Below are 144,179 nucleotides of genomic sequence, written 5' to 3'. Positions count from 1 at the left end.
GAGAATACATGGTACTCTAAGAATTTCTTGCTGCATCTTTTCCACTCTCTTTTTGATGCACACAGATATTATGGGCCAAAATTTACCACTTCTGTCATTCCAGAAATAAACAGGAGTAGTCATAGGACAAAACATGACTTACTACAAGCACAAGTAAGGGAAACTATAAATGAAAAAGTAAAAAAATGGTCATTTATTATAAAACTTAGTTAGTTTCCAAAGTGGAGAGCAAACTAATAAACTTGTATTATGCTCTAGGAGAAGAAAGGAGAATTATTACCATTCTAGAGAAACTTGGTGAAGGGAGAGCAATTGCAAGGAAAATTGCTATTTAAGGCAGAGTGTCTAAATTTTTATTCGGGGTGGGTTTTCTCAGCAGCATAGCTGATATTGGCCAGTTTTTCACACTTTGGTTTTACAGTACTTCAGCCATGAGTTAAGTAAGTTCAAATATCAAACTTTTTTACTTACAAAGTAGATGTTGCACCTGTCCATATCCTCCATTAAACACTTTTATTACTGGACGTTGTATGCTCTGTCAATCTGTTTGGCAGCTGTTGACTTTTCTTGACCATCTCTTAAGAAGGCCTGAATTGTAAAAGTCATCAAATATGTTTCAGAGCCCAGTGTAAACTGGTCTGAGTCCTTCCACTGTTCTTGGCTCTTTCCAGGATGGTGGTTACACAGGCAGGGGTGATGGTAAGAACTGCAAAGAAACATGGAGGAGTTGGGGAAGAAAAATTCCTTCTGTTTCTTTTCCTGTTACCAGCCCATCCAGAACTGCTTGGATACTTCCATCTCTGGCAACACTGGGTTTGGTGATACTGAAGACCAACTGTAGAGTGAACTGTGTTGGCAGGATCTTATCCATTGGGTCAAGGGAGTAGGTTATCTTCCTCTTTGTGGCACTTGATAGGCCATGTCTGGTATAGTGTGCCCAGTTCTGAGTCCCTAGCACAGGAAGGATATTGGCAAGTTGTAGTCAGTCTACTGAGAAATGTAGGGGGCTGAAGCATATGACATACAAGGAGAAGCAGAGGAAGGACAAGAGGCAACAGACACAAGCCACAGCGTGAGAAATTACATTGAGATATAAGGAAGAAGATCTTCACAAGCAAGGTAGTCAAAGACTGGAAAAGGTTGCCTGGAAACACTATGGAATCTTATATTTGGAGATATTAAACTTCAGAAGTTGGACTAGATGACCTCTAGAGGTCATTTTTAGTTAAGTTATTCTGTGGCTCCACGATTTTGTGCAAGAGTTTAAGCAAGTGTCTTACACAATCTGTACTGCCTATGGAATGCACCAGAAAGATTTCTAAGCAAGGGCCTCTGCGCTTCCTTTTAAAAACAAAACTCTGTCAGGACATTCCCTACCACAAGCAGCTTTGCCACAACTTTGCGGGCTGTAACTCCTCACCTCATGTGCAATGCACTTTGTCTTTGCATGTGTTTTCCTGTATGTGAAAATGGCTATTAGATCCCTTGCAATCCCTAACGTTCTGTGATTCTGGGATTTCCAGCTGAAAATGTCTGCTTTAATGAAAAGCCTGAAATAGCAGAAAACACACATGAAAATTAGGCCTAGTTCAGCCCAGTGCTTTCTAGGTATTCCCCATGCTTCTCAACAGATTCTCATGGAAAGCTTCATCCTCTGGCAAGTCTTACTAAAGGATTTGTGAGGGAAGGAGGATTCTTCTCTCTTTTCACCAACAGATGTTATTGATGAACTCTCTCCTTCCCCCGCCCCGCCCCCCCCCTAAAGTTTCCAGCCACCAGACTTAAACAGACTGCAAATAACCACTATGTTGACACTTAAAATGAAATGGAAATTTTGGTTTGGTTCTCAAGAGGTTGAAATGAGGCTCATCCATATGTTGTTTAGTCCATAACAGCATATCTGAACAGGACAGAGGGCAAGTAGGAATTGTTCTTTAAGTTTTGCAAAAGATCTTTTCTCTTATTCCCTTGGAGAAAAAAAAATTAGAGAAGGCTGTCACAGATCATAGGATAATTCAGGTTGGATTTGATCTTGGGAAGTCTGTAGTCCCATCTCTTTCTCAAAATAGGGTAGGCAGTGAGGATAGACCAGGTTACTCAGGAATTTACTCAGATGGGTCCTTAAAACCTCCAAGGACAAAAAATGCACAACCTCTTTGGGCTATGACACTTCCAAAGAGGTCAGTTGTTCCAAATTTTCTGGAAAAAACATTGGTAAGCTGAAGCCCTAGTTCGAAGCAGTATGTCGCATTGTCAGCAGAGAACTGTAAGCAACCTGACTACAGCTTGAATAAGTCATTCAAATGTCCTCTAACTTTCCCTTTTTAAAGTGGATTCAGTAGCACTGGAGGTGCCAGAAAGACTGTATTTTAGTTTGAGTTGCAGCTGAGCTCCAGTGTGATCACAACTGCTGGCACCCTCCTTGCCTTTAGCCCTGGAACTCATCCAGTTCTGGACAAAATCACACTGACTTTAAAATCCAGAGATGAACACTGGAGACAATATGGTGGCTTGGTAGTGTTTTGCGTGTAGTGGGTTTTTTTGTGTGTTTGTGGGTTGTTTTTTTTGTTGTTGTTGTTAATTTGGAATGAGAGGAACAGTTGCTGAAGGGCACTCTCTTGTTAGCAGTCAGTAAAGTAGGGAAGTTCAGGATTTCCGTTTGAGATGTCGTGCAAAGATATGTTAATTGTGAAAGTTCTTTGCAGAAGCTGCTATGAACTGGTAACATTGCAGCTTATGCCAACTTAGCAGAAAAATGCCACAAGTTACTGAGTTTGACCTGGGAATTCCTGGTCAAAAGATTGTGGCCTGGGCTCTATGGGAAGCCAGACAGCTGCCAGGTTTTGGATCAGTAACGTTTCTGAGCACTGCGCAAGCACTTGCAAACTCCTGAGACAGTCCTCAAAGTCACCTCCGCCAAACTTCTTTTTGTGGCCTTAATGTTAGGTCTGCTTTAATGAGTGAATGGACCTGTGATGGGCAGGTAGAACTGTGTGGTTAACTGTGTGAGAGCTAACACCAGTCACAGAAGTTTTTTTGAAGCATCATCTGCTCCAAATGCTGGCAAAGACTAGCTAGTTTTTTGATAAGCTGAAAAAGTTTCTTTCTTCTTTGTCTGTGTCTCCTTTACTATGCACTTGAACTTGATGAAGCACCTTTTCCGGGTCAGCTTTAACAGGGTAGATGAATTTCTGGCATTTATCTTGATGCCCAATGCCAGATGAAGAAAAAAAAAATCAATATTTAATAATTCCTTCCTAATACAACCTTCCTGATATTTCAGAATATTCAAGGTCACCAAGTGCTGTTCAAAGGCATGGGAACAGTAAAAGCTGTGCTCCAAATGCTATCATATACTGTGAGTTGTTAAGTGTATAATTTGCTTTCAAGGACTCCCTATGACAGTATATAATAGTAATCGTAATCTGACATACTCAGATGGCTTTCTTGTCAACTGAGCAACTACAAGACAGGACTTGTTTGAACTGAAGCACGTGTTTCCTTTTGATAATGATGCCCTCCATCAGCCTATTAATAGTAGAAGCAATGATTAATTAGCAGCTTTCCTACAGTCCCTGTGCCCCTCCGGTCTGGCTCTGAGCTCAGTCATGGTGGTTTTTTCTCCTTTTTCCATTGCCATAGAGATCTCTCCCTGCTAGTTTACTTCTCAAAGGTAAAAATCTTCAGAAGTGTTTAAATGACACAGGCTCCAAAGTTAAGGAGGTTAGAGTATCTAGAAGCCCAGATTTCACTGATAATGAGACTCTCAGATTTTTTTCAAGATGCTGTACCCAAATGTGGATGTTTTCCACCATTCTCCAATCACAAGACAGTGCAGACAAATTTCACTTGTTTTCCACAAGGAATAAACCCCTTTTCAGCAGTGGTTTAATTTTGTGGTGTAGACTAGACATTCTGTTTGTTTACTCTGAATTTCCCCCTTTAAACTGTGCTGTTATGTATCATTTATGGTTCTGGCTGTTGTTCCATCTAGGTGCTGAATCCTTATGGGCAGAACCCATCTGCAGTCACTGACAGGTCCCTGTAAGATTCATGCAGCTCAGTGCATATGTGGTCATATTTTACCTCCTGTTTTGATCAGCTGTCCCACTTTTTACTTTCTAGATTGCTCTCCAGGTTTCAGGGATATTTGCTACTAGTATCTATGCTGGCTCTACTTTTAACTTAACTTTTTATATATATATATTTTTTTTTTTTTTTTAATTACCTCTACCAAATAATTTGCTAGCAGAGTTGCAATTGATAAGGAGCTAATAAAACCTCTCATTCTGCTGAATAACCATAGGCCTTTTTTTATGTTTCCACATGCAGAGAGCTGTGTTTTAGAACCACCAGTTTCCATGATAAGCAACTTTTTCCATGTTGACACTGCAAGTAACGATTGAAAAAGTTGGGAGACCTTGTCTTTGCCCATAAATGCACCAAATGAGTGTTAGCCTCTTTGGAGGTCTTGTAACTTAAACTATGTGGTAAAATCCAACCACGGAAGATTTATGAAGCTTGAGTAATGGTAATTTATTGACTTCAGTGCTCTTGCTCATTTACAAAGACAGTCAACTGAAGGAGAAACATTCATGTTTTATTACTCCTCCTTGAACAATGACATTTTTATTTCTCAAGAATTCTTTTTATTCTTTGTTTTAATTTCAAGGCAAAACACAATTTCCCTTAATTTGACACACAAAAGAAGATTGGCCTGAGATACTTTGAATTTCTTTCTTTTAATAATAACAAAATACACTGTCCAATCTTTCTAATAACTGTAGGATTAAAAGTTGAATAACAAACTGCTCAAGAATAAAAGTTGTTGCTGAGACATCATAATTACATTTTTACTACACTAAAACAGATTTTTTGATCACTCCTTCACGAATCTTCCTAATTTCAATAGATGCTCCGCTATCATCAGTACTTCAACAAAATAATGTAAACTGTTTTGAGAGTCGCAGAACTAATTAAAACTGGATGCCTATTAGTTTGTGTCCTAAACCACACATCAGTGCAAAACTACCAGCTTCTCTTTGTGTCCTCCTTAACTCTATTGTACAAGAGAAAACACCAGCAATGCTCGTCTACTGCTGAATGCATATGGGTTTGTTGGCTGTCTCAGGCTCACTGGAATATATAGTGGCTGAGTTTTGCCTGCTTTCCCTTAATGGAAAGCGCTAATTTTGGTCTTTCTTCTCTCTCCAGCTGCCAGATTCCTGAAACTTACATAAATATAATTGTCTGTGAGACTCCAGCTCTTATTTCAAATATGGTTAAAATTAGCTAAGGAGAAAATTCTCTAAAGGGAGCTGACAGACACGAATCAGGCAAAAAATACACCATCCATCATGTCAGTTGTGTGTGTCATGGGTAGCTGTTAATTTAATACTACATTTCTCCCAGACCAGCCTGTGGGGATAGCTACTATGGTGTCCAGGAGATGTGATTATTCTGTGCCTGTTTCAGTGAAGAGCTCCTTGGAAATGTTCGTGTCCATTCCCTCCAAGCACCACTCAGCACTGAGTGTCATTGCATGCTCTTGGAGGGGGCTCAGAGGTTTCCCATTCTTTGTGGCTTCAGGGACACAACTTATGGCTCTATACAAGGCCGATGGGGCTGCCCCTACCAGCTTGCTTGTGGCTAAGGGCTTTAGGTAGGAGCAGCAAACAGGCTCTAACAGTGTGGGAATCCCCTTTGTAGGAGGACCCAGGTTCTCACCAAGCACCGACACTCAGCCTGAGCTGCTGTTGGTCTGTTGGTATGGGCAGAGATAATCTTTATCTCTAGATCAGAGCTAACACAATAACCAACTGTATGAAGTTTAACAAGGGCAAGTGCTGGATTTTGAACCTGGGACACAGCAACCCTGGCTGTACATACAAATTGGAGAATGAGATGCTGGAGAGCAGCTCCATGGAGAGGGATCTGGGAGTTCTGGTTGATAGCAAGTTGAACATAAGCCAACAGTGTCCCTGGCAGCCAATAGGGCAACCATGTTCTGTGTGCAGCCATCACAGCATTGTCAGCCAGATGAGGGAGGTGATTGTCTTGCTCTGCTCTGTACTGGTGCGGCCTCACCTGGAGCACTGGGTGCAGTTCTGGGCAACACAGGATAAAAAAAAAAGACATATTAAGTTACTGGAGAGTGTCAGAAGATGGCTACGAAGTTGGTGAAGGGTTTGGAGGGGCTGCCATATGAGGAGTGGCTAAAGTCACTGGGTTTGTTCAGCCTGGAGAAGAGGAGACTGAGAGGAGACCTCATGGGGCTACAGCTTCCTCACAAGGGGAGGAGGAGGGGCAGGTGCTGAGATCTTCTCTCTGGTGACCAACGACAGAACCCGAGGGAATGGCAGGAAGATGTGCCAGGGGAGGTTTAGGCTGGACATGAGGAAAAGGTTCTTCATCCAGAGGGTGGTGGAGCACTGGAACAGTGACACCTCCCAAGGGAGGTGTCACGGCCCCAAGCCTGACAGTGTTCAAGAAGAGACTGGATAAGCCCTCAGACGCATGGTGTGAACTGTGGGGTTGTCCTGTGCAGGGACAGGAGTTGGACTCGATGGTCCTTGTGGGTCTCTTCCAGCTTGGGACATTCTTTTATTCTGTGACCTTTCCCCTGTTGCGGCTGACTGTGCAAGACTCAGTCCAGCTCTGATGTTTGGAGCCTGGGTAGAGTAAGGTGCGTTCAAGTGAGTGGTAAGTGCTGCATCCAAGGTACAACACCCACTTGTGTTTGGCACTGTCACCCCAGTAGCATCATATCTTGCACAAGGCTCTGTTGAAGCGCTAGTTTTTATTGTGTGTAGGGGGTTACCAATTTTAGGCCCTACTGCTGCATAAGACCCATATGTCTGGATTTAACTTTGTGCCTGAGAGCACTTCTGTTTAAATTTGTAGGCATATTCATCTATGCATGGTTAAGCTGCATAGGTTGATCTGGCTAAAGTCTTTAAGTTATATTCAACACACTGCGTTTGCAAGGGTAGCACAGGCACTATTCCACTGGTATAATGGAGATAGCAGTGTGTTACCTGACTTTTCAAGGTGCCCTGCAGTGCTAAAGACTAAAAAAATGTAGTTCTCCATTGCACAGTGCAATTTGGCGAAGAAATTTCAGAGAGAGCTCTAAACTGGTTAGCTGTAAGTACTGTAAGCAATATAGCTGCATTAGCACAGAACTCAGCTGGGAAAATTAGCATTGTGCAGCATAGACATACCCTAAATTTCTGCTGTGGTTTCCTCAGTGACACTCTTTCAAACCCCAGCTTGAAAATAAAATATGATTTTTTTCAGCCTTCCAAAACACTGTACTAGGAAAGCTTGCATACATTTTTCTTTTTTATTATCTCACTATCCTCTCTTTTAAAATAAATTCTAACCTGACTGCCTCATTTTATTCCACTTTAATTTTTTTTGTTTTATTAGTGGCATCTTCTCATTCATCTGAGCCTGGATCCCCTCTAACCAAGGCTGTTTCATCTGGGGCACAGAAGATACTGCCTTTGCATTATAAAAGCTATTGTTTCAGTTCCCTCATGACCTCTTGATGGAAGGCTAGACATAACCGGAAAAGAAACAGATCTAACATAATTCTGTCCCTATATAAATCTACGCAGCTCTGATCACACCATCTCATATAGGATGCACTAGGACTGGAAAACACTCAGAAAAGGGCAAGAAGTATGGTAGATACTGTAGCCTTTATAATGTGTAAGTCACATTTTCCAGTCTAGGAAAAAAAGTGACTGTGGAAAGACAGTTGAGGGGTGCCATGGAGGTCTGCTGTGAACAGCATGGAGAAAGTGAATAAGGAACTGCTATGTGCTGCCACAAGGCAAGAATAACTGATGAAATTCACTGGGGGAAGAGGCTTAAAGGTCTTCAAGGAAGAACTCTCCTCACAGTGATTGATAAGCAGTAGAATTCATTGCCACAGCATGTGGGCAAGACCACAGGTCTGAAAGGAGTTAAAATGATGATATGGATGAAGGTAATTACCTTGGTGGTAGGTCAGCAATGATTAAGGGGTTTAGTAGGTGGAAATATGGAAGGTGAGGATGGGTTGTTCCTCTCAAAGGGAGAATAAGAAGTTGTTATCCTTTGTCCTTCTGGGAGTGGTTGCTGGCATTGCTGGGCATCCCACTAGGTTATTCTAGGTACTAAGCTATCTCAAATTGTGACAGCTAAACCACCATTTTGCACAGTGTATGTTCTTAAGCTAAAGTTTTGGGAAGCAAGGGGAAAAGACACAAAACAGTACAGGTTGAGGTGTATTTGCTCACTCAGTCTCCCAGAGGAAGAGTAGCATCATAACTGTACCTGTTTGAAAAGGCTATAAGAAAATGAAAACTGCCATGGTGTGTCAGAGATTGATGCCTAACCCGACATTCCTTCCCTGCATCCCACAGTCAGGTGCTTAGGGGATTCGAGAGATTAACGTTATATCAGGATTGCTCTGTTTAGTCTATTACAGTGGCTATTTTAGACCCCTTTAAATGGGAAATAAGGGCAGAGGGAAAATGAGATATAGCCAAGATCACAGGAACCTATGTGAGGCTTTTGTTTCTGCAACTGTTTAAACATTCTGTATGAGATTCTCTTTCAAGCAACTTGTGAGGGAGAATGTGCTTTTGAAAAGAGAGCCTTAGCTCAGTAAAGAATAGACTACATAGTATTTATTGAAGTCTTATATTGCTAACCTTTCCTAACAGGTTCTGGTTTTCTGTGGCATTTGTTTAATGGCTACGTGGTGATTTTCTTCTTCCTGGCTCCACCATCCCAAGAATTTTGTGAATGAAGGGAATGAAAATCATGGGCCATTGGCATTTTAGCATCCTTTGAAGTGGTACAAGACAAAGTTTTAAGTTCATGATTGGTACATAGATTTTGGAGTTGGTTTCATGTTTGAGGCAGTAAATATGAAGGCTCTGGGATCAGATAATTTCTGCCCATCTGAATGCTCATTATAGGGCAGAACAACTACCAAAAACTGGACTGTAAGCAGTAAAACAGAGGTTTCAATGCACAGAGTCTGGAGCTGGCTAATAAAATAGCATGACTGACATAAGAAATCTGAACCCTGATCTTAGTTATGTGCGAGCAGTTCAAAAAATAGTGTTATTCTTGCTAGAAGAGTTTGTTCTCTCTCTGCCTTTATACCTGGCAGAGAGGCAGTAACTCTGAGGCACAAATCAGGAACTCCCACGCACAGCCCTTGATTGCTTCTTTTTCAACTCACCATGCAATTGCCATATGTGAATCTTAGCAAGTGACACTTCCTAACGTAAAGCACTACCACTTTCCTAAAAGTACAAGATTAAATAGACTGTATGATTGTGTAAATGAAATCAATACCTAGCCTAGAATGTGAAGAAGGATGGACTGCTAATAGGACAAGTGCGCTGCTAATAACAAATAGTAGTTATTGCTACTCGTGGCAAAAGGCCAAGAATTTGGGTGTCACAGAAACCTGGGATTCCTGTGTGCCTGTGAAATAAAACCTAGTGAATGAAGGGTATATTGAAATTCGGCTATAGTGGTCAGGTTGTCCCCATCCTTTTCTGTTCCCATCCTCTGCCTGTTCTGCTGTTAAGATAGTCAAAACCTAGATCAGGGCAGAGCAGCAAGTAATTCCATCCAATTCTTCACTTAGTACATATTTCTGAGTATCTTAAGACCCATCTTTTACAGATCCTCTGTGCATCCTAGCAATATGCATACAACATAGAGAGGCTGTTGGCAAAGAGTAAAGGAAACGTCTGTCTTAGTCTCCTCCACATTGAAACAACAGCACTTCTTCAGAAAAGGTCCAGAGCCAGCACACGCAGGCACTGCAGGGGTGATTAAGATGGATTTGGGTCTGGATCTCCAAAGCACCAACAAGTAAATTACAAAGGGCAGAATCTTCATTACTGGTGATTTAGGAGGCATAAAGAGACACAACGTGATTTGTGGATCCCAAGTGGAGTTTTCAAGGCTGACAATTAATATGAAATTGACTTGTAAACTGAATGAATCTGACACAGGGTCATGGAGAGAAAATTAAATTTGGAATCACTAGTGTAATTTTTCTAGTGACTTGTGAGAAGAGTGTGGAACTGTGTTTGCAGATAACTTTCTGCTTTTCTCCTTCAGTACTTTTCACCTGCTCTACCACCCCCAAATTCAAACCTTTCTTTGGAGATTTAAGTATTTAACTTCTTAATCTTGTAATTTGAAGTAACAAGACAGTTGGGTGACATTTTACAAGACACAAACCATTGAGTCAGCCTCTCGTAACTACACAACTGTTAAAATCCCCACATGACTAATCTCTAATTCCCAGCAGTCTACCACAAATAAAATAATATATTGAACTGTGCTACTTTAATATCTCAAATAAAGTTCCCACACGACTTTCAGTTCTGTTCAGAGCTTGGTTAGCCTAATACTATGGTGATGTTTATACAGATCACAGGCTGCATTAAACAGAACTCTCCCCATAGATATTTGTGGGAGATTTCATGGACCGTTTATCTTAATATAATCTTCTTAAAAAATGCAGGGTGCTTGGCCTCCTGCAAAATGGTATTTAGGAAGATTAAGCCACAATAGTTCTTCTAAAAGTGTATCTTTAGTACTTCACAACTAAAGGACTATTCCGAGAAACAGAATATTTTTCCTATGCTGATTTTCATCCCCATCTTTTCAAACTTGCATGCAAGGGGCCCTCTGGGAAGCAGCTTTCTTGGTTTGCTCTCCTGACACAAGTTCCCAGGCTCAAGAGATCTCATTTGCTTTGATTCCTTTCCAACTAGCTGCTCACAGGTGTAATTAGGGGATGTATGACATTTGTAGTTTCTCAGTTTCTCCATTAGCTTTCAAAGCAGTGGGATGATTTCCGAGATGGAGACAAATAAAAAGATAGCAAGAATTAAACCTGTGCGTTTGCAAGGAAAAGATGGAACATGGCCCATGCCTATTTTTAATGACATCCAACCCAGAGGTAGGCAAGAAGCTGCTTTTGGGCACCCTGGGGATTGCAAATTATTGAAGTGCAGCTCTTCTGTGTGGCACAGGAGCTTTCTTCTGCATGAGAGAGCAAAGCGTGGCTCCTCTGCCTGGTTTTGGAGGGACAGGCAGTGCCTTGGTAAGAGCTGTGGCAGAACTGGGATCCTCCAGATGCAAAGAGGTTTGGGGATGGATCCAGACTCTCAGACAAGGAGGTGTTTGAGGATGAGGTCCTGGCTGAGGGAGGCAGAGTGAGCAGTAGGAGGCTGGTACCTGGTAAATGAAGATTTCTCCTATGTGGCTGGATTGATAGATCAGAAAGACTGATGTTTCTTTTACATACCTTTCAAAGAAGGTATGCCTTACATGCCTTTCAAAGAAGGGCAGTGGTAAAACAGCAGTATATTCTGGCTCAGTAATACATACACTATATTAAAAAACTGATTGTGTCTTTGCTAGCAGATGTGTTTCACTTAAACTGCAGTTTAACACTTTGTAAAAACCTCAAGTGTTACCCATTACTGTGATGAGGAAGTTCATAGCATGCAGTCAGATTGGGTGATATGCCATTAAATCTTGCATGTTTCCCTTCACTTAGGGAACACTGCAGCTTTGGAGGAGGATGACCTGTATCACTATGGATTTTCATAGTATTTTTATTGCAAAACACCCAAAAGCAGATCTCAGAAGTGCTGTCTGGTGTGACTGCTGTCAGTATTTGCTGTCAGTGACACGTTCCCATTACCCAAGGTGGGAAAGGGAAATGCAAATAAAATGTATTTCTCCTTGGAAAAGGCTCTGAACTGCTTGAATTGGAGGGGACAGGCTGAGGCTGCGTGCTGGAGAGCATCCAGGTCAGAGCAGAGCTCTCTTCTACCCATGCAGCGGGGAGCCGAATCTTGCCTTTGTGCTTCTTGACTGTTGATACAAATTCGTGGTGCCTGCTCACCAGCTGGTGACATGAGGTGTCGGCTCCTGCCCCTGCCCAGGGGAAAGACCCTGCATAAAATTAATCAACGGCTGCAAACTTGGCACCTTTCAGCAGAGAAGCTAAAAAGGCACCGGCTCAGAGTCTGGCTCCCCTCGCTGTGGTCCCTTTTGCATTGGGCTGACGCAGGGGGGACACGCAGCACTGCCCACTGTGCCACAGCTGCTCTGAGCTGCGGCAAGGTGCCACTTCAGGGTCGTCCGTCCGGCAGCTGTCACGGTCCCTGCGTGGATGCAGAATTTGAAAGGAGCTGTAACATGTCAGGGATTTTATCGGTGTGACCTGCCCCTGCTGTGCAGAGCAGTGTCAATACACAGCACAGAAATGCAGGTAATATTATGCAAATAAGCACACAGACATGCATGACAGCTTTTGCAGAGTTTAATTATGAGAGGATATTTCTTTTCAGGACACATGTTTATTTCTGATGGCTCTGCACGTGCCTGGATGCCATGAGCTTTCACCTCCCTGTAACAGAGAAGGCCTCCTCATCTGTCCAGGGTAGCTGCAGGGTTTTCATTCACTGCTTTACTTTGGGCTGATATTTTATTTTTTTTGTTGGTTATTGTTATTGTTTCTGTTGTTGTTTTGTCTTAGCACCCCACCTGGTTACAATGTCCAGCTGGAATTGCATTCTCTTGTGAGCTGTCTTGCCACCACTGTTCTGTAGATGAACAAGTAAGGCAGGCAGCAGGAATACAGCCTGGTCCCTGTTAGACCTGGATAATAGCACCTCTTCTCACATCAGATATAAAAGTCTTAGGAACTGTCTTTGCTATGATACCATTCTCCCAGCTTAATGGCAATTGTAGAGAAAGGCTTAGAGTTGAGATGTACCTGCAGAAAGAAAGGAAAAACTTTGAAGGCCAAAGTGACAAAAACATTTTGATTCTAGTTCTCTGTCTTTTTATGTTTCCACTTTATTTTTGTCACACACACATTTTTCTGAGGCTGTTTATTCTTCCAGTGAAAATCTAACTTGATGTTTTTCTTGGAAGTAAATATAGTCTAATTTGATCAACACTGGTCAGATGTTTTTAGATTGAAGGGGAATGGAAAAGGAAAACCTTTTTTTGTTGTATAAAACGAGTTTTAATGTTCTCTACCCTCTGGCTTTTTAACAGCTAAAATGATGTGAATACATTCTTGGAAGGATAGCACTTTGAGGTTTTTCAAGATCTGAAATCAGCTTTTATGTGGTAGACTTTTACTACCTATGCATCTGGTGCATTTTGTGGGACTCCAAGACTTAGGCCTGTGTACACATTTCTACTTCCTAGACTCAAAAATGACAATCAAAATTTTGTCCTTGACTTAGAGAGAGGCTTCTGGCTTCATTGGAATTCAAATTCAGGGACCAAGTTTGCACAGCAAAAGGTGCAGCTTGTCTCCTGCACCTTTCTGGGATAATTGTGTGCAGAGTCAAGGCTCTGCTCTTACCTGCTGCTTTTTCTACCCTCGAGGGCAGGGACCTCTCACTCCACTGCTGCTTCTTGTCCCTCAAAAAAACAGGAATTGCTCATGTCTGTTCCTGACATTTTGTTCTAGATTGTCTAGAAAGCTTGTGAAGTTACAAATAAACAAAGTCATCAAGCTTCATGAGCTTATTTTGACTATATAGCACGGGCTTCTGGAGCCATGTTATTTCATATGACTTTTGTGTGTCTATTTTTAAAAAGTAAGATTCTGATGTTGGTGGCTACAAAGAAGAGTTCGAGAACCAAAACTCATAAATGTCAGAAATCTGAACACAAATAGAAGTCTTCAGAATTCATCATTGTTTAAAAACTGTTCTATTTCTAAAGCAGTCTGACGAGAAACTGAGGCATTAATTTTGAATGCTAATGGCTGCTAAGTACTGGTGAGAAGGCTGAGTATGCACTCCAATGAACCAGACATGGCTGAGTTTAATGCTGATCAGAAGATCTGGAAACAGTAAGGAAAACTGCTGCACATTTGGGTTTTACTATAGGAAATTGCCATTATGCTACTGAGAAGCTTTTCAGCTAATAAAGTGCATGGACATTTTCATGACATCTAGTCAAATAAGTAAAACACTGTACAGAAGTGTAAGGTAAATATAGGTAAAGATGAAGAAGTTGTTAGTCTTGTATCTATGTTTTCTGGGGAGCTAAAAGGTAGGTGAGAGATTCTCTTTTATTCTTGCCTGTGACTGTGTCTAGGCTAAGGCACATACCTAAACAGCTCTCAGCTTCTGTTTTTTTGAGTATTGCTCTTTAAAATTCTTTCTACAGTTTGCACATGCTTTTACCTGATTCTTTGCAAGCATGTGGGGCCTCAGTGGCATGTAAACTAAAGCTCCTTCAAGTTTTTCATCCTTTTTTTTTCTTCAAAATAACAATAAAATATGCCACGAGGAAATCTCGTCTTGTGAAGTCTTTGCTGCAACCTATTTGCTGTTTCCTGATATGTTTGGTGAAGAACTACTGTGAAGCGTCTGATCACATCAAAGTTGTGTTTTCCAGCAATATTCATGCAAAGGATCCCAAGCAGAGATAAGTGTGCCTGATTTTGTGTGCTAAGATTAACAGTGTGGAACAGCAGCCACTCCACAGTAAAAGACTCTTTTGCATTTTTCCCACGTTTTCCCACTTGTCTTTGAAATGTAGAAACTCATACTTTCAAACATGTTGAGAGCCAACAGATGTTGTAACTGAGATGTCTGAGGTAAGTGCTGCTAGAAGCAGGAGCCTATGTGGATATGAATGCAATATTTACCATACACAGGTTCCACAGAGTATTTTACCTGAAACTTTAGGGTAAATTTTGTACCAGTGTGTAATACAGAAAATAAATTATTCGGATTGATGGACTTAATACTACCTTTATACTACTACCTGGACTAAGTTCTTAGTTGAGGTCCCTCAAAATCTTCCAGTTACGCAAAGACTAGGTCAAGCACAGGGCAAAGGGATGGAAACCCTGGAGGGAGCTCTGCTGTGGTAAGTCCAGCAGAATAAAAGCAGAAAAAGAAGATTTTTAGAGGTGAGGTACTTGTAAGGAGTGGTGGAGGTTATATAGATTTTATCCCTTACCTAGGTTCCCAGGAAGACGGCTGAACATGCAGTACTTTTTGCAATCCATTCTTCTGCTTGAGAATGGTCTTGGCAGAGGTGTCATATACTCAGCATTGTATTAAAAATAGGTTTAATTATTTTTTACAGCAATAGTAGAGCAGTAGATGTGGCAGTAGTAAGTGAAACAGTAAAACGAGTGCACATGGAAGCTCATTTTGGTGGGTGTTCCTATTCCACTTCTGCTTCTGCAAGAAAGGTGGCTGAGAAATAACACAGACGGCACAGCAGCCTGTCAGCTACCTTTCTTCATTAACTTAGACTGCAATAAAACACAGCTTTTTAAAACAAAGTTCAAGTAGCCAGAGCCTCTCTGTGGAAATTAATTTCCTCTGGAAGCCAGTTTCACGTAACTCATCACCTACTTCACTGAACATTATTCAGTCCTGTCGCTGGTGACAGAAGTACTTGACAAAGCTTCTGCAAACTGGGTCAAATGGTGGATAAAACATAGCCTGCTTTCCCAGGCTGCTTTTAGCGTGGACCTCCAGAGATGGCAGTAAATAATAAATACCTGCAGGCCACTGCAGGCACTTTGTGCGATGTTGCAGAGCTCATCTTTGGTCCATGAGAGGAGCAGATCATACAATGATATAAACGCATGAAGCAGGCATTCAGAGAGAAACTTTTGGCTGTCCTTCTTTGTTTCTGAGCTGTTACTGTGCTGATTTTTTACCCCATGTGGGTAAGTGTATACTGCTGGATGATGCAATTTCTACACTGATTGGCCTGCTTCCCAGGTAGGGAATGACTTTTGAGGACATCACTGGTATGGTGGTAGCAGCTGTTGGTGACCGATGCCTCACCAGTTGCATTAAGAAGAGGAGCTCTGGGGGCTCTGCTCCTGGGTAAGTACCAGGCATGCCTGGTTACATGGGGAGATGTTTGGCTCTGAGGGCAACTCTCACTGCCAGAACAGAGATTTCATGTCTCCCCCATACAAAACGTCTGTGGGCCACATGGAAGTTAATGTCTAATTAAAAGGTGCGAAGCAGTGCTGCTACAGGCATTTTAAAAGTCAAGTCTTGTACCTGAAAAGGAAACTGCAAAGAACTAAAACAAATGAAATTTATGATGTATTTTTGTGGTCTATGATGATATTTTCCTTTCTCTTCTCTTTCCTTCTCCCCTTCCCTTTTCTTTTTCAATTCCTCCACAGAAAGGTTAGGAGTTTTCCCAGTTATTGTTTAACAGCTTGTTATGTGGTCTGTAAATGCTGGATTTCAGTGCTTCCTCTCACTGGAAGAATGAAGGCACTGAATCATTAACAAGGCTATCCTTTGTGCCAAATGTTTGTGATTAATGTTAAGCAGATTAAAAAAAAAAGATAAAATTAAAATATCCTCTCTACTAAAATACTCATCCTGTAATTTTCTTTCACAAAAAATGTATGTTTGGACAAATCTAATCACATGCATTTTTCATTCGGATGCTTTTGTAGTGATAGGAGGCAGCATATGCATGATCCCAAAGATGAAGTTACATGTTATGGCTGAGTCTTACAAAGAACTTACATCTGCTATGGGGGAGAGATCCTCTTCCTCCTTGTCCTCCCCATCCTTGCTCTCAGCTGTGTAGTCTCATGCTGACTCTGCAACTTGTAAAACTTTTTATTGAACCAATTTTGCTGCTGGATTACTGGGTTGTATCAGTTCCCAGAGGCTCCCAGCATGCATGAGAGGTGGTGGAAAGTATGCAGGAGAGCATGTCTAAGAGTGATGTAGCAAGTATAGGACTTCCCCCTTTAAACACTGGCAGCAAAACATTAGATGGGTTCAGCTATCCTGTGCAGCTTCTCCACAGAGATGTGGTCACTCATCACTCAAGCCATAGTAACTCACCATATGTGAAATCTCAGCCTGCCGCAGGGCTGGAAGGTTGATGTGTTCACATAGAAATACTGTCCTGAACATTCAGGCAAGATGGGTGTTCCTGCTGACTCTTAAGCCACATGTCACTAGGAAAGGGCCTGTGGGTAAAATTGTATTTCCTTGCTGTGGGTGGAGGTATTCCTTTTGGGGATTTCTCAGGGTAAAGGGAGGTGTGGATTTCATCCTTCCAGAGGTTTTTTTGGTAGGGATTGGTCTGTGGTTAGCCTTATAGTGATGCTAGTCAGAGGAGCAAAATAAAGAAGAGAGCTGCCCATGGTGGAAGCAGAAAATTGGATTAATGAATACAATTCGCAAAGGACTGCAGAGATATGGAAGACAGTGGATCAGCTCATGTTAATTTTGCCATGCAGTCAGCATTTCACCCTCATTGCCTAGCAGTTACATCTGGGTTACATCTCAGTTGGTGCTATGCAAAAGAAAAAAGCAGGAAGGGATTGCTTTAATAGCAAAATAGAGAGCCCCAGTAGTCTAAGCAGCATGAGCATTATGCTGGTAGATGGGCACTGTTGCCTATAATGGTTATCTTTTTCTATTAGAAGACTGTTTAAATTTTTAAGTGGTGCACAAGATCATAAGGGCTTTACTGTGTGGGTTCTGATTTTCATGTGGGTTTTGAATGTGTGGGAGAAGCTGCTGCATTAACAACAGCTCATGAATCTCCTCTATTTGCAGGCTTCCCCCTGGGAACTATTGATGGTCATTTCATCTTTCTTATGTGACTTTTAAGATCCTCAAAAAAAAAAAAAAAGGAAATGGTTTTCTGGTTACTTTCCAGTTGGATATCTTATAAAGAAATACCATGGCTGAAAACAAGAAGTAGAACATAAATTCCAAAGAGCTTAGATTCAGCTAAACCCACAATCAGGATCATCAGAATTTATTTTGATGTAAATTCCAAATGAAGTTGAAGCCCTTGAAAAGTAAAGAAAAAATAGCAGATGTAAACAACAATTTTTCTATCACGATTTGTGTTAAGAGTGCTTAAATGTTTGTGTTGATGTATGATATGTGCAGCGATATGACTGGCTTCTGGATGGAAGGTGAGAAACTACGTTAGTGAATTATGGGTTTGATAAAAGGTCATTCTGTTTTCTCTGTCACATAGACTTCAAATCAGTCAGTGTTTCACTTGCTCTTTCTTCTGATCAGAAGGCTGCATATTCCAAAATGTTTTTCCCTGGTGTTTTGCAGCTAAAGTAATTTCTAATTTGCTTTAAAATTTGTTATAGGTATGGAGAGAAGCTTAGTTGTATAGAGAAAATGCTCCTGATTTTGAAGATCACATGCAAAAGGCTGATGGAGAAATGCCCTAAAATTAAATATATAATATTTTAAGGTTCAGAGAAAAAAAGGAGGGAAGCACACAGACCTGAGAAAGAAAGGCAAGCAACTAATCAGTTAGAGAAATTGCCTTGAAGTAAGTGAAATTATTTCCCCAGAGATAATTTGGGTTTAGGAGTCAAATTGTCACTAAATAAAAAGCCAAATCAAAAGCAGCTAACTGATTTTGCTTTCAGTGTCTTTCCTCCATTTTTTCCCTAATTAAAAAGTGAAGAGGGATCTGATAAATCCAACTATTTTTTTCCTCATTGTTGCACTCTGCCGTGAAGCACCTCTTCACTGTGTCGATTTTATCTGGGGGGGGGGCAGGATGAAGCTCCTTAGGTTAAATTTTCAGGGATGAGCACCTACATTTGGTCTAATTGGGAAAGCAATGGTTTTGCAGACAGAAAACACCTGTATCTCTGCCTATTGTTAAAGAAAGTTTTATGTCTGGTACATGTGAGAAAAAAGGGTCACGTACATCGATGTGAAGTGTGAGCACTGAGGTCTGTGGTTTTGGTCTGAGTGATTCAATCTAACACACACAGAAACTCGTGGTGGTGGGAAGGGGAAATGAAAAAGGCTTTTAGGTGGGTGTTTGTTTGTGGGTTTTTTTTTTTTTTAGTAAATTAAAGGACTTGAAGTCTCTTTCTTCTTAACAAAAGTTTGCCTCTGTGTCTTTTGTGATCATCTGTTTCCTCTTGCCATACATGCATGCATAGAGATTACATATTTCTTCCTGCTTTTTGGTCTTGCATAACCTTCCTTAACTGCCCTTGGACACTCAAAACACTTTATACAATAGTTCCCTTTTGGCTTTTAATTTTCCCACATCTGACGTTAGCATTTCTCACCAGGTTCCTTCTCTCTGTTATTCGTTTGTTAAATGAATGCTTTCTCCCCTGAGTTTGTTTTTTTTTGTTTGTTTGGTTGTTGGTTTGTTTTGCTTTTATTTTTTTCTGAACAATGGATGACAGTGGTGCACTAAACACATCTAAGAATTGCTTGCTTGTTTGGAGACAAGAATAACAAAGTACCAGCTCTGGGGGAAAGCTCAGGGTCTGTACTGTGTAATATCTGTTTAATGCTGCAGCAGAATCAGTTTTTTGTGTCTGCTCTTCAAAGATGTAACTTCTGTGACATATTTTGCAGCTCCTCTTGTGCGTGAGAGAGTAAAGGACACTTTGACTCCCTTGAGATCCATAGAAATGTTTAGAAAAGAAAGGGAAGAAAAAAGTACAAGAAAACACTCGTGGAACTGCTGAGGTGATGTAACCGGGTGTCTTTTCATGTGTATCCTACATTTTCTCTTCTATCTCATCAAATTTAATCCTATGAAGGATTAAAGCTGTAGTGTCTCCATGCTATTTTTCAGTGTTCTGGGCTTTTCTCATGGGTTAGCATTTAGAGCTGTAATGAGCTTTGAGATTTGGTGCAAGCAGAGGATGGAATGAGTTACACATGAAATGGTAGAAGGTAGTACCTTTTCCCTGGTGAAGGGATGTTATTCTTTCAGTCACCACGAAATCCCTTCAGTCAGTTACAGGGCCCCTTAAAACATCTGGGAAACAGGATGTTTCATTTGGGTTCACTGAGATCTGATGTGCTCTTTCTGGCTTGGAGGAGGAGAGCTGATGCTGGAGGAGAGGTTCAAGGTGCCAAAACCAGTTATTCTCTGCCTAGGTAACCTACGGACCTCTATATGATGGTATGCAGAGCTCGACAGTTCAGGAATGTATAGGAGCTGGCAGAGCTAGTGCTTGGCCTGGGGTATCTGGGGCCTGCTGCTACCCTTGCTGTCAAAAAAGGTGGTGTTTCAGTTCAGTGGGAGCAAGAAACAGCCTGGGGAGAATAACAGTTACACAGAAAATTAGTGGACTACTAGAGATGTGGAGAACATCATGCAGTGACCTGTTCTGGGGGAGAGCAGAAGAAACTCGTGGTGATGGAAGAATCAGGAGCACTGCTTCGCTGTGAGCAGAAAAGACAGTAAGAACAGCATTGGGCAGACAGGCGATGGCACCTGTGTTTTCTGGAGATGTGAAGCAGTTTGCTGTGGGACTGGTTGACTTGATTTTATCCAGGCAAGGAAGCCTGTATTTTCTGGTGGTGTCAGGGTTGGGAAGCATCGTGTTATAGCACTCTTTGCTTAGGCCTGGCATATCTGGCAAAACAAACATAAAACCTGCATGTGGAAGATCTGTGGCTTTTTGGCAGCCCTGTCGTACAGTACATCTGATCTCTGCCCCAGTGGTTGCCCAGTTGCTCCTTGGTTTGGCAATGCTGGGTGCATGTGTGCACAGAGCAGCCCTGATTCCTCAGGCTCATATCAGGGCAGTGACCAAGACTGGCTGCTTGTTGCCAATGCCAATGCATCAGGCCAGTGGTTTCCCTCCAGGTTATTTCCAAGCCCATCGTGCTAACAAGAGAGGAAGTCAGGAAATTGTGTTTTCCTGTTAACAGTTGTGTCTCTTACAAACACCTTGGACTCCATCCAAATCACGCTGAAGTCAATAGGATTCTTTTGAGTCTGAGGAGCTAGACCCAGCATGTTTGTAGCCACATACTTTGAAAAACCGAAGTGCCAAATTCAGGGTTTGTCTCCCTTGCACTCTAATACTTGATACCATATCCCACATCATTCTCCTGGAGAAGCTGACAGCTCATGGCCTGGATGGGTGTACTCTTTGCTGGTTGAAGAACTGTCTGGAGGGCCAGGCCCAAAAAGTTGTGGGGAATGGAGCCAAATCTAGTTGATGGCCAGTCACGAGTGGTGTTCCCCAGGGCTCAGTATTGAGGCCGGTTCTGTTTAATCTCTTTATCAATGATCTGGATGAGGGAATTGAGTGCACCCTTAGTAAGTTTGTAGACAACACCAAGTTGGGTGGGAGTGTTGGTCTTCTGGAGGATGGGAAGTCTCTACAGGGGGATCTCGACTGGCTGGATCATGGAGCTGAGGCCAATTGTATGAGGTTCAACAAGGCCAAGTGCCGGGTCCTGCACTTGGGTCACGACAACTCCAGGTAGTGCTACAGACTTGGGGAAGAGCAGCTGGAAAGCTGCCTGGCAGAGAGGGATCTGGGGGTGTTGATTGACAGTTGGCTAAATATGAGCCAACAGTGTGCCCAGGTGGCCAAAAAGGCCAACAGCATCCTGCCTTGTATCAGCAATTCTGTGGCCTGCAGGACCACAGAAGTGATTGTGCCACTGTACTCAGCAATTGGTGAGGCCCCACCTTGAATCCTGTGTTCAGTTTTGGGCCCCTCATTATAAGAAGGACATTGAAGTACTACAGAGAGTGCAGAGAAGGGTGATGAAGCTGGTGAAGAGCCTGAAGCACAAGTCAGATGAGAAGCAGCTGAGGGAACTGGGGCTGTTTAGGCTGGAGAAAAGGAGGCTGAGGGGAGACCTGGTCACTGTCTACAACCACCTGAAAGGAGGTTGTAACATGGAGGGTTTTGGCCTCTTCTCCCAAGTAGCAAGTGATAGGATGAGAGAAAAAATGGCCTCAGGTTACGCCAAGGTATGTTTAGGTTGGTTATTAGGAAAAAATTCTTCACGGAAAGGATTGTCAGGCATTCGAACAGGCTGCCCAGGGAAGTGGTGGAGTCACCATCCTTGGAGGAGTCTAAAAGGTGTTTAGATGAGGTTCTTACGGGCATGGTTTACTGCTGGAGTTAAGTTATGGTTGGACTCGATGGTCCTGAGGGTGTCTTCCAACTGAAAAGATTCTATGTTTCTATGGTTCTATTCTACTTATTGCCATTTCAAATTTTATTCAGTGTGCCTCTGCTTACAGCCATGACACTTGGCCTATGGTTCCTGCCTGAAGGCCTTTGCAATCTAATATTCACTTAGTAGTTTCCTACTGTAACTAACAGTTCAAAGAAAACACCCTGGATCCTAATCCATCCTCTGTCCCACACTCTGTTGGGTTTTCTCTGCATTGAGATTGCCCTGAGTGTAAACAGTAGTTGGTCATGAGGAGTCTGAACAGTTCTCCATAATGAAAGAGAGTTGGTTACCTCCTGCTCCATATGTTTGAATGTTCACATAGGCAAGTCCTGGAATTTAAATGTAGTCTTCCTGGAAGTGCATAGCACAGACCTTGGCATTACAGGCTCCTTGACTGCTCCAAGTGGGAAGAAGAGTTCACTCCTTGTTCATGGCCCTTGTTGGAGCAACCTGCAAAAAGTGGTGGTGAGTTCTAACTGTAATGTGGAAAGGACTGGTTCCTGAAACTGGCTTTTAAAGGTCTAACTCACTCTGATCTGACCTTCCTAGTTATTTGCAAGCACAGCTTGACATTTGGATAATTAAGCACATAATTTATGGCTGAAAAGGGAATGAAGGTTTGGTTTTTATTTTTCCTGCGACCTGACCCAAGATGTGGGTAGGTCACGCTAATATGACTCCTTGTATATCTTTCCTGACTTCAGTAAACTCACCCTGAATAAGGTTATAAAACTTACATTGATAAGTCTTGTCTCTGAGAGCCAGCAGGTATAGGCAATCTCTACTGAAGTGAGTTGGTATTGTTGTAGTTAGCATGCTTCCGCATAGTCTCAAAGGGGTCCCTGCTATCCTTGCTTCTACACAAAGATAATGCTTGTATTAAATATTAATATGGGCGGAAATACTTTCTTTGTGGTTGGCACTGTGGTTATACTACAGCAAGATAACCCATGCCATTCCTGTGAAACCGCTGGTCTATCTAACTGACATGATATCCTCTGGGGTGAATTAAAAGGACGATAGAATCCGAAATAGCTTGACATTACACTTGTCCAGAAAAAGCTTTCTTGCTAAACAGCTTTTTTTTTTGTTGAACTCACTTCATATTAGTTTAGAATACAGTTGTACTCTTCACCCATTCTAACAGTGGTGCACATGTCTCTGTTGGCGAAGGAGGAGATGGGTGACTAGAGGGTGGTCCTAAACTGGACCTCTGGACCCAAATCCCATGAAACCTTGAAAAACGTCTTAGTCCCATACTGAGTTCTAGGGCTTTGGGTCATGGTTGATGTGCAGCTCAAATGCTGGGCTACAAGGCAGATGCACAAAACCCAGTTGTGCTTTCAAAAGTTGTTTCTGAAGTGTATGACACTAGGTAATGCCTAATGTAAAGGCCTCTCAGACTGGCTCTATAATGTGCTGCAATCTGCTTATGAAAGGGAACTCAGAACTAGTTATGGTGTTGGAAATGCTCTCTAGAGCCTGTAGTACCAGAGCTTGCTTGGATATGACCTTACACTTTCTAGAGCCACGTTTTCCAGACCTCACGTCTGTTGCGTAAAAGGTGTAGATGTACTTGAACGCTCAGTTTACTCTGTGCCTACAGCTCAGAAGCATGTTTTTGTCACCACCTTAAACACAGTAGCTGTGTTTTTCTTGCAACCATGTAAATTCATGTGGGAAGATTTCTTGGTTTACTTTAGATGGTATAAGTAGCACGATAATGTCCAATGCTCTGTTTTGTGATACAGCTTTAGGCTGCTGTTATTTCACATGTTTCCAGTGGTGCAACTGGTTCCCCTTTCTGTGTGTTACAGTGAGCAACTGGTCTTGTAACGTTTCCCAACACAATTTCTGTTTTCTTACTGAGGTCATTTCAGGTGAAGGAAAAACAGGCTGGTTTTGGAGGATGCGGTGTCCTCTGCCACTCTAGAGGCAGAAAAAGTTCCTGTCTTTCATAAGTGATTTTTTTGTAACTCATTTGAAGTCTCCTCTTTCTTGACCTGTCAGTGCACAAGGGTTAAAATAGAAAGAAAAAGTGGTGAGAACAAACCTTCTTGGCAGCATCTGTTCAAGGTACAGCCTGGCCCTCTTGTCACTTCGTGCTTTGCTTTATGGGACCTGAGCCTTTACTGACCTGTTGAACAAAGATGATCAGGTCAAATGAAGATCAGGCTGTAGCTCTTCAAAGAGCCATTTGTTTTGCAGGGACACTGAATAACTAGGCCTCTGCTGAAAGCTGTTTTGAAGCATGCTGATCTGGAGAAAGCACAATAGTTTACCTCTTTTTTATTTTTGATTTTTTTTTCACTTTTTCATCACCAGGAAAACATACAACCAGCTGAATGGTATTGAATGTTTCTTAGTCTCCAGAACTGAAAATGCCCTCTGTAATTGATAGCTTGTTTTAAGACCACAGGAAACTACTTGTCACTATCCATTAATGAGCACTTTGCTAGCTGTGTGCCATCTTAAGAAAAGTAGATGATGAAGCAGAAAAGCCCACTATTAACAGTCTGCTATTTTATCCCTCAGTCAAGCTAATACAGAACTAACTTTCCACACAAGACATTGTTTTCATTATCTGTGCTAACTATTTTTCCTAGCCTCATTAAAACCTGTCAGAATAAGAAAAAATGAGCTAAATCCACAGTAAGCCCATTCTGTCTTGGGGGCAGGGATACTGCTGCTCCTCCTGATGTTGGCGGAGTCAAGACTGGACACTATTCAGCGTAGGAGATGGAATAACTGCCCTGGCACATCAGTAGATTTCTGCGGTGCAGTTTGGGCTATTTGTCCTAGTTCATATGGGAAAAAGTGATGGAGAAGGCAGAGAGGCAGAGACATTGACCCATGTTCACAACCTGAACGTGCAGGCAACAAGGCAGCAATCTCATCCCTGCCCAACGGGCACATCTGCCTGTAACAGACATGTAAATAATTTAACAGGGAGATTTATGGGCTTCTTTCTCACTGTGGTGTCTTAGATTGTATTTAATCACATTCACCAAGATAATTGCCTTGAACTTGTGTTCTAATGACATGTTAATGTGTAAGAGTGGAGCTGACATCTTCAGGTCACTGACTAAAAGGGAAAACCTCTCTTTTCCTCTTGAAAAAAGTATGATAGGCTATTTTTCTATTTTTTCTCTCATTTTTTAATATTTTTGGGCAAGTTTTCAAAGGCACAATGGACTATCTCTCTACAGTTTGAATTGGCATCTCTTCAAATTCAAGACACTTTGGCTGTAAAAGCTCGTTGTTTTGCTCATTCTCACCGTAATCAAACCAGTGTGTCAGACTTGATATGTACACTCCATACAGAGGATATAGCAATTGCTTTAGGGGGTGGAGGGAGAAGAATGGAGCCATTACTTGCAGATAACCTATTCCTTTTTAAAAATTGGAAAAAATCTCCTTTTGTTTATCTGCGGCTCTGAATAATTGTTATTTTTCTGGGTTTTTTTTACAGCCATTTTCTGACATGCAAATAGCAATTTGTTTTTATGTGGGATAAATCCTTTCTGTGTGCTTCCCACTCTGATATGAGGTTGGGACAAAATACGATTTTTATCCATGAAAATACTAATGACTGAATGAAATCATGACTCAAGCGGGCAGTATTCTAAGCAGTAATATCAAAGTTGTCACAATTGTGTGGGGGCTTTAATGTTCCTGGATGGTGCTTGCAACTATTCTGCAGATCCATGAGTCAAGGCAACTGTTAAAATCTCTCCGAACCTTAGGTGGGGCCCAAATGACTTATTTGGAGGTGCTAATAGAGCAATTTGAAGACATAACAGAGAACTGACTACAAAACAGGGCCAGCTGGGAGAATAGGTGATGTAGGCTGTTGCTTTGGGCAGCAGCCACCTGCCAAGGGTACAGCAAAGTGGCCAAGTTTTCATTGCTTGCTCTGCCTCTGCCAGGGCCTGGGGAAATTAGGTTTGCTGCCACTGCCAGGGCAAGGACCAGGATGTGGGAGATTGGGGACATCTGCTTTTGGTGGTTCCCGGCTCCTGCCTGACCATTTACCTTCTGGCAGCAGGAGTTGCCTGAGATGAGATGTGTGGGGTGTAACTTGACTGGAGCTCATAACTTTCCTTCTTCTCCTCTGTCCTTTGAGCTGTTTTTGTTTTGTTTTGTTTTGAATGAGTGCCTGATGTTCCCATGAATGGGATGTGGTGATAAAGTTTGGAGATTTGAGAGCTCTGCAGCACATGTAGGGTGGTTATATTTTCCAGTACATGGAAATATGGATGTCATTGGAACCTTTTATAGTGAATTTCATTGTAAAAGTAAAGTAAACATTACTACAGTACATAGAATTTATGCCATGTGAAGAAAATTTTATTGTAATAAAATTCAGGGCCCCAAAGACTTGAGTCTGAGATTCTGGAGTCAGTGTCACTTGTGGCTGATGGGCTCCTTATTCCTTTGATCTTCTCTGTCTACTCTGATAAGACTTGATAATTAACTAAGTCAACTATTTGATTCCCCTTCACAAAATGGTTGTGTTTTCCATGATCTTCCACAACTTTGAGACTGTGCAGCAAACTAAAGCTAAGGGAAACCTCCTCGTGGTTTCTGGAGGCAGAACCTTCTGCATAGCATAAGCATTAGTTCAGAGTGGCTTTCTAAAGGAGGTGTCCAACTTTCACCATCTCATTTTATGACTTTGCTCTTCATCAAAGACTCTTAGTGAAACAGAAGCACAGTCCCAGCAGCAACATACCCAGAGGCTGAAGCAGAGAGCTAAACAGAACAGGGCAGAAAATGTTATGTTCCAGCTTGAAAGGTGTCGTTTTCTGGTAATCCTTGTCCAGTGCCTACGCACACTCTTCAGGCAGTTGTATTAGAAACAGTTGTGGATACTGCAACATTGATTGGTTTCAGAAATAGAATGGAAAGTGTTTATTTGAGAGTCTGAAAACCAGAAATCATTTTTCAGTTGGCTGTAGGAGGGATGTCATTACTTCTGAAAGCAGCAGCAACTGGCTTGGAACAAACATCCCAGGCAAGGCTTGCTCGGGTGCTGACCTTTCTAAGTGCTCCCTCCCTTTTTGCCCAATAATTGTAGAAGTATTTGTATGGGGGGATATATTGACCATTTCTAACCCAGATCACACTAATTAATGTCACAACAGTCATCTGACACTGCCATTGTGGTTTCGCTGGCAGAAAGTGGTAGCAGAATACAAGAGACTGGCAAGTAAAGGGTTAAAAGTGAATTTCTTCTAGTAGCTATTAAAGGTAAAAGTTTCTCTTTTGCTGTGCTAAGAGACAGCATTAAAGACAACATTGTCTTTAACCATCTTAGGCATCTATTTTTAGAGATATTTTTGTACAGTTGCAAATTATATAGTTCATATAATAAATAGTTTATTGTGACTGACCAAGTGAGCTCTTATCAGTCAGCTGAGCTATAGCTGCTGAACACATAACTTCTTGTAACCCATCCCAGCTACTAAGGAAAACTCACTAAATGTAAATTGCTCCCTGTCTGTCTTCAGTGTAATTGCCCTCATGTGGCACTTCAGATATAAAGACAAAAATCCAGGTCACTGGAGCTCCGTTATTGATTGTGGTAAGATTTCTTATGTAACTGCTTCAAGTTGCTCGTATTTAAACACCTAAAGTAAGACCTTGTTTAGTTTTGGTCCACAAAACTCAACTCCTTACTTTTGTGTATGACTGAGCAAGCCACACTGGAGAAGAAAAAAAAAAACAAACCAAAACACCTTTGAAAAAAATCTCTGTAGAATAACTAAAACTCAGCAGAAATATGTCTAGGTTCTCCAGCCACATGGTTAGCCCCAAGTTCAGCACAAAAGGAGTAACTTCCATTGAGACTGTAGGAAACGTGTATGTATTTACTGGTACTTAGTGGTGAGACAGTACCTGTTTTTAGCTACATTTTTTTTTTTTTTTTTAACATAAAAAGGAGCATATTTGATCTGTTAAAAACTGAGATCATGGTACATGACATGGGTTCATACCTACTTTTAAGTGTGCAACTGTTTTGTGGTAGGAAGTATCTGGCTCAAGGTGGCTCCTCAAGACAAGGGATACCTCCTCTGAAAAAGTCTGTATACATCTGAGGGATGTACACAGTGCCTACAAACCCCTTGGGGTGCTGCAGCTTGAAATTTGGCTGATCCTAGGAGTAAACTGGATGACTGTAGCATTAAAGAGGCTTCAGTACCTGATGGTGAACTTCAGATCAAAGTACTGCTTAAAATGAAGTGATTTCCAAAATATGTAATCCTGGCAAATAGATTGCAATTTAATGTCTTATTGCAAAGAAAGGTACTCTCAGTAATTCTAAGGCACTGTTATCTAAGCAATGGTACTGCCACTGCATTGTCTTACAGCAGCAGGAGCAAATCACTGAATGATGAATATTTAGTGAAAATGTTGATGTATATCTACAGTGAATAATTTGCTACAGAATTGTAAATAAAACAGTATTTTAAATTCATTTAAATTCACATTTAAACTCAACAGTATTTTAAATTTAAGTATACTGTGTATGAATTATGTCCACAGGAGAGAGAAGCTAAGGTTAGAGTAACCTGGGCTGCAAATTTGGTAGTATGTAAATATATGTTTTTATCTGATGGCAGTAGGAGTGTCTGCATCAATTTTCAACATAGGTATATGTGTGTTTGTATGCCTGCGCACTGAAAGCTAAATGTCTAGACATGCTTGATTTAAATTCAGCTATCCAAACCCTGATTTGTCCCTCTATCCTTTTTGTCTGTTGTGTGTTTGCATTAACAGTCTTCAAGCAGGTGATCACACTGCATTTTCTCACTTTGGACTTCTCATGTCAGTCAAGATGGATGGTAATTTTTCATCTTCTTTTATTCTCCTTTACATGATGTCCTATGGTTTGTGCACCCCACACTGAGTATGAACCTTCCTCAGGGACTAGAATTCTCTGATCATAGTTTCTAAGCTGTTCATGAACACAAGTGGATTTCTGTCTGCAGCTACCACTCCATGAGGTGAAGTGCTGCTAGTCCCATCATGTATGTTAGCCTCTGAGATGCAGATGTTAAAGCCATTACTGCCTGATTTTGGATTCCGTATGTGAGATATGGGGGACTAGAGTGTTTAGCATTTTGTTATCTTCTTGTATTTGCATTTAAAACACAGCTCCCATTAACCTGTAGTGGGAGGTGGGAATTCCTATGCTTTATCCATGTACCAAATGTCCCAAACCAGACAACTGGAAAAAGAAGCATGAATACATTTAGGATGCTGGGTTAGGAAGGGTCTTGAGGAACTCCATGGTGTAGGAAAGCTGTGCCCAGAGGAGGGTGAAAATCTTGTTTTCCAGAGTGGCACAGAATTGCCAGCACTACAGACCCACCCTTTCAAGTCAGCTTGGCAGATAGCTCAATCTCGGTCAAACCTGCTGTGGGAATTACACCTCTTCACCAAGTCAGGTGTTGACCAATTGGTACTTTTTGTTGTCAGCCCTTCTCTCTACTGCTCAATTTGAGGGTGAGGACCCCTGGACCTGAACAAGAGAAGGTCCTCTGAAAAACCTAAAGCATTTCCATGTCTTTCCTGTGGACAACTTTTGCCCTTTCACAGTCAGCCCTAGCAGTTCCCATCTATAGGACTTGGCACACAGGAAGGTTTTCCTTCGTCCTCTGCCAAACTCTCCTCATGACCTTTCAGAAGGGGACTTAGGGCAAGAAGAGGGACTCTTGTTCTACACTATCGAATCATAGAATCATTTCAGTTGGAAGACACCCTCAGGATCATAAAATCCAACCATAACGTAACTCTAGCACTAAATCATGTCTGTAAGAACCTTATCCAAATGCCTTTTAAACTCCTCCAAGGGTGGTGAATCCACCACTTCCCTGGGCAGCCTATTCCAATGCCTGACAACCCTTTCCATGGAGAATTTTTTCCTAATATCCAATCTAAACCTTCTTTGGCGCAACTTGAGGCCATTTCCTCTTGTCCTATCACTTGCTACTTGGGAGAAGACACCAACATCCTCCATGCTACAACCTCCTTTCAGGTAGTTGTAGACAGTGATCAGGTCTCCCCTCAGCCTCCTTTTCTCCAGCCTAAACAGCCCCAGCTCCCGCAGCCGCTCCTCATCAGACTTGTGCTCCAGGCCCTTCACCAGCTTTGTCACCCTTCTCTGCACTCTCTCCAGCACCTCAATATCTTTGTTATGATGAGGTACCCAAAACTGAACACAGGATTCAAGCTGGGGCCTCACCAGTGCAGGGGAACAATCACTTCTCTGGTCCTGCAGGCCACAGAATTGCTGATACAAGCCAGGATGCTGTTGGGCTTTTAGGCCACCTGGGCACACTGCTGGCTCATATTCAGCCAACTGTCAATCAACACCCCCAGATCCCTCTCTGCCAGGCAGCTTTCCAGCCACTCTTCCCCAAGTCTGTAGCACTACCTGGAGTTGTTGTGACCCAAGTGCAGGACCCGGCACTTGGCCTTGTTGAACCTCATACAATTGGCCTCAGCTCCATGATCCAGCCAGTCGAGATCCCTCTGTAGAGCCTTCCCATCCTCCAGAAGACCAACACTCCCACCCAACTTGGTGTAATCTGCAAACTCACTGAAGGTCCACTCAGTCCCCTCATCCAGGTCATTGATAAAGAGATTAAACAGAACTTGCCCCAATACTGAGCCCTGGGGAACACCACTCATGACTGGCCACCAGCTGCACTTGGCTCCATTCCCCACAACTCTTTGGGCCCAGCCATCCAGCCAGTTCTTTATCCATTGCAGAGTATTCCCATCCAGGCCATGATCTGCCAGCTTCTCCAGGAGAATACTGTGGGTTTCGGTGTCAAAGGCTTTACTGACGTCTAAGTGCACAAAATCCACAGCCTTTCTATCATCTACTAGGTGGGTCACCTTGTCATAGAAGGATATCAGGTTGGTCAAGCAGGACCTGCCTTTCATAAACCCATCCTGACTGGACCTTATTGCATGGTTTTCTTGTATGTGCTGTGTGATGTCACTCAAGATGATCTGCTTCATGACCTTCCCCTGCACTGAAGTTAGACTGACAGGTCTGTAGTTCCTTGGATCCTCTTTCCAGCCCTTCTTGTAGATGGGTGTCACATTTGCCAGCTTCCAGTCAACTGGGACCTCCGCGTTTAGCCAGGATTGCTGACAGATAATGGAAAGTGGCTTGGTGATCACCTTCGCCAGCCTCTTCAGCACCCTTGGGTGGACCACATCTGACCACATAGACTTGTGGGCATCCAAGTGGTGTAGCAGGTTGCTAACCATTTCCCCTTGGATTATCTGGGCTTCATTCTGCTCCCCATCCCTGTCGTCTGGCTCAGGGGGCTGGGTACCTGGAATACAACTGTTCTATTAAAGACTGAGGGAAAGAACGCATTTAGTACCACAGCCTTCCCCTCATCTTCTATCACTATGCTTGCCTCTGCATCCATTAGGGGATGGAGATTCTCCTTTTCCGTCCTTTTGATGCTGATATATTTACAGAAACACTTCTTGTTGCCTTTAACAGTGGTCACCAGGCTCAGCTCTAGCTGGGCTTTGGCCCTTCTAATTTTTTCCCTGCATAACTTCATGAAATTCTTGTGTTACTCTTAAGTATCCTGCCCCTCTTTCCAAAGGTTGTAAATTTTCTTTTATTCCTAAGTTCCAGCCACAGCTCTCTATTCAGCCAGGGCAGTTTCCTTTCCTGCTGGCTCACCTTCTGGCACATGGGGACAGCCTGCTACTGTGCCTCTAAGATTACCTTCTTGAAGAGAGACCAGCCTTCCTGGACTCCTTTGTCCTTCAGAACTGCCTCCCAAGGGACTCTGATAACCTGCCTCCCAAACAGGTCAAAGTCTGCCCTTCAGAAGGCCAAGGTAGCAGTTCTGCTGACCACCCTTCTAACTTCCCCAAGGATAGAAAATTCAGTCACTTCATGGTCACTGTGCCCAAGGTGACCTCCAACCGACACGTTGCCCATGAGTCACACGTTGCCCATGAGTTCACAAACAACAGATCCAATGGGGTGCCTTCCTTAGTAGGTTCACTAACCAGCTGTGTTAGGCAGTTGTCTTCCATACACTCTAAGAGCCCCTTAGACTGCTTCCTCTCTGCTGTCTTGTACTTCAGCAGACATCTGGTAGGTTGAATTCCCTCATAAGAACAAGGGATAAGGATTGGGACATTCCTCCCAGCTGCCTGCAGAATATTTCATCTGCCTCTTCATCCTCATTGGGTGGTCTGTAGCTGAAGTCTCCAGCTCCTGTATGGGTATGAAGGAAGGGAAAATCCTGGATACCTTTCATTTGTAAAACTGCCTTATCTCCTGGTTTATCATCAAAGGGAAGCACCACACATCTCCCAGCTTCTTTGATTGTTAGTGCTATCAGACCAGAGTCCACTTTAATATGCTCCCTTTGTGCCCAAGGTAGAAATCATCCTGTACACTGAATGATGCGGAAAACTGTAGAAAAATACTGCATAACCAAACATTGGATCCTGGAGCACACAATCCATGGGAATGAATTAGGGCTTGCTTGAATTAGCCCTTGACTGTTGGGGGCTAGAATTTGCAACACTTTATTTCTTTGAACAAAGGAATATGGACTGTGTGTCTGGTCTTTCTGAAAGAGAAGGAAGTAGCCTCTGTGCTCTGCCTGAAAATGGATCTTTGGTTCAGATTTTTTGCTTTGCAGTTTTGTGGTTTCTTAACAGTGACTTTATTTCTGAACTTGAGTACCTTCCTTTGACAAGGAGCCTCACAAGTTCAAAGCAATGCACTACAAAACAGCAATAGTATGGAGATCAGTATCTGGCAAGACCAGCTGTTTTAAGTACTGTGGTAAAATAGCAAGAAAATAAGCATATGCCAAGATCAGAAGGCCATTTATCCTACTAGCAATTCTCATATGTGCTCACTCAAGCTTACTGTGACATACCCTGGGGACTCAGCATAATGGCAGAAACATTAAACTTTGGCATTAAAGGAATGGACTATGTAAGTTGGTTGGAAGGTTACCCAAGAGGTTTTATTTTTTTTGCCTATGATATTTATGGTAAAGCAGCTTCAGTTTTCTAGGGGATACATCTTATTTCTTTTCCTTCTGAGACTTCTCTGGTATAAGTGTTGATTTAAAGACTATATGCAGAAATAAGTAAACAATAAATTTCTCAGAAATGCTTCCATTCTGGTTTTTCCAAATGTAAGCATCTAAAAAGTCTCACATTATTCTGAGAGATGGGTTAAAAACAGAACTGAAGATGAGTTTGGGCTTTTGGCAAACAATACATATTCATGGGACCACAGAGAATGAGAATAATTTTATATTGTACCAGCTAGGGCTCTTATTGGGAAACAGAGACACTGGGTTTATGTTAGGTGAAGAGGAACCAGGTGAGATTCAAAAGCCAGAACTGCAGAGTGGTCTAGCAGATGAGAAATTCTCACAAGAAGAACAAACCCTCCTCCTGTTTCATTAGAAAGGGGAACCCTTGTCTTCGTTGTCCCAGATGAATGCCTTCATCATTGGAACTAGTAGAAAAAAGCCAGAGACTCCCTTCTTCCCAGCCACTGACTTGGTGTGATTCACACATGAGAAAAGTTCCGTTTCCTAATTTTCAGGATCTGGATATGAATTCTGATCCCAGATAGACTGTGTTTTCCTTCCTTCTCTTTTTAAGGGGGTTCCATCCTGGTGTAATGGACTGTTGCATCCTCAAGCTGCTGGCACAAGCCATTGCAGTGCTGTTCCTTGCAGGGCTGGCTGAGCCCCGAGCGGGTGACCATGAGGGAATCAGCCAGAGCAGCCTTAGACAATGTGGCCTGTCAGCTGTTGCCACTTTTGAGGTCAGCCTGATAGAGAAACAAAACGGAGATTAATCAGGAGTATGAACCAAAGTGGAGATGCTCCGGGTACCGGTGGAAGAGACAACACATAAACCTTTGGCAGAGGATTATAGATGTCAGCTTTTGTGTTTCCTTCGTGAATGCATCACTGCCGTTGTTGTCTTCCCTTTTTAAGCATTCATGACAACATTTTTTCCCTTGTTCAGGTGACTACTTCCAAATCCTAACTTGAGATACATCCACGTGGACTTTTGCAAATCTATGTGAACTCCCTCTGCTTTGCTGGATAGAAGACAGCTTTGACCCAGCAGCCATTTAGCCATGTGTAGCATGGTCCAAAGCCTGGCCTGATCTCTCTGGCAGGGTTTAAAAGCTCAAGCTGAGATTTTGGTAGCTGGCTTTCCATTATAAGAGTGAGTTCTTGTGCAGATGGATCAAAATAGAGGCAGACTGACCCTGTGGTTACATGCAAAGTAGGGCTGACTTTATTCTGTGAATTTTGCAATATAAGAAACAGCAAACCTAAACAGCATGTCAGTTCCTGACTCCATTTTTCATTGTTTCTCCTGTTCTGGGAGAGCTGCTACCTTGTCAAAATACGATATGTACAGGAGAAAATACCAAAAAGAAAATCAAGCAACATATGGGATGTTCTCATCATATTGAATTTTGTGGTGGAAGATGGGACTGCTCTGTGCAGTGCCACATACTAGAGGTCACGCTGCGTTTTATAACTTAAATTTGAACTTTCTCACTGCTGGTTTTGTTGTGTCAATATTTGAGTGCTCTGCTGAGTTGGCACCACCGGATGCAGGTTGTTCCTTATCGAGTTTTGACAGGAAATGTTGCACCAGAAGGGTGGACACAGAGCAGGGTGGCTGCTGGCTACTTGCAGTGGGACATAATTTCCCTAGTAGCATGAGACAATGTGGTTTGTTCATCATGTAAAAAGCCCAGCTCTCATGGTATTTTCCTCTGATTGATAAGTCCACTGCAGAAGAGTGAAAACATATGACACTTAAAAATAGAATATATCCTGAACCATTGCAAATACCATCTGTTCTGAAAGAAACAACTGGTAGAAAAAAATAACCTTGGGTTGAAACCTTGCATGAAGTTGCCATTTAAAATAAGCAGGGTTGGTTTTGTTATTTTTATTTTTTGGAGGTGTGGAGAAAGGGCTGTTTGATGGCAACTGAAATAAAACAGAAATGTGGAACTAGAGTGTACGTGTTACAGACATGTAGAAAAGTCGTGTTCTGAAGACCTGTTAAATAGCAAACTCTGGGATCTAAAATCATAGCGATGCTGGAAGGGACTCGTGTTCAGTTTTAAATCAGCTCACGCAGATGACTGCACTAAGGTGTCTGCCCACCACCAGAAGGTGGTTTCTGGCAAAAATATCTGCCTTTCTAGTTACAAACAGATAAAATCTAATTTTCCAATTGAGCCCAGTTCTCTGGTGAATTGTGTGGCTTCCTCACCCATTCAAATTATATCCAGTCTGGCAGTGAGGGGTGGATCAGTAGCTGAGGGAATACTGACTCCATCCCTCTGTGCTACTTCCAAATCACACTCAGAGCCTGTGGGAACCTGTGGGAACACAGGGAAAGTCTCTTTGGGCTTTGGCTGTTCCCAGCAGTCAGCACCCCTTCTTCTGGCTCTGTAAGGTCTCGTTACATGATCGAAAATAATTGAGTTTTCACACAGGGGCAAGTTACTGTCCTCCATGGAGCTGCAGGAACTAGCCGTGCCACCTACCCCAAGTCTGATGAAAAATCCTGAAAGCCTATTAGCAGCCTTGGTCACTTGTTTTGTTTTGAATACCCTGCAGAGGAGTAAAGTGGGATAGCTTTAGTGTAGCCCCATGATTTGCTTTGGTATTGAAACAGTCCAAATGTGAACAGCCAGTTACCGTGCTGAGAAGCAACTCACTTGCCTCCTTTTAAGAGAGCTGATGGCTTCAGAGCATCTGTGGGCTACATTCACGTGCGGTAGCATATCAAAATTGTGCCTGGGGAGATTTAGATTGGATATTAGGAAAGATTTCTTCATTGAAAGGGCTGTCAGGCATAGGAACAGGGAAGTGGTTGAGTCACCATCCCTGGAGGTGTTTAAAAGATGTGTAGATGAGGTTCTTAGGGACATGGTTTAGTGACAGCATTAGGCTAACATTGGGCTCTATCTTGAGGGTCTTTTCCAAACAAAATGATTCTATTATTCTATTAAATCAGCAGGCCACAGTAGAGACATAAACCCTGTGTCTTGGGAGTCTTATGCTGGTTAGAGATCTGAAAATGGGATACCTGCATTTCAGTGAGTTTACTCCTGTTCTACACCAATGTGAAGACTAGCAGACAGGTACCCAAGGCACATGCCAAGAAATTGTGTGTTAGGTAAAGGGAATGAAAACCACGTGGTGTTTGCTCAAACAGAATAATCATGTTCCAAGGGAGTGTCCTAATCCTGTCAACCTCACACTGCTTTTGCTAATCCCAAGTGGGACAGCGTGGTGAGGTAAGAAAAGGGCATTTTAATGAATAGGTTTTATAGTGATATTTCTGTCTCTCTCTTCTTTTTTTTTTTTTTTTTTTTTCCATGCATCTCTCAGCCCAGGAATAGCTGCAGTGATGTAATGTTGCTATTTAGAATTTTTTCAAAACATGTTTTGAGTTTAGTGTCTGTGCAATTGAAAATTTTGCTCTGGGAATGAGTGCATCTAAGGTAAAGGCTGCGTGTGTGCATTTTCAGGCTCTGTCAGGCTATATGAATTTGGTCTGCCATACTTCCAATCCTCTTATCTCCAGTCTGAACATCAGAAGATTTGAGCAGTACTAGCTTGTGCTCAGCCCTTGTAATAAGCACTTGAGTGATGGGACAAATTCACTAAACGCATTCTCTGCTGTGCAGAGAAATAAAGCAATAGCCTGCTTGCCAGTGTTTGATCCTAGTAGACCTAACTCCTGAGATTAAGACCTTTAGGTACTTGCTCCAGGGAATGAGTAATTCTTTTGTGATGTACAGCACACTTCTGTGTTCTGGAGACGTGTCTTAACCTTACTGCAGCAAAACCTTGCTGCGTTGTCCCATGGTAGAGTGACAAAATACTGTGACCTCAAGGGTAAAACTCCACGGAAGCATGAAGAGTAACATGGCTGGCATGGTTCACAGTCTGTTGGAGAGTAAGATTCTGATTTCAAGAGTGACAACAGACAAAAACCCCTCAGTTTTGCAGAAACTCTTTTATTTTTATTTTTTTTTTTTGGTCAAAAATAGTTTCATACTGGAACAGTGCAGCTAACTTACTAGCCCACAGAAAGAGGTAACGTTCAGCCATGTTTTAAATAAAATACACAGTTCTTCCAACACCATTTGTATGTGTAGTTTCAAGCCTTGCATGTGGGTGAACTACAGTTAATGTTTTAATAATCTAGTAACATTTCAAAAACACTTTGTTTTTGTCTACCGGATTTTTCCATCACTTGGCAATGACAGTCTTGATCTCCCATGGCAGAAGTTCGATATCTCTCTAAAGTTGAGATAAAATCTTCTGTACTCTGAAATGTTAGATCAGCCTCATTTTTTTTTCCAGCTGTCAAGCTTAATGCATTTTTAAAGCACCCTCCTACTTTAAGGTACAGCGAAAGTTGTGAAAAGTGAATATGTAATGGTGCATTTCTATTTACTGTACACGTATCTGTGAGAGATCTGGACTCAAAACTAGATTCTGCCACTTCCTAAATTTGATGTAAGTTCAGCCCTACTCACAGGTTCATATCTAGTTGTGAAGTTTGTAGTTTTGTAGGTCTTTCTAGTGTCTTAGAAGAAAACTCTGGTTTTAGGCAATACTTAGTTTTGGCCCAAAATATGTGAATTGGCTTGCAGTACATTCCCACTGTGGGCTTCTGTGCCTGTATCCTATCACGTTCTCTTTTGTGACTTCCACCTCATGTTAGCTATGATGCCTAATATTCAAACAAGTTCATTAGATATGTCCATGTTTTAAAAATATAAGCTGCGTTTTTCAGGCTATGGACCAACATGTTCAAAACCATCTGTGATATCAATTGCTCAACTTATGCTCTCAGAAGAGCCTGCTTTACTTAAGGCGAGTGCTCTGCATTTACAGAAAATTAAGATGATCAGTAAGTACCTCAATTCACTTTTAAATGTTTCAGCTGAGACACTACCCTTACAGCATTTATTGTACTTAACTCTGCTCTTTTGATAATGTGGCGGGGCTGAGTGCTTCTGTCATTCATCCCAGTTATTTGTGAACCCAAATGTGGAGTTAAGTAACTGATTTCAAACAAATAACCATGAAAAGAGGTGGTGAAAGTGGTAAGTAAAAACTCAACAAAATTCCACAGCATGAGACTTAGGCCTAATGGCCCTTTGGCTGTTCAGGTTAATGTGATTACCAGGGGAGGCTTCTTCTTCCTGAAGCATTTATTCCAGATATGTTTCTTTGGCCCTTTGCTCTGTTTGGTTGACTGTTCATGGCTCATCCTTGCTCTTCTGTACATAAATACGTTGAATTGTTAGATATTGAATTAGGAATCCTCTTCTGCTATCGGAATGGTTTCCAAAGAGGGTAAAAATACTTCTGAGAAGGAAAAAAAAATTTTTCTAGGTCGTATTTTGTAAGTCATGCTGGTATGACCATGTTTGGGGATACCTAAAATTGTAACACTTTAAAATGCAGGAAAGCTGACATAAAAATGCAGGGGGAAATGCATGTCTCACAAAAATTGCGTGTTTACAGAGTGGCCTTGTATACTTCAGGGACACTTTAAAGAGGAACATTAAGGGTGAAAAACCTTAGTTGTAGAGCTTTTCTGAATTTTAGTCCTTTTAAACATATTTTATTATCAGCACTTTTATGCCATGTGGGAACAAGAAAGGACTCCTCAAAGCAGCAACACCAAATATGACCAACCTGAGGTAAAAAAATCTCTAACACTTTCTCATTTCTGGCTTGGTATGTGCTGCTTCTGTCCTCAGCTACTGCAAGTGGCTGGCATCTTGATTTAACTATTCAGGTAGATAGGCTTTCTGCAGGTCACTGGGGGTTTCTATTTTATAATTTAGTTCAGAGAGAAAAAAACCCTCCCAGCTCATTCACCCCACAAGCCTGGCCTGTGAGCTACTTAGACTAATGCTTGGATGTACCCCTTGGCTAATGTAACTCTACATTCAGGTTCTTCAGCTGTGTCTTTTTTTCTGCCCAGAATTTGTGGACTTCAGACTTTTTCAAGGATTCTTAGTGTTTTTGTAGCCTTGCTGGAGCAAAAGTACTTGCAGCAGAAAAAAGAGCTATAATAGTTCCAACAATACCACAGGCCATGTGGAAACCCAATGTGTCCTCTACAGATGTACAACTCCATTGCATAACACCAGCTCGCAGTTCTGCCTGGGTGCATCTCTGTACATTCTGGAAGTACTGGACGCAAAAAGGATGTCACATGTTGTGTGCATACATATATTTCTGCCTGGTGGAGCTTTACCCTCTGCCCAGGCTTCTGAGTACATGGCTGTGAACAGGCACAATCACCTAGTATAAATCTGTTTTATCATAATACAACTGCTACAGTAAAAAATTACTAATTCACTGCTGGCCATGAACCAAGACTGACTGCAAAGACCTGTAGACTCAATTCTTATTTTTGTATACAGACCCTTTTCTAGCCATTTGATGTATCAGCACCAACAGATAAGGTCTTTTGCCCTTTCAAGAATGCTACAATGGGTTTTGACATACATAAGAATTGGGAGCACAAGCATCTCAGAGTGCTGAATGATTTATGAATACACTTTTAGTTAAAAGAGAGATGACCACAGCATTGGCTGTTTCTCCAATGAGTTTTTTTTTTGCATTCAAAGAGTAAAATGTTGAATGAAGCATGATATCTGACGGTACATCTACATAAATTAGGGCTGACAGCCTCTCCTCTGTCCGCACTGAGTGCTGTGTGAATTTCACACTGCTCCCTGTCCAGCCAAAGTGGAGCATGGGCAGTGAGAAGTTTGAGTCTGCAACAGTATGAGTACATGTGACTTTCTGCATCTCCCAGTTCACATTGTGGCCTCTGTTGCTCTCTTGCAAAGCTGCTGTCAGCCACTCAAAGTGGCCCACTCTTCCCGTAAAGATTTTAGATGCCCAGAATACGTCGTTTGTTGTTAACTATTGTTTTTTGCAATTCTGGAAAATTCCAGTACCTTCATGCAAGCCTATTGACTCTCAAGGTTTGCGTAAGATGTTGAACCGCACTGTACAAACTGTTTTTGGTCATGTAAGCCTTTGGCGGTTCACTGAACTTTTCTCAGACATCTACTCCCACCACTTTCTTCTTCAGAACCCCTCTTTGGTCAAGCAAGACTCCAGGCTTGCTTCTGTTTTTCCAGCTATTTCTAAAAATACCCATTTTCATGTCAGATTATTCTGTGATCAGTGTTCTCTGATTCGTCATTAGTATCTTGTCATGTGAGAAATCAGCATTTTTTTTGGCTCAGTTTGGTCTATTGCTGATAGAATATCAAACTTAACACACTAACATGAAACAGCTCCGTGCAGGAACTGGGATGGTCCCCACATTTCAAGTTAATATTGTCAGTTTCTATTTCTGTAGAAATATCAGTTGAAAAATTTCACGACCCTTACTTGTTTTAGTTATAATTTGCTTTGTTTATTTCTAGTGTTTTGGTTTGGATCACCTTAGAAATTCCCTTTCCCCACTGGGTTCCCAGCTTAATGTGTGGGTATGTCAGCATCCATAATAAGATACAAAGACATCATTTACACACTTTCATTATAAAACAGTTGGGATGGTCCAATTCTGATGGTATAGTTGGTGGCTGAGTTACCAAGATAGCAAAGCTTCTCCAGAGCAGAGGTCTGTGCTTGGCTGATTAGCTCTCCCATTTTATGACTGCATGGTCATAACTGAAATTTAAAAGCTTAAGGAAAAATTTCCTCCTTCAGTTTGCGAAAGCGTGTGGCAGAGTTAATCAGCTGCATGGAGGTGTTGCATGGCACACAGAAGGCACATCTGCTCGTTGTCACCTTTCGGGCAAGCGACTCTCTAGAGACACAGAACGTTATTGCTGAAAACATTCCCACATTTGTTGCCATTATCACACTAGCTAGTCATGCAAAAATGGTCTGAATTGTGTAGGTAATATCCTGCATACTGAGAGAAATGTCACACTGAACAGAAACACAAAAGCCATTGTATTAACTGATGAAGTTGCCCAAGGTGCCCAGAGGTAAATGGGAATCTGAAAGTGTTACCTTGCTAAGGAGAATTAAAAAACATAGGACTTGACTCATGCTCAGCTATGCTTTATCTAAGCAGATATTTCTGTTTCTACTTTAGTGTGTGCTAGAAAAGCAGATTCCGGATAAAGATCTCACATTTTTACCAGAAAAAAAAAAAATTGTTTGGAAAATTATATTTTGAAATTCATTTTTTTAAATACAAACAAATTTAACAAACAAACACACACAAAATATTTTTTCTTAAATCAGCTTTGTTCCCTTTGAAATATAAATAAGGGAAATTACGTATTTTTGATGAAGAGATGTGAATAGGGCACTTGTCTGAGGTTGAGTATGGTGTGGAAGCCCATTTCAATAAAAGCTTAAGAAAAAGTGTATTACACTCAGCTCCTAGCCAGGAAAGAATGTCTATGCAGAGAACCCTCTTTCTTTTCAGCCCTGTTGCCTACAGTTTCAGATTATAACAATGACTTTTAAATATTTCTGTCTGGGAAGTGGAGACATTAATATTCTCCCAGAGAACCCGCAGCAGTGACTGTAAATTACATGGTACTCTGGAAGCACAGCAAGAGGTGTTTCCTTCTGTGGACAGTTTAATGCATGGTCCTCATCCCCTAGTGCGTCACCCATATTTAACTTGCATTTTGATTAATATCATTGCACCAAATGACAGTGTTGTGGAAGCTGTAGCTCATCTCCTCCTGGCTTGTCCATGCGGGTGAAATGTCCTTTGTGGTCTGTGGTTTATTTGCTCTGAGAGCAATGAGATATAAGGTCTGGGCTGAAGTTTTCAGGGTCTTCCTAGGGATTTACCTACTTTTTTAACAAGAGTTATAGGGATTAACCCTTGGAAAGCCTTGGAAAGATCTACTCTATTGCCTTTACTCATGACCATGTCAAAAGTTTTGAGAAGTTTATTTTGCTTTATCTGGGGCTGTTGTTTTGGGAATGAGATCTTATCATTGACAGTACATGATTTTTTCTAAATAATCATACTATCAGATCCAACACTTTGTGGACATTAAAGAAGGGCCTTGTCTGAACATCCTGGGTTCAAACTAAGGGGAAAATGATACGTTCAGCTGGGATGTCTGTTTTAGTGGGGACCCTTCTAGGAGCTGTTTCACCTAATAGTAGTGAATGACGGTTACTTAATCAGGACAAATTAAAACACATTTGCATAATGAAGGTATATTCAGCTTGAGCCAAGTCATTAAGTGGTGCTTAAATTCATATTACAGTCTAAATTTTTGGAAGTTTCCAAATAATAATTAAATGAAGCTGCAAGGCAACAAATTTAATTTTTGTTTGTTGATTTGAATTTTTTTTCCTGTATTTTACTTGTCTTAACAAGTATTTAGACCAAGGTTTTAATAGCTTTTCTTTTTTAAAATAGAACAATTTACTGTTCATTGAGGTGCCTCAGGTTTAGAGTATTGTTTAGTGGAGTTTGGTGTATTGTTATTGGCAGGTAAAAGTACAATTTTTTCATGTACTTTTTTAAGTTGAAGGTTTTCCTCTATGGGCAGTTTTTCTGCACATTCTTGCAAAAGCTGTGACAGAGTAGTGTTGTCTAATGTCAGTCACCTGGTTGTCATAGCACAGGCTAGTGCAGTGAGTGAAGATGATGATGTTCTCTGGTGCTGCCTGGTATGTGGTCCCAGAAAACAGTACTCACCCTTTTGCTACCACAGTCCTCATCTCTGAGGTGGCTGGGGAGGGACCTCAATGCACATGGAAATAGAAGCAACAGAGTGCTTGTTTGGGGGAAAAAAGACCTCTCAAAGAAACGGGTGAGTTGGTGGAACACTGTATTTTCTTGAGGAGTTGCTACAGGGGTAGGACCTTCTCCACTACTTCTTCTGTATTTCCAAGACCTCCGCAACACACCATCCCCATGGGGACAGGGAGGTCTGAATGATTAAGTCGTTCAGCATTGTTACTAGTTTGATTTCCACCTGAATGGTGCCTGTGAAAAACTACATCTTTCTGACAATAAATCAGCTGCTTCCTGAAAACTTTGACTTTAAGGTGATGAGAAATCCAGAATTGTGTGGGCACTTGCATGGGTAAGAGAAGGGCTGATGGTAATCACAGTCTGTGTGATTAAATGACTTCAAAGTTATTGTAAAAAGTCTGACTTTGATCAGACCTGTGATGCCTCTCAAGTAGAATGTTCATGTGACAGGTATAATTGTTTTGGCCACAAATATTTTCTAGTTGATACATAGGATGCAGGTACATTGGTTAATCATGAATTGAGAAACAGAAAACATCATTTAGAAGATCATATATGTACTTGGAGGAGAAGAGGCAGAGTCTGCCACCTTAGATCAACAACTTTATTTTGAGGTTATACAAACACAGCTCTATGCCACCCTGAATCCTCAGTTTCCTTTGGCTAGCATTACTGAATTTAGGTAGCCTTTATTTTGCTCTCAGACGGTACTTGGTTTGGCTTTACAAAGAACAAAATTGTTAGTTTTGATAGATGGATTCACTTGTTATATCCCTACTTGCACGCCAGTGAGGGCTTGTGAGCACTTACCCTTCTTACCTTTTACAAGATCCTGAGACAAGAGAAAGAAGATTTCTATTGAGCATCTTCATGGTGTTCAGATCTGAGGTCAATAGTTCTTATTTTTATTTACTAGAACATAATGTTATAAAGCCACCCCAGCTTAGAGTGTAAAAAAAGGGAAGTGTGAGACTTGTGCCCTGTTACTTGTTCCCCTGGTAGGGCAGGGCTGGGTTTCCTCCTGGTTTGGAGGATGAACGCAGGATGATTTTTCCCAGCCTTGTTGCAGTGTGGTGTCTCAGCTGGCAGAGCAACATGTTGCCACAGGGCAGCGAGCCAGGCCTGAGGATTTCCACGTACGCCTTTCTTCTCAGCCTGTGTGTTCATTCATGCACGCAGAGGAACCGTGGCCAAGTGCTGCACTGCAGGTGGATGCAGGGGCTCTCTGGGAGGCCATAGAGGAGGGTGGGCAGGAGCCCAGGCATGGCTCTGAGTGCATGCCAAAAAAAGCCAAGCTTCTCAAAGCACCAGAATTTAGACCTGTGGCTAATAAATTAATGATGCTGATAAATAAATGACTTCCAGCTATGCTGTGAGGGGCAGTGGCTGGTTTCCCATATCGCTTTATTTTTCACCTTGTAGTCTCTCTGCTGTGCTACGTGCTGCTGGTATCAAGGACCATGAGCAAAGTGCAGATCAGTCTCTCAATCAGTTGTGTTTTAAATGCAGCATGGAGAGAGGTTTTTATCTGCTTAAATACCTTAACTACTTCCTGGGCACGGTCCCTAAAATCTGGGAATTTACCTTGCTTAACGCACGTGGAATGTGGTATGTAGCTTAAAATGGAGACTCCTCTTTCTCCTTGACTGGCACATCTTTAAAATCTCAGCACACCCACACACTGAAGGTCGGACTCATCCGATGCATACCTAAGATCTCCCTGGGTGGTTCAACGCTGCTGCCTCTGCACAGCTTTCCTTTCTGTCTGCTGTGCCCTGCTTTTCAGCAGTGAGGTTATTGCAGTCTCTCAGAAGCACTTTACACTATTTCTGTATGAGAAAGGGTTAGTTTTAAAAAAGGATATTCTGTCTTTCTTTCTAAACAAACATGGGGGTTTGGGTCTTAACGTGAATCTGTAGCCTTTGCTGAAGTGTATGTTGATATGATAGAAGTATGAAGAGAGATTTTTCCCTTTATGAAACACAGGCTGTCTTCTAATTCTCCCTATTATGGCAAGTCCTCTTCAAGTTCCCATTATGGTTATCCAGCCTACTTACCAAAAATGGCAAAATGCTGAAATACAATAGAGATAAGTTGTCTTATAGCTGTCATAATGGAGGGCGCTACTAGTACTGTAATAATGTGATGATTCCTAGTTAGTGGAGTCAATACTTTTAGAGCTGAATATATACTATCCCTTGATAATACCTTAAAAAAAGTGGATGAAGGATCATGAAATGCTTTCTTTTGGGGGAATTTCTTGTGTAAAGAGTCCCGACTGTACCTGAAAGGCAACTTATAGTTCCAGGGGATGAGAGAAGTGAGAACGGATAGCAGGGCTTTTAGAAGGAGTAAGAGGCAAATGCCCTGTACTCATTTCAGAGCAGGCCTTTGCAATCCCAGTATGTGCTCACCTCTGAAGAAAAATAACAATTGCTGTCCTTCTCAAACTTTCTAAGTAGTGCAAAGCACAGAAGGTCTGAGTTTATCTTCAAACAATATCATACAGTATTGCCCTATGGAGTAGCTTTGATTCAGTGGTGGCTGCTTTCTAATTCAAGTCTCAGATCTTTTAAAGATCTTGGCATCATTGAAGAAGAAGGTTATAAATCATTTTGAGAGGAGCAGATTCAAAGTAGAGAAATTTTCTCTGAGGAGACAAATTTAGAAACATAAAATTGATAAACAGCAATAAATGTATCTGAAATGTCTAAGCGTATCTTTTTCAATTTCCTCCTCTTGTATGAAGTATAATCAAGAGCATTTCTTGCCTTTCCAGAATGCTGTAGCAAGTTTAGAAAGCATGGCTAGGTCAATTCCTAGTCTGATAATAACATAGTAGCCTGAAGTCCCAACACTGACCACTGAAGAGCTTCTTCAAACATCTCTTGTGAACAGTGCTGGCTGTAATGATAATAACAATCACACTTGGAAGTCCATATGAGGAAAATACATTGTGTAATAGGTCAAACTGGAGTTCTGTTTCTTACATCTCTTGTAAATACACATCAGAGCAATAGTCACTGCATAAATTTATTATCATGCTCTGTTGGTAAGAGCCTCTTGATTATTCATGCAAATGGCGCTTGTTAAGGCCAGTCTTGTAGGGCTAGGTCTCTGTTTCTCCAAATGATATTACGTTAATGGACACAGTTGTCTTTAAAGAAATTGGATCTCTTGGCCTTTTAGTGAAGAAAATATTAGACTTCAAAGATAGGAAAAAATGCACAATGTCCAAGACTGTATTGCTTAATATTACAGTGTTCCACAGCTGGAGAAAAATGACTCTGATGTTTTGTTGAAATAAAAAAACCCCAGACCTCTACCACCTCTCCTGATTCATAGTTGCTTTTTATAAAATCTCAGATAGGCAGAAAAGATGCTTGGCTCTAAAAGCTGAAGTAAAATAAGCGGGTGGTAAAATAAGGTGGCTTAGTTTTTCTGGAATTGTGTGGAAACACTTGTGTCTTAAACATTAATTTTTAAGCACCATTTTCCAAGTGTCCTTGGGCAGCACCTTATTACTGACTCAATAAATGCATTACTGGTGCTATTATACCTCTCCAGAGCAAAGGCACCTTTGCACCCTTCACGTGTTTGTTTTGATCTGTGACCACGCGGCACCCACCACAGCTGCAGCCACAACAAGCTTTACACAGCTCTTACTGACATGATGCATTTCAAAAGGCGTTGCTCTTTTTTCAGAAGCCATGGTAATTGCAGGAACAGACACAACCCTTATCTAAAAGGCTGAGCTCAGCCAGGTTACATGTCGGACTAGGTGTTGCTGGTGATAGCGTAGGCAATAAGCCTCCGTAGCTTCTCCTATTCCTTCTCTTAACCTCTCACACCAGGTGCTGCCTGGCTTCTGACCAGCTAGTTTTCTTGGTGACTCTGTTTCCCTGGCTCATACTCCCATTTTTGGCAGATTCCAGGCCCTTTTCCTAAAATGCTCTTCTTTAATATAGCATGTCACTGCTTTCCTTCATGTCAGTGCAAACTCTCAGCTCCAACGTGCCACATGTCCAAGACCTCCTACCTCTCTGTGTTTGTTCCAGTAGAAGCTGAGCAGGGTGTGTGTCATAGGCTTTAATATTCTTGCTCTTACAGGACAGAGCTTTTATTTGACATAGCCCACCTTACATTAAGGAGCCATTTCCAGTGATGGCCTCCGTAGGGAGTCTTATGAATAATTTGAAAAAGAATTTGACATGGTGAAGTTAAAACACTTAATTCTCTTGTGCAGTGTGGTGCATGATAGATTTTTTTTTTAAGAGAAGTTGTTATTTTAGAAAGTTTTCCTTTCTGTATCTTCAGTTATTTGTACTGAGAATCAGTCCAAAAAATTACCTGTCTCCCTTAAAAAAAAATCATTTTGAATGTGAAAAACTATTTAAAATACCATTTTTCTCGTTTTTTTCCCTTCTCACTCCTTTTTTTTACATACATATGCATATATATATATATATATATATATATATGACAACTGGAAAGATAAGCCTGAATCTTTTTTTTTTCAATTTGAAGGAACAATGCCCATTTGAAAACATCTCTATTAAGGTAGGAACTGGTAAAAAGAAATATTTTACTTTGTTAATTCAAGTTCTGCTCATGAGAACATGAAAGGAAATATTCTTATAGTCCAGAGATTTTTGCAAAAGCTTTTTTTTACAAATTCTCAGAACTGTGTAGCACTAATTTGGCAATATTTCGTCGAAACTGAACAGCTGAAGGGATAAAGTGGAGTTATGTTATCTTTGGATTTTTACTGTTACTTGCTTAGGGATTCATATATACAATTCAGTTACTTTCAAAAGACCTCACAAACATTATCAATTGCCCAACTATTGTTATAGTAACTATTCATTTTGGCAGACGTTAGTTGTTATCCAGTATCTTATCTAAATAGTACCTGATCTTACTAAAAACAAAGCAAAAAAAATCTAAAACTTAAAACATAGGTTTTTTAGGAATTGAAATTTCAATTATTTCTAATGCATCTGTGTGAACTTCAAAAGAAAAGCCAAATATTGTGTATTTCTTGGAAAAACAAAAACTTACTTGGTTTTCAAGTGAAGAATATGAAAGTATTTAGATATGACAGTACCAAACGCTTCAATTTTTTAAACAGTGTTTTTATTAATTCTGTATGCATTTACTTTCAAATTATAGTGGGATAGTGATAATATTCGATGTGTGGTAATGAACTATCTTAAATTAGGCGCTTTAAGATCAAAACTGTGTACTCACCTCCCCAGTGCACCTTTTTTCAAGATGAAGCTCTACAGAAACAACATGGGCTGGTTTGGGACTTGATCCCACAGGCATCAGAAACAGAAAAAGGGTCTTCCACAGACTAATGACATCTAGGAAAACTCTGTGGCTTGTAGTAGAGTGGCGAGCAGAGAACCACAGCCCTGGAGATCAGAAAGGAATTTGACATACACGTGGAGTCATAATATGGTATTTAAAATGACATATTCATGTGAAAGTAAGAGAGAGACATTTCAGTAGTGTGCTAAAGAAATCCTCTCACTTTTCCTTCTGTAGAGTACCTATAAATCAACACTTCCCTATTTCTATATGTCTTTTAAAATTTCTCTGTTCAGAACATCCTGCAGTTGGAAAATCACAGGTGTATCTGCAACCCTCCAGAGGAGACAGAGCGATTCAAAGGCCCCTCTGAGGCTCTGATGGGAAACGGAGAACCAGACTTCACGTGTAAACTGGAGAGGACTTTGCTGCCAGCAAGACGTCCTTTGAGGTGGTTGCAGCTCAAAAGATTTTTGAAATGAGCAGAGCCAGAGTTTGACTAGAAGCCAAGAAAAAGTGTAGCTCAGGTCAGTCAGTCTACCATGTTGCATGTGGGGGATCTATGATACAACACTGTCTCTGCCTGCTCTGAAATAGGATAATTGAAGGGATAAAGTCTTCAAACAGATCCTTGCCTGAACGGCAGCTGTTAGGGCTTGCTAGACACCACTGATGTAGGACTCAGGAAACTACTCCAGAAGAACCACGGAACTGGTGAGAGAAATAGTTGCGTAGCAGCTTGTGGAGCTCACAGCGAGGGGTCTTTGGAGAGAGATAGGAAATGTACGGAGAGGGAGACCGTTCAAAGGTGTGAAACAACTTCTGTACACGCAGCAGCTGAATAGAGTTGGACTCTTCATCCTATCAGTGGTGGAGTGCCATGACAGAGGCTGATAAAATAATGAGTCTAAGCTGCTTGATGACTTGAAAGTGACTTCAAATTTGGTTATTATTCTTAGGCAACATTTAGACAACTCAAAACATGAGCAAGCCTCCTGTGCCTTACACACAGCTTTCTTGATGTATCTCAGACACAGCTGAGGATACTTACTTTACAGGCATTTACAAAATCATGTTAGGAGCAGATGGAGGAAGTAGAAATATTAAAAATTAAATGGACAATGTAGCTTGGACTAGCAAGTATTCAAAAGGGTGAACTGAAATCATGGGCAACACATTCACCATCACCTCTCCATTCTCAAGATGTTTCTATGCCAAAGTGGTGATATTTCACTACTCCGCTGGTATGACAAAAACAAGCAGAGAGAACTGTAATTATTAAAGGGAAAATGTTACATGAAATATAAATAAATAAATAAATAAATAAATAAAGTCTCACTTTATTGTAAATGATCCTCTCCATCTTTTCCCCCCTTTCATCACACATGCACATTGAGATCTACCTGCAATTTCCTTCCCACAAATCCTAAAAGGCAAAGTCCTCAATGAGTGATGAAGAAATTAAGACATTTTAGCCCAGCTGCACAAGAAGATATTAGCTGATGCCAAAGTTCTTATTTAGCATCCCATAAAGCGTACAGGGTTGACGTATTTCTGGAAAATACCTCTGTGTTTTTCCTTTGGCCTTCTCTGACTTCTGAGAACTCTTGTGTAATCGCTCATTTCACAAATCTCTGGCTGTACTGGAAAAATTTGTTGCCCTGAGGTCAAGATTCAGTGGTGTCATTGTGGAAGCCCGTTCTCATTTCTGTTTTTTGCAGGCTGGCTACCTGGCTTCAGTGAAACTCCAGATCTGAAGATGTAAGCAGCAAACTCACAATGGTGAAACTAGATCATCTGAATGCAAATCTGAACATAGTAAATGCATGACTGTAGCTTCTTCCACAGATTTTGGAAATGTGAGAGACATTTCCTCTGAAAATTTCAGATGGTTCATAATGGTTACCACTGTGACAAACCAGGTTTGGAGTGGGTCTGCTGACTGTATTTGTTGATCCCTTGAGCAATAAACCTTGCAGTAGGAACAAGCAGAAAGCAGAAGGATTCTAATGGAATTTCCACATAGAAAATTTCATATGAGAGACATGTGCAATAATGGAGAGCCTGATCTTAGAAACAGCCTGCTCCCCGATTCCTTTCATTGTATTTGATCACAGCCCGTACTTTGTGTGATCAAGTAGTCATGGATTTCTTTATGTTAGTAAGAGACAACACCAGCCAACATTTTCCTCCAGAAGCAGTCATGTGGCTCAGAGGCCAAAAATAAGCCCTTAATAACGGACAATCCAAATGAAGTTACTCTTTCAATACTATTGCTACGGATCCCATGTTGGTGAAACAAGCATTTGCTCTGAACAAAACGATTAATCTCCTTCCAAACAAACAAATCTGAGCTCTACCTGACCCCTGATATGTTAGGGTTGTCGTGATGTCTCAAAGGACCCAGGGAAAAAGTAGAGAGAGGTCCTAAGTAATTTGGCAGTAAAGAAACTGTCCTCTTATCATGAGGTTTTCCTTAGCACTGTAGAACAAGCTTCATCTGTCTGACAAATGCTTCCAGTTGAAGAGTTAAAGGCATATTCATATTATTTTATTAAACTTCTTTTAAATATAATTCAATTTGTGCATTATAATGCAATTTATGTTTCTAGTGTGGAGATAGTCGAGGTGTGTTGCTTGAGACATATATGTTCCATTAGGCCTAGTCTTGGAATATGTAAATCACATCTGGATTGAACTCATGTGGACTTTTGTCCTCTGGGAGTACTGGACCACATAATATTGAAATGGCAACAGCTGGAATTATACTTAATTTTTATCAAGTATATTTGAATGATCTTTCTTACCTTGGCAACAGTATCGATGCTCCTTGTCAACCCTTCAAAAAGCAGTTTCTCCTATTGTGGCTTCACGGCTCTTTTAATTACAATTTCAGCTGGGCCAAATTCTTAGCCAGCTTTCATTTGGGAAAAAACTCCCGCAGAAATATTTTTGTGAACTTGTGTAAGTGAGGGCTCATTAGAAATGTAAGCCAAAAGAGTTGGCTTGGTTAGCTCCATTTCTCAGTAGTCCTATCCCTGTGCTATTACTGTTTTCCCCAAATTGCTAGTCATGAGGGTCTGTGTGTGTGTCTACTCTTTAAACTCTGCCATTCTTCCCTGAATTCCTTTGTAAGCTGAGTATCGAGTTGAAACTTCTCCCATTCAAGATCCTTTACTACCACGCTGCTGCTGACATTACTGATGGTGCATCTCACTAAATGCCCTGTGTTGGGCCATTCTCTTATTGGGTGTTGTATTTGCAGGTCTCTTCTGTGCGCTATAGTCCTATTGAAGAAAAGAAGCCAAGAAGGGGTCACTCTGGGTTAGTCACAAGCTGTGCATTCATATGTGGTCTGTATGGAAAGAGTTTTAGTACTGGAGTACTTATATTCTGCGGGTGTATGTGCATGCAGACATGCTCAGTCACTCAGGGACTGCGTGGTGCTGTGGTTGGTGCAGGATTATATGTATTATTTGAGCTATGGCTTTGTCAGTTCTATGGCATATAAATCATGTGGATTTTCCTAGACCATAACTCAGTAGGAGTAATCAAGAACTATTTTAGACAGATTTGGAAAATATGTTGGAACTGTTTTTGTCTGGTCATGAAGACAAATGCTTTATTTAGAAGTTCTAATTTTTAGAGTTAAAAGGTGACAATAAAATCCCAGAAAAAAAAATGTAAATAACCTCATGACACTAAATTAAAACCTCAGAACATTCCAGGGCATCAACTAAGTCCTTTCTTCTCCCTAAAACCTCTTCTTTTGTCTTGGAAGGATGGGAGAAGAGAAAACTATGAAAAAGTCCCGAGTTTAGGGCTGGAGGAGTAGCGCAGCTCATTTAGAGCAAAAAGGAGAGAGAAGCTTTACCAGGGAGGTTGATTTACAGACTACTGCTGTTTGGAGTTACCTGTAGGACTGGGATTTGTTATCTTATAAATAGCAGAGAGGTGGATGACTAGACAGAGGATGTGGAAGCTGCAGGAGTGATTCATGTATTAAAAATCTCTGTGATTTATTATGTTGTGATCACATCTAACCTGACGGACGTTACATTCGCATGGTAGCAAAGGTCATGTAATATACAACCAAAAGTTGCTGTAAATCCGTGAAGGCCTGCTGCTGACCATTTTCCTCTCTGATTTACAAACATGTACCCAAGAAGAGGCAGTAAAGCTCTTTAAGTGAAGCCCTTTGTGGCAAAACGTTTTAGGAAAACACGTTTAGGGCAAATGCTGTTCTAAATCTCCCTGGATTATTTTCTTTCTTGTTTTGTGAGATTACTTTGTTATCTTTGTGATTTTTTTATCAATGTAATACTTGTGGATGGTGTGAGGAAAGGGTCCTATGGTTAGTATTTTATTCTAGCAAAGCTCAGATCAATATGTTGTGGTCTCTTTTTTTTTTTTTTTTTTAATTTAATTTCATATAGGCTGCTTCTTTTTCCAGGGTCGGCAATTTCCTCCACAACCTTTCTGTCTACAGGTCTTTGAAACTGATGTGAATGCGTTTCTCACCACTTTTGGCTTAGTAGTGATGTTGTGACTCTGAACAAGAGCTCCAGGAGAGGGCAAGACAAGGTGTCCAGCCTTTATTTGCTGTGCAGCCTTTTTGAGCCTGTGAGTCTCAGCTCTCGTGAGCTGTGTGGACTCTGACTTGGCTCCAACTTGTCAGGCACAGTGTAACCTTCCTGCACATCCTCATCCCCTCAAAGAACACTCACGAGGAGACACAAGTAGTGAAAGAGAGTAAGGAATTTTTGAAGGCCACAAACACTTGACATGGTTTTCACTGCTTTTTAGTAGAAAGTGCTTGTCTGACTGCTATTTCTAAGTCCATCATACTTTTTTCCATGATACAATGGTCAGAATTACATTACAGAAAATCCTTCTTCCTGCTGCCTGCTTGTACATCCAGCTGGTAGAAAACTTTGTGTTGCAGTGTTCAGCAGACAAATTGAAATGTTTAATAGAAAAATGTATTGGTTTTATTGATAGTTTATTTTCAGATATATTATATTCCATTAATTTATGTAACAGTCAAAAAGATAACGATTTTATCCAAACAGTCCTTTCAGGCTTTCCGAAAAGCACTCAGATCAAATATTTATAGAGGATTTTGTTTCATGAAATATTTGAAAGTTTTGACTTCGAAAAGTTGCTTTCAAAGGTGTGGGGTTTTTTGGTTGGTTGGTTTTGGGTTTTATTTGTCTTGAATGAAATCTAGATATTGGTATCTTGCAATTTATTGCATGATGGAAAATTTGTCTTTTAGTTAGCTATATTTATAATGAGGAAATTTCCAGTCTCTTCTTCGTAAGAATGATAGTGTTCCCTCCAGTGAAGTGACTAAAATCCACTCGGCAGCTTTCAGGCTGTAAGAAGCATTAATTGATTGTGATATTCTTCGTCACTTCTTGACCTATGATTACAAGTAGTCAAACAGGAGTGTTGTTTTGCCCTCAAGTTGAATAAATTTTAATTCCAGATTAAATGAGTCATTCTACATGGTGACACAGAAATGTTTGTATTCAATAGATGTTAAGAATACTGATACACTAAATGCAGAGCTGTGTAATTATGTGCATTTATCCTGCACCATTAAATATCTAATTTCTGCTCAGTCTGAAACCTGCTAGGTCTCTCAGGAATCCCTGACTACCCAGAACAAGAGCTAGAAACAGAAGTGTAATGCTGCTGAAAAGCAGAGATTACCAGCATTACAACATGCTGTACAGCTTTTGCTTCACACTAGAAGATTCTGAAATGAAAATCTGGTGTAGCTTATTTTTTGTGATGTTTCTTTTATTATCTCTCTCTTGCTCCTTGTAAGATCTGTAGAGTTGGTAAGACAAGCAACATGTTACAGAAATCATCCCAGCAAAACCAAGGTGATAATCTAAAAAACTTGCTTCATTTAGTTCTTCCAGTTAATATATCTGGAAAGTGCATATAAATTGGGGGGCAGCTTAAAAGCTTCACTGGCAATTGTTTGGGTTGCTTTTCCTAATGGGTTGCACTCCTGGTGAGGAACAGGACCAGACATCATAGACTGCCAATAAAAATTTTTTGAGGTTCTTGGTCTCAGGGCCCACTACTGGCATAATGCAGTGGTGACCTCTGCATTGTGCTACAAGAGAAAGGGATGTGGTGGGGTTCCTTTTTGCTAGGAAGGTACCACTGAATAGAATCTCACTGTGAAAAAAAACTGAGGACTGATGCTTTCTAAATTCCAAGTAGTGAAGGGACTGGAAAGCTTCAGGAATGTAGGTCTTCTTGGCAGTTTTTGTGTTCTTTTCATTGTGAAGAACAGCTTTGTAGTTTTCAGAGTGTGACCTGCATGTGAACAGATTTTCACAACCTGGCAAATATTTGCCTGTGACTTTCCTATATAAAGCTCAGACTGGGCTTCTGTCTGTGCTTCTCAAGTGGACTCTGCTGGAAGAAGAGCCAAAGGACTCAGTCTAAAGAAGAGAAGACTCTGAGTAGACCTTATTGGGGCCTTTCAAGATGGGGACAGACTTTTTAGCAGGGCTTGGTGCGACTGGACAGGGGGTGATGGTTTTAAACTAAAAGACGGGAGATTCAGGTTAGGTATGAAGAAGAAATTTTTTACAACAAGGGTGGTGAAACACCGGCCCAGGTTGCCCAGAGAGATGGTAGATGCCCCATCCCTTGAGACACTCCAGGCCAGGCTGGACGGGGCTCTGAGCAACCTGATCTAGTTGAAGATGACCCTGCTCACTGCAGGGGGTTGGACTAGATGACCTTTGAAGGTCCCTTCCAGCCCAAACTATTCTATGATCCTATGGCTATGCCTTCCTTCCTGATTTTTATCTCCCTTTGATGGTTTTCTCATTATGAGGATCTGTCATGCAGATTGTACTGTCTTGCTGCACCTCAGTGTATCAGGAAGATCAGAACAGGCTGTCAGATCTAGGCTGCTTGCTCATCTTGTGCCTTGCTCTCAGAGCTCTGAGGAGCACCCCAAGAATGTCTGAAGAGTGTCTGTGGCCTCATCCATGTGAGAACCTGTGTTGTGTAGACAAGCTCACAAGACTTTACATAAATGGAGTACAGGTAATAATTGTTATATTTTAGCTTCTGAAGATTATAAAGGTAAGACCAAGATGCAAAAATCAACAGTTTTAAAATATTTATACTCTAAAAGAACACAAGTACCTGTGTGATGAAAGGAACTGGAAAAGTTTATGTTTGCTGATGTTCCAAATATCCCTTGCAAGGATATGAAATATTTAACTGGAATGGACCCTGAAGCTTCCCTGGAAACATGTTTGGGCTTGTGATCTGAAACAATATGCAAGGTGGGCTTTTAACCCAGGGATAAACTGTAAATTTATAAACTTCTTAGTTTCACTTCTTTTTCTCCCCCCCCTGCCCCTGACAGACTTGTCATGGGTAGGCTCTCCCTCCCACCAACATCAGGAGCACACTGAAAGCTGCTTCTTTTTCAAATCTTCTAGTAAACACAGGGATCACTCACAAGAAATGCCCTCCGTCTCTGTCCTTCCCAGTGGATCACATGCAGCACCCCAGTAGGAAATACCTTACTCTTCCAGGTCAAGTGGGATCCCATCCTCCTCATGTAGGTGGCCAGGCTCTGCCCTTTACTTCATTGTTGCCTTCTACAACACATCAGTGAGGTCCACGAGGCTGGCCTTTCTTTTGTTCACCTTATGAATGACAGTATGGTTTTGCTAACAACTATGTATGGTAACTCAGCCTGGCTTTGGTTTATTGTTTCACGACTTTTTCCCTGCCAGTATGGATAGTCTGGCAACGTATTTTGGTGGTCTGTCATACAGACTTTTTTTCATATTTGCTCATTTATCGATTTGTTGGGGTTTGCTTGTTGAACATTATTTTGGACAATGTCTGCCTGAAAAGCTGTACAAATTGGCAAGAGGAATTAAGAGACCTGAAAGAACTTTTAATTCTATTATTAGGATATAACCTAAACTGAAGGAATACCCTTTTGGATACACCTGTGAAACCAGGAGAGGACATTTAATTCTTTTGCGTTTATAAGTAGGACTCACTGTCAATAAAGACATGCAGTCTCTGATTTGACTGTGCATTGCTTAGGTTGGACTCAGAAGGAAGGACATAAAGGAAAAACTGGAATAATAGATGTGGGCATCAGAAAAGTCTTCAAGATTCCCATTTACATGCTTGGTAAGAATAGGACTCCTAATGGTAATGAGCAGAGAGAAAAGAATCAAGGCAAAAAGGAAAGTATATATGAGACTATTAAGAAGAAGCAGTCTTGAGAAAATATGAATTTGTTGATTTATGAAGAAGACAATATTTTCACTGAATGACAATAATATATAATTTTTTTTGTTGTTTTGAAGTTAGGGGAAGGGAAATTCAGGATCAGTCTAGATTTATCTCTTTTTATTAATGTTATGTTTTTGTAAGAATACACAAAGATGTCTTTCTTATAATAGGCATTCTGTATTACTTGGAAAATTATCAAGAAAGGATTCCCTGCATACAGAAAATACTTACTTTCCAAACTCAAGGTTCACTTGGCAAGGAGAGAGAATCAACTGGTGCTGTAATGACTTCCTGATTCTGAAAAAAAATTGGAAGGGCATGGTGAACAAAGAGCGGACTGTTCATAAATCCAAGGTGTCCTTGAGGAAAACAAGGCTTCTAAGGCTTAGAAGTTAAAGCAGCAAGCTCTGAGACTCACAGGGGCAGAAATTAATGGCAAACAGGAAAAGAATTAAAAGGCTTCAATCGTTAGTAGTTTCAAAGGAACCATTTCCTTTGTTTTCCTCGTCTTAAATGGAGGCTGATGTGGATCCTGGAGAACTAGGCTTCACTTTAATACAGAGTCAGAAAAGAACTTTGAAAGAAACATTTGTGGCTGTTGACCTGTATGATAACCTAACACTTAGCATGATGTTGCAAAGAACTGATGTTGGCCACACAGAGCAGTGCTGAATATGCCCTTATGGTCTTCACAACATCCTGGGGACACCAGAAATCACCACCTCCACCCCTCAACTTGAAAACAATAAGGGAAAGGTGAGGAAATCTGGGCTTCAAGAGGAGGGAAGTTCTCGATCAGTTGGTCTCTGTCTTTCAGATCTTTGTAATTCATGTTCTAAGGGTGACACTGCCAAAGTACCCATCTGAATGTCCAGCTTCTATTCTTAGAGCTTGCCGCCTGATCTCTTGCTCTCCCTAAGGTGATGGATTCCCACCTCTCTGCCATACATGTGAGATGAACAGCCCTCTGGAACTGTCTCTCTTTACTGCAGAGAAAGCACAGACAACTGATTAAGGCCATGTCAAACTCCTAACTGGCTGCGAAGAGAGAAGTATCCAACCCTTGCTCACTCGGGCTAGAACTGAGTACGACAAAGAAGAAAAAAATGGAGTGAGGGCTACAACGAGGGCAGATGAGAAGAAACTAAGTGAAAATAAGGGTGACAGATCCTTCCTGCAGGCTCTGTAAGGTAAAATGTGATGTGTGGATGTGACTGGGTTAATGGTACTCACTGTCATACCACTGCCTGCTGAAACCTGGCTATCCAGGAAGACAGAGATACAACTGGTGCAAGAGTTATCCAAGGGGTCAGCAGAGGATGATGTGAATGGCCACCACATCTCATTCCATCGTGTCACTGGCTATGGTGAGCTCCAGGATGGGTATCTGAGAGAACAGAGAGCTGTGGGCAAAAAAGCAATAGAGGTGACCAGGACCATGAAGAGGATAAGAGACGGCAGACTGAGGAAGTGTCCAGTGAAGGCATGGAAGTAAAAGGGTGCAGCCTTCCTGAGGAAGCCTTCTTCCAGCAGGGTAGTGTAGGCATCTCCAGCTGAGGGGAACCATGTTCATTTCCTATATCAGATCCCCAAAGAGACTTCATGAAACAGAGAAACAATGTTATCTAACAAGTTTTCAGAATTATGTGGTGTTGAGATCTGGGCCACTGGGCTGAGGTTCAAAGAGCTGAGCAGCCCCAGGAGAAAGCAGAGGGTCTCTGGCTTCAAGTTTTCATTCTCTTCGCAAGGGTTGCAGTATGAAAGGAGGACAGGACTTCTGCCTGGGAGAAGCAAAATTTGGCTAACCAAAAACCTTGATGCCCTGTTATTTTTTTTCCTTTTCTTTTGCCTGTGACCTCTTCAGACAGTTCCCACCTGGAACATGTTGTGCTCCCATTTCATTCGCTTTCTTTCCTTGAAGGTGCGCCAAGCCTGTTGAAGAATACATGCGTTCCAGAGGTTTATCTAACACTTGCGAGTACTTTGACCTTTTTTAAATTTTTTTTATTTTTTTTTAAATTTTCAGAATGTATCTACTTCTGCAACAATTCTACAAACTGATAGAAGTGTCTATAATTCTCAACCATGTAGGTGGGGTAGCCAAAAGATTTTCACGGAGTTCACACCATATTGAAATAGGTCAGTGGGAGGCTAAGTTGGGGATGCCAAGCAGTTTCCATCCTACTTTGGAAACAGCATCCCAGTATATATGATTGCTCTGGTTCAAAGCTATTGCTTTGGACCATAACTGAGGTGGCTGATGATCCAACATCAGCTGCATCTATGTGAGTGGAAAAAGTAGATGAGGGTGATTTGGGCACATTGATCCCTGAATGCTAATGAAAAGAGAAAGATATTTGGCACCATTACAAGTCAGACACTCTGAGGATTTCAAAATTGTGTCCTTTTTTATAACAATCATAAATTTGTCAGTTTTGTGAGGAAACTGTGAAAAATGAATGCCTTTTACTGCATTCAGAGCTGTTGCTCCAAATCCAGTAAGATAATGGCCAATAAAACTTTGAGCTGGGAGGTTGAGTTCTGCATTGCTAAAGCCTTCATTATGTGTGGTTTTAGAAAATGTACACGTGTGCCAGAGTGTCTCATTGTTATTTTGCTGTTTTATTATTTTGTCAGTATGAAGTGGCTCCGATTCCAGCTATGAAATGCAAGTTTAGCTTATATTGATCCTGCTGTCCGTGTGTAGGTCCTTAGCAGTTTTGCAAGATGCTGTTAAGAGCAGTTAGGTTTTATTTGCAGCCGAACTATACTGTACTCTGTTCCCTATTGAAACAAATTTCATCTCAGTCCAAATGTACTTGATTTACTTTTGTGTGTGTGTTGTAGAGGGTGGTAATTGAGACCCCCAGTTTTTTGAAATGCTTAGAGGGATGCAAGAGCCAACCTACTTGGGCATCCCAAGGGGAGTGTGACTTTGTGGTTCTCAAAAGTGGATTGTTAAATGACAGTCTCTGCTGTGAGCCCATAGCATGGCTTCTGTGGTCTGCCCAGATTGCTCTTGCCTTTATAGTGTACAGCAGAATCTTTATTAGGCGTTAGTCCAAAACTCACGATGAGTTTATTTGCTGTAGGTTTTAAGGTAACACAGGTTTCCTTTACATCTTTGACAAATCCAGTAACTTCTTGCTTGGTGAAAGTGTATAGTTGGTCAGATTTGAACAAAATTAGGACCTCTTCTATAACCAAGTTAATTTTTCAGCACTCAATGAAAGTACTCCAACTTATGAGAAGCTAGCATCTGAATCTGTAGGTACACCATATTACACATCCTTTTGTTGTTTTTTTCAATGCTATAAATCCAGTTCACAACACCACCACTTCCCATGTGGTCTCTTTTTTTTTCCCTAACTGGTGTACAGTTTAGAAAATGGTATATTCATCAGCACCCTTCATCATATCCTCAGAGGGATTACAGACACGATTACTTCAAACAGCATTGGAATATTGGAGCCTGTAGAGTGGGATATGTGAGGTCTTTTTGTAGTGCAACCAATGCTATGCTCAGAAAAACGTCACTCCTCTGGCTGGAGCAAAGTCAATAGACAAAGGCACATGCTTGCATAAAAATCCTACCCAGACAAATCTCAGAATATTTTAAAATAGAAAAAATTATATAGTACCTAAGAGATTAATTAAGAGATTGTTCATTTAGTGTAAACCACACAATGTCCTGGCAACACCAAGGGTCTTATGAAAGACTATGAGGACTACATATTAGTGCAGAATCATTGATATATCTCGTCAGATCCAAACTGAACTCCTTGAGGGTCTATGCCATGTGTTTCCTCAGCATAGGTAGAAAAATACTTGATGAAATGATGTTTGTAGAAAGCATCACACCTTTGCAGGGGAGACTGGGCACAAAGCACATTAAGAGTAAGACCTTATGATTTAAAACACTGTGCTGGCAGGACAGTGGCAGGAGATTTGGGAGTGGGCTGGCTCCGACCATGCTCTGCTCCAAAGGACAGCTTTCTGGGAAGGCAGCAATATATTGGTTGTGGGTCCCCTCCTGAGGTAAGGAAAGCTCAGTGCTGATATTGCATCTGCCAGAGGATCAGAAAATGGAAATTTTTATTCTCCACTGCCTCTTTGCTATGGTCACACTCAGAGTTGTGGTCAATGGCTCGATCTTCGAGTGGAGACCAGTGGTGAATGGCATTTCTCAGGGGGTCAGACCGATGTTGTTTAACATATTTGTTGGTGACATGAACAATGCAATTGAAAGCACCTTCAGCAAGTTTGCTGACAATACCACAATGTGTGGTGCAGTCGACATGCTGTAGTGAAGGGACACCATCCAGATGGACCTTGACAGGCTTGAGAGATGGGTCCATGCAAACCTCATGAGATTCAACAAGGCCAAGTGCAAGGTTTTGAACCTGGGTCAGGACAATCCCTAGCACAAATACAGGATGGGCAGAGGAGAAGTTGAGAGCAGTCCTGAGGAGAAGGACTTGGTGCTGTTGGTTGATGAGAAGCTCAATATGAAACAGCAATGTGTCCTTGCAGCCCAGAAAGCCAAGAGTATCTTGGACTGCATCAAAAGAAGTGTGACCAGCAGGTCTCGTGAGACCACAGCTGGAGTACTGCATCCACCTCTGGGGCCCCCAAAATAAGAAGAACATGGACCTGCTAGAGCGAGTCCAGAGGAGGGCCATGACAATGGTCAGAGGGCTGGAGCACCTCTCCTATGAAGACAGGCTGAGAAAGTTGAGGTTCTTCAGCCTGGAGAAGAGAAGGCTCCAGGGAGACCTTATAGCAGCCCTCAGTACCTAAAGGACACCTACAAGAAAGCTGGAGAGGGACTTCTTACAAGGGCTGGTAGTGATAGGACAAGGGGTAATAGCTTTAAACTGAGAGTAGATTTAAATTAGATATAATGAAGAAAATCTTTACCATGGGGGTGGCAAGGCACTGGAACAGGCTGCCAAGAAGCTGTGGATGCCCCATCCCTGGAAGTGTTCAAGGCCAGGTTGGATGGGGCTTTGAGCAACCTGGTCTAGTGGAAGGTGTCCTTGCCCATGGCAGGAGGATTGGAACTAGATGATCTTTAAGGTCCCTTCCAACTCAAACCATTCCTTCCAAACCATTCTATGATTCTATCTTTGATGCCATCTGTAGTACATAGTTTCAGCACAGTATTACTATATCCATCTGTCTGTGGCTGTGTAATGGGTGTGCTGTACCAAAAGAGAGAGTTGCTGTTGTTCCCTGTAGCAGGTTAGAACACAGATGTGCCACTAGGAAAACTCTTCCTAAATTCACCCAATCAGATTTTGTTGCTGGTCATATACATTTGGAGAAATGCCATAGTCTTCAGTACTGTCTCTTGGATTGTATGACAGGCAATGATAGGGGATCAGACCCTTCTTTTTACCTATGGTATCAGAAGCAATTGCAGTCTGAGAATTTTAAAAACTGAAATTAGATGATTGGTTTTGGTCTGTTTTATTTTAGAGACAGACAGTAAGGTCTTGGTTTTGTTCTATTTAGCCATCAAATGCATTCAGGTTTACCATGGTTAGTTTTACAGAACTAAAATATAAACCAAAATCACCTAAAACCAGAATCAACTTTCATCCTTTCCCAGCTGGCATGTTTGTAAAAAACCCAGTATTATCAAACTTACTTCTAATTGTGTGTTACTGTTTCTCCTGTGAGGAAGAGCAAGCATTTGCACCCATGGGGACCAGCGTTACACTAAATATTTGGAGATCAGCTGCAAACCACAGAAAGAGGTCCAGATGGTTCCCTGACATCCATGTGCTTTTGATAACCAAGTGCTCTCTTTCTCCTCTACAGCCACAGAACTCCTTCTGTAGTCTTCTGCTCCTTCTCATACTGCTGGCCAGCAGGCTACAAACCAAGTGTCTCATTCCAGTTTGCTCTGTGGTAGCCAAAAACTCTGGTAAGTACACTCAGACCAAGAGCTGCCGGGAGTCATCTCCTCTCTCCTCATCCTCTGATCTGTGTACTCATTTCTGGGAACAAACACAGGCACTTATGGGGTTCCAGTTGCCTGCTACTATGGCTTACCACATGGTACAGCCCCAGCTCAGGAAACAGCATCTGTAGAACATCTACATCTGATGTCCTGTCAGATGTTTTTGGCAAAGAAGCAAAGGGAAAGGCTTGGTTTGAGTGTGGGAGGCTTAAAGCTTCTGTGCTGGTCTTCAAAGTGTCTCTGGGACCAGAGCACTCAAATAGTGGTCTTATGTGGGTTGGATAGGCTTGGGTCTGCACCGGCTCACAGGAGTGAGTAGTGGGAAGATGGAGAGGCCTTCAGCTATGGGACATCTGTTCTCTGTATCTCACTATGAGTTTATTGTTTTCTGATGGGAGGTGAAATGTTCAGCCCTTCTTCTTTTCTCTTTTTCCAATTGCTTTTCCCACTGCTAATTTACATCTTGGGCATAGAAGAAATCTTTGTGTTCAAATGAAAAACATAAAGCTTCACTCTAGAGGCAATTAAAAATGAACAGACAAAATATTATAATATAGTGAACAATATTCAAATGTTTTTTAACATTTTCCAGAAAAACATGTCTGCAGATCTGTGTGCCATTGCAGAGATTAGTCTGGAGGGATTTGATCCATCAAACTGAACAATATAATGACTTTTGATCTTTACTGAGAAAATGGAAATAAGAAAAAAAAAGAAGAAGAACAACACAGAAGGTAGAAGCTGTGGAGAATACACCAGGAATTTCTGGAACATTTTACACTTCAAAAATATGTACATGTAGGTTGTGAACTGCTTCATAATTGTTATAGGACCTGACTCAAAAAGTCTGTCAGAAATGTCAGGGGGCTAAGGCACTCATTTCTTTTTAGATCAGACTCTGACAATACTGCAAACCCAGCAGAAAGGTCCCCAGTTTTTGTGGGCATCGTGGCCACACAATGTAGAGCACTGGTGCCATAAGTATCATTCAGCTGTATCCAGATATGGTTCAAATATCCAAAGACTGCCTGAGGTTGGAGATAACAATGACAACTTTTGTGCTGGAACAGATATTACCCGTATCTCAGGTACTACCACTAATTTGATAGAAATACAGTCTACTGTCCAGATCCAATCCAGATCAAATTTGTACTGCTTGTGCTCTGCTGGTGTAGAGACCCAGAGCCTGTGTCTGTGAAACCCTGGTAAGAAACTGTTTTATCCTTCTCCTCCCAGTATTGAATATCCTAGCACTATGCCATGCACAACAGATGGTAGAAGAGAAAAACAGAGCTCATGGTTCCCTATCTGTCACCTGGAAGTTGTCTATCTGGCGTAGGTGTACCTTCTCAAAGATATGTTTCCTGCTTTTGTTATGGGTGAGCTACACTAAAGAGAAAGGATTTATTAAAACACAAACGGAAGAGAAGCAGGAGGATGGGGGAGAGCCACTGGAATGGGGTAACTTTCTCTTGAAAGTTTGGTTGTGTGATGATCAGACTTTATCATGTAAAGTTAGCTTTGAAGAGGACCTTAAAAGACCATTAAAGCATCTTTCCTTCTGAAGGCAAGTGCAACTGTATCAACATCATCCCTGACAGATGTGTGTCTAACTTCTTCTTAAAGGTATCGAGAGATGGAGGCTCTAAGTCAAGGATTCAAGGATTAAATATGCATTAACAAGCTATAGCAATAAGCAGCTGTGATCACTGGAATTAAGCCTGTATTCTAGGGAGCTGGAAAAATTAATCATCATTTAAAAATGTCAGTGTGTAGGCTAATTAGCCAAGGCACAAAGCTGATTCAAAATTAAGCTCTGGAGAAAGGTGAGACAGTAAATATCCTCGTCTTGATTTCTAACACCCCTGCCCCCAGTTGAGCTCTCTCTGTCTTTTATGATCCTAATTTTACTAAAGGTGTTGTGCTAGTTTGACTGAAAGTGAGTTAATTTTCTTCATGCAGTTAGAAATCTTTCTTTTTTCTAGCTAGCACGGTCATTTAGTTTAATTTTATAACAAGGAGATAACACACAGGGACAGAACTAATGTTACCAATTCATGAGGAATTGCGTTGAGGATCTTTTACATTTTTTTCCACTTTATATAGATTATTGTTAGTAGCAGTGTATTAGTATTTTGTTATTTTATTAAACTGTATTTATCTCAATCCACCCATTTCTCCCTTCACTTCCAATTCTCTCCCCTATTCAGGGGGTGGGGAGGGAGGGAGGGAGCAGCTATCATGGTTGTATTGCTAGCTTGGATTAAACTGTGACAGATGTGTAAACATCTTAATACCTGCTGGTAGTGAGGAAGGAATGAGGAATGAAGTCAGAATTGAAGGCATTCAGTGTGGTTTTTTATCTGTGAGTTATCTTCTGCCTCCATTTCGCAAGGAGTGGAGGTAAGCAAGTGGTGTGGGGTAAAGCAGTAACTAGTTAAGGCTCTTCAGCTTCTTACCTGCCTTGACTTAGGAGCTGCTAAACTCCCCTCTATGGATTTGCAAAAACTGCTGCTGAAAATCTGTATTATTAACTTGAGTTTATCTGGTTTAAAAATCTGGCCTACTGTTTTTGTCTCTTTGTGCTTACTATGTCCTTTTTTTAGCATCCTTTCTTTCCAAAGTTGATGAGGTGTGTATAGGGAAAGTTACTTGTGAACTGTAGTCTTGACTTCAGAATTAGGTCATGAGATATTGTCTGAGAATTTGGTCCTTTAAACTAAACTGTCAGCAGCAATCATTGAAATCACTAGGACATGCGCTGTTAAAAAAATCAGTTTGTTTTTTACCTGGAAAACTTCTTATTAAGCTCAGCAAAGATTTCATTCCAAGTTCAGTACGACTGAAGGAGACTACTGTTTGTACATCAGTAAGGCTGGGATTTGAACAGAAGTTAGTCTTGTTTTATAACGCAGGCTTAATTCTGTCATGTACCTTCATCTCTCTCTTATACTTTGCTCCAGAGCCAATGTAGTTAAGTCTACAAGTTTTTGAGCTGAGTGCATCCTTTACAGATATAAATCCCTTTCTAAAATGGGAAAAAGAGAAGTATATTGTGACTGACAGCTCAATCTGAGCTTTGCATCTAAGCAAAACCCCAGTCCGCGTGCGAGGCAGGAAGTGAATTGCAGAGCTTCAGAAATAGCACAGAAACCTACATTCTACTTGCAAATGCACCATTCATAGCTCCCGCAGGGGCTGTAGCTCAGCCCCCTGCAACAAAGGCAGCAATTTGGGTGTGGAGTAACATGTAAAAAGCTATATTATGATATACACTCACAATAAAGCTACCTTACAGCAGGTAGGAAATCCTCTAATTGCTTGGAGTATGTGTTGGAAGGTTGCCTTAATGCAGAGAGTTTGCATGGAAATGGAGCTGAGCATGGCAGAGCAGGACTTTGAAGGTTCAGTCAGGTCCCATGAAACTGCAGCTAGGTCAGGCTCAGTGTGTTCTAAAAAGAGGTGAGCCAAAACTGAGCACCTTTGGCAGAGCATAAGAAGTGAGACCTGGCATTTACAGTTAATGAGGAGTTGAAGTAGCTCTAGGCAGACTGTGCTCCATCCAAGAGAGTCTGCTGTGCTTTGGTTTTATTTCTCACACAATAAGTCTGGGTTTAAATCACAGTAGGTCTGAGGAGTGAAACCCAGCTCCTTTAAAATGACCCAGAAAAGAGATTCAGCTGACCCTGCATGCTTTTTCGCAGCTCCCAGGCTGTGCACTTTCTTTCTTTGCACAATTCTGTCATTTTTAAGGTTTGGCGTGGGGAAGAATACACACGTACACAATACGTATAAATAAATGCATGCCTGCTGCAGGCTGCTCTGGTGGTGGTGGTATCACAGTATGTGACAGAGCATGGAAAGGACCAAGGTGAAAACAAGCCAGCCATCAAATTCAGCCCTCCCAATGCCAGCGCATGGCTAAGATCACAGGTTAGACTGTGCCCTGCATGGTCTGGTGAGAGAATTAACATGGAGCGGTGTCATTGCGGCTGCAGCTGCGGGAGGCCTGATGGCATCGTGTGGATCAGCACAAGCACAGTGTCCCTGCTCAGCCACTGTGTAGCATCTTGGGTGTCCCCAAAATATCACACAGGGTGCAGTCTAGCCACATATGTTGTATCATCCTGGTCCAGGGTGTTGCCTTTAGGGATCGGTGGGAAGGCAAGTGTCCAAGTACTCTTATCGGGCTGTTGATGGTGGGAAGGGGTTGGAGGGCTGGTAGGAAGACACATCTGGATTCCATCAGTGAGGCACAGGTTGGTTTTTTTCTATCTCTGACGTATTTTGCTGTACCATCAGACTACTGAAACTACCAGCATCTATCCAGATAGTGTTAACACCATGGAGGATTGCATTGCTTTTTTGGAAGGCATGGGTTTCTAGCACCTACTGAAAACTTGCAGATGGAATCTTAAATATCTTGAAATATCTAGAGAAGCAGAGAGAAACAATATGCAGGCACATTCATGCTATGGTATTCTGTCATCATTTTTAATGCAGTTGATAGTAAATGTGTTGTGTGTCTGTGTGTAAATAAATATATGTGCATCTGTTTGTTAAGCAGCTTCTATGCTTATGACTCTAGGAGTTATTCTTGTTAAAATGAAGATAATATATAGTTTCATATCGCCTATATTTGCAATCTCATTGTAAAAGAAAAGTTTTGTGTTAGCTTCTGTTAGTGCACCTCAAGAAGAAATATCTGAATCTGGTTTATCCAGATAAACCAAACACATTTGGTTGCAATGATGGAAATTATAAAACCATTTGGAGTGTCCCTTTTTATTTGCCTCAATGGAAAATAAACAAGACTTTTGTTCATTCCCACTTCAAACAATAATAACCTGGGAATTGTTTTAAGTGCTGGAAAAAACCCGTAGGAGACACAAAATGAAGAAACAGAATTGTCAGCTTTCCCAAATGATTAATCCTGGATTTTAAACCAGAGAAACAAAATTTCATCTCAAACAATAATTTTCAGAAAATCACGACTAAATGAGAGGACAACTTTCTATTGGTCCAGTTTAGTTTATTTTCTTCTTTATTGAATGGTATCCCTTCCCATGATTAATCCCACAGGAGAACTCAATGTGAAGCAGATTATGGGAAAGCAGTCTAACAAATGCAGTAGAACAAAAGCAGCTTAGCAACTTTAAAAACACAAACATTCCTAGGACTCTTGGGTTTTCTACTCAGAATGAAGGGAAAGCAAAGAGGTGCAGGATTCCTAAAGGCTGCACCTGCACCCCCATCAGTACCTCTTTATGTGCTGTGCACTACTGCTCTGCAATACCAGAGCTAAAGGTTTGGGGTGGTGGTGCTACCACCCTTATTCTGGTAAAGCCTTACAAGCACATGTCTACAGCCCAGGCTACAAATGGGAATAACTTGCCATCATCTGTTTCCATCAGCAGGAGAAGTTTTATACTTTTTTTTCTTACTGTGCATAACAGTCTTCTCTGCCAACAGCTTCATTGATCAAGGCAGAAATTAAGAAAGTAAGGAGCTGACATTTGCTGTCCTCTCCGCAGAGAGAGGAATGCTGGCTCTGCAACCTCAGGAATGAAGAGAAAAAATGAAATCGCCTCGCTCCCCTTCTGCAGAGCAGTCATTAACCTTGCTAACAGGGAAGGAGGTAGGTTTTTTTAAACTCCATGCCTGGGGGATTACGCATGCAACTACTTTTAATGTCAGCATTGATGTTTCTGAGCATGTACCCCCCTGAAAATGTAACCCAGGTGAGTAGAGGTTCTGACTGTGCATCCCAAGGGGATGAAGGAGAACAGGGGTTACAAAATAAAGGCCCAAACAAGCCCTCTTTATAATAAAGGAATCTCTACATATTTTCATCTGTAAATGTGAATTTCAATGAATAGATATATATACTATTCAGTGTGAAAAATAAAAGGCTATTCACCAATGTTTTACTATTATGCCTTAATAAAACGACACTTTTCAGAGCCAGTCACGACTTTAAGACAGATCACTGCTAAAAATATGAAAGGAAGGATCACCACAGCAACAATCACATTTCTCCCCTTCTGCAGAGGAAATGGAAAATCACTCAAACTTTGCGAACCTGAATAAATTATCCAGATTATCGGAACTCTCAGGAAAACTGTAGGTAATCAGCTCTGTGTGTGTGTGTGCCTGCGAGTGTGTGCACATATGTTAACTGGATTGCACCCTGCTAAATACGTATGTCAAAGGGGACTGCTCTGAAAATATGCTCAAGAATAAAAAATTACTGTGTTTGTATGTTAATAGGCCAGCAGATGCAATGCAGAGCATGGTGCTTACTGCAGCACTGGGGCACTCCAGTCGGGCTGTTGGGCTGGGCTCTCCTGCCTCTGGTGGCCTGGAGATGGGGTGGAGGACACTGGTGCTCTCTTGGTCTTGCTTCTTTGTGAAGCTGGAAAATGGCTGGTTTGCTCACCCCGATGTGGGAGGGCAGATGCATTCTCACTCCAGTCTGGTGGTTGTTTTTCTGTGTTGGGTGCGGTTTCCTTTGCCCTGTTAGCCAGGGAAGGAAGAACAGGGGTGGAAGGGTGGGGAGCAGGAACAATATTGTCACTGCTTGACTTTAAGTACCTTGTACAGGAGTCTGCACTGGAAGCTTTTTCTGACAAGGCTGCCCATATGGTCAGCAGAGACAGGCTGGCCTTTTTAGAGTTGGCCCAAGGAAGGGACCTGACTTAGAATATTGGTAATGACATCAAGATCTTTGGAAAATTCAGGATGCATCAAAGACTCCAAAATCATATTAGGGAAGCCCAAAAGCATGTGACTTTCAAGCACAGGAAGACAAGGGTAGGCTTGGAGAGCCAAGGCTGTGTGTTTCCATTCCTATGCCTCCTGACATTAGGAAGAGCACTTGTTTAATCTGTCTGTTGATCCCATACTGAACCCCAGATTGTCAGCCAGCCAACAGGCTGCCATCGTTTTCTGGCTTGGGTTTCTAGCTAGAAATGTCCCTCAGTTTTTCTGAGACAGCATATTTTAAATAAGTGGGGTGTGAGTGGTCTGTGTCTTTAGCCTTTTACACTTTTCAGGCTCATAGATGTTTTGCAAAGGAGGTCCATGCTGCTGCTGAACAAATTTAAGCTTACTGATAAGACTTACTTTCCTTAATTTTCATTCATGTAGGTCAATGCATACCTGGGCTTGGCTAGGTGACTTAAGTGATGCCAGTTGTATCCTCACCCTGTGTGGAGTATCTACAGAATGATGGGTCCAGTATATACTGTAATGTTGATGCGGACTGAATTCCAGTAATCACCTGTACCTGATGGTAACATGCCTGGAAAATGCTTTAGACAGCTACTGTCAGAAGCATTTGGGGTTTCTCCTGACTTGCAGTACATGTCCTTCAGGGCCCTCAGGTGACAGTGGCAGACGGGGTACATGAGGGGTATGAGGGGTATGAGGTTTAAGTCCGATCACAGCTGAAGAACCCCTGTGGGTTTCACTGCCATTACCTCCACCTTGCATTAAAGAGCAGCTTGTGGCAAAATTGGTTAGTCTGTAATACTCTGCTTTTCATTTTTAAAATGCAAATTTTAAATTTAGCTTGCCTATTCATTTCAAGAGCCCTATGGGCCCATCCACTCCCTGCTCTCTCTTAGGTTGCTTGTTATCTGCTACTTTGCTGTGTCCACTGTGGCTCCAAGGATGGCAGCCTGCTGAACTGCAGAGCCTTGCCACATGGCATGTGCTTTTGGGCAGGATTTTGTGCTGGCTGTTAGTGACAGTGAACTATTGCAGTAGGGCAAACCTAACAGCAGCATCCAGAGTTAATGAAACCTACATCACCCTGGAACAGGGATGGGAATCCCAGAGCTCAGGGGGTTTTCATGGAGGTGTGCTGCAAACTTGATGTGTGAGTGACTGGAGGAGACGAAAGCACAACTGGATGGCCTAAGGAATACATAGGTACTAGAATTTTTTTGCATTATATCTAATTCAGTGCTTGAAAATTAAGTGTTTGTTTGTTTGTTTGTTTGTTTTTTCCCCATCTCTTTTCAAGGTTTACTTGTTTTTCTGGGTAAGGAAAGATGAGTGGTGCATATGGTTAGATGAATGTCTACTATGATTCTGTTATTGTGTGCTGGACCTTTAAAAATAAAGTGTTCCCCAGGCTGTAGTCTACGAGGGATTGCTATGCATCAATGCAAGATGGCCCTTACAGTGAGTTACGTGCTTGTTTTTCTCTTATGTAGTTGTTATTTCTCTCCTTGCTTGTTTGATTTAATTTGAAACAAAAGCTATTCTGGTTGTAGGCAATTTAGATTTAGTTATTCAGGAAATGGAGCTGAGGAAATCCTACAAGAACAGCATGTTGCTTCACCCACCATCCCATCAAAGCCAGGTCTGATCAGGACATCTCCTTCATACCACCCCAACCTAGAGTTTTAGGAGGACAGATTCTGAAATAGATGATAATCCAGGCTCATTTTCTTACCCCTGCAAACTCCCTCCCTCCAAACTAAAGTCTGTGTATTGTAACCAGCACCCTGGTCTACAAAGCTGAATGGATTCCTAGCCGCGAAACTCACGTCTGGGTTCCTCATAATGAGATAATACCTAAGAAGCCAGCAGTTTCTTTCATCCAGATCTACTGGATGAAAGTCCTAAATATCAAGGATATATCTAGACCAGCTGTGGGTCAGATGCTTCTACTGCATATGTATTTTTGTCACAGGAGCAGCTCACCTGCATTATAGTTTGGGAATAAGAGACTCAGCAGCCTCTAAGCTGAACGCTGCCTCATGGAGTGCCTTCCTGGGGGGCTATTTTATTCTCTGTTGTACCTTCCTGTCAAATGTGATGGGAAACCAGTGATGAATAGGAGATCCTTAATCTCCATGGATACTTGTCCCTGCATGGTGTCAAAATCTGAGTTGGCTGTTTATTTTCTCATATTTTATATATGATTAATTTACTTAGGAAGGGGAGGGGGAAAAAGAAGACTATTTGGGGTTGAAATAAAAAATGAGAGAAAGGAAATTTGAGAGTGGTTCTCAGCTGGAGCTGCTGGGAGGTCTCCAGAAGCCTGTTCCATACCTGCATCCCCTGAGCTTGTAGTTAGCTCTCTTGCTTTGTTCTGTGCTCACAGCAGAGTCTCGGGGGAACACAGATGCTGCAGCTGCTCATAGACCAAAAGGTGACCTTTTGAGTAGCCAAAGCATGGTGCATTATTTAGTGCATTCCTGGCTAAAATGGAAATGAAATTACTTTGTGACCAGAATTATTTGTTTGCCCTTTCAATCGGATGCATCTTCTTTGCAACACCACATAGTGTGGCATACACATCACTCCTTGTGGTTTCTTCTGGAGAAGACTTTTGATAAGACAGGTGTTGTACTTTAAAACACACTGACTGTTAGCTAGAAAGATCCTACTAGCCAAATGTAATAAACTTCAGTTTCGAGGTACTGTTTGTAAAAAACAGCTTCTATTTAAATAATGTGTAGGAGGGAATTCTTCCTGGTGAAGTGTCTGTATCCAGACCATCAGCTGATACTGGTAAGTATAAACAGCTGTTACTTCAACCTGAAGTATTTTACTTCTTTCAATTAATCAAGAGTCTCTCAGAAGGTGCCATAGCAGGACATTCATTATGGGGAGGTTTAATGAATAGAGTATTTGTCATTCGCATAGACAGAGGCTTCAGCAACTGCCTCCCAATGATCTGTGACAGCACAGTACTTAGGCTCTCTCTGAATCCATTGGGCTAAGGAGGAGAGGCAGATGGGAACCATTTTTCACAATGTCTAACTTTAAATTTGCTACGTGGTCTTCCAGACAGAGATTCAAAGAACATGAGGCTGGAGCCTACCTCTCCTGCTGACTGTGAATGAAGACTGTAGTATACTCTGCTGCAAGGCCATCTGCTCTTGAACTTCATAAATACCTTTAAAGAGATCTAATAGTGTTTTTTGTTTAAAGTTTCCAATACAATTTATGAATGTTTGAAAGTGGTCTTCAGATTACAAGAGCTGAGTTGTCAAAGTAACAACTAATTTGAGAATGGCCATTTTTTACTGAGATGAGCATGTGGAGGGACCTGGTGGAAGATCCAGTGTTTACCCGGGATTTTACCGAGTTCAACCCTGAAATATAAGAAGGAGAAGAAATCTGCACAAATGAAGAGGTCCCCAGCAGCCCATGTTATCTCACTGGAGAACCCAGTGGTAAAAGTTCTTCATAAAATGACAGGTACCTGCTTCTGTGTGATTATTTTTATTGGTAAAAGATTAGTTGGGGACAGGGCAGGGAGGGGTAAGGCAAGTAAACAGGGATTCCCTGCAAGTATTGCAGTTGCCTGTTTGGCATTGTCTTAATTGTTACAACAAACAGCACAGGATGACAAAAAAAACCAAAAAAAATGACCACCTTTCTACTCAGAAGATAAACTGCTTTTAAAAAGAAGGCAATTAAACCCAGCTCTGTGATTCCTAGGATCCCAATTAAATGAGATGGACATGACTGGAGAAGCATTAACACCTGAGCAGCTTTCAAGCCATTTCTCTAGCACATTCTTACTGACTCTGAGTCCTTATTTCCAACCACAGTGTCTGCTCATCCTATTGCAGCACCCTTTAAACCAACCTCCCCTGAAGGATCCAGCAAGCAGAAGAGAGGAGAGCTGAGCACAAGCTGGTAAGCAGTCACTGCAGGGAGTTCTGAGGGCTGTGGGATTTAGTCAAACAGCAAAGTATAAGCTTCTACTGTGACTCATCTGGTGTAAAACTAGTGCTAACTATTGTACATAATTAAGACAACATTATTACGGAAAGACAGCACTTCTTTTCTTGGCATGGTTAACGTCTTGAAAAGGTGCAATGTTTTCAGCCTTCAGAGCTGTGAAGAAAATGAAGAGTTCTGATGGGAGTTCATTCTAAAAGATATCATAGCTACAGTGAGTTTAGATCATAATTTGCATTATTCTTGAAGCTCTGTGTGAATATCTCAGTTTCCTTCATGAAAGGCTGTGTTTTTTGTAAGAATAAACACAATGGTCTGGTAGTATTCATTAGATAAGACATGCAACCATGGCCTCTTTAGATATTCCAAGGGTTTGCTGATTTTTATGCCCACAAATCATGTATTTTATTTTGAGACACATTTCTTAAAGAGGTGTTATTGGTATTTCAAGTAACAAACACAAAAAATTACATTTAAGATTTAATGCAATAGAAAATGTTGGCAACAGTGGTGTCAGCTAGAGACTCAGCATTTGAACACCATTTGAACACCAACTGTCAGCAGGTACAGAACAGAAATATTAGTCAAACAATGGCCCTACAAATGGGAAAAGTTAAGCAAGTAGGTCATTACAGTTTGCCTACTTGCCCCAACATTTTTCTTCAGAGGTCTGCAAATCAACTTTGCTTTTTATGAATGCATGTTCTTGATTAAAGCTTATTGTGGTACAATGCAAAAAAAAATTCCACTTATTGGTTGCTCAAAAGCTATTTATTCATGTTACTTGCTTCTCATCATCCTTAACTAGTTGCTGCTCATTATGCTGTTAAGACATTGTTTCTGTTCATTGACTAGATATCTGACTTGTAAGTAAGAGCTGGGAAATCAAACTGCAAGATGGTGACAGGGACCATTTTAAGGGACATGACTTTGAATGAACCAATTTCCATCTGTATATTCCAGCCTTTAAAGCAAGTTTATCTTCTTACTTGAAAACACATTTGCTACCCTTCAACTTAATGTTACCACCACTTTTCTTATTGTTTCCTAACATGCTGCTTGTACCCCATTTTCATGCACATCTCCAGGGAATTATCCAAGTAAAGTACAAGGACTACAGAGTTGAAGGAGGAATCCCAGGCAAACAAGGGACTTGGGCCAAGACAGCTGAGCCACAGCCAGTGAGCCCCTTTTTCTATGAGTTGAACAAGCTATAATTTTTTACAAGTCTGAAGATTAAGAATTCCAAGGGCCTTTCTGAGGAAACGATCATTTAATACAAAAGATAGATCAATTCCCATTTTGATTGTACTGCTCTTTTCCATATGAGTTTTCAATCTATGAATGAAATACTAAACGCCGCCCCAGCAATCAACTATTGATATTTTGAAAGGAAATCAAAAGCAGTGTAAGGTTGTGGAAGAAAACGGCTTGAAAAGAGTGAAAGAGCATACTATTCCTGTGATAGCTGCAAAAGTTTGTGAAGTTTACAGCTGAGTGAGAGAGATGGGCCAGAAGGAGATCAAGGAGTCAAGGAGAAGATATCTGCCTGCAGAACTTTGTCTTAGCATGCCTTCTTATAGATTCACAGCCCAAAACTTTGTCGAGGTTGATCTGCTATGGGCACTCAACCAGAAGTGGAATTGCAGGAGGGGATGGATGAGCCTCAAATGGAGAGGGCACCCGTTGACGATGGTTATTACCTTGGTCTTTGTATGGCTTTGACAGGATTTACACAGCTTCTGGACATGAGAAATACTGTGCACGCCTATTATTCATAACACAGGGTTTTAAAATTAGCTGAGCAGCTGTGGACCTTGCTGTAGGTGTGTGCTGGAGTTGCCCTCCTGATGCAGTGTCTCTCAGCTGATCTGACTTTTATCCTTACTCCAACTACAAGCTAACTGTGAGCACAAAGGGAAAAGTATTTGTATTCCACTGTGCACATTTACAGTGATTTTGTGGACACAGTTCAGCACTATAGAAAGAGGTAGGTAAGTGGGGCATTTAGAAGGCATTAATTTCTTCTTACTTTCTACTTTTTTGAACGACACTGCAAAAGATTACAGTGGGAATAGGCAAGGAAAGAACTTGCAGACTTCACAAAAAATCAAAGTCTACAGATTGTGCTGGACGGGTATATTTGGCACACATCTGTGATTATGAAATGACTTTTAAATTGCTTTTGAACTTCATCTGGATAATGATTCACCCTTTTAATTTTCTTTCCCCTTCCAGAACATCCACCATTAACAAGCCAACCAGTTGTGATGTTTTACAATCCACATTTGAACCTACTTCTCAAAACATTGCACACTTCCTTAAATAAGCAATTACTCAACTCATATGCAGAAAGATAAGGTCAGTCTTGGCACTGAAAGCCAGATCAACAACCCACTTTGGAAACCTCCTTTGAAACAAGTCAAGAAGCAGTTGCACTAAATACTTGTTAAACTGCAACATCAACAGGGAGCTTAAGTGTTTCTGTACAAACAGATATTGTACAGCCTTGATTTGGTTGAGCTGAGCCCATTACAGGATTCAGGCATATGCCTAAAGATGGAATTACTTACATGACTGAAGTTAAGATATGCTTAAGTGTTTTGTTGTGTATGGGCCTACACACTACATCTGTGTTTGTATTAAGAGGAAAAGCTGTTCTACAAGACATTTGGGCATTTTAAAATGCATTTTTGTTCTGAACTGGAACAGGAAGTTTTACTCTGAAATGAAATTTAGGAAATCTTTAATTCCAGAAATCTTGTAATTGAGCATACTTGAAACATTGTGTGTCAGTAATGTTGAAATGCTTTGTGACATTAAGATCGAAACATAACATGTCCACATATGTTAATAAATTAATTAGAACCAACTGTCAACTAAGCATGCTGGGATTGCCTGGGTTGTGTATTACCCACCCCCTGGATGCAGGATGAGCTCTGATCTGATGAAGCTTCTTGGCTGAGTTGCAACACTCGATGAACAATGCTGTTCAACTTAGCACTAAAACAAGGATATTAACTTGTGCATCAGGTAGAGCTCAACATATTAAACACTGCTCAACCCAAATGGCTCTATGTAGGGACATCTCAAGAGTCTTGTACCAGGTCTCTGATGTGAGCACTTCAGAGATGCATGACACAGACCCTGTGCTCGTGCTTGTAGGTGACTTGGGTCTTCCTTGGCTGACTGATTTTAGACTGGAGGTATTCAAGATGACTCCACACTGTTCAGGAGCCATGGTAATTTGGGCACAACACAAGGAGATGACCCTCATCTGCATCTGATGCTGTGAAAAGTGAGCCCCTCTGGAGCTGAGGGCTGCAGCTCTGCAGCAGCAAGTCTGGACACAGGACTGAGCTGCAGCTACTGAAACTCAAGGTGGGTCTTTGCAGGAACCTTAAGGTTCCCTTTCCTGAGCTTCCCAAGCCTGTCCTGCCATAGACATTCCAGTACCTGGGGACTGCAGCCTGGCTGCAAATTTAAAAGCTAAAATGACCAAATCAAAGCTAAATTTTTTTTTTTTTTTTTTGTAACTTTTATTAACTCTTTTACCATAATCAATTGTAATTTTCTTGAAAATGTTTCCGTGTTGTGGAATCAGTGTTCACCAGAAGGGGACTGATGCATTGAAAAAAATTCGAGCATCTCTGTGAGCCTGTAGCAAAAATGATAAACTAAGTCTTATCAGACTGATTGTATTGTTTGCTCTCTCTGCCTCCAGATACAATGGCTGTTCAAAAGGGAGTAGGTATCTGTCAACAGTCTCTGAAAAGAGATCATACAAATAATCTGTTTCCTCTGCTGTTCAAGTTACAGTCCCTCTTCTCAGACTCATTGACTGATGGACCAGGTAGGGTTGTTCCTTAGGCCAAGAGCTTCTCTTTGTGTTTGTGGAGCTAAGATGACAAAATGATACTGAAGTAGTACCTTCAGAAAAGACCAAACATACAGCACATGTGATGAAATTTATTCAGGCAAATCTTTTGTCTAAAATGGCTTTTTCTGCTTAAGTCTTTGAGTAGTTATAGCTTTGCTTTGATGTCTTGTCCTTTTCAGGTTGAAATAAAAATCTAAGGTCCACTGCCTTCGTGTCTCTATCAGCTTCTGGGTCAGCTGGCCACAACAGAGAAGTTGTTTAATCCCATTTTTGAGACATGTTCTTTCATCAAAACATAAACCAGTACACTTAGCTGGAGCCTGTGAATATTGTCTCTTATGAAAGACCCCTTTGCCCTGGCGTGGCTTCTCTCTTACTCTTTCTGTAAGAAACAGAGGCAAACCCTAGTACCCAATCAACTGAATGCTTCGGATTCTGACGTCAGTAAGAATAGGAGAGGGAACCTGAATTGTTCGTTTGTAACAGGCAATATGATTGTTATCTTATGTTGCTGCAGTTACTACATGTACAGTTATATTTCCATCTGAGGAAACAAAAGGCCTTCACAGATGAGTACAAAAAGATATATGTGTTCTTGCAAGCCTGATCTCATGAGCTTGTATGTATTTTATTGTAATCTGACGCACTGCAAGAAATCTATTTTACATAATTGGCAAAGGCAGCCACATATTCTGAGAGAAAAAAGTGTATTGAACTGTATACTACATATCACTGATAATGATTTTCAGCAGTATCTTCCATAAAAGTAAATGATAATTTAGCACTTGAAAGCCAGGCCTCAAAACCAAAATAAAATAATTTTCTTTTTCTGTGCCTAGGCTAGGATTCATCTCACCTCACTGTAGACATCAGCAGTGTAGACACGTATGGTAGGACCCATCACCCCAAGCTCCCTTTGCAGTCAATACAGGGAACAGGCACTTTTAGGCCATGATTCATCTGACCTATTTACATGTCTGCTGTAGGAGGAGATGAATCACTGCCTAGACTAGATCTGTGCGGAGGATAAAGGGAGCCTAAGATGGCCAGCTCAGATGTAGATGCTGATCCAGATCTACAGTTTGAATTTAGACTTGCAGTTTGGAACAACAATTTCAGAGAGGACATAAATTTCCTAACCCACACTTTCCTAGCAGAATGTGTGTATGAATACATATATATATATATGTTTTTTTCTCCCTGCAACAGAAACATTTGCAACAATATAATTTGAATACTGGCCCTATATCCCCTTCTCCAAATGTTCCACTGTCTAAAGAGATGCCATTTTATCTCTCTCTGTCTCTGCTCCTCTTTCACACACACAGACATGGGTGCATGTGCCATGTCTTGGAGCTGGGCCTTCTGAATTTTCACCATTAGCTCAAAAGATACTCCTCGGTCTGTGGTAGCCAGAACTGTTACACACAGACAGATATATTAGCTGGCTTGGGTTTTTTTTGAAAAAAGCAAAGCAAAATATGAAAACAAAACCACCAAATGAACATTTCTGAAATTTGCTTCTGTTTTAAAAAAACAATTTTTATTTGTATTTTTTAATGGAATCTGCTCTACTCTGCCTGCAGCCTTTGTGAAGCAGGTCATCGTAGGAAGAGGAACATGAGTTTCTGGGAGACAAGTGCTGATGTTGGAGGCGGGGGGAAGACAAACCTGATCATCTAAGAGAAAGTGCAAGTTCCTGAATGAAGCTCTGAGAGGACAAGAGAGGGGTAATATTGTATTATTACATATAGATTGGAGCTGAAAGAATCTGTTTTATGGGGAGTGAGAATGATGTTGTCACAGGTACACTTGTGCACATGCTGTAGTATAATGTCCCAGTGCATCTGAAGACCCATCTAGACTGCAAATGGCATGAGGGTAATATTAAAAAAAAAAAAAAAATGAGAAAAAAAAAAAAGAAGAAAGAAAGCAATTCACCCTGTTGCAAAGCTTTACAATGCTCAGCTGCTGCTGAGGAGTGCTTGGTGTAGCTACAGTAGTGGTAGGCACAATATCCCTCCCATCCAGCCGCTGGCACACAGCACAGCAACCCATTTATGTGAGCACCTGGTTGATCAGTTTGCTTGTGACAGATCTTGGCACGTCCCTTCCTCTGGCTGTAGAGCTTTACCGACTCTTGGGTTTTGCAGAATTTTGTTCCCCCACAAACTCCTGTCTGGCATGGGAGGACTTGGAACAGAGCGATACTGGCTCTGGTGACAACAGGAACTGCATTTTGGATAACCCTTTGTGGTGCGAGCTTTGCAGCCATTTAAGGACTTTTTTTTTTGGGATGGGAAGAACAGGCTGTCCATCATCCAAAGTCCATTGCGGTCAGTGGGAACAGTGCCCGTGACTGCAAAGGTCTTTGGCAAAGCCCACGAGCGTCTGAAGGCTGCCTCTGAGAAGTGGGTATGGGCTCGCGGTTCCCCACAGGGTTCAGTGCAGAAGTGGCTTCAGGAAGAGAGAGTGCTTTCTCACCGGTCATCCCAGTGCATCATTCATTAAATATAAGACCCTGCAGAAAAACTAGGGCTTTGTGTTCGCCTTGCCCCTTGTTGCATCAGCCCTGACGTCAGTAGTTTCGAACCATGGAAGTCAAATTAAGGCCAAAGCAGTCTAATAGGCAAGGGAGAGCAAATGTTAAGAAGTCAAGGTAATGAGAAAATACCTGCCATCTGGAGCTGTCATAAGCACGAATCTACATCACTCCCCATAAAATAAGTAAATTACAGCCTGCAGAACGTTACTCTCCCTGCATGCAAAGCCCCACTCCTGCCACTACCGCCAAAAATTTTGGCCTCCCCGCTTTCCATGTGATCACCAGCTTTTGCCGAAAACCCTGGAGAGATGTGGACGGGTGCGGGGAGACATCTGCAACCGCTGGCTGCTAGAGCGCAATGGCTGGAGCAGGATCTGTTTGGCTGCATCCGCTCTCTCCCCTCCTCGCTCTGACGGGAAGTTTTCCTCCTGGCTCTGACAGCACCGCAGCCACTTGGGGAAGCACATGACTTCCTCTGGAGACGGCGTTTCTTATTTGTGTTGCAGGCCTCCAGCAGGCATGGCACCGAGGCAATATTTATATCAGTTTTTGTAACGTCGTCGCAGCAGCTGCAGTTTTTGGGAACTGAAGTGTTGGCTGGAAGTGGGGAGGGAGGCACAAAGCACACCATGCCACGTAGGAATCAGGGTAGAAAGGGAAAAAAGAAAAAAAAGAAAAAGAAAATCAGCAACCAGCCTCCTCCTCCAGAAAGCTTGTTGTGTTCCTGGGTGCCAGGGGTGCTGCTTGCCCTCCAGATGGTTACCGCAGGTCCCATCTGCCTAAAAGTGAGTCAACAGAAATCATAGCTCAGGATGCCAGTGATGGAACTATATCTCTCCCTGTGGGGTGCCTGTGCTCCTGGGGCAGAGGGGAAGGGGAGTCCCCCAGCTAGGTGGCTTGCTATACTACATGCCTAACAACCTGCTGGGGGAGATGGGAGAGAGCTTGAGCCTTTTGGCTATGAGACAACATAGTGCAATGCTCCTGTGCAGATAGTGAGGCTGCCTCCAAAACCACGGCAGCCTGGTGCTGTGCCTCAGCAATCAGCCCGAGGAGGCTGGTTAGCCCAGCTGCAGTGACATGCTGGTGCTGTGACACAATGCTCCCAGGTCCCCAGCTGGTATCTCTGCCCTGCACCATGAGGGTATCCTGGCTTCTACCTTGCTGTGGTCTCTACTGGGAAATTTCCAGGGAGCTAGGGTAGGGGTCCTGCTGCTTCCCATTACAGGAATGTGACACAATTATCTTTTCTACCTCCTGGCTTGGCTTCAGTGATGTGAATTTAGCAGAGGTTTGAGGCATCATTGATGTTACAGGACTGGAAGTCATAGCTAGCTGAAAGAGAGTGGGGTCCTCTTCACTGTGTCTCCTTGCTGCTTCATCTACCCTGCAACTGAGGTAAATAAGTGCCAATGGCAGGTCCCATGTGCTTAAGTGGGGCTCTTCCACTGCTTGGCCTGTGTATGTCTGTCTGTGCACCTAGTAGGTAATTTGTACCTCTGCTACCAACCAGTGGGCCTCAGTTCTTGCCTGTACACTGCTTTTTCTTTGTGTAACTCACTCCACTGGTTCATGGAGTTATGTCTGACAGAGGAGATGTCACACACACTTCCCAGTTATCTTAGAGTTTGGTGGAACTGCGCAAAGTTGGCGTGGAGCTAAAATGCTTCCACCAGGTACTGCCCCAGACCCTGGCTGTTAGGTGATACACGTTTTATCAGGGGCAACAGCTGAAGGTCATTTTTGCCAAACATAGCTGTTTGATGCAAAATACCTTCACTGTCCTGAACTGCAGAGGGTCTTAAGAAAAAGATCTGCTCTGCTGGGCTACCAACAAGCTCTCCATGTCCACGTTCCACACAGTCCTCTGAAGGGACTGGCAGGATGCACCAGGCAGGGGAACTGTCACCGTATCTGCCTGGGGGTACTCTGAAAACCAGCACATGAAGTTGCATTGCAGGCACCATGAAACAGAGACACCATTAAATATCAGCAACATGGTGAGCATGGCTTCTTGGGCTGTGTCCCTCAGAAAATCCCATTTGGTCTCCCTCATGCCCTTGTGCCATGAGAAGCTCTATTCCGTCTCACTAAGAACTGAAACTTTGGTGCCCAAGTGCCCTGAGATGCTCCTGGTGAGTGGGGTTGGGGCGAGACAGGCAGAGAGAGGGAGGGAGTAAATAAAGATGTGCCACCAGCGGTAGCAGATCCTCCGAGGTGGTGTGGGGAGGGCTTGGCAACCCTATCAGCACTGTCCTATTGCAACAGGAGGGAGGAGGGTACACAGAGGTTACTTAAAAACCCCCAACTTTTTCCAGGCTTCTATAGCTCTTCAGAAATTCTGCAAGGGAGAAGAAAAAGAAAGAAAAAAAAAACCTATCTGAAAAGAAGGTACCCTTGCTAACTAAAAAACTTCCTTTAAGAGCTTACTGCTGTTAAATAATTGCTACATTTTGAATTGCTGTTTTCAGGAGCTTTGGGAAGAAGTTTTGTTCTCAGCCATGAATATTTTCTTAGAAAGATGGCATGGTACTTTCATTGCTACATGCTCCCACTGAAATAGATGTGAAAGCAGTTTTGACTAGCTCAAAGAGAAATCTCTGATCAGCCTACATCTGAGATTTCCCTTAAGGTTGTTAGCGGGAGAGAAATAAGTGGATAAGTGCTTTTTCCTTTATTTATTTTTTTCCTTTCCCCCCTCTCTCTTTCTTTCTCTCTCTTTCTCAAAAGTGGATTGTCTTGGTACAGGAGTTAGCCTTTTAGATATTGGGTGTTTGTGTGCATAGGGACAAAAATACAATTCTCCAGTAATCACCCACAGACTGTTGTAGGCTGTAGTATTTGGGATGATTGCAGTATAACTTAGAATGTCATTTTTATTAGGGGGAGGTAGTGTGTGATGCACTTTCTGGAAATATAATTTGCTATTTTGGATTCAATAATGCTGTTTTGGAGGATAGAAGAGTGAATGATTTTTTCAGTTTGTTTACCTGAAACTCCCTAATGTTTTTAGTGTCCTGCTTCTCCCAGACAAACACTTCTGTGTTAGGCTTCCTTCTGCTTCTCCCACCCTTCTTCTTCTCTTATTCATGTGTTTTGACAAACACAAAATGCCTTCCACTCCTTAGAGAGCTGTACTCCACCATTAGACTGATGTTTTCTGCCTCTCAGTTTTTATTTATGTGTGTCTAAAAATGTGTAGTTTCCTGGCACCACACATTGTTTTTGGTTTCTCCCATCTTACATGTGCCATGCTGGCTCATGTTTGTTTTTAATTGCAATATTTCTTTCTTTCATGGTATTACAACATTTTTAATACAGGATGTCTGAAACAATGGGTACCAATGAAGAGAGGAAACCGCCTCTGAATGGGAGAAGAGCCCTCCCATCAAACAACTCTAATGAAGAAGAAAATGAGGTCCCTGAGATGGAGGCTTTTGGATTGATACCTAGAGGATTTAATCCAAAAGGTACAGTGTACAATTAAGCCATGAATCTATTTTTATTTCTTCCATACTCACCCCTGCCCAGGTCTGTGAATTAAAACCAAACCACTTTTTGCTTAGTATTGTAATTTGTGTCCTACATACCTCTCAGTCTCCTTATGTATTTTGATGTCAGATAGCTTTTGTTGCTGTTCATGGAAATAACTTACTAAAAACACCCATGTGCTAGGAAACATTACCTCCAGGGTAAGAAAAGCAAGGAGCGAAGAAGTTGAGTGACCGGTTTTCAGATTGAACTGTGGGAGTGGTTAAGAAAAAGGCAAGGATGGGTTTTCCCGGTTTGATCACAATCACAGAGGCACTTCAGAAAGTGCTGGCTTCAGGCGTGGCTGTGGCAACACTGCATGAAGGGGACAAGAGGAGGCTCCCTTCCTAATGGCCCTTCTGGTTTGTCTGGCCTTGAACTGACTGCAAAACTACTGCAAAATGCTGACTGGCAGGGAAAACTTTTGCTAGATGTTCAACTCTCTCATAAAATGACTGCAATTCTCAAAGACATCCCCATAATTTTAATTATTCTCCTGTGAAAAGTGTTTCAATCGTTTGGTTGGGAAGTCAAAACAATATAATGTAGGGGATAGGCAAATCAATCCACATTCTCAGGGTAAACTTTTTGGAGTGAACCTTAAAAAAAAGTAGATAAGATTTCATTTAAAAAAAAAATCAAGAGTGGCTGCTGAATGAGTCACCAATTAAATGATGATGTTTTTTTGGCCTGTTGGAAATGAACAGGAGAACTTGTTGAATGTGGCAACTCAGGGTAGCCAGATGTAATAATACTTAATGCTCATATGGGACTTCTCATGCAGGGTTGAAAAAAGGCTGAATAAATGTGGACAAGCATTAATTACTGGCATTCTACACATTGGGAAATGGGCAAAGAGGTCTTCAGTGACAAACTCAAATTTTTATTGGAAAGAATTATTTCTGTAATCCTAAACATGTGTCTTAACCACATGTTCCCCGTTATAATACACATATATTTAAAAAAAAATGCCTGAGCAAACCAACTGGCATGTTAAGACTATAGAAACTTTGCTTGAACATTTTCAAACAACTCTGTAGCTCTGGGGCAAGTATGTGTGTTTAAATTGTCAAATGTAATGCAATACAGGTCCTAACTAGATATTGCTCCAAACCCAATCTGCTCAACTGGAGTTGTGTAAGGGTGTGGGATACCTTGGAACAAATAGAGCCTATAGCTAAAGTCCACTGGTACCAGGAGAAAGATTCCCATTGCTTTTTGATGTGCTTCATGTCAGGCTCTGAATGAAGTATGGTGCTGCTGGATGGGAGCTTCTTGCTTTTCTGAAATACAATTGAAACTTAAGAATGTCAGTTCAAGTGACCTGAGGCGGGAACCAAACATGCGTTTAAGGTGATACTGCTGGTGAGAAAAACAGCCTTTGTCCAAAGCAAGAGTTTGTGTGGCCAGAGGATAAACCCCTCTATGGGAGTGGCATGGTTGAAAAATAAACTTCTGCATAACAGCAAAACTCTTTTTGTACAGCTGAATCAGCTCTACTGTGCAGTTCAGCTCTGCAGTGCTTGTAGCAACAACCTGCAAGGGGTCACAGGAAGGGAAGGGACTGCAGCCGTCTTCCTGTTTCAGTGCACATCACCTGTGATCTAAGTCTGTGATACCAGCTGATGTCAGTATGATCCCTGGACACACTGGGGTAGGATGCTTAAGTCACCCGTCAGACCACACTAAAGGTTTATAGCTCAATGGAGCTCAGACTGGGACTTATGTTCAGGAGCTGAGCCTGCCCAGAGCACTCACAGCATTGTGCTTGGGGAATAAAGTGAACACCTGCAGGCAGAGCTGAAGCGGCAGAGCATGGCAGGGCTATAGCGCTGCAAGCACATCCTTGCAGAGGGTTACTTGTGCCACCTCCTTCCCCTTCGCCTGCACACCTCTACACTTCTGGGTTGTCCACATTTTTTGTAGTGGTTCCCACATTTCATTGCTGTAACACACTGAAAAAAACAAACAAATGCTTTTATCCCTTTTATCCCTACTGCTACAACTGAGGTGTTTTCTAGCCTTTGGGGAAGGATTGGACACCTGCTATAAACATCTAAATGTCAGTGTCTTCACCTGCATCAGATCATAGTCAACACAGAGCCAGCCAGCAAGTGGAGGTGAGGGCACAGGCTGTCCAGAGAGGCTGTGAGTGTCAGTTCCAGGGTGATCTGTACCACAGTCCTCTGGCTACAGCAACCAGCCATCAACTGGCTACAATAAGAGTTGCGTACCATGCTCATATCATTTAGATGCCTAAATTTAACCGAATCCTGCCCTTGATCTGTACAATGTAGGTGTCTACAGCTGAGCTAGTCACCCTCGTTCCCCTTGACAGCCAACAGAGCGAAACAGGCATTTTTAAGGTGTGATTCATTTGACCTATTTTAGCTACTACTGTAGCATGAGGTAAACTCTGTGCTTGACTAGCTCTCTGCTGACACCCACTTCTGTGCTGCTGAATCACAGCCGGAGCATGTGGCAGAGGCTGACGGGGACTGCTGCACCCCCAGCCTGGTCAGGGGGCTGCCTGTTGCTGGAGCCCAGCTTCCTTGTGGGAGGAGATGCTCATTGAGGAGGATGCTCAACCCCCGAGTGTTTCTTCAGCAAGAAGCCTGTGTCTCTGTGAGCACACCTGTGCCGTGTCCTCCCCCTGGCTATTCCTAATTAGCTCATCTCGCCACAATGCGTTACACGTGGGCCTGGCACTTACAGCTGCTTGGTGGGAGGACGCAGCCTTGCAGCCCCATGGTCTACAAGCTCCCCACGCACCTTCCTTTGCAATGTTCAGCAACTCGACAGAGAATCGTGCTTCCCCTGTTCGCACAGCAATGGGCACCTCTTTTGGAAACTCACACTATTTGGTTCAAAATCCAGAGCCCTTTTTTCTCTGATCCTTCAAGAAAACCTGATATTTTAAGGCTATTTTTGTTATTTGAAAAACAGCTCAAGCTTGTGCTCATTTATTTCCACGCAAGCTTAACATTGCAAAAGCTTTAAGAAAGCATCAGACTGCTGCCTCTCATGCAGCAAACCTGCTTGCACTAAACAACAGACCAGGCTACAGGCAAACTAACAGAAGGACCTGACTTAAAAGGAGGCCTTGGTGGCCACCTGTCCCTCACAAACAGATGAGCAGTGACGTGCACTTTGCCTGGAGCCTTCCTTTTAATCACACCCTGGTGATGGAGTTAGCACAGCCCATTACCCTGCTCAGGTTTTGTCCTCCATAATTGCCATTACTGTAATTAACACAGGCTTGGTCACAGGTTATCTCGATCTGGCAAGCTCAACATACATTCTAACACTGAGAGTGAAAGTGGAATGTGTTTTCTGCAGGTGCATATGGTTGTGTTTTGACAGAAGCCATGTAAGGGTCTGAGATAAAATGAAGCAAATACTGAACTGGTGGCCCAGGGTGGCTTAGCTTTGCAGTTCCTTGAAGGGGAAAACATGCGAAGGAAGGGCAGGGTCACTGTTGCTTTTAAATTCAGAACATGAGAGGAAAACGCAAGCCCTCAGCTCTCTTTTTATGCCTCCTTGGAAGGAGGGAGAAGCTGAGCCAAACTTACTGATAGCTTCAAACCAAGGTATGCAGCTTTTACATGCACTGCTTTCAGCCTGGGAGGGTTGAGAGAGAAAACCAGAGACACTCTCCCCTGCCCCTGCTTTACTCCCCTCTGGGAATTTCCTGCCTTATATAATTTGTGAGCTTTGTCAGTGTTATTGTGAGTGAGCATTGATAAGTTTTGCAGGGAGGGAGGCAAAGACTTGCCCCACTTCACAAAGGAGAAATGAGAATTATTTCTGAGCAAAACACATTTAATGTTTCACACAAAAACCATCTCTGTAACTTCAGCCAGCACTAAAGCCAGCAGGGATCTACAGAAGTTACTCCAGAAGCCTAGTGAATTAAATGGAGGATAACAATAACATTGCCATGGGACTTCAAGCCTGCCTCAGGATTCAACAGGATATTCCAGCCTGGGTTAGCAGGAGGTGGATGGGTTTAGGTTCAGTTGTCCAAGGTTTTTCCATAAAAGGATCCTCAGACAGGTCCCTTCCCTTCCCTTCCCTTCCCTTCCCTTCCCTTCCCTTCCCTTCCCTTCCCTTCCCTTCCCTTCCCTTCCCTTCCCTTCCCTTCCCTTCCCTCCTCCCAGGTGATGGGGACAACGCACCAGCAGGACCTGCTCCTGATGCCCTTAATTCCCCCTCTCTGTCACCTGCCACCCAGAGGCCAGTTTGGGTGGCTTGACTGGGACAGAAGGACCATGCTGGTGTCCAGGGGAGTTGCTGCATGTGGGCTCTGCTGCTGTCTGGAACACATCCCTGCAGAAGGGCAGGGCTGAGGCAGATGCCACAGTAGCCTGGAGTCTGTGCATCCCAGAGGGAACTGCTCTGCTGTTTGTCCAGAGCCAGCCACCATGCGACATCTCCCTACCTTTAAGGAAGAGCAGCATACAAAGCTGTTGCTTGCGATTCCGTGAAACAGGCCTCATCCAGTCCTCAGTGACTTCAATATCCAACTCATTAGCTGAGCACATCATTCCAGCTCACAGTGTACTCAATTCCAGGCCAAATTAGCCACCATCAGGAGTACACACAGCTCCACCAGCTGCTGTAAATGTGCACCTCTTTTTGCCAGGCATGAATTTGGCTCTGTATCATCAGTATAAAATGCAGGAATTATCTAGTTTCTAACTGTCAGCACCTGGAAAGACAAGCTGAGAGCTGCAAATCAAGCTTTACACTTCAATCTCTCTCCTGGTGGTGGGTACTAATGGTCCTCCTGGCAGAGATTTTGTCATTATCTGCCCAAGTATGTAGGCAAAAGAATGATGTCCAGTTTGTTTTCATGTGGTTGCTTGTTCTGTGAGAAGACTCCCATTGTGAAAATTCCTGGTATGGTGCAGTCATGTAGCTCATGGTGACTGCAAGTGCCTTTGGCTATCCCAATGCCACCCCACAATGGTCATTAGCTGAGCAGGCTAAGTTCTAGCAGTGGTAGGCTATAACCCTTTAGACAGCCCTAATTTGAAGGGAGTGAAGTTTTGCCCATGCATGTTATAGACACCTACTGCTGTTTGCCTATAACTCTATGCTGTAATTATACACTGTAATGTTATATTTAGTTTTCATAAGAAGACGGTAATAGCAGTGGAGGTGTACTGAGAAGCTGAGTCTAGACACATACAGTACACCAAAACCTTATTTAATACAGACAATCCACGCTCTCAGCTGAATGCAAGATCATTATCTGCATCTCAGGCTCTTCAGCGCTCAATAGTAGCAGCACTTTGCAAACATTAATATATTTAAACATCACAAACCCCCTGTGAATTTACATTTTACAAATTAAGGGCTACAAGATGGGAGACATGAAGCCACAGCTGTCAAAGATCCACTGATTGCACTGGTAAACTTGTGACAGCAAGGCCCAGACTTGCAGAAAGCCAATGCCAAAGGAAAGATGGAGCCCAGCTCTCCCTGGGGACATTCATCTTTCTACCCATAGCAACCTGGTCTTTCTGCAATTGCTTTCATAATTCACTAGAAACCTTGCAGTGTCTGTGAAAATGACAGGTAGATGGAGAAGTGTCAGTCCGTGAGTCCCTGCTCAGCCAGGAGGATGTAAACCCTGAACAGATCCAGCATGCTCCATTGCATGGTGTTCCTTGATGAGGCAACGCTGGAGAAGGGGAGGACAGGGCTTCTCATGATGTTGATGTCTCTGCTGACATTCCGATATACTGACTCCTTTCCTCTCTGTTCATTTACGTGTCCCTGCAGATTACCTGCGTGTTGTGGATATTCAGATGTTCAAGGAGCCCCATGAGATCAACAAGCAGCAGCACCACACTGACAAGTACTACAGCCCCAAGCTGATAGTGCGTCGGGGACAGCTTTTCCAAATCCAGGTTGACTTCAACCGGCCCTATAACCCAGAGACGGACCAATTCTGGCTGGAGTATTTGATAGGTAAGTGCCTGGTAAAGGCTGTGTCATGTCAGCAAAGTAAGGCTGAAGAGTCTTTCATAAACAGGAACACAGCAGTACTTAATGTCTGGGCCTTTTCCTGTTATGATTGATAAACCATAAAAACAGGCTTAACCATAGGCAAGGAACAGCTTTTCTAAACAGGATCTGAATCCTTACTCAAGAAAGTCAGCAGAATTTCTTGTGAGAGAAGAAGAGCAGAATCGGGGACTTTCAAATTTATCTCTAGTTAATGCTGTATGGCAATTCTGACAAGTAGGTGGAATGGGAAACATATTTTATTAGCGTCTAGGAGATGCAGAGAGGAGGAGTCTGTTGTTTGAGGTGGGAGAGATGACTAAGTATGAACTGGGATAACAAAATGCTGAGTATGCAAGGTGGGAAAATTACACAGGGTGGAAGAATAGGAAGCCTTGCAACTTTGCAGCCTGCATCTGGTGTAAAAGGATCTGGGGGTGCCGATCGACAGCCAGCTGAACATGATACAGCACTGTGCCCAGGTGGCCACAAAGACCAATAGCATCCCAGTTTGTATCAGCAATAATGTGGCCAGCAGGACTAGGGAAGTGATTGTCCTCTTGCACTGGGCACTAGTGAGGCCACAAATTGAATCCTGTGTTCAGTTTTGGGCCTGTCACTGCAAGAAAGACATTGAGGAGCTGGAGAGAATTCAGAGAAGACCAATGAAGCTGGTGAAAGGTCTGAAGCACCAGTCTGATGAAAAGCAGCTGAGGGAACTGGTGCTGTTTAGCCTGGAGAAAAGGAGGCTGAGGGGAGACCTTATCACTCCCTACAACTATGTGAAAGGAGGTTGTAGCATGTAGGGTGTTGGTCTCTTCTCCTGAGCAGCAAGTGATAGGACAAGAGGAAATGGCCTCAAGTTGTGCCAGGGGAGATTTAGTTTGGATATTATGAAAAATTTCTTCATGGAAAGGGCTGTGAAGCACTGGAACAGGCTGCCCAGGAAAGTGGTTGAGTCCCCATCCCTGGAGGTGTCTAAAAGATGTGTAGATGAGGATCTTAGGGACATGTTTTAGTGCCAGAGTTAGGTTACAGTTGGACTCGATGATCTTGAGGGCCTCTTCCAACTGGAATGATTCTATGATTCTGTGATTTACAGCCAACTTGGTAACAAGGGAGAAGGTTCAGAGATTGGAGCTTTGGACCAGAGACTTACTCAGGGGCACATCAGAGGCTTTCTTGATTTACTGCAAAAAGAGCAAGAAATCATTTTTCTTCTCACTGAGAGTTCATCAAAGCCCCAGGTCCTAAGGTACCTGTTGGTTTATTGAAGGAACAGCACCAGAGAACAGCATCCCTGGAATTGTTTACAAGACATGTAGGTGAGGTTCTTAGGCATGTGGTTTAGAGCTGGGCTCCACAGTGCTCAGTTAACAGTTTGACTCAAAGATCTTTTCCAATCAAAATGATTCTATGGCCTCGCTAAAGAAGAAGGAAACCAAGCAACAGAGTGGAGCCTCCTACTTTTCTCCCAAGATGGCCCCACTGAATACTGCTCCCTGTATCACAGCTCTGGGAAAGCCCCAGCTTCACCTAGAGTGATCTGGGAGTTTCTGTGTTAAGACATCAATGTTTCCCTTATAAACTCTTTAAAGTAGGTTTGAATTGACGTTTTAATTTACTTTCCTGAGAGATGCAGTTCCAAAATTTGTAACATTGATTTTTTCCACCATTGAATTATGATGATATGGCCATTTATTAGATTTGTTGCATTTTAAACCTAGATGGGCATTTATCTCTTAAACATATGTGCAGTGGAAAGGTTACTGTCTGCTCATTTTTTTTCATGGGTCTCTTCTTTCTAATTTAAATTAGGGTTGGGAGGCATGTTATGACAGTCCAGTGAATGATTGGCTGAACAGCCACAAGTGCCTTTAAAAATTTAATATGCATAAATATCATTAGTTCTTTTGGGATTTAATTAAATTCAAGACTGTTCTTATCTTTATATGTTTAAAACAAACAGCTGTAGCAAGAAGAAGTGGAAAATGGAACATTTGTTTTTTATTGAATTGTGTGCAGTTTGCGTTTATTTTAATCAGATATTCTATATTAGAAGAAGAAATTTAACACTTCTTTTGACATTGCACAGTCCACTTCAAAGAACATATTCACTTATTTTCCTCTTGCTCTTTCCTAACACATCTGTCCATGGTTTGTACCGTGAATCTCTAATCAGGGATAAAAATGCCTTCATCCTCAGCCACAGTAGGAACGGGGTTAAATGCCAGGGGAGACTTTGCAACAAACTCAGCTCTGAATTATGACTTTGGAGTCAGCCCTGAGTTTGTGGTTGACTTCTCCTCCCCATTCTTTGCTATTACTGTGAAATGGGAACAGTAATGCTGATGTCCCATGTGTGATATCTGGCAATCAGCTGAAGAAAAGTGCTGCATATACAGGATAGTATATAATGCTATTGCCCTTCCCTGCTTTTTAAGTGTCTGTTTCTGTGAACACCACTGCCCTCTTTCTACAATGAATTTATTATAGCTCACAGAGATTCAGCTGTGAGAAGAGATGTTCAAGCTCCTCTTCTAGGAACTGGTTAATACTCAGTGCTCCACAAATGTTTCTTTTTATGTACATGTGGTGAAAACACAGTACGTTTTTTTCTCAGAGGCTGGCAGCAGAAAGCAAGACAAAAACAGTCCACAAAGGAGAAGGAAATTATCCAGAGATGATCTGCTTGACTCTCGCTACTTCTCCTTTTATTGGCAAGTCCAGGAGAAAGAAGGGGTTTCTTGTACTTAGGAAAGGGAACGGAGTGCTCAAGATTTCAGTGCTCTGCTCTTAAACTTTTTGTAATGGGGAGCTGTGGCCTTTTACACCCAGGTTTTTTCTGTTCTTCTGCCTGAAGAGCAGTCATCCACCTCTCAGCTGCCTGAAAGCCAGAGCCCAGTCCAAAATCTGGTCCTAGACTGCCTTGGGTTGCAGTTTAGCCCTGCTGTCTTAAAATGGGGTCAACTCCCTTCTGGATATTTTTTTTTTCTCCCATTGACTCTCCCCCATAGACCAAGGTCTGACTTTAAGATCACCAAAGACCTGCCCTATGGTACTGTCAGGCAGGAGCTACACCAAGGGACTGGCTCAGGCCACAGACATACAGCAGAGGCAGCTTGAGCTCAGGGAAACAAGGGCTATATCACATAGGAAGGTGCTGAGTTTGAAAGATTAAATTGATGGACACACAAAAATATGGGCAGATGGTTGACAAATTACCTTTCCAAAGAGCTCTCTCTGTGCCCAAGCAGACTTCAAATGGTAAAGCATAGCAGTAGAATAACCTAGGTTGGAGGGACCTCTGGAGGTCTCATGTCCAAGCCCTTGCTCAAAGCAGGCCCAGCTTGCTCTGGCTGCTCAAGGCCTCACCCTAGGGACAGGTTTTGGGTATCTCCAAAGGTAGGGAGGCCACTTCAAGCAATGTGGACTATGCTGTCTACAAGCTGTAGAATCTTTTTGGTGTTCCAAGGTGCTATTCTCACAAGGTACAAAGATACTTTTGGTAGGGATGGCTGGCCTTGGCTCCCAGAGAATTCAACTGGAGCTGGGAAAACTCAACATCTCTTTTTGCAGGGCTGTACCAACACTGGGGGCTGTTTGTGCAATAGCACCGTAAAAAGCTGTTCAGAAATTATAAGTTCCCAGCACTGGAAATTTCCCAGCATTGACGTTAATCCATCACAGAATTTTTGTCCATTAAAGACTAATTTTGCTCCTGAAAAATGAGGCAATGGTAATGACTTGATCCTGTGTGTGTGCAGAACTATTCTATTTCCTCTATTCCCTAAAATTTAGTTTTAGTTCTCTTTTCTTTGCTCCTATTTTTGCTTCTTTTGCATCATTAAAAAGATGATTAATGAAGCAAGTAAAGCAAGAAGAGACTGCATAATCCTACTAATTGATAATGAATCAAGGGTACCTGGGACAAATGCTTCTCGCGTCTTCTGAAAGTGGGTCTGAAACACTCACAGAACAGTCTTTACCAACAGTTTCTTTTAATCCACAGTCCATTTAAAGACCATTCACACAGTCTGGAATTCATGGGCAAAATTATGTAAACAAATATATATATGTGTAAATATGTAAGTAATTCACTCCAGCCTCTTGAAAGTCACTTTTACTGATATTCTTCTTTGATAGTTCCTTATGACTAAAGTCCTTTTTACTTCAAAAGACTGTTTTCCATAGAGTCATCATCAGTGAAACTGGATGAAGTGCTAACTTGTGAATTACTATAATTCAGTTTTTCACATAATGCTTCATCAAACTAGGACCATACTTGTCTGCCAAAGTATGGAAAACAATGAATGTGCCAAAAAATCCGTGTGGAAAATTATCCACTTATGAAGAATAGTGCGATGTTATTCTGGTCTCATGCTGGACTGCAGCCCTGCCCCAGTACCTGTGGTTTCAGAGCTGCTCCATCACTACATATTTCCTTCCTCACAGCCCATTTCCTGGCTTTAATAGGTGGCAAGGTGAGCATCACCCCTGGGGAAATACTCATTTTATTGGTCTGGGGTTAAGATGAAAGAGCCACAAGAGAGCTATAGATGCTGTGCTTACATCCCACAGCAGAAACAATTGCAGTTTACATGGAGCCCCAGGGAGCGTAGAGGAGCCAGTGACCCCTTCACCCGTCTTGATCTCTCCTGACTACCACATTCATGGTGGTGGGTATACTTTGTGCTGCTCTTAGCTTTCCACAGTGTGGAGCTCAGTCTGTCCAAGCATGGCTCCTGCACCTGGGGCAGCCAGTTTAGCATGAGTGCTGCAAAGTTTCCACAGTCACTGCTGCACCAGCACTGATTTTTCTGAAAAGGAGATGAATTATTAGATGGGCTTATATGGCCTTCAGTCTTGTTTTTAGTAGTAGTTTCCTATACATGATTGTAAATCCTACAGTGGTTGATGAGTTTATATGTTGCATCCTTACTCTAATGATATATTTCCCCACTTCCTCATAAATTGTTGTCTATTTGTATTTTCCTTAAATGGCTTCATAAACCCATATATATTGGTCTAGCCCTAAATATTAGTAGGAACATTTTATTCATTGGCATACTTCTGGAATGATCATAAATCCTGGTCCGCCAGGCTACACTCACCTTTCCACACATGTGCATGCATGGGCACCCATGCAGCCACCCATATGTACTCCTCAGGCTCCTATAAATCGTTGCCTTTTGGCCTGAGATGAGAGCAGAGACTTACTGCTCCTTTTTCTACAGTCTTCCAGGCCTGCTCCACAGGAATAGTTATAAACACAAGAAAGCAGCTAAGAACATAAAGATGTTTTAGCTGATCCTAGATGGCTTATTTAGGTGACACTACATTCCCACTTATAGTCAGAGGGGCATATAAATACAACTAAATAATCAAGGGTTCAATTCAGGACACCCACACCAGCATCAGTGGAACTCTTCATAGTATCCACAGACTTTATCTAATTTCACAGCAGTGTTGGGACATGGGTTATTCCAGGAAGGTTGAGGTTTTGTTCCTTTTGTCAGGCAGTAAATCTGTCTTAGTGGGAAGTATTGCTACCCTTGCTGTCACCTGTCCTCCTCAGCAGCTCTGGGGCAGGGGAGGTGGTAGCTAATGGAGTGGCTGGGACATGAGGTGTCCCCCAGCACCTCAGATGGGATGTTGAGCTGAGTTCTGCTTCTGGAAAAAAGTTGCTCATTGGAAAAAAGTTGGATATTTATTTTTTTAGGAGCCTTCTTGGCATTATACGAGAGCAACTAACTTCAGTGCTGGTGGAAAAGTCTGTTGGTGCTGGTATGTAACACAGTACTAAGAGTTTATTAAATCACTATATGCCTGTTTAACAAAGAACTACAAAAATTGAACATTGATACAGAAACACCTGTCTGAACATGGAGTCCCATTTAGGGGAAGAAAGAATAATGTATCAGCAGTGGAATGCATTTCCTAGAAATTTACTCCAGAGAAGAGGCCTGTATGCCAGGTCTTAGCAAAGAACAACAAAATTTACTTTCTAAATGAAGGCTTTGGGATATTTTTTTGCTCCTCCCTGGAATTCCCAGCCAGGCCCTAGAGGAGCAGAGAGGAGGGAGTCCCTTGAGGTGCTCTATAAATAGCAATATTTCATACAAAGGAATCTTTGTCTTTATTATGTTCTTTTGCACTGCTGCTGCAGCATCAAGTGGCACATAAAATCTGTCTGTATTTTTGAATGGTTTTAGTACCTAAGGTGCGTGACTCTGATGTGTGTTTTATGACTATAAAGTACTAGAAACATTCACTTCTGGGACAGAGTGGTCAGATGTTATTCCTAGCTGGAGCCAAAGCAAGAATTATTTCAAGATACTTGGGTTTCCTACATTTCAAAGTCCATATTCAGTGTTTCTGAGGGCAATGGGATTTGAGGGTGGGAAGAACCCAGGTGTAATATTAAAGTAGTGGTTTGAAGACACCAATGATTTTTAGAAAAATATATTTCTCCTTCTTGCTTGTTTTGATTGTTTGGGTTTTATTAGACTATCTCTCTTTTTTCTTTCCTTTTTTCCCCCTCTTCTCTCTCCCTTCTCCCTTCTCCCTTCTCCTTTCCCCTCCCCTTCCCTCCTCTTCTCCTCCCCTCCCCTTCTCCTTCCCTTCTCCCCTCCTCCTCCCCTCCTCCTCCTCTCCATTCTTTCTTCTTTCCCTTGTTCTACTTCATTTCCTCTTTCCTGTCTCCTCTTTCATCTTTCCTGTCTCCTCTTTCCTCTTTCCTTTTCTGACACTTGTAGTTATTCATAGGACTAATAAGGGTTGGTCCCAGAGTGTAAAAACCCCTCCCAAGGCTGCTTTTTACAATAAAGCTTACCTCTGCTACACAGCTACTCTACTTGTGGCTTCCAGCTCGAATTTGTTTATCAGCCTCTCACAATTATTAGACTTCCAGGGCTGACGTTGAAATAGATTCTTTACCCTTTGTATGAAACATTGTATCTAGGTAAAACAAATGAACCTAATAGGAAAATTGTCAGTCTTACTATGTGTAATGTACATCCCAAAAGGAGACAGATTCTTCAACTCCTTTAAAAAACAGTTTTCTAAGGAGGGTTCCTAAAAAGACTATTGAGAAGCAGCATTGTTCACTTCCCTCTCTTCTGAGTTATCCTACTTCCATAAGAGAAGGATTGTCCTTTGAAGCTCACTGTATCTCCAATCTCTGTGCTGCCAAATTTCCCCTCCTTCCTACTGAAAGAAAAACATCTACTCACTTGTGTAGGGCCTTTCCAAGAGCACCCATCCGTCCCTCTACTGGCTGTGCTGACAACATGGTGCTAACTCAGCAGTGGCATTTAGGAGCTGTCTAATGCACTCACACCATACAGCAACACGTATATCCCCTGGGGAAAAACTAAACTAGATGGAGATAGGGGCTTCAAGGGACTGAGCAGGGGAGAAGGAGGAGGAGGTGTATCATCTGAGCAAGACCTTGTCCCTGTTAGTCACTCTGAAGGACCAACCCCAGACTTGGGTATCTGGAGGACGAGCTCTCGTGTTTCGCTGACTGAACTTGCCGTACCTACCTCTCACCCTCCTTCTGTTGCTGCAGATCTCTCTCTGGTGTGGCAGTTTCACCCATAATTAAATACAGCTTGCCTCCATGCCTGACAAGCCTGGAGCTGACATGCTAAGGAGCTGAGGCATATGTTAAAAATAACTCACTGTGAATGCGTGCGTGTGGCCACGGTTCTGTGTTTTGCACGGCTCATTCTTTTGCTGCTGTGTAAATAGACTTTGGCAAGCTTTAACAAACATGGGTCTCTGATTTTTTGCCACTGTGAAGTGTATGTTGTGTGAGGGGCATCTCATACATGCCTGTATTCACACGTTCGTCAGTCATGGTGCATTTCACCATGTAGACCTCCACTCGTATTTATTTACTTTCAAAACCTTGTGGCGTAGCTCTGAGGGAGACCTGAGCTCCTTTATAGCAACAGCAGCTATTTTGGTCCTCTTTTGCTGGGCTCCTGGAAACCCCAGGAGTAGAACTGAGCCAAGCTGCAGCTGAAGGGAGCAAGAGCTTTAGGAGTCCGGCTTGGATAGCTACAGAAACCAAGGTGGATTAAGAAAGGATAAGAAAAGTATGTAAGGGTTGCAGGTCTGTGTACTGTGTAGCAGGGAAAATAGATATGTTTGGGCCATTAAAACTATGAATTCTTTCTTGTCCTCTCCTACCTTGAAGGCAAGACAGTCAGCAGCTCCCATTCAGCGCTTGATATCTTCATAGCTGCAAAAGGAGCCTATAAAAAACTCACTCTGTGAGTGATGGTAAAAGCACAGCAACCTCTAGGTTTTCAGAATTCTCAGGCCAGATTTTCCCGCTTTTGCGTGTTGTTACAGAGAGGACAGGGACATCCCAACAACATGATGTCATGCAACGCCTTTGTCTTTCACAGAGCAATTGGCTGTGAAATGTCCTCTACTGAGGGCCAAGGCCTCCTACACCCAAAGCACACGTGAGCATCAGGGACTGAGACAACCACAAAGAACTGGCTGTGGAGCATGGTTCAGGCTGCCAGCTCCTGGAGTAAACGAGAGTGAGAGGGATCCTGAGCCAGCTGATGCTGCTGGCAGATGTACCCTTCTGTCAGCATAAAACCAGTTTATCTTCTCTGCATGGCTCCTGGTCCTGACATGCACCCAAACAGCCTCCTGACTCTCCATGTGTTGTGTTATCACCAGAGACCCTGCAGAGATCATTCTGCCAGGTGTTTGCAGGCCTTTGGTGATGAGTCTTCAGATAATATTGAATCTTCTTCCTTAGAGACCCTAACCCAGAGAATGAAACCACCGTTGCACATAATCCCTTCTGAGAAAGGGCTGACATTGCAGATATCCCAACTATGACACAAAGTTGGCCCTACTTTTCCAGTGCAGCCAGAAATGTGTGCTCAAGATGTAGATGAAAAACAAGTGGCCAAGCTGTCCCAAGAGGACTTCTCTACAATGTTGATAAACATAGTACTGAACCTACGTAAGGATGCTTTTGCCAAAAACCTTAGCATGTAATGCCAAACTTATTCAGCTTTATAGCACTCTAGTATCAAGACAACAGATGTGTATATATGAGACTAGTGTGGCTGGTGCTGTCAGGTGTCTAGATGTTTGATTACAGTTCAGCTCCACAAGCTCCTGTCAGAAGTTACAACTCCCTTATTCCCCCATTTGCATTTTGTTGGGGTTTTTTTTTCAGAAGATTAAGGAACCTGTCCTCTCTTCAAAGAAAATGTTGGAAATGGCTAACTATGCTCTTGAGGGCTCTGCCCATCTTACCAGCCTTCCTCACTTCAGGATTTATGCAATTGCTAACAAGCACTGAACCCTGCTTGTCTGTCAGAAGCAAAAAATGCTTTCTTGTATTTACTGTTCGTAACATCTACAAATTACTTTGACTTCCAGGATATACGTTCCCTGGCATCTCTGCTGTGTCTGCAGGATGCAGGCAATACCCCACAGTATCTTCTCTTTGTGGGTGAGCAAGACAGTGCAATGACCTCTTCCTCTTACTGCGTGGGAGCAACATGGGCTCTGGGCTGAAAGAATCTCCTCAGCACCAGCCTACAGATGCTCCCTTGTCAAATGGCAGGTATATTAGGGTGTCTCGTGGCTTTGCATGCAAGAAGTACCTTTGTTTGGAAGGGCAAATGGAGTTTTGCATGTTGAGGTTTCAGAAAAGTGGAAATAACAGGGGCTTGGTGTTTTGCTGAACCAGCTACAAGGTGCCAGTGACAGGGTTTCCATAAGGATGTCTCGCAAAGGCCTCATGGCCTTTTTGAGGTTTTAGCTGGTTCCTATAGGCAGATTTGCTGCGGAGTGATTCTTCAGCCTCCCCGCGTGCACGTGGTGCACATGTATGTGGTGGTGCACATGTATGTGGTGGTGCAAAGCCCCTGCCACAGCACAGCTCCTTCTGTCCCAGTAGGCTCCCACACCAACATGCAGCTTCGAGTGAAGATAATAATGTCAGTTCCTAACCATGTTAAAATAGTAATCTTTCCCCGCTCCCACCTTTCCGAAGGAGGTAAGGGAGTTATTTTTAAAAGTAGCACTTGTTAACAGTTTTCAAGGATGTCAGTTCAATTACTTGGTTTGCTCTGCTGCTTCGTTTGTGTGGACTGCTTTTTTAAAAAAATTATTATGTCAAAACTAGAAGCAAAATATCAACTGCAGAGGCAAGCTGGGTCATAGACAGTTGCACTACAAAGAACAAAAATATGTTCAGCTCTCAGATCGCAATTGTTAGCAGGCACAAGACTCATCTCTGTTACCTCTATAGGCTCTTCTCTCTAGGCTGGCTTTCCTTTGATGGCTTGTATTTGAAGTGTCCAATGCTTTATATTCTAGTGTTTTCTATTGATTTTGTTTTCTTATTCTAGTCCTTTTTTCTTATGTAGGTCTTTTCCTTCTATTGTGTCCCTCACTGATCTGAATGGGCTTCATGGGTTACAGCATGCCTGGCCAACAGGGCAAAGTGGGCCATTTATGTGCACTGAATATCTGCAAAATAGAAATTCATGTGTACTGAATAATCTCTTGGATGAAGCACAGTAGCCCCAGATTTCTTAGGAATATGAAAGTCATGGCAGCTCGCAAGCTTCACATTTAAAGCTGGAGTTGTCTTTTCCCAGAATGTGGCAGTGTTCAGATCTGGGATTTTCTCTCCGTCAGCTGTGCAAAAGTAAGCAAACAGGAAAATCAACACCCTTGTGAGTTTAATTTTGAAGTTCTTAAATAGCAGGAATGAAAAATATAGAAGTCTGTCTCTCTGTCTGCCATTGATACTTTTCATTACCCTGTTTTTGAACAACAGAGTCTGAATTTCAGCCTAAAATATGAAACAAATGATAGATTTGAGAATGAGATAAAGGAACTCAGCCTTCTCATGAATGCCTTTTCCTGTCTACACCACTGGTTTACTTTCTGATATAATCTGGCTCTACCTCAGGCTCAAAGGGTGGATCCTCACACAACTTTGAATCCTGGCAGCGTACATGCTTACCTGTAGTCTATCCGTCTAGATGCTTTTTATAGCTGGCAGAGTTAAACAGGCTTCTCTGGGGTGCGATTGGTCTTACTATGAAGTAGGCTATCATGTGCAGTACTTTGGCAGTGTGTCATACTTTGGGACTCATTGCTTGCAGAGAAAGTTTGGCTATCCAGCTTCAATGTGCTCATCTATATTCTGGGTGTCCAGAGTTGGTTGCCACTCCATCCATGAGGAGCAGATGCTCAGGAGGAACTGAGTTTTGGGTATCTGCTGGTGGATAGACTCGTATTTCCTCCATCTATGTGGAGTTGCTCAAAGACCACTTGATCTCTGCTTGTTGGCACAGTAGTGCAGTGGGAAGAACAAGGCTCTCCTCTGCTAAAGAGCCACAAAACTGAGGTCTGTGTCCCAGTGGGCGCTTCCATGCTAGTAACCAGGGTGGTGGGTGCTTCTGCACTGGGGAAGGGGCTCTTACCCACACTTACTGACAGTGTAGCTGACACCAAGGCAAGGAGCAAGCTGGAGGGCAGCTTGCTGCACTAGGACAAACAATGGTGAGCATGGAAATCCTGGGACAAGCCCTGTTCATGCTGCCAGGGTTACACTCCTCACAGTGCCCGAGCCAGTGAGACTGAAGCTTGCTGGAGTGAGACAGGTGGGGGTGTCTGCACAGGCTACCTGCTGGGAAGTGTTGCATGTATTTGTGTGGCTGTACTGCCAAGTGACCAGGCATTGTGTGAAGCAATGAGGGAGGTAGGTGGTTTCTGTCTGCTAAATTTTGCCACCTCTGTTAAAAATAGACAAAGAGATAGAGGACTGCCGGGAAATGAAGAGATTGTAAGAACAAGGTGAGCCTCTTCATGGAGTTATCACCCCCTCTCTCTCTCTCCAGGTCGCTACCCGCAGCAAAACAAAGGCACCTACATCCCGATCCTGGTAGGTGATGTACTGAAACCTGGCGAGTGGGGAGCCAAGATTACCCACAAGGAGAACAACTCTGTTCGCCTGTCCATCATGTCCTCTGCCACCTGTATTGTTGGGAAGTTTCGCCTGTATGTTGCTGTCTGGACTCCCTTTGGCATCCTCCGGACACACAGAAACTCTGCAACAGACACTTACATCCTGTTCAATCCATGGTGCCAGCGTAAGTACCTTATCAGAGTCAAAGGTTCACATTTTCTGCTGCCGGTCTCATCAGGCTTTGGGATGGGTTGTCCAGGAAGGGAAGTCTGGTACCAAGGAGGCTGGATACATGCCAGTTTGGGTCTGGAAATTGTATAGTAACTCTAACAAGAGGCAAATCTTTCAGGCTGAGGAATAGTAATTTCTTGTAGTAAATATACACTAGGGCTTTACTCTGACATTAAAAGGCATTGGCATGAGCCTCCTGCCTGCCTGTGTGTGTTAAACTGACAAGTCAATATGGGCATGTTTTTTTTCCAGGATCTGGTGTTGGGCAGGATGTGGCAGAGTCCCATGTTCTATTGAGTTACACTGCTGACTGCCACATTTAGAATCAAACATCTGCAGCCAAAAGCCTGCAGGAATTCAACAGAAGCTGCTGCTCCTGCAGGGGTTGGATGGAGTCAACCTGATGTGGCATCACTGGTGGTGCCTTCCTGCAACTACATGGCATTTGCCCTTATAACTTCCCCTTTACTGGTGACTAATTAGCAGTAACCCTGTCCTCTGTGAGGAACAGAACATTTTGCAAATAAGCCTTTTCTAATAAACCAGCACATTTAAGAACTTTTTTTTTTTTTTTTATTTCATTGGATCCTGGCTAAAATCAGCTCTTGTGTTGACAGAATAGTATTTTACCCAATGAACTACATGTGTGGCTTTATGGAGAAGGCAAGGAGAACTGGAGAGGTTTGGCTCAGCCTTCTAACAGGCTGCAGCTTTCAACACTTGTAAGGCTCCAAGTCTGACATAAATATGGCTATATACTCAGGTCATCAGCTGACTTCAATATTCTTCTGCCACCACTCTTCCTTTATCTTTCAGTGTTTTTACCAGAGTATTTGAATCAAATAATCCTGTAGCAAACAAAGGCCATCCTACCGAGTGATGAGTAAGTTTAGCGTTATTAATAGAGTCCATTATTCAGCTGCACTACTGTCAGTACATTGAATGATTTGTGCTGAATTCATTACTTGCCCCTGGTTCAAGGGAATATAAGCAGTGATTAGCTTATACATTATTTAGGAAGATATCTGTTAATGCTGAGTAAAGCGGACTTAGTTAAGCAGAAATAGGTGGGAAGGGCAGGGCCCAAGGCCCCGCGACACTGCGAGACACTTCTGAAAGCAGCATGGAGGTAGATACCTCTTAACAGTATGCTAAGAGGTTATTCTGGAAGAGGATGGAGAGTGTTTAACAGAAAGAAAGGAGTCACTGCTGAAGTTATGACCCACTGTGAGCAGCCAAAACTGCTCAAGGTCTGTCAAGGCATCATCAGCCTGCCACAGCTCCAGCTAGGAATGTGCAATTTTCCACCCCAAGGTAGGATATCCCTTGGCTTTAATTGTGAATGTCATAACAGCCAGTTTGTTAGCCAGCGCAGTGACTATGCAGTGGCTCAGCACCTCCTTGAAAGGGGTAAACCCCAAAGGAAAAGATTCTTAGATTACCCCTGGTTGCCTCATGACTAGCATACAAACAGCTAGGGCTGCATACAGCCATAGAGAAAAAAAAAATGTGATGCAGGGGTTTGGCTGCCCCATTCTGGTGTGACTGGGACCACATAGGCTGATTCAAGTTGCTAGTCAGAGGGTTGAAGGGGAAAAATGATTCCACCTTCCCCACCAGCTCCCTGTGCTGACTGGTCTGCATCTGTTCATGGCACACGGGCACTTCTCTCTACTGTGTCCTCCCTCCCTCACACCTCAGCTGAATGGGGCCAAAAGCCAGCAAGATTAAAGCCACAGTGTGGGAGCAAACTCGCAGGGAGCGAGACATGTAGTAGTTGCATTCATCAGCAAAGCCGACAGAAAAGCTCTGCTTCAGGAAAGCAGAAGAGAGTCTTGGGACAGCAAGGACGTGCTGCAAGCCCCTAGGCCCATGAGAAACAACTCAGGGTCACCCCTGGAGAACCACATCTTTGTCTTCAGCTTATGTGTTCAGCTGTGTCTCAATAACTTCAGGTCCTGCTCCTTGCTGACTATCGTAAATTTTGTTTTCTGCATGTTTCATTTGGATTTGGATTTGGATTTATTATCTTTTTTTTTCCCCTGATTTTACTCCTAGGTAGTTTGGGCTAATTGGCTTCTAAATCTTCTTTTTCCTGTTTTCCCTGTGTTAGAAAACCAGGGACTGTTTCTCCACGCTTTATCCCCTGGCTGGAAAAGATTGTTCAGTGGAATGACGAAAGGGTATAAAAGCTCAGGCAGTTAAAGTGCAGAGAAAACAATAGTTTGAAAATCTTCTAGATTTGTTTGCTGGGCTAATAGCTAAGCAGAAATGTCTGAGTGAAAAGCCTCATTAAAAAGAGAGAAGGCTGATGCCAGGAATGAATGGGGATTGTTATAACAGGGAGCAGAGTACAGGCTCTGTCAGTGTCTGGTGCAGCTTTCCTACTCATCATTTTGGAGAAACATCCATGTGTCGGTATGAGCTTTTCTTTAAGACAGAGGCATTTGTGCCCTTTCTTATTACTCCCTTTCTTACTGTAGGTAATTTTCTACATATCTTCATAGCTAAGAATGCAAGTTCTTTTCTGCTGTTTCAGAACAAATTTGAATACCAGTCCAGCTACAGAGGCTTTGCTTCCAAAATCATCATATGCTTTTATATGTTTTAATCTCCTTACCTATATTTAAGGCTGATCACCAAGGATGCTTTTAAGATGCAGATGCAGGGCCTGATCCTGCAAAATGATATACACCACCCCCAAACATCTGGGAACTTAGCAAGCTAGTGGCTTGAGATTTCAGATACTCAGGTGAGATTTGCATTACTTAATAAGGAAGGTAAAGACTGTGAGGAGAGGCAGCATCCTTTACTTCAGCAAGTTGACATAGTTGGGGAAAACAGATGTGCTTTTGGGCATGCGGAGCCCTCTTCAGTTCTGAAACAGAAGATAGAAGTGGCAGGTAGTTAAGGATAACTTCTTGGAGTTTAACTTAACTCTTAGCAGTATCAGACTACATAAAAGCAGAGAAAGGCTCCTTTGATCTGGATACTGTGAACTCTTTCCAAGAAGGTGCTGAGCTTCAGCAACTTTCTGCTGGGGAACATTCAGTCCTTATCAGGAAAAGACCTTTTATTGACTTGTGTGGCTCTCTCACAGGTGAAAATGCATAGTGTATCTGAGTAAGTTGCAGACTGTGGGCTGAGGTGTGTATTTCATTCACACAAGCCTTCTGTAAGGTGCATTATATATAAGCAATTAAATATATTGTAACTTCATTGAGTCAATTGCACATTTCTTCAGATTACATGCCTCAAATGTCCTAAAACAGTTTGAAGCTTAGTAATTTGTGTTTGAGTTTGGACTCCTCTTATGTGTTATCAGTCATCCAAATTTGGCCCAATAACATTTTCTGGTGTTATTAGCTAAATCCTAAATTTGATCTCTTGTATCATAGAATCCATGTATGTGAAATTCATGCAGAACTTCATCCTTCTGCTACACTAATGTAGGCAAGAACTACCAGTTGCAAGGCAGCATACTAAGCTCGGCCCTAGGTGGAGTATGTTTTGTAGATGCCTGTATTTAAACTGTAGATTACTGTATGTAGCTCTTGCAGCTCCATTTAGCTCTTGCAGCTGTGTTTAGACGAGGTGCTTAGGGACATGGTTTAGAGCCAGAGTTAGGTTATGGTTGAACTTGTTGATCCTGAGGGTCTCTTCCAACTGAAAATATTCTATGATTTTATGTTTGCCACAGCGCTGTCCTGTTCCCAATAAGAGTCTGGGAGCTTTGTGGTTCCAGGGAAGCCAACCCTTGCATTCCTACATTCCCAGGGGAGTGTGTTGAAGGGTGGCTGGGTGCTCAGGGCAAGCCTTGCACCTCTGCCTCCACTCATCTGCTGTGCTCAGCGGTCACTCTCTGCACAAAGACATAGCTTTTCCAGCTCCAGCTCACTGCTGTGCTGGGAATGGGGTCTTCCCATACTGGGTAGGAACCTCCCATGCTCATTCACCTTCCCGAATTCAAAGGGCTTCTTTGTACTCCTCATCTCTTCTATGAAGATCTGGTATTCAGTGGGATTCCCCGCCTGCAGTACCATCTTCACGTGAAGTGTATTTTCACCTTATCCATCTTCAAAGAGAGAAGCACAGGGGCTAATTTACTTCTTTGTAGCATTGCTAGTGTTTTACTAATTTCCCAGGATAAAAGAAGTGAGTAAAAAAAATCACTAAACTGATAGAGAAAAAGAACAAACAAACCCAGCACATTTCCATGGAATTCTTCTGTTTGTCAAATGTGAGCCTCAACTTGCACAAAATCATTAGGAATTGTACTATGTAGAACACGCTTAGCATCAAAGTAGTCACAAATGTCTCATATTTTCTTCTAAATAGTCTCAAGGGTAGTGAAAGCTGTCAAAAATCAAAGCAGCTGGCTTCTCTGTGAAACACAGAAGTCCTTTTTACTTTATCAAAAGACACAAATATTTTAAAATAATTGACAGAGAAGTTAATCAATTTTCATCTGATTTAGCAAAGATCACGCAGTCTCAAAATAACACAAGCATCTCAATTGATACCAACCAGATCAATATTGTTATTTTTAATCCCTGAAAGAAAACAACAGCTGTCAAGAAAGCATATGCACGCACTCCACTGAACGTGTAACTGTATATAAGGTATGAGTTCTCCTTCTTTAAATGCATTCTCAGTACCTTTTGTACACATATGCTTTAATAAAACCCAGAGCTCAGTAAGTCAATGCATATAGTTGTTCAAACAGCACATCAGGCAGATCCAGCCTAGTGAAACAGAACCTAAATGGTCTGTAACATCTGCAACATTTTTCGTGGGAAGTTATGCAGAACTTGTTAAGAGCTGGGAGTTGGACCTCGAAAAAGTTGTGTAATATACACTTTCATATGTATGAGAGTCCCTGCTGACACAAATGCTTACAGCTTTTTGGTTCACTGTCAAGTTTTAACAGTCTCTTTTACCTGGTAACCTCTGAATATAATAAACCTGTGATCTTCCACTCTGTGCCTGGGCACAGGTCGACTAGGTCATGGGTGGTGACAACTCGAGAAAGAAACTTCTTGATGACCCAGCTCTTAAAAACTGGGTGAATACCACCAAATCATCACATGCAAGAGTGGGTTCTCAGACCTGCCCACCTTAGGGAAAACCCAATAAAACCTGCTGCTTCTCCATTTGCTTGGATTTGGGCATAGTCTGCAAAGCCTGTACAGCAACCCTGTTAAAAGGATAATGGCAAGTGCTGATCTCTTCAAATGCAGTGAAGGCTTCTTACATCTAACACCTGCTTCCCTATCATTCCTCGCACACCAATGCGGACCTCATTATGTTACACATCTATGCATAACCCCTTCTGTATGTATAAACATAGAGATATAAATATATCTTCAGAGAAAACCAAACTTTCAGCAGGGTCAGGTGTGTAGACTGGCAAAACCCTTCACCTAGCTGAAGCCAATATAAGTTTTTTCATTGATTTTTTTTTTCTTTCAGAGGGCTCAGATTTTAGCTTATTTTCAGCCACACTGCAGTTTTATGGGCAAATGAAGGAGCTTTTGAGGATGAGGTTTACAAGGAAGTACAGATCTGATTTGCATTTCAACAAAATGTAACAAATCAATAAGCTTTTAAAAGTGAAATGATCCTCTAGTAATTTCTAGTGAAGCAGCTGTAGCTGAAGACATCCACTATGGCAGTAGTGAGTGGTAGTTTTATACTTGCCTGTATCAAACTGTCAGAGGTTATTGTTTCCTGTTAATTTGCTATCTGGTACCACATTACTGATTTCCTCAAATTAATTAATTCCCTTACTATTAATTGTTAAGCCGTATCTCTTAATTTCAAAATACAAGCATTGGCACAGGAAAGAATCCTTAACTGTTCTAGCACCACAGAATCATGACCTGCTTCACACTTACCTGTGAATGTCTGAATAGTTTCTTGTCATTTATGAATATTAATAATGGGTTATTTACATATGTGAATCACATTTGCAGGTTGAGGGTCCACACATGTGATCTTCATTCTTGATATAAGACCAATATACCTTGTACCCTTTGTATATGTTTTGGTAAAGATCTCTTCCAATTACTTCCAGTTTTCACTTGGACACTTGAATTTTTCCTCAAATTAGCTGGTCAATCAAGCTACACGAGGGAGGGACACTCCAGTCAATAACTTATGTACAGAAAAAGCAATCAAACCCTTCTGTTAATAAACTATAAAAACTGTATTCCATTTTTTTTTAATGCACTACAGATTTTTCTTTAGATCTCTTGACTGGAGCTGTTTTCCATTAACATTAATAGGTTTGAAATTGTTCTTTGATCTGTTTGTACGGATGCAGAATTGCGTCATGGTGCTCCAACTTTCAAATTAGTGGTACAGAGTAATCATAAAATTCTTGATAAGATGTGACATTTTAATCATAGTTTACAGATTCTGAGAAAACAGGCAGGAGTTGTCAGCATTTTTGCATCTTGCATGCTTTTAAGTTGCATATCATGTTCCTAACTGGGGTCACTACCTCCTTATTCTTGTACTCTGTTGAAACAAGTAATGTTTTCTTTGATGGCAGTTGGGTACTTTTCATCAAAGATGACTGTATTATACGCTAAGAGTTTTTTGTCTATCCCATATAAAAACTTAAGTGACTGTGTTAACATTTATTTTTGGTAAACTGTTACAGAAGATGCTGTGTATCTGGATGATGAGAAAGAAAGGGAAGAATACGTTCTGAATGATGTTGGTATTGTTTTCCATGGAAACATCAATGACATCAAATTAAGAAGTTGGAGTTATGGTCAGGTGAGCTATTTAGAATTTCTCTGGCTGCTGACAGCAAGTGAATTTAATTGACACCAGACTGTGGTTGAGACTGTGGGCTCTGGAGTGCATTATTGATCTCTCCTTCAGAAAGTCAAGGGGCATAATTTTAAAATTGTATGAAGAGTGTGTATGCCTAATCCAGAAAAACAATATTATAATAGCTAATATTTAAATACATTGTTCTAGGGGCATATTTCAGATACTAAGAGGCTACCTGTTGAAAGTTTTAATCATTAGCTGAGGTTTCCACAGTGCAGCAGTATTTTTGCTGCTATGTTATTGCTGCTTCAGGATCAAACTGATTTGGTGAAAAAGTAGAGAGGTTATGTTGGGTTTTTTGTTTGGTTTTGGTTTGGGATGGGTTTTTTTTTGGTTGGGTTTTTTCGGTTGTGGTTTTATTTTTTGTTTCATTTTGGTTTTTTGATGTTTGTTTGTTTTTTTCTTTTCACTTTTCAGCAATAGGTTGTATTGATTTTTGACTCCTTTTAGTTCTATCAACTTGGTGGAAATTCTTCTCATCTGCTTGCACAGAGGTCAGCTTGTCACAGGGTTCCTGTGGCAAATCAGGATTTAATCCCAGAGTTTTACATTTTCTTGCCACAGTGACAAAGGGAGGGAACCTCTCCCTTTGCTGCCTGGACTTGACAACATCAGTTTCCAGTGGCCTCTTGCAGCCTGTGGGCAACATCTCAGCAAGGCTGGTGTGCAGAACTGGTGTGCCTTCAATAATATCAGATCGCTGCTGCTTGCTTGTCTGTTTTACCTCAATCTGTTAGTGCTAACCAGACTGAAAATCCCTATGGGATGAAAGAGGTTTGGTTTGTTTTTTTTTTTTTTGAGAATAGGGAAAAGGCGTTAATGAGCAGAATCAAACGGAGCAAAACTAACCCCTAGCTGTCAGTGAGAGAGGCTGCAAAGGATAGTTATTGGATATGGTGGACTCTGCTCATCTCACCTCCTGGACTTACACAACAGCACAATCAAGAGAGTATTGAAGCATTTCCTTAATGCTATGTTGACAGATTCATTCAGTTTTTGTGGCACCTCCCTGGTGCAGTCTTGCAGAAGGGACACTCTTGTTTGCTTTCTTTCCCTCAGCTAAAGACAACCTCAAAGCTTGAGCTGGATGGGCTGCCAGTGTACTTGCCCTGGAGAGCTCTTTGAACTTGCATCTCTCTTGTTTCCTTATTTAAAGGTATAATTTCATCTTCTTTCCTGCAGCAGCACCTTAGGGAGTTCCTGCCTCTGCACCATTCCTTTCGTTTTGTCGGTGCTATTGTTTGCAGGGTCTGACTGTCAACCTGACTGGGATAAAAACAACCCTGAAATAAGGTGGTGATGGGGAGCAATTCCATAAGCTGATGTTGCCTCTGATATAACAGATGTAGAACTGGATCCTGAGGCCAAAGCTGGCTGTGTATTTAAATTGACCAAAAATGCCCCCTCCTGGCCCTTCCTTCCCCCTGCAAGTGCTTGTGCAGCTGTGAAGTGAATCAGACTGGAATGCTCATTTAGCTGAATAAGCATCTGCCTGATTTTTTACTTTTTTTTTTCCCCTGGGTTACTTTTTGGGCTTGGTCTGTTCCTAGATTCAGGATTCACTCCATGACAGATGTAAGGGGGAGGGAGAGAGGGGAATGAGTGGCTGGAGGTGGACGGTGCTGCTTAAACTAGCTGCTGGATTTATGTCCTAAAGTGCTAAAATTATGGCCCATGGTGGCTTGGCCTGAGGTGCTTATACTCTGCAAATCTGGCACCTTCCTGACACAAACACCAGCTTCCCTAGAGAAACTGCATTATTTATTTGGTTTTGCTAGGAGGTAGTGCTGTCTGGGAGGTGAGGGCTGTTACACAGCTCTTTATCAAGTACTTTCATTTCTGTGTTGTCTAAAATTGGAGGACCTGATTTCCACGCTGTGCTGTAGTGCATCTTTTGTTGTCACTTGCCTGTGTGAAAACTGAGTGTGGCACATAAACTAAGGGGGCCCAAGTCAAGAGTTTTAATGGGATCAATCAGTTTGTATGGGTGTAACAGACACCTCTAACTGAAAAGCAATGGAGAAACAGTCTTCTGGTTCCCTGACTTTCACTGAGATAGAGGACATGATGTTCCTGCTCTTACCCTGACAATTTCCAGTCATTAGAACATGGATCTGCCTCATTTTCAGCAATCCTGGATGTTAAGAATAAGAGCATCTCTATGAGTGAGTAAAAGCACTAGCAGCAAGGCCTATACTATATCATGCATGTATGTATCTTATATTTCGGACACATAGCTCTGTACAACAGTGGAAGTACAAAGCGTAAGGCCACATACAGTCATAGAGATGAAAGGTATATATGGTAATGTGCAAATATAGATAGACTTGTGCATGGCTAGTCTTAGGCTAAAAAATTGCTTTGAACAACGACAGCTGGAAGCTTTAACTCTGGTTGTAAATTAAAAAGGAACACACAATTCAAAACTGGGTTACTAGTGGGAGATGATTCTCACAGCTGCTGTCCTTAATGAGCAGCATCAACAGGAGAGGAGAAAAGGCAAGAAAAATGGACCAAGGAAGAAAAAACAACAGGCCAGTTGAAACACGGCTATAATGAACGAGGATGGAGGTGTTCCTTGTAACATGACTGTGATTCCTTTCTTCTAAGAAAGTATAAATAGCCAGTCACTCAGAAAAGCCCACAGGGGATTCAGGGAAAATTTGGCTTTGGAAGAAATCTAGGCACATAGGACTTCCCTTGCTGAGAAATGCCAAAGTTGGATGCTGTGTTGATCGTTTAACTTCTACTTTTTTTTTGCTTTTTTTGCCTTTTTTTTTTTGGGGGGGGGGGGGGGTGGGGGGAGGGGGTGTGCGTGTTAAGAGAGAGAAAAAAATAAAATAAAAGAAGTGGGCATAGAGTTCTTGTTGTTATCGTGAGTTGTCTTGTGTCCACACACTGAGCTGCATTAGCTTTGCAGCCCACAGTGCAAACATGATTTTACACAGGTGCATTTGGTCAGGTCAAACCACAGGCAATGTGAGATCACACCCACCTGCAACTGACTGTGAGAAATACAGCCCTAATTCAACCAGTGCAAAAGGTGATAGAGCCCCTCTTACTTTGATTTAAATGAAGGGTCATCTATTAGAAACAGGTCAGCATGAAAGAGGACTCTCACTGAAGGCCAGCCCGACTAAATGCATTGCTTTTTAACACAACACAGGTCTGTGTACAGACAGAATCCTTTTGCCTGTATTTCCACCCATGCCTTATTTTCCATCTGTAGTCTTTCCCAGGTGGCTCTGCCAAAGTTCCTTCATCCTGAATTTGGTTTATTTCCATTTCAGCTTGCATTAAGCAGGCAGTGCCTGCGCCTGGCACAAGTTCATTCACCTGTTCTGGCTGCTGACTGCTGCTTTGGTTCCTCTGACATTTCAGGGTTGTTCAGCCTTACAAGTGCTGTATTTCTATTCCACTTGCCTCTAGATAGCATTTTAATTACAAGTTTGAGAGCAGAAAACTGATTTAGTTTGATAAAATGTTTTTAAAGCTCTGGATTGTGAAGAAGGGCAAAGCTGGCTTTAGAGTTAAGGCAACTCTGCATCCTACAGTACATCCTACATCCTTACAAGTGTAAGGCAGCTGGACTTTACAGCTTGTCCTATATCTCTTCTCCTGTTAATCCAGCTATTTCACAAGCATTCGTGTCATAAGGTGGAAAGCAACAACCCTGAAAGCAATTTCTTTCCTCTTCATTCTTCCTGTATATGTGGGCAAGACTGACAGTGTCTCATAAACTGTAGATGAAAAAGGTTTAATTTGCAAGGTAAACTTCTTATTGATTTAACTCAGGTCTTAGGCACTGCTGATGACTTGAAGAGCAGAAATTAGATTTTGATACTGACGAAAGTGATAAATCATAGGACCGAAGTAGAAGAAAAGTGAACTTGAAGCAAGAAGGACAGCTATGAGCGCCCTGAGTTTACATTATCTGTTGCGAGGATTCTCTTTGGGAAGAAGGTTCTCCAGAGCATGATCATTTTTCCCTGAGATTATTTGCATCACACACCAGTGGAGTGGACTGAAGGGTTTACCATGCAATTATTCAGCTTCCCAGGGGTGATAGGATATTAGGCATAGGTCCCTAGAAAACACTGACCCTTCTTTCCCTGCTTGCCCAAACACAATTAATTCGGTTTTGCTCAGACTGCGAGATATCACTTACTAGTGAATGTTTGCTCCAGAGAAAGTAATTCAGAGGAAGTCTGGGTGATGATGAGAGAGGTTTGTGGTGCCTTAGGGGACATCTGCTGAAAAAGATCCATACTATGGTGTTACCCTGAGCAATGAGAGCCAGGCAGGCTCAAGACAGAGGCAAAGAAGAGGACTTTCTTTTCTGGGATGGGAAATGGCTGAGGATGGTGAAACATGGTGCTGCCTCCTCTTTCTTTGCCTATACCAGGACTCAGCTGTTGCCTGTAAGGGAGAGGCCAAAAGGGTATGTTGACTCCCTGGCATGTTACCACCACCCTTTCCATCTTCCCCGCAGCATCAGCAGCAATCTTGCTTCTTCAGGGCTTCCTTTCCATCTCTCTGGTTTTACTCTTCTCCCTCCTCTGCCCCTCCCGAGGTCACCAAGGCAGCAGCAGCTTGGCCTGGACTCTTGCTCAGGAGGTAAAACTCAGATCGCCCTCATTTGCCAAGGAACCTTAAGCCAGGCTGGAGACAGATGTAAAATAAATCCAGCTCTAGTAACAGCATGAGAGCAAAAACCCTGTTAGAGTGAATAATATCTTTAAGGATGCAAATGTAGAACATAAACCCTCATAAAGCAAAGGGACAAGCACTGTGGAGTTTCTGTCATAGACTTGAATGTTTATGTAAGATTGTGCATCTAAAAGATATTTGTTTTATTAATGAGCATTTCCCTCTCTGCTACCATTTTCCAGGGGACACAGGTATTTTCCTTTGCTATGCAGTTTCTCCAAAGGAAAATGAAATACATCACAGGGCAAGTTCTGTGACAAATGGTTTCTTGACTATTTAGGCACCTCTGCCCTCAATTCATTCTTGTGCTTGTTCATGCTGGATCAAAGAAACTGTACCTTTTCAGTCTATTTTTGAAAAAGACTACTTTAGGTCACTTGGTATTTTTGATGTTTAAGTTTTGTAGACCAGGATTAATTTATATAATCACCTTTTGGCTTGTCAATTTTAAACATATTTTTAAAAATAATTTTAAAATATAAGTGTCTTCAAATTAACTTTGGCAAACCATTTATTGTTCAGCTCCCCAGCATTGCATTGGCTGTGTCAGAGAAGTCCTGAAATTAACAGGTCTGGAATCTGTGAAGGATACAAAGTCCTTCGCAAGCAGACTAGCTTCTTGTAGTTATTATTGTAATATCTTCCTATTATATAGTTGTTAGCACTTAAAATTTTATGTCCTGTCAGAAAGGCTGTGTTGTCATTTTAACCTTCTGGAAACCAGTCTGAGATTGAATTGAAAATGAACTCTCTTTTCCCTCACAGCATCTCACTGCCTTTTTTTTGCTATACACAGATGATTATTCTAGAAGGAAACTTGTGGCTTTAAACACAGAACTTTGCCTTGACCAACTAATTTTGAAGCTGATCAGCTATGATAACAATGACGAAAGATAACTTTTGCTCTGCTTTCCAGAATAAAAAGTGACATTATCTTCCTTCTGTTTCACTTTTTATTTTCTTTTATCTAGTTTGAAGAAAACATTCTGGATGCTTGCCTGTTCCTGATGGACAAGGCAGAACTGGAGCTCTCTGGCCGTGGAAACCCAGTCAAAATCTGCCGTGTTGCCTCTGCAGTGGTATGTAATAGATGCCTAAGATATGTCAGAAGTGACTTGTAAATCAAAGCCAGGCTGGTTTAACTGGCCCTTGTGCCCTGATGTGCTCACTCCAACATGTGCCAGATCAATTGTCCACTCTGATCTTTGGGGTCTGGAATTTTATTTTGCTCCACTAAAGGTGAAATATTTATGTCAGTTCATCACCTTTTCCTGAGAGTGGTACCTCATTCTTTGTAAAGCTACTTTTAGAAGTTGCTCTCCAGTAATGATAGCATTTCTTGTGGTACTATGTTCACTTTTCAGTAGCTGAAGTAACTGAGAAAGTTGCTTCTGCCATAGGACAGTAAGGTGGCATGATGGGCGGAATTTGGGATGGGAAATTGAGAGACTTCCTGTGAACTCCAGCACTAATCTCAAATGGATCTTAAGACACTGCCATGGTGGATGTCACTGTGTCTGATTTTTAAGCCTCAGATGGCCTGGTCAAGCTGATGACATTTATGCAAAATATTGTCACCCAGAAGAAAGCACTGTGGAGCTGTGCTGTTAAACATGGGGCCCACAAAACTTACTGTGTTTAGAATTCAGGTTCCTAAAATAATCAGAAGCAAACAGTAAGGAAAAGACTTCCCACATCTCCATTCTTTTCAGCTGCTAGGCACCAGGAGTCATGCTGCGGGTACAACAGCAGCCCCATCCCTGGTATCCAGATGAAAGACTCATCAGGATGTGGAAGGCAGAGGCTAAATCCTCTTCTCTGCCTTATAGAGGTCTGAACTGATGCCTTCTGCTTCACGGAAGAATACCCTAGTTGTTGAGCTAGCATCATTAGATGTTCTCCAAGGTCAGCTACTAAAATAGACTGTCTGCAAAACATGGTTTCTAGACATGAATGATCCCTTAATCCACTCCTTACAGCATTTGGCCAGGCTCTGGAAGAATGTGCTCTTTGTCTTAGGCAACATTGAAACGCGATCTCCATCCTCTCAGTGTCACATGCTGATTTTTGCATAACATCAAGTTAAATAGAACAGCTTCAGTGAGAAGGATTGAGAGCACTCTCACTTCTCATTTTCTTGTAACCTTTTGGTTAGTTCTTTCAAGCCAAACATTAGAAATATGGCTTCAGACCTTCAGACATAAGTAAGAATTGAATGTGGTTCCCTCATCACCAGGCTAGAGATGTAAAGGGTCCCTCCTAAAGGAAGCCCTATGGGTAGAATAGCACAAAGTTTGTGAAACCAAAGGGGGCTTGAACGTTACTTAGGGTTTTATCCACCCAATCATTTTAGGGAATTGAAGACGTTCACCATTGGAAATCCAGGAGTCAATGGACTTTAGGTGTAATCTGCAGGATTAGGCCATAGCTGGGTGGGAGTTTTTGCCTTCTGAAATCTGGACCTCAGTAAGAAGTGGCCAAGAGGTCTTCAAGTCCTGCCCATATTCCTTACCCTCATTATTGCTCAAGACATGATGGAGTAGACCTAAGCTCATCTGAGGAGCTGCATCCATGCTGGGATCCTTCTGAGGCTTCCTGACATTATAGAGAAGGTAGAGTCGCTCACTCTGTCTCTTTACAGCCAGAGGAAAGCCTGAACATCAAAACACTGCTCTGTCCTTGAAGTGCCTCTTTTCTTGGCATGTCTCCCACCACAACGAGATGGGCACAGCCCCTTAACCCTTTGCTTATGACTCTGAATACTTATCTTTGTTCAGTCCTAAGGTTCATAGTAAGTCGATTTTCTAATTATAAAACAGTAGTTAGTCCAGCCAAAAGCTTTTAAATGAGAATTGTGATTTATTTGCCTAGTGTGTAGCTATTCCACATTAGCATAATTAAAAGGTACAGAGCGAATGAGCTTTTTGCACGGCCTCAACTGGTTTGGTTCAAATTGCAGCTAGTAGATATATTACGCATTAATGCCTATCAGTATAGTCATTAGTCAGCAAAACTTGCTTTGTATAATCTTATCAGGGGAAAACTTACACAGCAAATTCCTCCTTGTTTTCATGTGTGCTGGACTGAAGAAATTAGTTTCTACTCTAAAAATAACAGTGGACTTGTTCACCTCTCAATCTGCTGTAAATCAGGAGCAATTTTATTAACATCTCTGAAGTGATATGGACAGAAAAAACAGACCATGTTAGGAAAGAATCCAGTTTAATATTTCTGAGGTTTGTTTATCAGTGTATAACTGATCATGTTTTTTAAAAAATACATAGCAGTAAACATGTTTAAGGTTAATAAAACTTACTAAACTCGCAAAATGGATACTCAGTGTAGTGATTTGATTTCGCCATTAAGTGTCTGACCTTCATTCAAAATTGTTCAGTGATGGAGAATCCATGGCCTTTAGCAAGATTGTTCTATTCATCTCGTACCTTCATAATTACACATTTCTGTCTTATTTCTAGCCTAAACTTGGCTATATCCAGTCTCTCTAATCCTCTTTGTCTTCTGGGTTAACAAACTTATTCAGTCTCTGACATCCCTAACCCTTGTTTCCTTTGTGTTTAGATCAACTCCAAGGATGATAATGGTGTGATTGCTGGATCCTGGGACAATACATACACTTATGGAGTCGCACCTTCAGCCTGGACGGGAAGTGTGGACATTCTCTTGGAGTATTATAGTTCTAAGCAACCAGTGCGATACGGCCAGTGCTGGGTCTTTGCTGGTGTCTTCAACACATGTAGGTACCAGTGAGACAAATTCCACCCTACTATGCATTTCTTACATAAGAAAGGGAGCTTTTAGGTTAAACTAACTAAAATACTTCCTAGTTCTGTGGTATTTAGGAGTAAATAGTAGACATACTTAAAAATACAGGGCTAAAATAGATGCTCTTTAAATAAACATTTGGCATCTCCTTCAGTTCAGCTGCTCTTCCACACAAATCTGTTAACTATTTATTTGTTCAGTAAAACTATTCAGTGAATCAAGAGGATAAGTTTGGGAGAGTGAAGTCTTTTGGCACAGTCCTCATTTCTGTTAGGAAACCTGAGATGAGCAGGGGCCTTCTTATCTAGACCTGCAACATGAAGCTATTACCCAGTATGGGACATGTGGTGGTGTCTGCTCTAGAAAGGATCTCACCTGCCTAGGATTATTCCTAGCAAGACTGACATGCACTGTCCCAGCATCTGTCTACTGAGCACCATTAACATTTTCTATGGAGTTCATGAGCGAGAACAATGAGAAAAATGCTGACCTGGTTTATGAATTGCCTAGCACTACAAAGTTAAGTCTAAACACTCTTGCTCAAATTGGAGCTCTAGTGTTGCACCAAATGGGTGTTGCAGGCTGTAAAACTCCATAGGGAAAGCAGTGTTGGATGGTCCCATTTTTTTACTGTCTAGTACTTGCTAACAGCAGTATCCCAGATAAATATTACTAATACACTGGAACACACTGCACCATATTAGGAGTCAAGAAAGACTTTGGGATTTTAAAAAATGTACATTGTACAGATAACAGGGACCAGACATTAGACATAAGCGTTGTTTCCAACGTAGAGACAGTCGAGCAGTTCTTAGGCTTACGGCACTGGCCAATAAAAGAAGATAAACAGAAACTAAAAGTGTCTTAAGCCAAGATGCTTTTTCTTAGAGACAATTACAACATGTGTATTTAATTATCAAACTCATGGGGACCAGACCAGTTTAGGACCAGGGGGACATAATGGGCATTTCTGCAGGCTTGGAGCCTACTTTGCATCAAGAACTTTTCAGCCACAGATAAAGGTCTAAGCTTTGGTCCTTTTATTTAAGACATTAAAAGGAAATTACAGAAAAACTCCCTGTGAAACTTTTCCCTTTTTCATCTCTCTCAAAACTGTCACATATTGCTCTCTCAAGGAACAGTATTATACTTATCTTTGCATTATACTTTTATAAAAAATGAGAGATATTAATCACCCATCTTCTGCAGCAAACATGGCAATTGAATAATTAATGACAAGTTACAAGACTGGTTCTTCGCCCTCAGGCAGCCCTGGACATCTCTGTGTTTTCACTTTATTTTTTTGCCTATTCTGTATGTGGATGTTTCATTTTGTACATAATTTTCCTCCAATCTGGATGACTGAATTTCATAACTCATTTTGGTTACCTCAGGTGCTTCAGAAGCTATTCAAAGCAGTAAGGACCTTAGAAATAAAGCTGTCTTCTGGCCACCTAGCCTTCTGCTGGCACGCACTTCTCACATCTGGGGCAGGGGATGCATTTTCAGGTTTCTCTGCTTCTCTTTCATATGTCTGGAGAGGTTCCTGTTTTTATGTGGGTAGGCACTGGCAGGGACTCTGTCCTTCGACACATGAAATGATTCATTTTATTCCTGCTGCAATGGGATAATCATCAATCACCCATATGCAAAGAACCTGAGAGAAGTCTATTTCCTTCACCACTTGAGGTCACATAGTCTGTACTTGATGCTCCTCAAATTCCGTACAACACAATGGGTTTGAAAAGCCTCTTGCAAATGTTTCCTATGGATGCAGTTCCTGACATTGGCTTCCACCCCTTGGCTCATCTGGATTTCTCTAGATGACAGACACACACACCAGTTCTCCCACCTTCTCCCCGCAATGGCCTCAAATCACCACTACGCAGTATTTTGCCTGCAGGCCACTGTGAAACTGGGACGATGCAGCAGAGGCCCAGGGCCTGACATGTTAAACGGAGAGGCGTATTTATCTGGGGCAAAACTAGACTCAGTTTGCTGACTAAGTTAGTCAAGTCAGAGACCTGGCACTTTGTACTGTTGCAAGGACTGCTGAAGTATGAAGTTTGTTGAGCATTATGAAATGAAAATGTTGTCCAGAGGCTGATCTGATACATAGTCACTGACACGTCCAGCTGCTGACCTCTGCACAGAAGGGACAGCAAAGGTCCAAACAGCCATGTGCAACTAAAAGGGTTGTTCTGAGCTGATTTTGAGTCTTTCTCAGCTGCCAGAGTTTTCTCATTGTGACCAGTCCAGCTTTCCAAGGTTACTGTATTGTACACTCTGGATAGTCATCCATTAAAAATGCTAAAACATTCTGAAAAATGGTCATTAATCTTGAAATTGTCAGACAAATTATTTTCAATGAGCCCTGATGGCTCATGTGCTGGAAGTCTGGGAGGGCACTTGAATTAAGTTTAATCAATAGGTACATATGATATTGGATGCATCCAGGTAATTTGTCATCCAGAAACTTGAAATGAATGTGCAGTGTTACACTTTATTGGGAGTCACAGTAGTGACACTAATGAATATATAAAACCCAACAATAGCAGCAAGGGCCATTCAACACTGCAGCATCAAAACTATTTTTAAATAGGATTTTCAATAAAAATCTTGTCCCTTTCCAAAAACACCCCTCTGTTTTCTGCAGAACTATTTTGGCTCCTAAATCAGAAAGCTTTTTCTGGCTGGGAAACAAAATATTTCATCTGGAGAAGCTGAGATTATGTGTCACCCTGGAGCCCCACTTCTCCCTCGGGGACACAGTCCATGCCTATTTATCAGTCAGTGTGCACCACAAACACAGAAGCCTAATGGCACACTACTGGACTTCAGACATAGTCATAGCACTTCCAAATATCCCAAATTTACCTGTCATCAAATGGGAAGAAGAGCCATCAGTGTTGCACCATGACGGTCAGAGATTTAGGGATAGGGTGGTGGGTTTTGGTTTTGTTTGTTTGTTTGTTGTTTTGTTTGGTTTGGTTGTTTGGTTTTGTTTTTGTTTTTATCCTCATTTTAAGGTCCTTTATGGGAAGGTACTGTTGACTCCAAAATACTATTACTTAGCAATCAATACAAATTATGTAATGCATTTTGTTCGGACTCTCTAACTCTGACATTTCACTTGCAAATGATGCAGATTTTCCCCTTGCTAGCAATAATTTTCTGCTTTATTCTTTGTGTTCTCCAGAACTCTTCTGATGGCAGAGGTTAAACAGGAAAACTCCAAATCAACCAAAAGGAGACACTTTCTATTAATTTTCTTTTTAACAGGCTCTCATATTTCTCTTGGGTTACTGATACTAGGATACTTAAAATATTTTGCATTTCTTGCAAGTTCAAACTGATTTTTGTTTATACCACATTTGTTTATGCAGTAGACCCATTGCACCCCGATTTGCCCTGAAAAGCTACAGTATGTTCACCATGCAAGACTATTCTAAAATTGTTGGTAATCATCTGCTTAGGCTACAACCATTGTACCATTACATATCTTGAATCTTCATCATTTTGGGACCAAATAAAATATTTAACATATTCTATATAAAGGCAGATGGGAGGAATTATTTGGGTTGATTTGACTGAGATTTTCAATTTTATTCTAGTTATTAATAGTTTCTCTCTACTCATCCTGTCATCCATGAGCACATTCTTCGTATTCGTCCTTCTTATAACAATTTTCTCTTTTCCACAGTTCTGAGGTGCTTGGGTATACCTGCAAGACTCATCACCAACTATACTTCTGCCCATGATAACAATGCCAATTTACGTTTGGACTTCTTTCTGGATGACGAAGGGAAATTGGACACCAAACTTACAAAAGACTCCATCTGGTGAGTTCTCCTGGTGAATGTCTTTAATGTGTCAACTATGTAAGTAGAAAAAACATGACAGTAATGCTGGTGGTTTATTTATTTCTCTGTGTATTAAAGAACACTGCTAGCTTATGTAAAACAGAATGAAAGGATTGTTAGTAGGCTAACTGATATGAACTGCTTGTCATGTAAGGAGACATACTCTAGAGGATCCCACTACTACTGTTGCCATTCAGTATAGTGCATATTTAAGCACACTGGAGGAGAACTAGAATGGGTTTGTGCTCCCTAGGGCCAGGCTATCTCTAAAAATGGAAATGGGTAGGATAAGTACTTCCATCACTCTGGTGTCAGCTCAAAGTGATACCTCAATACCTATGGAAAAGCACCCTTCTTGTCCTACATCTGCCTGATTTCCGTAATTGTAGGCTGGGTTTACATAGTGTGCATGCAGTCACTGTTGCAAATAGATACTTTCCAAAATAAATCCAGTTCATCTGAAAAAGAAACAAGCCAAGGTATTGTACAAGTTACTGGAGTGCTATCACCTAATTTATAAAAATAAAACTCCTTAGGAACAAGAAATGGAATCCATGTATTCTTTTGGAGAAGACAGTGCTCTAATTTCTTCCTTGAACTCTTACTGTCTCCTGTCTGACAGGAGATGTGTAGCATATATTGATTATATGCTCTGCTCAGTAGAAATTATGCGTGGATTATTTGGCCTCATGTCTCTCCTCCTCAGAGTGAAGCAGTGAATGTGACCTCTGTATATATTCTTATATTCAGCAGATACTTGTTCTATTCAGTGTTAATATACCTGATTGGTGTCAATAATGTCTTCAACTCATCAGCATAGAATCACAGAATCACAGAATGTCAGGGATTGGAAGGGACCTTGAAAGATCATCTAGTCCAATCCCCCTTCCGGAGCAGGAACACCCAGATGAGGTTACACAGGAATGTGTCCAGGTGGGTTTTGAATGTCTCCAGAGAAGAAAACTCCACAACCTCCCTGGGCAGCCTGTTCCAGTGCTCTGGCACCCTCACTGTGAAGAAGTTTCTTCTCATGTTTAAGTGGAACTTAAATATGCTCATCAGCCTGTTTCATTAACAACTTAATTTCTGCAAGTCTTTATATGGAAACTGTAATTCTGTAGTTGAGGAAATGACTGAACCGATTGCTGTAACCTCTTTTATGTGATTTCTATAATCTGCTATTGAGAGGGAATCTAAGGAAAACAATTATGTTTGTTTACATCTAGAGCTTGTATCACAGCATCGCAGAATATCTAAGACTGGAAGTGACCTCTGGAAGTCATCCAACCCCACTGCTCAAAGCAGGGTCAGCTACAGCAGGTTGCTCAGGGTTGTATCCAGTTGAGTTTTGAATATCTCCAAGGACAGACACTTTATAGCCTCTCTTGGAAACTTGTGCCAGTTCTCAGCCTCTCTCACAGTAAAAAAGTGTTTCCTGACAGAATTTCCTGTGTTTCAATTTGTGCCAACTGCTTCATTCCTTGTCATGGAGTGTCACTGAGAAGAGTCTGGCTCTCTCTTCTTCTCTACCCCTCCCTAACCTGACATTTATGGACGTGGATAAGATCCTATTGAGCCTTCCCATCTCCAGGGTGAACAGTCCCATCTCTCTCAACCTCTCTCATGTACAGCCTCTAGTGTATAAGCTATTCCTTTCAGTATTCCATATCAGCAAACTTGCTGAGGGTGTGGTAGGTGTCATCATCCAGGTCATTAATGAAGATGTTATTGGACCCAGTATCAACACCTGGGATACACAACTAGTGACTAGGCTCCAGCTGGAGTTCACACCAGTGATCACAACCCTCTTGTCCCAGCAGTTCAGCCCATTTTCAATACACCTTACTGTCCACTTATTTAGTCTATACTTCAAAGTTTTGTCTATGACAATGTCTGGAAGGTGGTGCTAAAGTCAAAAAAGAGAAACCAGCCCCCAGGCACTAGTCACCCCTTGCCCACTCAGAAGGCTATCAGGCTGGTCCTCAAACTTGGAGGAGGTCATCCTTGAAAAACAACTAGCTCTCCACGATCCATCTTCTTTCCAGAACTGCCTTCCATGAGGTTCTTCCAAGCAGGACTTTAAACAGGCCAAAGCTTACTCTCCTGAAGTTCAGGGTTGTGGGCTTGCTGTTTGTCTTGTTCCCTCCTGTTAGGATCCTTGGGATCTCCCAGTTTGCTAAGCTGCATCTGATCTATGTGACAGCAGGACCTCAGTACGTCTCATGCATCTGCTATGGCTCAACGACCAGTAAAGGAACAATCACTCTTCTGAAACCTCCTCTGCCTGTAACGATGCAAAACAAGACCCTAGGACTGGCCACCTCACTCTTCAGTCAATATACACCCAGAAGTGGATCATTGCCACACTTCAGACTTTTCACTGTCTCAACTCTTCTCGCCATCTCCTAACCTGATCTATGAAACAGCTCTCACCTGCTGTTGACATCTCCATTTACTTCCCTATTTCTTCTCTTACCAGCTGTTTCCCAAGACTTCTCAATTCAGTCCTGTTTTTTTCCATTCTTTTGGGACAGGGACAGATCATCCAAAATCACCCTTGCCACGCTGAAATCCATATGCAACTTCATGCCAGCATTTCATCCTGCCACCCTATATTTGCTTTTCTTTGGCTTGATTATTTCTTGAACTGCCTTGTTTATCCTTTTATTCTCCTGGTGCCTTTATTAGTATATGGTACACATAACCCTTTAGGCATGACATAATACATTACACACCTCTTTTCATTTCTCCTCTCTGTCCTCTCTCTCCATTATTCTGTAACACTCCACGGTAGCTCACATGCTGACTTTAAATGGCATGTATCTTAACCTTGATTTTATTTTTAATATCTCTTTTTTTTTTTTTTTAAGAGGACAAACTCAAGGTGTTTATAACGATTTTTTAAAATGTATTTCTCACTTTTATTTATAATCTCCTGAAAACCAGAATCAAAGCTCTTTTTCTTTATTAATATGTCATTTCTATTGCCTTGTACTGCTGGAGCTGATCTGTCTCCAGGTTTTAAATACTCTCAGACTTCAGGGATACTCGGAGCCAGGATTTTTAGTCCAATCAATTGCGGAGTGTGGGGCTCCCTCTGAATGTTGTCTGACATTTATTTATTTTTATTAAAGATCATCTTCTCCCTCAGGATAGGAAACAACAACAACAACAACAGAACACATATACAAAATTACACAGACTTTGCAAAAAGTTATTTTTATAAAGCTGGCCAGATTTGGGCCCATCAGTACTGCCTCTGTCCCCTTAGTTTGTTCTCATTGTCTTTCTTAATGATGATATAAAGACACTTAAAGAATGTTTCTCTTGGATGAGAATCAAGACTCGCTTCTACTGTGAGGTCCAAGCAGACCAATGTTTGTACCTCAGCAGAAACTTACTCGAAGTCACCTGGCCCCATGGGGTTTTGTCCATGTCTAGGCCTATGGAGAAAACCATTTTGAGACTTCTTCTCTCCTGTTCACTTCCAGCTCACTTTTCCTATAATTTCTCAATAATGTTATCAGTGCCAATCTCAACACCATTGCCTGCACTTGTTAACTAATGAAAGGGCAGCGGCTGTTTCCAGCATGCGCCTGTCTCATAAGTAATAAGAAGTACCCTGCTTAAACTGTCTTCCAGGCATAAGACCCACCTGGTCATCTTTTATTAATTTCCCCATCGCTTTGTTTAGCCTATTTGTAATTATCCCTGTAAATATTTAATGGTCACTACATTGATTTGTATAGCCATTCTTGCTTTCTTTAATGTCTCAGGATTGCTGCAGAATACAAGAAATATAGCAGCATTTTAACAAATTATGGCTGGAAATCCAGATCCTCAGTTGTGTTCACCTCTATCAGAGAGATGTTTCTGCTACATTTTGGAGAGGAAAATGTTCCCCTCATCCTCCTTTCCTTAATGCTCATGTGCTTTATAAGCAATGTCTTTCTGTCCATTCATATTCAATATCTGTAAATGTATTTGTTATTTGTGTGGCAGCACATCTAAAAGAATTGCCATCCTTTTGTGCCCAACACCAAATCAATAAAAAACAGTAAGAGAGGTCCCATGTCCTAGGATGAATATAGAAAAAGCTACATTATCTAATTACAGAATTGAAGCAGAACTATCATTTTCTGCACTGTTATACCCCCTCAGTTTTACCATCTTTCTCTCCTGCCTGCTCTTCAGGTTCTTCTTTCATAGAACACAAAGGCAGTGACATATCTGAGTTTGATTCAAAGTGAACCACTGAAGGTTTCAGGGCAGGGATTGTCTCTCTCACATGTTGGCATAACAGTTTTCAAAACCTACCTACCACAAAGTGTGTCCCCATTCTCTGGTAGCCTTCAGCAAAGCTCTGCAAGCATGATTCAGCATTGACTACTCTCAGCAGCATCAAAAATTCTCTGAGTGTGCGTCATTTTCCTTGAATAATTCCTTTTTCTGTAGTGCTGCTTCATTAACTCTCCTAACTGACAAGTTTTACCCTGATCCAAGCTTTCATTTCCACTTTGAAATGTCTTGTTAGACAAGCCTCAGATCCTTCCGACTGCTCCGTGGCTGGTTTTCACCTATTATTAATGAAATGGTCAGAGTTTAACAATCCCCATTTTTGTTGCTAATATCATTGCATGTACTAGGGGCTGTATCAGCAGCTACACAGATGTAATCTTATTCATACCTGCTGTAGGATATGTATAATTTGCAAGCAAAAATGCCCCTTTCTCTACTCCTTTCTTATTTTATTTTTGCAGCAATGAAATTCAGACACTTTCCTGATTTTACTGCAAGACATTCTTCCTAGATTTTCCTTTCCTTGCCTTGCTTGTGCTCTCCCTTGAGTGCTGGTGGCATTGCAGGAAGTTACAATATCTGTCTTTCTTTTCTGCTCACCTTTGAAACATTCTGAGCAGACTGTGATGGTGCTGTAGGAGTTTATTTTTTTCTTTTCCTGAGCATCCAATCAAGTAAGGGCATTTCAACCCTGAGCACCCAAATGAACCGCTCTCAAAAATTCACCTTTCAATATACTGTCCTGGGCCCTAAAGGCAAGACCTGGCCCACAGTGGTTTTAGATGGGTGTTACGGAAAGTTGTACATTCTAGGAGTTCTGACCTCCCTCATTGGCCTGACAAGACTGGGAAGACCTTACAAGGTATCCACAATGAGGATAGTCTTAAAAAGTCTATGCAGGGTCTTTTCCTCAATCAACATGGAATCCAGCTAATCATGTTTGTTTTGAGCCATGCAAAGAAAGCTACACACTGTACGTTATGGAGTTGATCCTGAAATCTCTTCAGAAGAGGCACCAAAGCTTCTGTCCGAATAGTTATAAAGCAGACCAAGTTTCAGTGGCATGAAGAAGATTCAAAGCTTGCTTTAGCAGGCAGACTGAAGTGGAAAGGGATTTTAGTTTGTGTAGCTCTTCATATACCCCAACAATCTTCAAGCACTGGAAAGTTTTCTCAGGGACACTTGCATTCAGAACACAGTAGAAGAATCAAAAAGCTTCTTTCAACTTGCAGTCAAGAAACTACAAAGAAAGATTGTGGCCTTCAGGTTTTAACAGATAGATACCAAACTTCTAGACCTAAAAATCTGTTCTTTAAAAAGCCAATTTTTTCACCCCTAAATTGGCAAATGTTGTTATTGAAGTAATGGAAGGACATAAATACACAGGTTTGTTTTGGTCTGTATTCTTCTTTCCAATAATTTAACATTCCACTCTCATCTCTTGTCTAAGGAACTATCATTGCTGGAATGAAGCTTGGATGACCAGACCTGATCTTCCTGTTGGTTTTGGAGGATGGCAGGTTGTTGATGGGACACCCCAAGAAACCAGTGATGGTAATATTGTTTAAAGTCCTCCTTAACTCTCTTTCCAATACTTGGGTTCTTTGTGGTAATGAGCTGAGCCAGTGCCACCATATGGCTGATGACAACTTCTTGCACCAGATAATTATGCTCAGGTCTTTCTCCTAATCTGTTTTGAGCTCTACAACAAATCTGTCCTTATTATAACACTGCTCATGATGCATGTGCACAAAATCCTGTATGAGATGGGCCTTGCTTTGTACAGAAAAAATGTAGCCCTGTTCCCAAAAGATGGGTTCTAAAATTTTAGAGAACCTATACAGGAGCCTGATCAAAGTAATTCTTCTTCATTATATGTCAGCCAGTTTCTGCAGCCCTTACTAAGCTTCCTGAGCAGGTGGTAGGCAGGAGAGAAAAAGTGAAAAGTCACTGCTATTTCTTCCCTGTTCTTAAAAGATGTTCTTAGCAAATTTGCAGTAAGATCTTTCTCAGCCTGTGGTGTAACTGAGCCCTCCAAAAATTATCTGCTTTAAGCAAAACCAGCTTCAACTGCATTTCAACACCTTGAGACTTATAGTGGACTGTACCATTAAGGTACTGAACCATTAGGCTGTTTCAGACTTCAGTCTGTGTTGTTTCGTGGTCTGGCAACAGAAATTAACTTTTTCATTTCTTGGCCAGGAGTTCCCATAAACTCTCAAAATAGTTCAGCAAATCTCAATAATTCTTTTTCTTTGAGACAATATGATGTTTCAACATGTTTTTGAACTAATTTAATCTCTCACTTTATCTGTCTTCTCCCCACAGGTATGTACAGGTGTGGCCCAGCCTCAGTTCAAGCCATTAAACATGGTCATGTTTGTTTCCAATTTGATGCTCCTTTTGTCTATGCCGAGGTATGTACCTGACAACTTTTAGCGCTTTGAATGATATCATCAAGACTATAGTTGAGGCAGAAGATAGGACTTCGCTGTAATTTATGGACTGAGAAGTTACTCCACGTATACTCCACGTCAAAGAAAAATCTCATAATTATATTTTGATATGCCAGCTAGTAGGTGTGATATGGCTATAATGAATGACAGAGGTTTCTCTAATTTCTGCTCACCAATGAATAAGTAGAAAAATCTACTCTGACTCAGTTGAAACTTCAGGCTGTGGTCATTTATCCATCCCAGATTCCAGCTATGCTGGCAAATGAGTCACTCTCTCTAGCTACTCATCTTCACTCCTTGTTAGCTGTTACCTCCTTCTCAGGCTTGCCAGCAAAGCTGCTTATTTTAAGGTTCCCTTGCTTATTTCAGTCAAGATGGTTGCAGTGATTTCAAGAGGTCTTTGCTCACCATGTCCATTTTGACTGCAATGGGTCAAGGAGAGTTCACATGGGTAATTTGACTGACAGAACTGAGAGGGAAATATCTCCATGATGAGCAAGAAGTCCTGATCTCGAGTTTTAACCTCTGGCACCATCAGAGCTGGTGCGCCCAGAATGGCAGCAGCTGTAGAGCAAATCTATCTCTAATTGAATTGTATATAGCTTAGGACAGAAGAAAATAAAGATGTTTTATTTATGAAGCATTCCCCTCTCTATAGTCTATAGTCTTTTGGTGCAAGAAATGTGTAATCATGCTCCCCAAGTCCGAGCAGTATCTCTGTAGCCTATCCAAGTTTACATTGCCTGTTGTTCTGGAGCTTTGAATAGTAAAATTCCTCTAGGCATTATTGTAGCATGTGGCTAATTTTAAGCATGGGACTTCAATGCAAGTCAAACTTCAAATCAACGTGTCATTGTTTTGAGGGGAGACAGGCTTACTTCCCTTCCTTTCTTTGTTTCCATGTATGTCAATCCCTTTTCATTTAATGTTATAGGTGAATAGTGACATTGTTTACTCAAGAAGGGAGAAAAATGGAACCCAAGTGATAGAAAAAATTGACACAACCCACGTTGGGCAGTTGATTGTGACCAAAGAAGTTGGGGGTGATGGAATGATGGAGATTACTGAGGACTACAAGTTCCAAGAAGGTAACCTGTAATGGGATGGGACCTTACCAATATTGTTTTACCTTAGTCACATCTTGGATGGTGGATTTACAGACCTCTGGCACTGAGGCAGCTGCATAAAAGGCTGCCACAGTGTCCTCTGGAACTCTTTACTTGTAACTTCATCCCAGAAACACTGCAGATGCCTTGGTGAGAGTACAGACTTTGCTACTCAGAAATGCTCTGTACTGAATAAGCTGTAGTGAAAATAAAGAGTAGTCATGGAGTAACTGAAAGTATTCAAAACAATTCAAGTCTTTCTATGCAGCTGTTTAGTCATTTCTTACTCAGGCCAGATGTTTGCACAGAGTAAATCAGTGTAGCTCTATTAATATCAATTAAGCTAGGTCAATTTATCTGACGTCTTGAATACCAGCTCATTTGGAATTTGTGATGTTCTGCTAATATTAACTTTACCACAGGAAGGTTCACTGTCTTCATCTGTTAATTTCAGCTACCAGAAACTGTGGAAGGTGTACTCTTGTGATCAGTGGGTGGGCTAATGCAGTACCGCCATTTACCTTCTAAATTTGATTTTCATTCATGTCTAGGCTCAAAGGAGGAGAGACTGGCTCTTGAGACTGCTGTGATGTACGGCGTTAAAAGGCAAACTACCCAAGACATCGTGTATCAGCCGCAGACAGATGTTGACATGGACTTCCAAGTGCAAAAGGCAGTCATTGGCAGTGACTTCAAAGTCACTATAACTTTCAGGAACAAAAGTCACAACCATTACACTGCTACTGCATACCTTTCAGGCAACATAGTGTTTTACACAGGAGTCACAAAAAATGAATTCAAGAGACATTCTTTCAGTGCAAATCTGGCACCCTCTTCAAGTAAGACTTGCATAGTTGTTTTCAAACTTGCTAGCTTTTTTTTTTATCTCTGTGTCATTAATTGTCACCACCTCTAGTGGGTAAGGGTAGGATACTCTGTTGGATATCAGGTGTCTCTGCTCCTAACTCTGGCCCTGCTACCAGTCATTTAGAGCTGAAGATGTTTTCTTCAAGTTGTTGCACCCTGCATAATGCTCTCTCACCTCAAGCTGCTTGTCCGGGAACTGTTACTTTTTTTTTATTTAGTACAAAAGAAAGCAAAGGAGCGCAGGTATTAAGTTGCAAGGTATCATTTTTTGTACCTTTAGTCTCCTAGCAGTATCTCAAAAAGTGAAGGAAAAGTTCTGGTTCCCCAGGGTGTCATTTACAGGGACGAAAAGGTGAATATATTGACTTCCTTGAAATATGCTGACAAGCTCTGAGAGGTCCCAGCATATATCTGAATTTGGAGGACTAGGTGGTTCAGGATTTTATATTTACGGTGATCTAAAAAGTTGATCTGTGACTAGAATGTACCACTATAGAGCAGGGACATTTGTCAGCTGGGCAGGCACCTCAAAGGTGAGTCATTTTTACAGATGCAACATTTGCTTTTCTCAGTGGCCTCTGGACCGCTGTGGGGAGACCCTACCTCCCTCTTCTCATGGGAAATGCAGTTTTTGGCAGCCTAGCTAATGCGTCTGAGGGCAGGATGTTGCGATGCTCAAAGCAGGGAAGAGACATTTTCTCCTTTTCTATTTTGGATATCACCAATTTATTTTCTGTCAGCCATGGCAGCCCCATTTGGAAAACAGTCAGCAAGTGTTGAGGATGTGCTGTACTTTAAAGCACTATCCAACAGTCTGGTTGTAGATCCCTGCCTTCTCCAGCAAAATGTGACTGCCAATCACTTGTTCTTCTGACAGGCCTGTGCTCTTGGGTCAGTGCCTTCAGCTCAGCAAAAGTGATGAGAATGTGCTCCTATGGAGACTAAGTCAGAGGATCCTCCGCTTGAGTTTCCTACTGAGAAAGTCAGGAGCAATGATTTTGCCTTCTTGATGCTGTTACTAGTCAAAAGCAATCTCTGCTAAACACAGTGGGAGCAGCAGGACTTCAGGAGGCCAAAGGATGGGCCTCCTGGTCTTGATCTGGTCCTGGAACACAGCCACTCTGGCTGACCTCTGAGCTTTCTCATCTGTCTTTTCTATCTCATACCAACCCAAGAGATGCTGTGAGACCTCTCTTGTCAAAGAAGGTGGGTTTTGTCTCAGTGAGAAAGCTCCATGGAATCACGGTTCCCACCATGCTATGAAAAACAAATCATCCCCTTTGAGTATCATCTAAAATGGCATGTTTTGATTTGGAGATGATCAATCTCCATCAAGTAGGAGTTCACTTACATCTACAGGTGAAGGTTAATAAAAATTCTATCTCTGGTCTATAACAAAGCCCTGACATCTGCTTGCTGTTTCCTTCTAACTCCCTGACTCATTTGCAAGGGCTCTGGAAATGGGCTGACTCAGGGTTGCATTGGGTTGTTACAACACAGCCTATCAAAACACCATGTGGAGTATTACATTGGCTTGCAGTGGTTACTAAATATTTTATCTGAAATACTGCAAAACGCTTTGGAGACTTGGCTAGGTAAAAAAAAAAGATAATAATAATAATTTCAACTGCTCAGTCTAAATTCTGTGCCACTCCTTTGATGGGAGCAAATTCAGTCATCTTGTAGGAAATGTGAAAATTCCTGCTATGCTTTCTGGCTGTGTTTTGTGCTTCATTCAAGGACTTGCATCTGCTCTTGCATCAAAGGTCTGTGTGAGGTATTATTACCTAAAACACAGCTTTTGCAGTGTTTTGAGGCTCATCTATCTCCTCCGCACAAGAAATGAAACAAATAGATTATGTTTAAGCATCACTGATCCTCATAATTCATTTTTTTCCAAGTTAAGTAGATGGTTTGTAAAAAGCTTCTTGAAACTGTGCTGGAAACTCTGAATTGACTGACGGTGAGTGAACACAGACTAGAGAGAGGCACCTGAGAGAAGAGAACATGGATTTTTTTTGAATGTGCACCAAAGGTATGTCCCCATCATTGCTTCTGGCCAAGGAGACATTTTTTAAGAAATTAATACCTTTCAAGGTGGAAGTTAGCTTGTATCTGAGCTACCGCTATCATTCTGTGGAGCACTTTGTCCTGTAATAGGAGGAAAAACCTTCACAAGTTAGGCCATCTCTGAAGGTGATATGTCAAACCTGAGCATTTAATTCTTTTGCCTTTGCCTTGGAAAGGAATACATGTGCAATCAGAAATGGTGTCTGAGCAGATGGGCAGTGTGAATGGATCATTTGCAACTGCATGAGAATACTCTGTCAGAAGTGTGGTGGGTGGATACCTTTTGGGGCACTTAGGCAGGATTTATAGGCTTTGTTCATGGCAATAAGGGTATATACATGTATATATATATATGTAGAGAGAAAGAGAGAGGGGTAACAAAAAATCACAATATAATAATGATGTGTTAAAGGCATTCTTCCAGCCTGTGTTGCTGAAAGAAAGAAGGAAACTAAGTTTTCAAACAGGAAGCAAATGCGTGATTTTCAGAATAATGATTAAAGAATTTGTGTGGGTTGAAAACATCTTTGAGGATTTGAACAGCTTAAACCTTCCAGTGCCTTCAAAGGTGCTCTCGCATCTACTTGGTTATATTTAGTTTTCTCTACCTTTTTGAAAGCCTATAAGACAGCTTGGAGTTGTGTCTCCCTTGGCTTTCCCAGATGCAATAAGTGGTACTGGCAACTTAACTGCATAGCCAATGCTAAGGAAATGGAAGCCTATTATTCTTTTTCATTTTTTTTTAAGCTGTAGTGATTAAATTTAAACAGAATAGTTCATCTTTCCTTGCACTAAAAAGGAAATTTCTCTTAGATAGCAACATTTTTATTTATTTTTTTTTAAATTTATCTATTTATTTACTTTGCTCAGATGAGAAATACCTTACCTGATTTATAATTTACAGTTTGGGGCATTATGGGAAATTCTTTTACAGAAGATATAGAGTGAGAAAGAGGGAGGGAGCGGGAGAACATCAAGTAAATTTAAGACTGGCCTGGTAAATCCGGGTCAGGTGGTCACCAAGGGAATAGCTTTGAAACTAAATAAAGGAACTCTTTTTGATGTGAGTAGATGAAAAGAGTGAAAAGGGGTGAATGTCATTTACCCAGCTGAGTTCAGTTATCTCACTGTGTACAGTGTATGTCACAAATACAATAGAAATAATGGATAACAGTAATAATTGTAGGTAACAGATGGGAGATCTTGATATGTTTACTAGTCTTATAATGAATGTTTACAGAGGCAAGAATTGCAGATCTATATATTTTGCTTGGTCACTTAGTTAGCAGGTCTGCTTCTCTGCATCACATTCTGATGCCATTGTTGGCCTGGGAATTGCCGCTCAATATGGTTAAAACTAATGATTCCCTGCATCTCAACCATCTAGCCTAAGGGGACTTGTTCCTTCCAATAATTATCATCAGGGAGCACGTGAAAACTCTCTGGAGGGCATGCCTGCGACAGGAGGATCTTCTTGATAAATTTTGCAGGCAAGATTAGTGTAGAACAAAGGCAGATATCCAGACGTGTCCCTGAGAGCAGGTGGTCTCCCAGGTAGTGTGCATGGGCTTAAAACCCCCAGTGGCTGCTCTGGTGGCATCCCTGGTGCCATTCCTCTGCTGAGAAGAGAGTCAGAGAAAGCACAGGAATAGAGTGAAAGAGCAAACATTTACAAAGGCGACACTCAAAAGCTGGTTTGGACCTTCATGCCTGGTAGATATTTACTGTCAGTCTTCCTTCTCATTTATTTTGTGGTAGCACCTGGAAACCTTCAACAGTGAAATGGGCCCATGTGAGATGGGCACTGAGCAGAGGCTGTGCACAAACCCAGCTCTTGTCCCAGGGAGCTCACAGCCTAAATGGAAAGAGGGTAAGATAAGAGGGGAAACGTCGAGTTAAAGAGATGAAGATAGTTTGGGTGAAAAAAATCAAAGCCATCCTTTGGTTGTGGGCCACCTGTTTTCCAAGGCACTCGTATAACTACCACTGGCCATGACGGGAGGAGCAATCAGCCATTAGATTGCTTCAGATGCCTTTTTTCTTTCCTGTTTCTCTCCTCAGCGAACGCTTTTGATGTTATGATCAAATCAAGTGAGTACCTGAGCGACCTGCTGGACCAAGCCTCCTTTCATTTCTTTGTGACGGCACGGATCAATGAAACGGGGAAGATTCTGGCTATGCAGAAGGCAACAGTCCTGGAAATTCCCAGCCTGCGGATCAAGGTAGCTCAAGCCTGTGGTGGAGGGGAGTGACCATCATGATGTGCAGGCTGTTCTGTACAAGGCTGTCACATTGACTTCTAGGATGGAGGGGTGCACATGTGCGTGTGTGCACCTTAGACCTTCAGTCTAACATGACCCTTATAAAGCACTGGCTCACTTGAGTGTATGGGGGTGTATAGGTGTGTTATAGAATGTATTGAGTATCCCTACATTGAAGTCTGAGTCTGACTGCATCTCCAGTAGTAGAGAGCTGAAGTGATCTCAGTGGAGGAAGGAGGGGAAAAGATCTGAGAAAGCTGGAGAAACTTGAAGGGTAAGAGTAATGGCTCACTCAAGTCACTCAAGTCTTTAACTACTTCAGAAGTCCATTATACTTAAAGCAAGACAGCACAGAGGCCTCTTACTGAAGAATGAAGGGCACTGCTATTGAATTTTCTTGGAAAACTCCTGCAGGTGTTGTGGAAAGTTTCTCCAAACTTGTATTGGGCAGCACCAATTTGAGACAACTTGAAGGATTTCAGTGCTTTGCTGCCACTCTGTCAATGTTCTGTCAGCGGAGTTCCTTGCAAGTTCAGGCATCTCTGCAGATGGTGGCATGGTACCTATGAAAATGCAGAAGTGTAATGTTTGTGATAGGACAAGGACCCTACGCCATACGGCAAAGGCAGGGCTGAGATTGAGAGTTCTCAATTCATAACTGGGCATCCAAATAAATTGCCTCATTTTCAAAAGCGCTGAGCTTTCATCTGCTTTGAATGATGTCATTTGGATCTGCTTTTTTCCTAATACTAAAAAAAAAAAAAAAAAAAAAATCAGAACATCTGTTCAGGAAGCTTTATGTACACAGGAACGTAGCTTTCTAAAATTCAGGACCTTGAAAGAAATCCGAGTTTATAGGCCTTTCTCCCCCCTGTATATTTATTTGCACGAATGTTCAGGATTCCATATAATATTTTATGTAGTACCTGCAGCCTTCTGCAGAAAATGCTTTCTAAAAAACATAGATCAAAACTACAGTGAAATCTGCAAAGAAATGTACTCAATTTAATGGTTTGCAGAAATGTCATGATGATCTAATCAGATTATTGGTGTTTTCAAACAAAATATTTCTGATTTACTGAGCATTCTAGAGGAGGCAAACAAGACACACAAACTCTACTACAAATACCTGTCTTCAGTAACCAAATTTTAAAAGCAGAGAGTTCTTTCCATTCAATACTTAAAGCAGAATGTCTTATACAACATCCGCAGTTCCAGGTTCAAAATACTTTGTCCTCCCTGCTGTTATGAAGGAAGAATATTTATTATATAGGATAAGTTCTTGTTCAATAACCATGTTTTCTGGTAAAACTGAGTTTGTCTTTTCTGTGCTTCTTTGTGATGTGTAAAAATATGCTGAAATTTTAATAGCTGGGGTTTTTTTTAAGTGTATGTATATATACCTATGTATTTATATAGGAAACTTTGTTTTATTTCTTTTTAAGAAATTTGAGGAAGTTTATCTCCCTAGTTTTTTTGTCAGATTTCTTCACTGACTGTGACCGGCAGACTAGAGTTCTTAATGTAAGAGAAAATAATGAAAAAACTTATTTCTCCTCATGTCTTTGGGTACACCTTTGATCTTACTCTGTTGGTCTAAGGAGACTGTCAGAGCTAACAGTTGACAAAATTACACCATATTCTAATTTAGCTTGAGACTAGGTTACAAAAATAGGCTCAGCAAATATAATGCATATCATGGTCTCAGTTGCATGTGTAGAAGTTCAGGATAATTTCGAATCCTCCCATGTAACAGTGATCTTAAATGGACAATTGGAATAAGGAGGACATAAGACCTCTAAGTGGGCTAGGAATTCTGAAAATACCACTGGTGTCTTTTTGTAAATTCAAGTGTCCAAAAGCTGTTGAGAACTTGGCTGTGGGCATCTCGTCCTTTACTCCAGACAATATATCTGTATTTGGTGCAGAGTGGTCCCTGAGATCAGAGGCTTTCCTGCCTTTTGCAACTGTCTTACTCTCTAAAAATTTTCAGTAGGGCTGCATACCACAGAAGAGCACCTTAAATTTATTGACAAGGTACTTGTTTTTCTTACTTACCTTCCTCAAGGCCCTTTAAAGTAGTCCATGGAGCAGCTGGGATCTGCAACTCGTAAGCTGAAAACCCTTGCCTGAGCCTTTTATATTCTGTGAGAACTATTGTGTAGCTAGGAGGAAAAAATAAAAATAAAAAAATAAAAAGGAAAAAGTACCCAAGCATGTAGAATTTGTTTAAAAACACATTCACTTGGTGTTTTCCAGTGGCTGTACTGCCAGCACTGATGTGAAGGAACAGACAGATCCTTTCACCTGTGTACTGTAATACACATGGAAATCAATGCAATCCCTGTTCATTAATCTTGCAGTTTAACATTTTTCAGTGCAAAATGTATTGCTTTTTTGCTATGTAAGGTTTTTGGAGGACAACTGGCTCTCAGATCTTTGCATGTGCAAGGTTAGAAAACCTTCAGAGCACAAGAGGTGGTTGCAAGGCAGGGCGAAGATGGACACAACCCTTTTGAGGTGTGCAAGCAGTGCAACCTGGTGTTTCTGATTTAGGGTAATAAGACCTGCCTTTCTCTTCTAGAGCTTATGTCTGGAGCAGGCCATCCACTTCAGTGCTGGTAGGGAGCCTGGAAGCGGGGGGCAAAGTCTGGGAGAGAGGCCCCCTCAGCTAGACACTCAGCTCCAGGACTGTGCATGCAGATTTCCACTATTCCTATGGAAATTAGGGCCTGCCTCTTGACCTGCCATGGGGCTTGAGGGAAAATTGCAATGGATAGAAAACTTTGCAATGGTACTCATGGGCCCATCCAACAATACTTTTCTGGCTAAGTTTTCTCTGCCTCATGCTATTTTGCTGCATGCTCCATTCCACCTCCTCTCCTTCCTTGCAAGTACTGTGTGTTTAACTCCACAGATTTCACCATGGGGCATTTTATTATTATCAGCTTGTGAAGCATTGTCTTTTCCTTGTCTTGCAGACCCAAGGTGAGATGGTAGCTGGCAAAGAAATGTCTGTGACTGTGGAATTCACCAATCCCCTGAAACAAACCCTGGAGAATGTCACACTCCGCCTTGAGGGACCCGGCGTGCTGAGAACGATGAAAAAGGAGTTCAGGTAGGGAAGAAGAAAACACAGCAGCACAACTAGCTGGGAGTTTGTCCCCTGCTTGCTCACAGGAGAAAGCTCACAGGACACAGTTAACTAATGCTGTGGTGAGTGATTCAGTTCAGACACTCTCTCCTTACTTTAAAATTCAATGCACAAGGGACCTATAGGTCTCAATAGTCAGGAGTCAGGCTGTTCAGAGAGTCTGTGCAGAGAGACTATGACAGTGTTTAATCTGTTCAGTACCAGTGCTGGAGGAAGGGGTAGTGGTTGTGGGTAGTTGCTAATGCAGCCCGAGTTTACTTTTTCACTGTATTACATTATTTTTAGCTCTTGACAATAGCACCTGTGAGCCGCTATCACAGAAAGACAGATTTATCCTACACGTGAAGTGCTTACTGACACTCGCTCAGTACGTGCAAATCAAGTCCTGTGCTGTTTTTAAAAAAGGGCTTTTCTCCACTCGTGTTAATCACAATTATACAAGACATCCAGATACCTCAGATGATCTTTGCAAGCTTATGCCAAGATACAAAACACATGTCAGATGCAGCAGAGCCTGCTGGGATGGCTGCAGCAGGTCTATGAGCGCACAGGTCGTCCCAGCAGCACCGCTGCAGAGGGCTGCCCTGGTACAGAGGGGTGGTTCCAACACAGGGTGCACCCAAGCCTCAGGAAAGGAAAGTCCATCAGCCATCTTCATTGTGCTCAGAGTTGCATCTCACGCTGAGTGATACCCACACACTAAGCAAGTTGTTTCCTAAACCCTCTTTCTATTTGAGTTCAGTGTTATAAGCTCAGTATTAGCCAGTTCCATGATATATAACTGAGATCCGTGGAAAATTTTGCAGCCATTACTTAGTCTTGGGCAGCCAAAGCAATGTTATCTATCATTACCTGCACTGATGGTCCCCAGGTGTGTGCAAAAGGAGTTTGAAAAATAGCCTGTGCTTCAGCAGCTGCGTAAATTGTCAGCATTATCTGCAGCCAATAAGGGAGGTCTGAGCCTGACTGCACCTGGGCCAGGGATAAAAAGATCAAAACCAGTCTCTGAAGTGGAGCTGGATAGAAAAATGACTGTGAAAGGGCATCATACTGTGCTTGCTTTGTGCACGTGGTTTGTCACAGATGCTGCTGAACACGACTCAGCACGGTCCACATGAGTTACACAAGTTGCAGCAATAGCCCTCGTTGCTGCCCAGCTGTGCCAGCCTCCCCTGTTGTTCTGCATCCTTCTCAATCCAAAAGCTGCTGTGGGCCAGCTCCAGCCTTCAAGGATGCAGAAGTTGCCAGGTGCGTCAAAGGCACAGGAGTTAGGGAGAAAAATGGTTCATAGAACAGATGTAATTTTCCTTCAAGTCACCATGTTTTCCCCTTTTCAGTAGTGCCCTTGCCATAATTTCAAATGGAAACGGATCTGCTTAGTCATTTTAAGATTGAACTTCTATGAGATGAATGAAGGCTGCAGGTTATACACACAGAGGACAGAGCAGGGGGGCAGTTGTAGTTTATTTAAATAATAATCACATTTGCCTCCTTGCATTCAAAGTGATAAATGGCTGTGGTGTGGTGATGGCTCAGCATATTACGCAGAACCATTCATCACTGAATTCTCTCCTGGAAAATCAGATTAGGGTGGCTTTACTCCATTTGTAAAGAGAATTAAACTCATTCTAGGCTTTCCCCACTCTTCCACTGCTTCCCTGTCCATCAGGGACTGTCATATATGGGATGTGTATTTGCAATTCTTTGTGGGGATGAGACTTTTGACCTCCCTGCATTTTTAGGGTAGCTTTTCTGTGTCACTTGGGTGACTCCACAAAAGAGCTGTGTGTGATCCAGCTGATGCAACATTATTCCGGGAATGAAGTGGCTTGAAGTCTTCAGTCTTGATCATTTATAAAGACTATATATATGGTGATATTTAGCTATTAGCCTCAGACAGGAGGGGCATGACTTATGGAAAAGCCTTTGGCAGCAGCAGTTCCTACATGGGGCATAGACTTTGTATGACAAATGAGAATTAACCTGGCAGTGATGGATAGTGTTAAAAGGATTTTAACCAAATATGTATTCACACTAGCATGTAAGTCATTTTGAGTATTTCTAGATGTCAAAGTTCAGCTAGTATTAGCATTTGTAGAGAGAAGCAAATTGGTTTTGAAGTAGGGCAGTACAGAAACAGGAAAAACTGTGCTGTGATTTCCAGCACATCCTTTGTCTCCCTGCACACACACATATAGAAATAAGTACATATATACATGCAGAGATGATAGCCCTGTAAATTAGCAATGGTAGTGCTACCCTCTCTAAGTGCGACACTGTGAAGATGTGGTCTGGAAACCTTCATCCTTAGAGAATCTGGCCCCCAAGTACTCAAGAAAGTAGACCAAACTTTACTGCTCAGCAAATTGGTATAATAGCCTCTTCACTTTCCATACAGAGAATCCCTTGCAGAACATTCCCGTAAACTCTAAATTTAAAAAGGTATTTAACCTTGTGTAGCAATTGAAGTCATTGCTTTCTCATACTACTGTTTGAGTGGGCATTTCGTGGAGCAGGCAGGTCAGCTGAGGGGAACAGCAAGTCTCTCATTAAGAACAAAGATAAAAAGAGGTAAAACACTTGCTGGAAGTGGTCTGCACATGCTCACACTGAAAATATGATCTTCCTCTACTTTTCCTTTTCTAAAACTGGGTACGTGCCCCAGGGTCCCTATGACTGTGTATGCAAAATGCAGTGCTAGCCTAAGCTAACTTTAAGAAGCTAAAATATCTAATTTCAGCAGGGGCAGACTTGCACTGAAACAAATATTCAGGTGAGAGGATCCCAGGTTACCTCATTTAGAGCTAATTAAGGTTTCTTGTAGCAACTTGTGCTAAGCCTGGCCAGCCACTTCTGTTCTGACCTTGTCATAGGACATGGCATCTGAGAACCAAATCTTACCAGATGATAATTTGAAACAGTGACTAAAGTTTAGGCTTACTTTACTCTCAGTTTATTTAGTTATTTGCAGAATACCATAGCCATGTGAGATGAGAACACTGGCTAAATTCATAATCGACTTACTTAATGCTGAGGAAAAGAACATTCAGTTTTATAAATAGAGTTCCACTATGCTACCTTCTCCTTTGGTTCCTTTGGAGAAGCTGTATCCTGACATCCCCCAAACATAATCAATCAGTATCAGCCTTCAAAATCTGCACACAGAACATAGTGAAAGCACTAAGAAAACACAGAAACCCAATACTTGAGGCTCTCTGTGAATCTTGATTTTAGCAGAAATTGAAAAATCAAGAGCAGCACAGAATATGTTTGCTTTATAGTATGAGTTATCAAGAGTCATACATGACGTAAAAGAGTAACTGCTAACAGTAGGAGTCCCAAGAACACTTTGACTTATTTGTATGGACATGAAGAAGTCATTTGAAGTGACCAATGAGGAGATCTACTGATGTTGTAACTGTGACAGGGTGGTTCAGGATAGGAGCTGGTGGAGGGCCTCAGCACCTCATCAGCACTGCATCAGGTTTGCATGGGAATTCACCAGACATTTCACAACAAGCACTTACTTAACCATTTAAGCAATCATCAACAGGCTACAGGCTATGATAAACACGTAAAATGGAATTATAAAGTAGAACAAATATGTGCTAGCTATATAGAAGGTCATTCAGAAAGTGATTGTGGGAGGAAGTGACAGGAGACAGAAGAAAATGGATTCATTTCAGAAATTAAAATTAGCCTGGAGGAAAGGCTAGAAAAGGCTTTGACAGAGTCAGTTCTATGAGGTACAGAATATGGAGGGAATAATTTATAGGATACTTATGAGAATGAGTGAAACATAAAAAATTTGAGGTGTGTTATACTGCCCACCTTCAGTTTCTCCAGTTGTGGGTCAGGTTGAGAGCATCGGCTGACTGATCCTGATATTGTTACTTTTCTTCTTCCTTACAGGCAAATCCCAATGAATTCTACCTTGATCTGGGAAGTAAAATGCATCCCAAAAGTACCAGGGTTACGAAAGCTGATTGCAAGCCTAAATTGTGATGCTTTGAGGCACGTGTATGGTGACCTGAATGTCCAGATTCAGAAACCATGAACAAAGGTCCTGCCTTCATTTCTCATTTAGCTATATTGCAAAATATCACATTAGGGAGGGGAAAAAAAAAATTATGGAAAGCTACTCATCATTAATTTGGTCATCCTTGTACTGAACAAAATTTGATAAAGAAAGGTAATTGGTAAGATTAGGGAGAACTTGAAAAGGCAACTGGATAGCGAATGATTTAAAATTAGATACATGTAGTTAAAGGCAATTCTAGGCCATATTATTCCTATAGTTCACTTGTATTTATGGTCTTTTGCATTAGTGCTGCAAGGGAATCTGAAAAGCTCCATTCACCATAGTCTGAACTTTAGTTTTAATTAAGGTCTGATATTTCACTGAAAAGGAAAAAGAAAAAAAAAAAAAGCCCAGTGTCATAAATTCTTAGACTGAATTACACAACCCTGTGTTAGATCATTCAGGCTGCAGTAAAAACAGGTATTTCTAGCTAAATGGACTACTTCATCTCACAGTGTTATAATTTTACAGTTCATGGAGAGCTCACTTTGCTGTAAGCATCTCTCAGGATGTGTTATCTCCAGAATATTCCCTGTTCTTTTTTTCCTCTTGCTGCTTCCCTATGCCTTTTTTTTTTTCTAACCCTTTCACATGTGCAGGCACCTACACATACTCACTCCTGTATTTCATGTGCTCATCCACAGTGTTGATGCACTGTTTTTCTCCTTTGCTCGATGAAAATCCAGAGTTTTACATGCCCTTGCTCAGAGTTCATCACACCAAACTTGCATTTCCTGGTCACATCTCATGAATTTGGTGTGGTCCAGCTTCATCCTTTTCTTCCTTCTCTTCTGAACCTGCCCTGTAGCCTCGTTTCCCACAGGTGTGTATGTTGGAGGGTTCACTGCCTCAAAGCAGCCCAGGCTTTCCCAGCTGATCAATGGGGTGAAGGAGAGAGAAGCAGAAGGGGCAACTTGAGGGTCTTCTCCTGCCAGTCCCACAAGCCTAGCGAATATCCTGCACTGGAGCTGCCACCTGGGGATGAATTTAGATTAAATCATGCCTGAAAGTTCCCAGGAAACACAGCTACTGCACAATTAAGTTATTTTACAGGAGCAACCCCAGGAATACCCAGGGACAACAGCTCAGCTGGAAAAGGAATAAAGATGTAACCTGAGAGTCAGAAACTCAACAAGCTGGGCCTGCATCCTGCCTTTCTCACAGCAAATTCCTCTGTGAGGTGCAACTGGGCCTCCCAAGGCATTGCTCCTCTGAGGACCTTCTGGCTCAGAGGTCACCCTGAATCTGTAGTTCCCATTAGTCTTCTGTGCAGAATACCGCTCCATCCTAAGCCATGTACCCCATCGTGCTAGAGCAGCAGAGCGTATGTGTGTGTATGGATTTCTCACGTCCCCTGAAATCCTTCTCAGGATCTTTTCCCATAAGGCAAGGATGCACATGCCACAAGCTGTGGCAATTCCTCTCCGCTGGCTATAGTGTGTAAGCACATGTCCCGTACTAACAGCCCAGGTGAGCTAACTGAGTTTCCAAAGAAGTTAAAAGGAGCCTCATGCTCATTAAACACTGGGGCTTTATTATGCTGTGTATGGTTGTATCATTTTGTGGTTTTATTGGTGAGAAAACAAGGGAGGTGACTTACTTTCTGCTCCTCTTCTTGCCACACGTTGGTTCTTGCAAAACCTGTGACCAGCTGTTAAAAATAAGAAAGTCCTGGGAGGAGAGAAATACAGGCTACTGTTTTGCTAAAGTATATGGAACAAAGCAAAGATTCATACCACCTCATATGCTCAATGAATAGCCCTGGATCCAGGAACAGCAGACTTTTGGGGGCTTTCACTTCAGGCATGGGCACACACTGATTTTGTACAGCTTATGTGACCACATTAGAAACTCCGCAAGTCAAAGTCTCCCGTATAAGTCCTCTGGGGTACAAGGAGCTGAGCAATGTGTTGCAAATGCAAGGTGAGAATCTCTGTTAAGTAATTAAGCACTCCCACCAGAGCCTGCATCTTCTAATAAAATTATCTGGTTTTTGCTCCTGCATATAAACCTGCTTTCTGTTCCAGACTTCTTATAACTATAGTGTAATAAGAATTTAAAATAAAGCACGTCTAATTTCACTTGTGTCTTTTGTTCTGTGTTTCAATTTACTTCCTTATAGTAGTGCTATTGACACCACTCCCTGCATCTTAATTGTAAAAGTTAAAAGATTTGCTTCAGAGCCATGCTTATAAAGCTGTCTTTTTTGGGGGGCTAAGGAGAAAACCCTATCTTTATCTAAATGAACTAAAAAACAAACAAAAAATTTGCCTTTGTTTTTCTTTCTGTTTTAACAACTGACTACCCAATGCATTGGAAAAGGTGACAATTTCCAGAGCACATCACAGTGCCAGTAAAGAGAATCCCCAGATTCCCCTGGAAATGGTTTTAACATGTCAGAGCCCATTAAGTGACTAGTATGCTCCTAATGAAACCTTACCTACCTCCCTTTTCTGAAGTGTGCTTCTCAGCAAAATATTTCAAGGCATTTTACTAACAGTCATTAAGCTGAATGCTGTTCATGAGGAGACAGGAAGTATTTTGAGAGTTGCCAGAGGGGTATAATGAAGCAAAGAGAAGTTCAATGATGACTGTGAGTGTGGCCTGGGAATAGAGGCCAAGGATGTCAACAGCCCTTGGCATTAGCAGCCAGGGTGCTCTGTACAGAGCTGGTCATAAAACAACCAAACAAACAAACAAAAAATGAACCAACCCACAAACCAACAACAACAAAAACAAACCAAAACCAAACCAAAACAAACACACAAAAAACCCATACCAAACGAGGACAAAACGAGGGTGGCTTCTAGGATTTCATTCACTCATCAACCAGTGGATGGGCTGTCACATGAATCATGGGTAAAATCTGATTGAAAATACAGTGAGTACTGTGATAGCACTATATGTATTAATAGGAAATAATTAATCAATAGTAAGGTCAGATTGGCAACCCCAGATCTGGTTGGTCTTTGAATCTGAGAAGAGTTGGAGATCAACTTCTTCAGCTGAGGGTCTCTTTTAATTGCCATAAACTTGTGTCCTCAACACACTCATCACATTTTAGAGACAGACTGGGGAGAAAAGAGTCCAAAACTAAACCCCTGCCTCTGCATATCCCGTGTTCCACCAGTTCAGAGAAGCCAAGTGCAAACAAAAGTCTGCACACTCCTGAAAGCACACCTCATTTTTTGCCAACTTGTTACATCCAAGCTATAGAGCAGGTTGCTTCAATTCTGATCCATTTGTCAGGTTTAAAATTTTGTTATGGGCAAAAGGAAACATATCTTACATGCAAACCTAGGAAGAATATCTTGTT

The 144,179-nt window shown here is 41.8% G+C and overlaps 1 protein-coding gene across 1 annotated transcript; it reads left to right on the top strand.

The window, feature by feature from the left end:
• Window positions 1–81,977: 81,977 nt before the first annotated feature.
• On the top strand, window positions 81,978–142,910 carry F13A1 (coagulation factor XIII A chain). Its single transcript, XM_080339094.1, has 15 exons — window positions 81,978–82,010; window positions 82,941–83,089; window positions 88,941–89,129; window positions 101,069–101,320; window positions 108,035–108,153; window positions 113,895–114,002; window positions 116,503–116,677; window positions 120,410–120,548; window positions 126,319–126,422; window positions 127,197–127,285; window positions 128,259–128,412; window positions 128,982–129,269; window positions 133,429–133,589; window positions 136,610–136,746; window positions 140,695–142,910. Exons 2-15 carry the CDS (start codon window positions 82,942–82,944, stop codon window positions 140,837–140,839), a joined length of 2,208 nt encoding a protein of 735 aa, XP_080195220.1. The 5' UTR covers window positions 81,978–82,010; window position 82,941; the 3' UTR covers window positions 140,840–142,910.
• Window positions 142,911–144,179: the final 1,269 nt, after the last annotated feature.

The sequence above is a fragment of the Nesoenas mayeri genome (assembly GCF_963082525.1).
Source record: "Nesoenas mayeri genome assembly, chromosome: 2".
Classification (NCBI taxonomy): Eukaryota; Metazoa; Chordata; class Aves; order Columbiformes; family Columbidae; genus Nesoenas; species Nesoenas mayeri.
The sequence above is the reverse complement of the archived record's forward strand: the minus strand, read 5'-3'. Positions and strand labels throughout refer to the sequence as shown.

Coding starts and splice junctions, on each gene's coding strand:
- F13A1 (XM_080339094.1), top strand. CDS start 82,942: ATGTCTGAAACAATGGGTACCAATGAAGAGAGGAAACCGCCTCTGAAT. Junction 120,549..126,318: donor CTTACAAAAGACTCCATCTG/GTGAGTTCTCCT, acceptor CTCTTGTCTAAG/GAACTATCATTGCTGGAATG. Junction 136,747..140,694: donor ACGATGAAAAAGGAGTTCAG/GTAGGGAAGAAG, acceptor TCTTCCTTACAG/GCAAATCCCAATGAATTCTA.